At 35.5% G+C, this 144,179-nt stretch overlaps 1 pseudogene; it reads left to right on the top strand.

The window, feature by feature from the left end:
- The first annotated feature begins 37,390 nt into the window (after positions 1–37,390).
- Positions 37,391–107,375, top strand: LOC131031609 (DNA topoisomerase 1 alpha-like; annotated as a pseudogene).
- The last annotated feature ends 36,804 nt before the right edge of the window (positions 107,376–144,179 follow it).

Here is a 144,179-nt window from a genome sequence, read left to right as displayed (position 1 = left end):
AGATTTAGAAGGTCGTGAAAGTCATAAATATATATTGAAATCAATGTTTTTATCAAATCATATAATTTGCAATCAATGCAAAATAATGTTAGACAATATAATTTATAAGTATTTAAGCTATAATATTCTCTCCTTGTAGTTGATTTCATCTTGGCCTAGAGAAAAATTTTGAAAAAAAAAAGAATTTGTAAAACTAGAATTGATGCTCGTGAATACTTGGGACGATTTAATAAATGTAGGGTAGAATTAGAAGAAAATGTAACTAATAATTTTAAAGGAAATTTAAAGATTTTATGACTTGTAAGTTTTTTTTATGATTTATAATATTATAATGGGTTTTAATATTTTAAAACATTATAATATTATAATAGAATTTGAGTGAATTGAAATTATTTATTTACTACAAAACAATTTACTAATCTTTAATTATCCTTTGACATTTAGAGTGACATTCTATTATTGTTTTAAGACATTTTAATGCTATAAATCATATCAATTTTTTTGATCAAATTTATATATCCAACTTCAATTAAATTCATAAATATTTCTATAAAACCTTAATTGATGGATAAAACTAATAGAACTCATAAAGTACTGACATAAATTTATGAAATTTATTGAAACGAAATTATTGAAGTTATACAGATACTATTATTTAATTTCTTAAAGCTAAATTAAATATAAGCTATGTAATCCACCAAAATCATTACAAATAAGCATTATATACAATGACAACAATACACAATTTATTTCCACTAAAAATTCCATAACAACTGCCCTCCAAAAATGTAAAATTTTAGGAAAAAAACTATTTAACTCAAATAAGTAGGTAGAATGCAAAATATAGTCTACTAAATTATTTCAAAATCTAATTACTCTTTTCTCTATAAATTTATCAAAAATAAATTAGCTATAAATTAAATGGATTGAAAAGAGGAGGATACTTATTAATGTTGTATCACATTGAGTTGGTTGCATTAAAATTTTAGCATAAAACTTTATACAAATAGAAAGGGCTGCAATTTTATTAGGATAAATGTTTTTGATATTAGAAGCAACCAAAAAACAAGGGGGGTGACCCATAGGAACAACAAGGAGAATAGTGGCAGAACCACTGTCTGCATATAATCAATAGAGTTACATCCTTTTACCTCTATCAAAAACTATTATCATTCTACGTAAGTTTAACAGGAATAAAGCAGTAATAAACAAAGTTTTAGACATATTCCATGCAGGGCAATAGACATATAAATTCAAATAAAAACATAGGCTAATGCTATCCGCCTATAGGCTACTAAACGTAAACAAAAAACTAGCTTTTCACCGCATTCAGAGAAATTACTTCTTTTTCCCATGGCTCCTCTAGAGGAGGAGCTTTCTTGCCCATTCCTTGGTCAAGAATTTAAACAAAGCCTTGTAGTCCTCATCGTCCTTGCCTTTACCCTTGGACACACTTTCCTGCATGAGGCACAGAGTGGTAGCTGAGCAGCACATCACATTCAACGCGAATTTAGAAACATCATGCATTTTGGATTTCGTCGCCTCCAGTCTGCTAGTGATATCCTGCACATTATCAGATAAGGCCACCACTTTTTTCTCCAGCTCCGCCAAGTTTTTATCCTCCTCCTCTTTTATGCTACTCACCTCCTCCACAACCATCATTTTTCCCAATCTGAAAGTCAGGGTGGGGGAATTTGTAGGCTCAGACTCTTTGAAGAAGTGGGGCTTTCAGAATCCTAGCTGGAACTGATAGAGTGAGGGGTCGGGTTATGGTGGAGCAAAACCATATTATCAGTTGGGTTAGAATTTCCAGTGTCATGCGAAGAGGAGGGGTCTCTTAGAGATTTTTCCGAGGGTTTAGAGGCAAGTCTGCTAGAGCGGCGAGGGGTATTGGCTTCATCGGTGATATCCATGTCAGAATCAATCTCTTGGATTCAGACTTTCTTGGGAATTCTGACCTCTTTAGGGGAGTGTTTTTTATTTTTCTTGCTGCAAGAGCCAATTTTCAGGAGCCGAGGGGGGCTAGCATCATTATTAGTAGTAGGGTAGGTCGAAGGACTAGTATTAGCCACATTCTAGGTGAAGATAGAATGGGGTGGACAGAGAGCGAGGTGGAAGTTGTACAGGTGAAGGATGAGGCCCTGGTGGAGCATAGGGAAATATTTACCCTTTTTCTTAGCCTTGGCAATATCTTTAACATTAGCATCCAGAGAATGTAGGAATAAAAACAGAATGGAAATATAGTCCTTGTTTCTCAAATGGTTAAGGAAAGGGAGATGGTAGTAATAGAAGATACCATACCTTCCCTCTAGCATGAAATACTTCACCAAAATGTAACAGAACTCATCCCACAGGGAAGGGAGCTCCTCCCAGTTGAATCTGCTTGCCCTCTTAATTGGGTTTTCGCCCTCGCAGAAGAACTGGTTCAGGCTGGTGGTATCCACAATACGGCTCTACTTTTTCCATTTCCTCCCCTCCATAGAAATACCCATTGCCTAATCTATGACCTCTTCATTAATTTCAAATGAGATACCCCCATGGTAACTCTTTTGTCTTCCCAGGAATTCACAAATTGCTTGGAAAGTCTTTCATCATTCCCCTTCATACGTTCCATGAATTTATCAATGTCACCCTCTGAGCAGATGAACCACACCATTGGTTTATCTCTAAACTCATCAACTTTATCGGGTTCCAGTCTGAGCCTGCCCCCCCTCATTTTCGAATCCTCCAGCTTAACAGAGTAAATGTGAGGTCTTCTAGCAAAAACGCAGAGCTGAGGCAGGGCTAACGAAAAGTTTATATAAAATCTATGTCAAACTTTAGATAAGAGAATGTAATAATCGAGGTAATTATTATCTCTTATGTTCGAGTAGATATCAAAATTAGGAAATCTACTAGGAATGTGCAGACCTTCAATCGAGCCAGTGTGATTTGACCTTTCCCTTCTATCACCTTTATCGCCGCCAGTTGGCTCCATTTGAATAATAAATAGGGAATAATCATTCCCGATATATGTACTATCATCATAAATACATCCCTTGTGAGGGTGGTGACAAGGCCTATTGTGGCTATGTGGTAGCCTAGGTTCATAATGGGCGGGATTCCTGTCCCAACTTAAAATTTGAAAGTTGGTTTTCTTCATTTGAGGACTGATAAACAGATTCCACCTTGGACATAGGTTTTTCCCCTCTCCAAGATCACCTTGGTGGTTATCGACAATAGACTGGGGTCCCTTGAATATTGTAAGCCGTTCTACAGCCTTCCCACCACCGCCATGGAGTCGACAACCTCATTCCCTTCTCTAAAGACATGTCGGATGGTTAATCCATCCAAATTGGCCATGAGGATCCTGGCATCCCTGAAAATATACTCCACCCTCCAACCAGTTGTAGATCTTCCTTTCACTGTTTCCACAATAATCTGTGAGTCTCCTTCAATTTCTAGTTGTTTAATTCCTATGGAATTGGCAAATTTCAGACCCCATAGGAGGGCCATTCCCTCAGCTTGAGTGACAGTATTGTTCTTTAGATTGTCTGCGTAGGCTGCCATAGTGTTCCCCAAGTGGTCGCGGATGATTCTACCCCCCGCTTGGCAAGCATTTTGGGCAGAACCATCAAAGTTCGGTTTATACCAGTGTAATTTTGGGGTTGACCATTTAGTCAATCTCCTTTTTGTTTTGGCACTGTTGTTGAAGATTTCAAACTCTTGGGGGAGTTTCCAACTTTCAGCAATTCTTTTCTCTATCCAATTAGGAGGATTGGGGCGGGGGGTTCCACTTTGTCATTGTTATGTTTTCAGATATCATCTTAAAGAAAAGGTGAGAGACACAATCAAGAGGGGTTTCAGTATCTTTGAAGATTCTATTGTTTCTCTCTCTCCATAAAGTCCAACAGATGTGCGATGGTGTTTGTCTCCATAATTGGATGATATTTAAAATTAAGATTATAATTGTAAACTTTGATTTTCTTTATATTACTTATTTTTAATTTAATTTTAATTTTTTATTATAATCTTAAATACTACTAATTAATTAAACATCATAAATTTCTTCATTTTAATCTTAAAGGCTACTAAATATTTCTTATTGGGCCCAAACTCATATAATAATAATGTGTAACCAATTCAATCTTAGAATTAGAACTATAGCCTTGATATTGTACTATATTTTACATGTAATATAAAGTCCCTTAAATATATTAGACCTAGAACAAATAGTGTGTAGTATGTGCATATAGCATGCAATGCTTTGGTGCGCCTTAAACATGAATCTTTGTGGCAAAAATTTCTACTTGGAATGCAGATGCAAATAAATTTGAAAGTGACAGATGAAATACCCATAATATGATTTCAAAGCAATACCAATAAGGAATAAACGTCAAATTCTTGTACTTGAAGAATCATACCCACAAGTTGTGCTCAAAATGCCTAAACTAGAATTTGAATGGGATATGAGGTAATGAAGACTCATATCTAACCACTAAAGCACAAAAACATATTTAAAATATAAATTAATTTCCATATACAATAGAGCAAAATGACCTTAATAAAGCACAACAACTTTGATGATAATAGAGCAATGTAAAAATATGCAATTATTCCTTGTACGAAAAAATGATTTGCTAGCCTAAAAAATTTCCAAGCGTCAATTTTTTTTTTGAAATATGATAAAATGGTGAGCAAATGTTGAGTATTGAGATGTGTGCGAGAATGACAGGCTAGGCAAGCTCTCAACAAAAGATGAATATTGAGTTTTCAATGTTTCTAGTTAATTTTCATTGTTTTCTAATAATTTTTCCTCTCGTCGGTTTTAGGCAATGATTTTATAGATGACTTTTGGTTACAGATGCCTTCCATGATTAGAATTTAATGGTTTCATCTCAAAGGAGATATCAAGCCCTGGACATTAGATTGCCAAGCTGCTCCTGAACTTTCACCCAATTTTTTTTGGTGATTTCTCGAACTAAATTTCCTGCATCAACGTTTATGGCAAATTAAGGTAGTGGACAATAAGCAAGAAAACTGCTTGAGTTGTGTTAACAACTTTGCCCGAATGAAGGATAGGGGAATGATTTTCTGAGAGTTGTGTTGTTCTCAAATTCTGATTCCCCTCTATCCTCTCTGTAAGAAAATTTCATATCTTTGTTTGCATGTGAAGAGGACACCAAGAAAATAGAATTCTAGAATAACATATAACAAGGTTTCAACAAAACCTTCTACACTTTGAACTTATCCAAAGCTCAGGTGGGTATACCTTTTTGTGAATACTTTCACATTTTTAAATTGAGATCCATAGTAAACCAATGCTAAAAACCTATGGACTTCATTACCTTCAATAAAACTGAAACATTAAAGAAACTTATGCTAATTTTCAGTATTGATCCCAAGAAAATAGAAAGAATTCCACAACTTATATATGTGCCTTCTCTAGGCTATAGAGTCACCTAAATCAAACAAGAGTTCCAAATCCAAACATCCTCATACATTTCATCACTTCAGCTTTCATTAACCCTATATATGCCTTACATATATATATATATAAGTTCTTTCCCTTTACACTAAAATCGTTTATCAAATTCAAAGAAGCAAACAAATTGATTTACTGACAGAAATATTTCACGCATATTTAATTCCTCTCCTGAAGAGAAAAGGTAGAAACATATCTATAAGATTGCCTTACAATCCATGTTCTATACCCAAAATTATTTAAATGAAACCAGCAAACTAATGAATGTACACCAGAAGACAACAAAGATTTAGGCCTGAAATGCTTTGATTTGTATATTGATATTCATTTTCAAAAAAATCTTACATAGCTCAAGGTAATTTCTGAAAGAACTAGAAAACCCTAGATAAATTTCAGCAGAGTATCTTTACAAAATTCTTGTGATCCCCTATCCTTAAGTCCTGGTATCCATTAAAAATAATATGGATGCAAAACATGCTTCGAACATTCCTAAGAATAGTTTCTTACAAATGCAATTTTCTTAAAAAAGAAGTTACAAGTCATTTTCACTCCTAGTGGCTTTTAAGTTTGTTATTCCGCTGTAGCATCTTCTTGAACCTCTTCTTCTTGCATTGTGTATTTACTTGTCCACTCTTGAAAAACATCATCGATAGGCCAGGAGAAGCTAACAATTTTCTCTTTCGACTTAGCTAACCTTTTCCAAGAGTTTCTAATTTTCTTAACCTCTGATTCCAAAAAACCATAATGTGACTTTATCTTCTCTATTTCTTCAATTGTCTTGATTGTTGGCATATGGACACTCCAATGAGACATTGTGTGTGATTGAAGGTTTTGTCATTGATGGCAACCTTGCAATCCTATGGCACCGGCAAGACATTATACCGATAAAACATTACACAGGCAACCTTGCAATCCTATGGCACCAGCAAGACATTATACTGGCAAAACATTATTCAAGCAAGATAGTGCACCGGCATCAGCAAGATCACTCTACACCGACACTAGCACAGAAGAGAACATGTATACCGGTACAGAGGCCGACGGGATTTTTGATATGTAATATTTTGTTTATTATTGTAAGCTGACTTGGCAAATTGAAAAATGACTCTTGTATATAAAAGAGATCATTGTAGAAATTTAAAATGTATGGATAGGAAGTATAAAGATAATTATAAGGTAGACCTAATGTGCGAATTGTAGGTCAAGGGTATATGTAAAGAACAGAGCAAGAACTGGTACTAAATCTGGCATTGAAGATGCTATTGTAAAGTAGTACAGAATATTGGATTTGTGTAAATCCTCATTGTAAGTCAGTGTGACCTCTTATTGAGCAGTGTGCTCTAGGTAGTTGGCCTTCTTGCATGTGCAGGCCCCTATTGTAAGTAATATTCTCTTATTGGCCAGTAAGTGAATATTGTGGGTCACAAATCCCACCTAGGTTTTTCCCACACCGGGTTTCCTCGTTAAACATCTTGTGTTATGGTGTTCTTTTCATGTGGATGTTTTTGATTCTGTTATTTACATTAATTCTTGCATACCGGTATACTGTTACTTTATGTTCTGCATGTTCTATTTCAAGAAAATCTCATTACCGGTCAGATACTGATTCACCCCCCCCTCTTAGTATCTATGGGAACCCTAACAATTGGTATCAGAGCCTGGTCCTCTATTTTCAGAAGCCTAATAGCTTGAGGAAGATCTTGACACTAGTAAAGATGGAAAATCTGATGAAGCAACTTGAAGGAGCTCTTACTGACTATGATGTAGAGAAGTTGAAAAATATCAAATTAGAAGATGATTTAAAAGCAGCTCGGGACATTATTCAGGCACTTCAAGAAAATCTTACTGTTACAAGAAATAAGAGAAGAGAACTTTGTGAAAAATTGCAAAATGAGAATGATGAAAAGGAATCACTAAATGATATGATAAGCAAATTGAAACAAGAGATCATGACAACAAAAAATGAAATGCAGGATATGACTATGAGATTTTGCAAAGAGATTGAGGATAGAAAGAAGAATGAAGAAGAATTGACCAAAAGACTAAGTGATGTAGCAAATGAGAACACAAGACTTAGCTATGAAAATGACATGTTGAAGACAGATCTGATGCATACTCAGAATGAATCAAATGAACTAATGAGACAAAAAGAAATCTTGGAAAGGGAATTGGAAACTACAAATCAACACAAAGAAAATTTCAAGAAAAGCTCAGAAGAACTTGGTACCTTATTGAAGAATCAAAAACCCAAAGGTGACACTTCTGGAATTGGATTTGAAGTTGGAGAAAGCTCTGGTACTGCAAATACCTAGGATCACAGCAAACCGGTAAGACCTTCTAATACTTACAAAAATGGAAAATGCTTTAACTGCAATAAATATGGTCATAGGGCAAATGAATTTAGATCTAGGAATTATCAGAACATCAATCCTCCCACCGGTCAATGCTCCAAATGCAACAAAATTGGTCATAACTCTGAAAATTGCAGAATGAATGTAAGATGTTATGTTTGTGGAAGATTTGGTCATTTATCAAATAAATGCAGAACACAAACCAGTATAGGTTATGGGAAAGCTATTTAGAAAAATAATGTAACTTGTTATGCATGTAACAAGATTGGTCATATTGCTAAATTTTGTAGAAGTAAAGGTACACCGGTAGACAACAAAAGTACTAGTTTGAAAGGTAAAGAAAAGGTTGAAGAGGTTAAGCAAGAATTCTCAAAGCAATGGATTAGAAAAGGTGATCTAAATATTGGGGATACTCCTCCACCGGTAGAACCAACAAATGCTCCACCGATAGGACAATATGATACTCTACCGGCAGGACAGAGCAATGCTCCACTGACAGGATGTTCTTCATCAAATTGAAGAAAATTATCTTGAGGGTTTGGCAATCTAATGACACATGTGCTATTATTCCCTCGGTTAGAGAAAAGAAGTTGAAAATAATTCATTACCGGCAAATAAAGTTAAGCTAATACATTACCGGCAAGCAATTAATGTGGTAGGTAGCAGAAAAGACTATAAAATAAGGTTTTTGGCTCCATTTCATTGCACCGTGAATTCAAACTTTCAGAGAGCGTGAAGATTTCCGAGCTAAGGCATTCCGAGCAAAGAGGCAAAGCACTTCAGCAATCAATCCATCCAAAGGCAGAAAAAGGTATTTATCATCATGGCATCCTCCTTAGCACCTGAATTCATAGCAAACCCTATAGTAGTCGAAGTTATAAAATGACCTAGGCCCGTGTTTCAGCTAGTTCCCGAGGTAGCTAAGAAAGATGACAACACAGGTGCTTTTTCAAAAATTCCAAAAGGTGTTGTTTATGTAGAAGACCCTAGAATGTATATTCACTGCACCATAGAGGAATTAGGTGATGAAGAAATTAAAAACATGTAAAAGTCTGTCATATGTGACAATTCTGGAAATGTGAAACCTGAGCATAAAATTGTTGAAACCCTAGGATTCACTGAAGTCCTCTACATTCCTGAATTTCCCAAGGAAGTGGTTAGGATAGTTCTGAGCAGGGTACATGGTTCATTCTTTTGGCTTGACTCAGTGCATAAAATTACAAAGGAAGCTATGAAAGCAGTAATAGGGTTACCTTCCACCGGTAACAGACCTGATAAAACCAAGAAGGTCTCCAATGACTTAGTAACAAACTTAACTGGTGCAACATCCGACAAGAGATCATTGAGGGTTAATGATGTGACTGATACAAATGTTAGATTTGTTAGCATGATTTTAGGTTACAAAGCAACTCATGCTAATAGGCTTAACTCAGTTTCCAATTTATGCATTAAGAGTGCTTATGACATGGTTAAGGACAATGTGAAAATTGATATCTGTGAATGGTTAAAGGATGAGTTAATTGACAATTTAGCAAAAATCAAGAAGGATAAGAAAGGAACCTTTAGATTTGGAAATTTACTTGTATGCTTAATGCTACATATAACCAAACAGGCTCCCGATATAGGCAACAAGGATTTTGGATTTGACATACCGGTAGGAAAACAATTGTTTGACTTATTCAACAACATGGGTGAAAACAGAGAAAAGAATATCAATGAGTATTTTCAAGCACTAAAGGTCAGAATGAATAAGAGGATCAGACTATCATAGGAAATTGTCAACAAATATAAGGATGATATATGCTTTGTAATAAAAAAGGATGAGATCTGGATGGAAGCAGTCATCCCAAGGACAATCTGGGTAACAGAGATGGGGTATGAAACAGATGACCACATAGTGGAAACTTATGCCAAAGCACTTCTGGAAGCCCCCAATGAAGAAGTATTTGGTAGTGCTAAGACCATTGAAAGTCAAATTCAATCTAAGAAGAGAGTGAAAAAGGTTGAGGCATTTGTGAGAAAAGGAACTAGACAAGCAAAATCCATAAAGGAAGATGTATTAAAGAAAACCGGCATAACTGAAGATGAGTTGGCAGCCCAACAACCTGAAACTCATCTATCACCGATATGTACTTCCTCAGAAGGAGATATGCCAGCAACTTTCAAAAGAGTTGTCAGGAAAAGAGACCCCTCACCGGTAACCACTCCTTCATCTAGAAGGACAAGACAAAAGAAACAAGTCGTAAGATCTCCGATCAGGAAAGTCACACCTAAGAAGAAGCTGACCCCCAAAAAGAAGAAGAAGACAAACACTGACTTGGCCCCTCTTGACATATTATTGAATGAGATCACAGAGGAAGGTAAATTGAAAAACATAGGGAAAATCTATGACACCCTATCAGATGATGAGAAAGGACAAGTTGAGGAGAGTGTTATATTACACATGGACATGTATAAATAGTTTTTGTTGCAAGTCTTAAATGAAATTCCTGATGAACTATATAAAAGACTTGAGGCCAGAAGGCAAGGAATAATTGAATTGGATAAGAAAATTAAAATAGAAAAACTACTTGCAGTATACCCAGCCAACTCACCTAAGCAAATTGATGATCTGATAGCTCAGGCCAACCGGATAGTTTTTTCCACTGCACACCGGCAAATTTCACTAATGGTAGGTAGAGTTACAGAAGTTTCAGAGGAAACAGAAAATGGTTGGGATATATTCTTGGTTGAAAAAGAAAAACAAGAAGAATATAGGAATCCCAAGCCCATTCTGGTATATCAGAAGGACAAAGGGAAAGGTAAAGTTGGTGGACCACCAAGTATCAAGATTAGAGACAACTTACCCCCACCTCCTTTAAATACTCCACTGGTAAAAACAACAACTACAAAAGATCAACCGACAGCTGAGAGTATGGATATAGAGGATAATAATCCTAATCCTGAAGTCCTATATACTATGAATGTTGATACTCAGAAGATCAACATAGTGGTAGATAAGGATACACCAGATAAATCAAGAAAGACAGAGCAACCGGCAATAGATACAGAGAAAAAGATGGAATCTGGAACACAAACAGAGAAACCATCAGAGCTAAAGGCTTCAGAACAGATGCCACCAGTAAGAAATGAAGCAGGAAAACCAATGCTTAAAGAGATGGAGACACAAATAGACCTACCAGAGGTCAATACTAGCATGGTCACTTCCATCGGCACTCAGTTTGTTGGGACACCATCAAATGTGACTGAGGTATTACTTGAATCTATCAAGAAAATAACTGATTATAGCTCACAAGCTTATAAAGCAATAGATGATTCAGTTTCATTTTTGAAATCAATAGCTCCAAATTGTAATATAGACAATAAAGATTCTTTAGGCCAGTTGGATACACTTTGTAAATATATTTCTGGAAATTTTGAGCAAACAAAGGTAGAATCTGTAAAGGAAATTGTAGAAAAAGAGAAACAGAAATTCTTTGAGGAAGGAATAAAGAAGTGTAACAGGGAATTTGACACACTTCTACGAGAACTATGCAATTTATTGAAAGAGTACAAAACTTTGTACAAAGACGCCTGTAAGATAAACCTTTTGACCATAGATGTAGACAAAAAGATGAGCAAGGTACAGGAAGAGATCAATAAACTTGTAGATAATTTTGTTAACTCACCCGATACATTATCAGTTTTTGAGGAAAAGATAACAAATTTTGAGGAAGAATTGCTCAAATTAGAAAGAGAGAAAGAGAAAATAATAAACAAGGCAAAATTCTTGAGATCCAAACTAAGTCCAAGATTGGACTATTTAGCATCTCTGTGGAAGGAAATCTCAGAGGCACTAACATAGGGAAGCAAAACACTAGCAGAGCACTTGCAACATCTCACCGGTACAGTATACAGAACTGAGACAACAATAAAAGACAGTAAGAAGTTTATGGATGGTATAAACTTAATTTTGGGAGATATTCTTCAGATAATAACTACCCAACTACAAGGTTGAGGCTATGGATTGGTACAAAATCTACTAACCTTTGTCATTGATACCAAAGGGGGAGTAGTAGGATGAGAAAATTCAAAACACAGGGATCACATGCTTAGGGGGAGCTCTCACATTTTTGGTAAACTTTTTGGTCTACACATTTTTTGGATATCTTTTGAAATTTCTCATGAGTGTTGCCATCAATGCCAAAGGGGGAGATTGTTGGCATATGGACACTCTAATGAGACATTGTGTGTGATTGAAGGTTTTGTCATTGATGGAAACCTTGCAATCCTATGGCACCGACAAGACATTATACCGGTAAAACATTACACAGGCAACCTTGCAATCCTATGGCACCAGCAAGACATTATACTGGCAAAACATTATTCAAGCAAGATAGTGCACCGGCATCAACAAGATCACTCTACACCGGCACTGGCACAGAAGAGAACATGTATACCGACACAGAGGCCGACAGGATTTTTGATATGTAATATTTTGTTTATTATTGTAAGCCGACTTGGCAAATTGAAAAATGACTCTTGTATATAAAAGAGATCATTGTAGACATTTAAAATGTATGGATAGGAAGTATAAAGATAATTATAAGGCAGACCTAATGTGTGAATTGTAGGTCAAGGGTATATGTAAAGAACATAGCAAGAACTGGTACTGAATTTGGCATTGAAGATGCTATTGTAAAGCAGTATAGAATATTGGATTTGTGTAAATCCTCATTATAAGTCAGTGTGACTTCTTATTGAGCAGTGTGCTCTAGGTAGTTGGCCTTCCTGCATGTGCAGGCCCCTATTGTAAGTAATATTCTCTTATTGGCCAGTAAGTGAATATTGTGGGTCACAAATCCCACCGAGGTTTTTCCCACACTGGGTTTCCTTGTTAAACATCTTGTGTTATGGTGTTCTTTTCATGTGGATGTTTTTGATTCTGTTATTTACATTAATTCTTGCATACCGGTATACTGTTACTTTATGTTCTGCATGTTCTATTTCAAGAAAATCTCATTATCGGTCAGATACTGATTCACCCCCCCCTCTCAGTATCTGTGGGAACCTTAACATTGATAAACAAAGATGGGTGATCTGTATTGATGACCTCATTTACCCTTTGGGACAAATTAGCTCCTAGCTCATCAAGCCGCACTTGTTTGTCCTTCAACTGATTTGGACTAACAAAACCCCCAGGAAATAGTCCACACTTATGTTCAATATATTCCTTCCTGTATAGGTTGGCCTTCCTCTCTATACCATGTCTTCCTTCTGCTAGCCTAGTCATGCCTTTGACTAACTCACAAGTGGAATTGATATTGGCATCAGACCCTGCCTCATCATAGGATGTACACATAAGTTCCAAATCCACCTCTCTAGGCATCCACTTATTCAAAATTGGCTCCAGAGTAGCCTTGTCTCCATTCAGCTCAATCAAAATATCCAAAATTCTTTTCATGTTAATATGCACAATGGAGGCTCCTAATGTGTTAGCAAAACTCAAAATTGTGGCCTTGACCTTCTCCTCATATTTGCTTGCAAACAAGGCTTGAGCGTGCTTTAGCTTTTCCAATTCATCTTGAATGGTCTTAGCTAGTTGAAAACTAGAGGTCATAGGAGAAGGGTCATTAGAGTAGAGGACCCACCCTGATGGTACAACCCTACCAATTGACTCTTTAATTTGGCAATGATGGCATCCTTGTTGGATATCTCCCCTTTGGTCTCATTATAAGCCTTTAAAATTGTCTCTAGTTTTACCTGGAGATTAGCCTTCTCCTTAGCTTCTTTCTCAGCTACTGCCACATTGAATTTTACAGTTTCTAGAACTATGTTGGCAGCTTCTACAACCCCCGTGTCTTGCACTCTCTTGACAATCATACCTCCAAGTTAGCTAGATTCTGAGGTGTCCTTTCTTCTTCTGCTCTCATACCTCTTTAAGGAACACATGACCAAAGAAGAATTGTCCTTGCTGAATGTCACTCCTTCCATGGGCTTAGTTTCTTTCCTATTTGCTTCAAGCACTAAGGCATCTCCTATGTCCCATTCAAGAAGAATTAGCACACCAGCCTTTGATACCATTTTTGTCCACTTTTCAGGAGTAATGTTGTTGACCTCTGTCATCATTTCTTGATTGACCTCTTCCTCCACTGTAGTTGCATCTTTGTGGGGTTGCTCACTCTTTTTCTTCTCACATCTTGCTTTAAATTGTTCAATGTTTTGTTTCCAAACAAATTGCATAAAGGACCCTGTTGTAGAAAAATTATTATCAGCCAGGAACTCCTCACTGGCTTGTTTGATAGCAGGGTCTAGCTCCTTTCCTTTAAACTCATCTGTAGTTAAGTTCATCTCAGCACTCGGTGGCTCTTCAGGCATCCCTTCTTGTGTTTCTTGATATGTGTAGGCAATCTCCCCGAGACTCTAAACACAGTAGAGATAGGGTATAAATATATGTCACCCCAATTGTGAACAATCGTGATACCTTCAACAAATTCTTTAGGCCTAAGGAATTATAAGAGAGCCTTAGGGATTCTAGGGTTCTGTGGGCACAAGAGGATCCTAAGCCTAGATGCAAAACATCAATCAAATTTCAAGTAATTGGCATCCTCTCTGTCCCAAGACAAAATTGTGCTCCACAATTGCACAAACATCTCTTCACCATCCTACTCCTTAACCAGGTCCATTTCCTTGGCAAAATAATCAACACCTTTGAATAAAAACATGTGCATAAGAAGAGGGTACCACCCAAAAGGTCTGTCTACCTTACCATTTTTTATCCCTATCAATCCTGCATGAATTGTATCAGTGAGATAAGGTACAAAATCAAAAGTTACTACTAGAGAGGGGTTCAAAATTTGTTTTATCATTAGCATATAGTGAGTTGGCATGGTTGTTTCAGCATCTTCCCAAAAAATCTGACAAAGTGACCAATAAATCCCTTTAGCCCTCAAAGTAAACAAATTCAGAGAGAAGGGCTCCATAGTACTAGGGCCTACAACAATGAGTCCTCCTATTTTGACAAAAAATTCTTTCAAAGGGCCACTCCTGAGGTGATCACTCTTCACATTATAGACCTGTGCAAGTGTATCAAAATTTATGGGCTCTAAATAATTAGACACCTCACTGATTTTAAACACACAATTTGGGTTAACAAGTCCACATCCATGAACACCCCAGGGACTATGAGCTTTCCCACATCTAACTCCCAAATACTATTCATTGGAGCAGGGGAATGCCTCTGGCTAAATCCTACTTTGAAGAGTCCTAGACCTGATATCCCTATTTGTGCATCCCTCAACTAGTTCCCTTTGTCATACAAATCGTCTCCAATTCTTAAACGGGGGGCCTTGGGCACTAATTCTTTCATTTTGGCAGTGGCATTAGTAGACATGGTTAACTGTTCTATAAAATCATCACATATAGCTCTCTCTTGGTAATTAACTTTCCCTGTGAAATCTCTTCGCGGTGCCATTTTAAAATTACAGCTATCTCAATTAAGATTTAAGCAAACCTCTGAGAATTTAAGCACCCAATGATATCAATTGGAACTGTAACTATTAAACAAAGTGCATAACTTACTTGTCACCTGAAGAAATTTTCTTTGAGCAATGGTTCCTCTACAAAACTCTTTGAAATGACACTAAAGTGTAGTTGATGTGAAGCTTAATATGGCAACAAGAGCATTGAATTGAAACATTAATCCACATGCTTCAGGAATCAATTTGCAATTGAATTTGAAAAAAGGCTCCAATGGACCACAAAGAAATTCCTAGTATCCTAGTTTTTCGCTATTTCGGGAAGGTTAAAAACCTCGCATATTTGCCATGTAAAACAACACCGTCCATCGGATCCCGAAGAACATGCACGCTCTTTACCTTACCTGAGTCATCCTTCTTAAAAAATGGGCCCCACCTTCCTTTTGTTGTTTCACAAAACATAAACCTCATGCATCTTTACCATGCGAAACAGTGCTGGCCATTAGATCTTCTACCATCCGCTCAATCTTTACTATCCACGGTGACCGCTAGTCTTTTTAACTAACCACATGAAGTCATCACCACTAATGGTTTTTGTTGTTTCACAAAGGTTAAGAATCTTGCAACTTTGGGCTGCAAAACAATGCTCATCATTGGATCACTTTCGAGATGAGCGACCTTTAACAGTCTTTACCCTTCCAAGTGGGCCCTCTGCACGGAATCCACTTGCCCTATTGATTTCAGCAAATAACTCTTACGTTGGAGTCATTCATCCATTCAAGAACTCCATTGGACCTCACATCTGAACTGCCACGTGTTTGCCTTAACCATGAATTTCATCACCATCACCGCTCAATTAGAGTGGGCCCTTCACAATCCTTTGGTGCCATGTGTCTGTCTGACAGGTTACCTTTCTCCCTAGCCAGGCACCCAGCTATTTTGCCACATCATCCACCACGTAGTCGCCAACTCATTTTTTCCACTTCTCGAAGAGTAAACTTTGTTTTTCTTCAGGCTGCGAATCAACGTGGGCTGTTCGATCAACTCCAAGTTGATCGGTCTTTAAAACCAGGAACTATCTACCTATTGGGTCCACCATTCTTTTGCTACTTCACAAAGGATAAAACACATGATAATTGGCCAAGTGAAATAACGTGGGCCATTGGATCTACCTCAAGATGCACTCCCTTTACCTTATAAGAAATCCTTTCATTGGGCCCACTACCTTTTCACCACTTCGTGAAAGTTAAACTTCAGACATCTTCGCCAAGCGAAACAACGCGGACCACCCGATCAACTTCGAGATGATCGGTCCTTAACCACAGGATCTGCTTACCTTTGGGGCCTGCCACCTTTTCACCACTTTGCGGAAGATAAATCTCTAGCAACTTTGCTTTGTGAATCAACACGGAGCGTTGGATCTTGAGACACCTATTCAGTTTTTAAACGAAGGGCTCACTTACCTTTTGGGGCCCGCCATCTTTTCATTGTTTCGTGAACCATACACCTCCGGTAGCTTTTCTTCGTGAATCAACGCAAACCATTAGATCTCAAGGAAGATGCTCATCCTTTATCTTTCCTTGTGACCACTTTACCTGGGCCCGCCACCTTTTTGCCACTTCACGAAAGGTAAGTCTCGCACATCTTTCCTTCGTGAGATCGTGCGCACCATTAGATGTGTTGGAACTTGCATGATCTTTACAGATCCTGACAAGGAAATGAAAACTTAGGGGAAGGTGTAAAAAATAAAACATATTTAAGGACCCACCTAGGGCAAATGTAAAAGGGGGGACCTCTTTTCACGATGGAGTGACCCTTCCACATAAGTGGAAAAAGTAACATGGAAAAAGAATGCATTGACTTCAAGATAAAAAGGGGTAAATTGTAGAACCTTAAACCCTTAGGCCAAAAACCCTCAGAGGCAGAAATGAAGAACTAAGCACAAATTTTTTTTTGCACATCATAATGGAGTAAAGAACAAAATCACCTGATAGCCAAAATAGTGACAACAGTGGGCCTGATTGGGGATGGTTGATTGCAAGATCAACCCAAGAACACTGAAAACTCTGGAAAACAGACCAAAAACAAGCCCAAAAGCAACTAACAAGAATAAACCTAATTATATACAGATTAAAAACCTACTGTGCATGGACTTAAGAGAGGTAATGCATCAGGAATTGTCTATGCACTAGGAATTCTTGTACCTCACCATCCATTGTCTGCAAAAAATATAAATCTTTTCCATTAAGATCACAATCAATAGAAGGGCCCACCCATAATGATTCAAATTTTTTGTGCTTTCCTTTATCATGTCCTTTTGTGTTCCATTGAAGAACCAGGTCACCAATTTGAAACTTCCTCAATGTGGTTCTTTTGTCAAAGAGATACTTAGACTACAACTGAATTTTCAAATTTCTTTTGTGAGCCAAAGTCCTAATTTCTTCCACTTCCACCAGTTGAATCATTTTGTCTTCCATGGGTTCTGACAACTCCATCTCCTCAGCTTGTAGGAACTTGTATACAGAAAGAAGATTATTGACTGGCACCCTAGATTGTGTAGCATAAACCAACTCAAATGATGAAACACCAGTTGCTTTCTTAACAGTAATCCTATCTGCCCATAGGGCCAATTTTAATTACTGATCCCAAGACCTTTTATTCTCCTCAAGGATCTTCTTGATAATGTTCAAAAGGATTTTGTTGTTGGATTCTGCTTGTCCATTACCTTGTGGATGGTATGGTGAAGAATAAGACATGATTATTCCATGACTGGTACAGAATTCAGTGAACTCTTCTGATCTAAAACACATAGCATTATCCATTATCATTTCACAGGAACACCAAATCTTGTTATAATGTTATGTATCAAAAATTCAATGACAACTTTACTAGTGGATCTTTTAGTAGGTATAGCTTCAATCCACTTAGTGAAGTAATCAGTGGCCACTATGATCCATCTGTGGCCTCTTACTGAATTTTCAATAATTTCCCCAATAAAATCAATCCCCCATTGGACAAAAGGGGCTTCCATTGTAACTGGATTAAGAGGCAAAGCACCTTCGTACAAAAACTTGGAAGAAATTTTTTGGCATGGGTCACACCTCCAGACATGCTCATGAGAATCTTTGAACAAATTTGGCCAATAGTACCCAACCCTGACTATCTTGCCAGCTGTGGTCTTAGCAGAGTAGTGGCCTCCACATACTCCATTATGCATTTCATTTAGCATCCTTTTAGCTTGGGATTTATGTAAGCACATCAACAATTCCCCATCTCTATTTCACCAATATAGATCACCCTGAATAAGGAAATACTTTTGAGACTTCAGTTTTAATGTCCTTCTCTGGTTTGGAGTCATTCCCTCTGAGTATGTTGCATCCCTTAAGAAATGTACTATCTCTGAGTACCAGGGCTGCATCTCAATACTTGTGACCAGTATATTATGAATTTAAACATTATTCACTTCAACATCAAGGAGATTTGATTCAACCATTAGCTTAGCCAGACCTAAACCTCTTACCAATTTGGTGATCTTAATCTCCAAATCAAACTCTTGAATTCTGGTTATCCATCTGCACCTTTTACCAGTGACCTCGGACTGAGATAAGATGTCCTTGACAACCACATGAGGGACATAAGCAATTATTTGTGCATTCACAAGATATGGCCTAAATGCTTTTGCAGCTTTAACCAAGGCATATGCTTGCTTCTCCATGATTTCATACTTCAGCTCTGCAGATTGTAGAGATTTATTATAAAAAGGAATAGGGTGTTCATACCCTTCATTATCCTTTTGAAGAAGGACTGCAACCACTATATGATAAGAAGCAAAAGAAAACAAAGAAAAGGGCTTACTATAATCAGGGGACCTCAACACTTGTGCCTCCTGAATAGCCTTTTTAGTTTCACCAAAAGCCTTTGCAACTTCCCCATCCCAATAAAACTTTGCATCTTTCTCAAGAAACTTAACAATAGGTTTGACTACCTCAACAAAGTTAGCAATGAACCTTCTAACAAAATTTACTTTACCCAAGAAAGATTGGATACCTTTGACACTCTTTGGTTCAGGTACATTGTTTATGGCTTCAATCCTTTAAGGGTCTATTTTAACCCCTTCCTTGGAGACAATATGCCCCAACAACTTTCCTTCAGTGATAGCAAAATGACACCTTTTTGGAATTAAAGAAACACCAAACTCTAGAGCTTTGTTGAAAACCTTTTCCAGGTGCCCACAATGATCATCTGCCCTTTTGGAGAAACATGTTAAATCATCCTGGTATACAACCATGATAATGTTGATAAATTCCTTGAAAGCTACATCCATTGCTCTCTGAAAAGTAGCTCCAACATTTTTTAAACCAAATGGCATCCTTACATACACATATGTCCCCCAAGGGGTAGTAAAAGTAGTCTTGAACTGTTTAGATTCTTTCACTAATACCTGATTGTATCTTGAGAACCCATCCATCATGGACAATAAGTCACACCCAGTTACTCTTTGCAGCATAGCCTCCATATTGGGGGAAGAATAGTTGTCTTTTAAAGAAGCAACATTCAAATTCCTAGAATCAACACAGAGCCTTATATCCCCATTCTTCTTTCTAACTGGAACTAAATTAGACACCCAAGATGAATGCCTTATGGGCTTAATGATCCCCCCTTCCCTTAACTTGGTTAACTCTTGTTGCATTTTGGTTTCCAAAAGGGGGTTGATAGGTCTTTGCTTCTGTCAAAAAGGCTTAGCATCTGGATGTAGAGGGACTTCATGTTGAAATAGATCTTGTCTATACGCCTTCAAGTCTTCATAAGACCAAGCAAAAACATGTTTATACTTACTCAATAATTTAATGAGGTTGGCCTTAATGTGGGGAGCCAAGCTCTTCCCAATATACACCAATTTAGGGGATGATTTTGTCCCTAAATTCACTTCCTCTAATTATTCTAATTTGGTGGTTATCTGCTGATGCAAATGACTATCACTGTGAATGAACATACCTTCCAATTCTACTAATCCTTTGGGGATGTCATTGGTTTCCAACTGGACCATGTCATTCCCAAACATTGTTTCTCTATCTTCCACCACTTCTACTAATGCATTGCAATCAATTTTATGTCCATCATAGTAATCAATGCACTGTATGAATTTGAGAATATCTCCATCATCCACAAATACTTGCCAGTTATATATGTTATCAAGAATAGTAGGCCTAGCTTTTATCTCAACTTTAGATACACCAGTTAGTGTTACATCATCATTTTTTAAAGCAACATTAGCTAAGAAGTCAGCCATGATGTTCTTTGATCTTTCTATCCAGTTAATTGAAAATACACAAAAATGCTCAATCACATCCCAAACTGCATATTTATATCTTTTCAAGTGATCATTTTTGGATGCATACTTAGATCTAACCTAGGAAACAACCAACTTTGAATCCCCTAATACTCTTAACAACTGAATCCCATGCTTCTTTGCAACTTCAAGCCCCAATAACAAGGATTCATATTCAGCAGTGTTATTTATACATTGGAAAGCTAACAGAAAAGAATATTTGAAAGTCATACTCAATGGTGACACAAAAAGAACTCCTGATGTAGACCCTTCCTTAGAAAAAGCTCCATCAAAGTACATGTGCCATAAACCTTGTTGCTGAGATTCCAATTCACCATTAATTGGATCAGTATTTTTCAACTGAGGTAAAATTGGTTGTATTCTAAAGTTATCAAAATCCACATCAATCATGCAATTCAGCATATTAGGGTCTATCTCCTCAATTACCCTAGGGGCACGTGGTTCTCTATACAACTTAACCTAACTTCCATTTATTGGGATTGTAGCATATGAAAGATCTAACTGAACATTTCCCCCCACTGTTGCAACCCATTGTCTAGATAATAGCATGCCATAATTAGGTTTTGTATCAGTTACTATGACATCCATCTTATATGTTGCTTCATGAAATGCTGCTATTTTTACCTCCACATCCTTCATCGTACCTATTACAGGCACTTCTCTGTTATCCATGGCATAACACTTCCCATAAACAGTAATTACTAATAATCCCAACTCCTTCATGACACCTTATGGCATCACATTTGCAGCAACACCGGAGTCTATCATACAGTTCTTGATTAATCTGTTATTGACTAACAAAGTTACATAGAAAGGATCAACCTGTGAGGGTTCTTGGGTAATAGTTGTTCCCACATATATCTCTAGAGTTTGAAACTCATGATCCTTTTCATCCTTCATGGTATTAGTAGGCAAAATTACACTATTATCATATATTTTAGAAAATAAAGAGAGAGCAACTTCTCTATGTTCTTTTATTTTCAGTAGTTCTACCAATGGGATTGTAACCTTCATTTGGGTCAGAGCCTGAGTCATATCAAAAGTGGAACTGTCAATTAACTTAGTATTAATTTTGGCCTTTTCTGTTTTAGGCTGACTTGCCTTCTTAGCTGTAGCAGTCCCTTGTAAACCACCAGTAGTATTATTATCCACACTCTTGGCTACATCTTTGGATTGGTCACCCTTTTCCTAACCATCTTGAGGCAGGGTGCTACTACTTGTTGTCCCTTTTTGAGATACTTGCTTCATAAACAAGGAGCCAGGTTCACCTTGATCTCCATCCTTTCTACTACTTCTCAAATTGTAGTTATGTTTGGCTTTGGCTACGGCAGCCTTGGTAGAGTTTTTACCTCTTCATCACTGGGTCTTCTGAGATGAACTTCTTCATCTTTAATGGTTACCACATTTAAAGTGGGATGCCAGTCTAGTGTCAGCTGCCCTTGGTAACATTTATTATAATTTAGCACATCACACTCACTAGATTCACTTTGTGAAGACCCATTATCACTTTCAATAACAATGTCAAACATGTTAATATCAGGCTCACCCTCTTTTCTCATGGATTCTTCAAGGGCTTCAGCTACAACACACTGATGAGGAGAATATGGTCCATCACAGGCCATGCACCAAGGAGTATTTTCCATATTGTGTACATTTCCTCCTTTCAAAGGATTTGGGGTGTCTTGGCTTTGAGTGTTTTTTAACTTATCATTCTGAGGCTTGCCATCCTTCCAAGTAGTGTTGTAAGGCATATCATGTAACCTAGGAGGTCTATCTTGCCAGTTATAATGAGGTCTGTCATTCTTACTTACCTTGGTAGTAGGATCTTTCATAGCAGTCATTAACTTTTCTATTTTGTCCTCTTCTTTGACAACTTTATTAGGCTGCTACTTTGGTTCTTGCCACAACCTACCATCGGTCCTCCTTCCCACTTTTCCAGATGCTTTCCTATTACTTTCCACATTGATGGAAATTCTAAAGGCATCTCTCAAACTATGCGGGTTCTTATCCCTCAGAATGTAGGCCATTTTAGAGTCAAAAGCATTATAATAGGTGTTCAGACACATGTTATCATCTAGTCTCATCACTTGGTAGAGCCTATGCATTTCTTTCTGAAATTTAGCATTGAAATCTATAACAATTTCATTATCAAACTTCCTAATGTTATTGAACTCATTAAGCATGAAACTCACATTTGTTTTATCACCATATTGTTCTTGAAAGCAATTCTTAAAATCCTCCCAAGAGCCAATGTTATTCATAGGCATACTTCTATACCAATCCCTTGCATCATCCACCAAGGACTGTACAAATAATTTCATGATGACATCATCATCTACAATCTCATAATCATTTATTATGTCACCAAAATATTTTAAATGTTCTTCTGTGCTTATAGCATTATTGCCAGCAAACTTGTGAAGCTTGTCCCTTAATTCAGTAGGAACATGATTAGGGTACCCTGGGATTCCCTCAAAGAAGAGTTGTCTATATAACTCCAGATTAATGGGTCTTGTCTGGACCTAGTTCCATATTAGGACCATGAGTCAAAGGGATTTGGCTACCTTGATTAGTAATAGGGACTTGATTAGCAGGAACAGTGCTCATAGGCAGGGTTGATTGAATTTTGACTGGAGGGAGTGAAGCATGTTGAGGTAAAGATTTATTTGTGTCACTTGAAGGGAAAATTATGGGAGGGGCTTTTAAATAATTTATTTTTCATTTAACCTCTTGATTGGCTGCTTCTAATTCAGCCTTTTCCAATTCCCTTTGTAGGTATTCTTTCTCTTTCCTCATCCTATCTCTCTCTCTCATGTGTAGACAACATATGAGAAATTTTTGTTGTAGTCTTAGACCCAGACCCATCTTCCATGCACTTCTATTTTCCCTTGTCAGCATTATTTCTAGCAGGTTGTGGGTCACTAAGAACCTCCCTATTTGGCTACACAATAAAATTGTATGTGGGGTTGATCTTGGTGGTCAGATTTTCTTTGATGACTGGACCTTCATCCTCACTCTTAGCTTTCTCTTGGGTGAATAATCCAAGATCAACAATATTCCTTAAAAGCCTATCTCTCTCAATCAATTTAGCCTTAACTTCCTTTTCCTTATTAGCTTCCTTTTGTGTCCTTAAAGAGATCAACAGATGAACTCTTCTATTAAGAGTCTCAATTTCTTGGGACACTTTATCCTCATCAGGGAACATCTCTTCAAAATCCGATACATTAACTTGATCAATATCTATCAAACTAATATTCCCATCTACTATTCTAGGTACAAAATCCATCTTAGCGTTTGAACTATTCCTATCCCTCCCAGATAAACTAGCATGAGAGATCCTTTGATTTAAAACTTCGACATCTTCATTATTACCAAACAAACCAGAATGGAAACCCAAAATGTCTTGCTCAGATTCATGGGAGGAAGAATTTGAATTTGCATATATGGGTCTATCAGATGACTTACTGGTATTAATGCCCTTTTGTACCTAGGCAACACTAGATGGCTCATGTGCAATTGATCTTTTCTGGCCTCTTCGTGCCTGCTCAGGTAATCCTTCCTCCAACATCTCTTGAGGATTTTTCCTCATGAATGATTTGGTATTCCTTCCTCTCTGCATTACACTTTTTTTCCTTAAAATGAATTATGCTTATTCAAGAGCATTGGTTATATTATTGTAGATCGGAATGTGGAAATCATCAAAGCAAATAGGAATTTAAACTAGCTCAATCACAAAACCAAATTGCAATGATAACAAAACCTACAAACATTCAATAGAGATATGGAAATAAAACATTCAATTCAAACACAATCCATCACAAATGTGGATGTATCCTCCATGATTCTCCATTGTCCTTCTTTCTCCCTCAAATTGCTTTGTTTTGTGGATCTCACCTTCAAGTGCATAAGCATAGTGTGAAAGCAAGATTGACAAGACGGTAGCGCAAGAATACTAGAAGCATGATTGATTCAGGGGATTCGAAAATGTGATCAATTCGGATCTTTGATTGAAGAAATCCATCCAATTTATAGACAAATTGGAGAGATGACAAGATTAGCATGAAAAGATTTGAAAGGAAATTTCAAATCAAGAATGACAAATATGACAAATTATGACAAATTGACACTTTCTATGCGAGATTGATTGATTGACAAATTATGACAAATTGACAAGGTTGCTATGCAAAATTGATTGATTGACAAATTATGACAGAATATGACAAATTATGACAAATTTGCTATGTCATTCCCATGAAATTAGGAGAAATATTAGAGAAAATAGAAAATTAGATGAATTAGAAATTAGGAAATTAGAAAATTGATGAAAATTAGAAAATTAGGAATTAGGAGAAATTAGTAAATTGGAAAATTAGGTAAATTAATTAATAATTTTTCATTCATTAATTAATTCACAAAGAGAGGAGGAATTAGTTAGCCAATTAAATAAATATTTAATTGTGACAAGAAGACTTAGGATAAATAAATAAATAATTTAACCTAGAGAGAAAATGACCAATAAGGGTAAATCATAAAAACCCTAGAAGATGAATTAGAAATGCAAGGACGACAATTAGGTCTTGATGTAGGATCGATTTGATCATGATTCTGACTTGATAAAAGACCAATGTTGATAAATAATTTGATTGATAAAAGCGCCAATTGACGAGGAACAATGACTAATTGATCCAAATTGACATGATTGAGAAGGAAGACAATCAATGACAAATTGATCGCAAAATGACAAGATTGAAAATGACAATGATCGATGACAAATCGATCACAAAATGACGAGATTGAAAATGACAACGATTGATGACAAATCGATCGCCAAATGACAAGATTGAAAATGACAACGATCGATGATAAATCAATCACAAGATGACAAGATTGAAAAGAGGACAAAACCCTAATTAGGATTGACGATGTCCAAAATGATGATAAATGGACACGCACATTGATGCGATGGGATAAGATCGACCAAAATCATGACTGAAGATTGTTATCGACAAGACCAAATTCGAAAGCAAGACAAATGAAGAATGTAGAAGAAGGACTCGATGCTCGCAAATGATAAAGACCAAGTGCGTAACATAGGAGAAATGTTAATGCGATGCAAAAACCCTAAAATAAGGCAATGCGCCAATGGTAAAGTATGACTCCGCAAGCATTGACCAGTTTTAGATGTCTACAATTATGTCAGAGTCGTTACCCAAGAATTATGGGAAAATAAGAAAACAAGCTTGACAAATCATTTGCAGAATATAGAATCAAAAATATCTTCAGTAATAGAATGACCTACTACAGGGAACAAACAGACACCAATTCAAACTAACTTTCAGGCAATACAAACATTAGATCTGCAATACAGATTTTATACTATGACTCTCCCCAGCAGAGTCACCACTTTTGTTGTTCTCAAATTTTGATTCCCCTCTATCCTCTATGTAAGAAAATTTGATAACTCTGTTTGCATGTGAAGAGGACACCAAGAAAATAGAATTCCAGAATAACATATAACAAGGTTTCAACAAAACCTTCTACACTTTGAACTTATCCAAAGCTCGGGTGGGTATACCTTTTTGTGAATACTTTCACACTTTTAAATTGAGATCCATAGTAAACCAATGCTAAAAACCTATGGACTTCATCACCTTCAATAAAACTGAAACATTAAAGAAAACTTATGCTCATTTTCAGTATTGATCCCAAAAAAATAGAAAGAATTCCACAACTTATATCAGTGCCTTATCTAGGCTATAGATTCACCTAAATCAAACAAGAGTTCCAAATCTAAACATCCTCATACATTTCATCACTTCGACTTTCATTAACCCTATATATGCCTGACATATATATATATATATATATATATATATATATATATATATATATATATATATATATATATATATATATATATATATATATATATATATATATATATATATATAAGTTCTTTCCCTTTACACTAAAACCGTTTATCAAATTCAAAGCAGCAAACAAATTGATTTATTGATAGAAATATTTCACGCATATTTAATTCCTCTCCTGAAGAGAAAAGCTAGAAACATATCTATAAGATTGCCTTACAATCCATGTTCAATAGAATAACCCAAAATTATTCAAATGAAACCAGCAAACTAATGAATGCACACCAGAAGACAACAAAGATTTAGGCCTGAAAAGCTTTGATTTGTATATTGATATTCATTTTTGAAAAAATCTTACATAACTCAAGGTAATTTCTGAAAGAACAAGAAAACCCTAGATAAATTTCAGCAGAGTATCTTTACAAAATTCTTGTGATCCCCTATCCTTCAGTCTTGGTATCCATTTATAATAAAATGGATGCAAAACAAGATTCAGACTTTCCTAAGAATAGTTTGTTACAACTGCAATTTTCTTCAAAAAGAAGTTACGAGTCATTTTCACTCCTAGCGGCTTTTAAGTTTGTTATTCCGCTGCAACATCTTCTTGAACCTCTACTTCTTGCATCGTGTATTTACTTGTCCACTCTTGGAAAACATCATTGGTAGGCCAAGAGAAGCTAACAATTTTCTCTTTCAACTTAGCTAACCTTTTGCAAGAGTTTCTCATTTTCTTAACCTCTGATTCCAAAAAACCATAATGTGACTTTATCTTCTCTATTTCTTCAATTGTCTAGATAAACAAAGATGTATCATCTGTATTGATGACCTCATTTACCCTTTGGGACAAATTAGCTCCTAGCTCTTCAAGCCACACCTGTTTGTCCTTCAACTGATTTGGATTGACAAAACCCCCAAGAAATAGTTCAAACTTATGTTCAGTATATTCCTTCCTGTATAGGTTGGCCTTCCTCTCTATACCACCTCTTCCTTTTGCTAGCCTAGTCATGCCTTTGACTAACTCACAAGTGGATTTGATATTGGCATCAGACCCTACCTCATCATAGGATGTACACATAAGCTCCAAATCCACCTCTCTAGGCATCCACTTATTCAAAATTGGCTCCAAAGTAGCCTTGTCTCCATTAAGCTCAATCAAAATATCCAAAATTCTTTTCATGTTAATATGCACAATGGAGGCTCCTACTGTGTTAGCAAAACTCACAAATTGTGGCCCTGACCTTCTCCTCATATTTGCTTGCAAACAGGGCTTGAGCTTGCTTTAGCTTTTCCAATTCATCTTGAATGGTCTCAGCTGGTTGAAAACTAGAGGTCATAGGAGAAGGGGGAAATTCAATGATGGCACAAGTGAGTTGAGGTCTTTTTGGAGAGGAGGCAATCATTAGAGTAGAGGACTCACCCTGATGGTACAACCCTGCCAATTGACTCTTTAATTTGGCAATGATGGTATCCCTGTTGGCTATCTCCCCTTTGGCCTCATAATAAGCCTTTAAAATTGTCTCTAGTTTTACCTAGAGATTAGCCTTCTCCTTAGCTTCTTTCTCAGCTACTGCCACACTGAATTTTGTAGTTTCTAGAGCTGTGCTGGTAGCTTCTACCACCCCTATGTCCTGCACTCTCTTGACAATCATACCTCCAAGGTAGTTGGATTTTGAGGTGTCCTTTCTTCTTTTGCTCTCATCCCTCTTTAAGGATCACATGACCAAAGCAACATTGTCCTTGTTGAATGTCACTCCTTCCATGGGCTTAGTTTCTTTCTTGACCGCTTCAATCACTAAGGCATTTGTTATGTCCCATTCAAGAAGAATTATCACACCAGCCTTTGATACCATTTCTCTCCCCTTTTCAGGAGTAATGGTCTTGAACTCTGCCATCATTTCTTGCTTCACCTCTTCCTCCACTGCATTTGCATCTTTGTGGGGTTGCTCACTCTTTTTCTTCTCACATCTTGCTTTAAATTGTTCAATGTTTTGTTTCCAAACAAATTGCATAAAGGACCATGTTATAAAAAAATTATTATCAGCCAGGAACTCCTCATTGGATTTTTTGATAGCAGGGTCTAGCTCCTTTCCTTTGAACTCATCTACAATCAAGTTCATCTCAGCACTCGGTGGCTCTTCAGCCATCCCTTCTTGTGTTTCCTGATATCTGTAGGCAATCTCCCTGAGACTCCCTAACTGCAACAATTGTTCAGCTACTGCCTATTCGTCTCCCACATTGATTGGGGATTGAGATGGAGAGTCTAGAGGTTCACCTGTTTGCACCTCTTTTCACACCCTTTGCCTTTTAGGGGAGTCTTGGATGTCAATGACATCTTCTATTGCTCTCTTCCCTTTTGAAGTAGAGGGGTGACCAGTTACCGGTACTAGCACACTGTACCTTGGCTTCTTGTGCATCACATAATCACTCGAAGGGATGGCCTTAGCAAAGGCAGGCTTGGCTAGAACCAGCTTAGCCTTTTCAAGATCATTTATTATTATAGCTTCCCTCTTCTCCTTCAGGGTTTGCATTAGGTCATCAAAATAAAGAATTAATAATTTAATTTTCTCCTCAAAGGGAGTAAAACTAGACAAAGGATCATAACCACTATCAAATTGGTAGATAAAATCAAAAGCCTTCTTGTATGCTATCCATATTTCTTTTCTCAACTCCTGCTCATCTAAATTAAATTCATTTCTAATCAAATCCTCCAGAAAATGGAACTGGTGAGCTCTGCCTTTATATACAGCTCTCTTTCTGAACATGCTATTGACGAAATCTTTCGGGTCAGCAAACCTTGATACTGCAGTAGACAACCTATAGGGCTGAAAGAAATCATCAGAGTGTTTCCAACCACCCTTGGTGATTACAAATTGATGAGCCATAATGATAGTTGGGAAAATGGTCTCTTTTCCCCTGTTTGTTAACTCTGCCTCTTGCACACCCCCGATTTGCCTCAAGACCTCTGCAATTCCTATCTTCAAATGGACTTGATAGGGGAGAAAGTATGGGGTGCCTCTGAAACCATAAACTCTAAACATAGTAGAGACAGGGTACAAATATATGTCACCCCCATTGTGAACAATCTTGATACGTTCAACAAATTCTTTAGGCCTAAGGAATTTTAGGAGAGCCTTAGGGATCCTAGGGTTCTGTGGGCACAAGAGGAACCTAAGCCTAGATGCAAAACATCTATTAAATTTCAAGTAACAAGCATCCTCTCTATCCCAAGACAAAATTATGCTCCACAATTGCACAAGCATCTCTTCACCATCCTTCTCCTTAACCAGATCCATTTCCTTGGCAAAATAATTAGCACCTTTGAATAAAAACTTGTGCTTAAGAAGAGGGTACCACCCAAAAGGTCTGTCTACCTTACCATTTTCATCCCTATCAGCCCTGCATGAATTGCATCAGTGAGATAAGGTGCAAAACCAAAAGTTACTGCCAGAGTGGGGTTCAAAACTTGTGCTATCATTAGCATATAGTGAGTTGGCATGGTTGTTTTAGCATCTTCCCCGAAAATCTGACAAAGTGACCAATACATCCCTTTAGCCCTCAAAGTAAAAAAATTCAGAGAGAAGGTCTCCATAGTACTAAGGCCTACAATAGTCAGTCCTCCTATTTTCACAAAAAAATCTTTCAAAGGGCCACTCCTGAGGTGATCTCTCTGCACATTATAGACCTGTGCAAGTGTATCGAGATTTATGGGCTCTAAATAATTAGACACCTCACTGAGTTTAAACACCTTCCTAAACTCATCATCATTGATCTGAACCAAGGCTCCCCCATTCACATTTCTCACACATTTAGCAATAGGGTCATAGTTATTTGCAACCTGGGTTAACAAGTCCACATCTAACTCCCAAATACTGTTCATTGGAGTAGGGGAATGTCTCTGGCTAAATCCTACTTTGAAGAGTCCCAGACCTGATATCCCTATCTGTGCATCCCTTAACCAGTTCCCTTTGTCATACAAACCGTCTCCAATTCTTAAACGGGGGGCCTTGGGCGCTAATTCTTTCATTTTGGTAGCTGCATTAGTAGACATGGTTAACTATTCTAGAAAATCATCACATATAGCTCTCTCTTGGTAATTAACTTTCCCTGTGAAATCTCTTCGCGGTGCCATTTTGAAATATAGCTATCTCAATTAAGATTTAAGCAAACCTCTGAGAATTTAAGCACCCAATGATATCAATTGGAACTATAACTGTTAAACAAAGTGCAGAACTTACTTGTCGCCTGAAGAAATTCGCTCTGCGCAATGGTTCCTCTGCAAAACTCTTTGAAATGACACTAAATTTTAGTTGATGTGAAGCTTAATACGACAACAGAGCATTGAATTGAAACATTAATCCACATGCTTCGGCAATCAATTCACAATTGAATTTGAAAAAAGGCTCCAACAGACCATAAAGAAATTCCCAGTGTCCTAGATTTTTGTTGTTTTGTGAAGGTAAAAAATTTGCATCTTTTCCATGCAAAACAACACCGTCCATCGGATCTCAAAGAACATGCATGCTCTTTACCTTACCTGAGTCATCCTGCTTAAAAAATGAGCCCCACCTTCCTTTCGCTATTTCGCGAAACATAAACCTAATGCATCTTTTCCATGTGAAACAAAGTTGGTCGTTAGATCTTCTACCATCCACTCAATCTTTACTATCCATGGTGACCCCTAGTCTTTTTATTTAACTGCATGAAGCCGTCACCACTATTTTTGTTGTTTTGCAAAGGTTAAAAATCTTGCACCTTTGGGCTGCAAAACAACGCTCATCATTGGATCACTTTTGAGATGAGCAACCTTTAACAGTCTTTACCCTTCCGAGTGGGCCCTCTGCATGAAATCCACTTGCCCTATTGATTTTGGCAAATAACTCTTACGTGGCAATCATTCATTCGTTCAAGAACTCCATCGAACCCCACGTCTGAACTGCCACGTGTTTGACTTAACCATGAATTTCATCAGCATCGCCGCTCAATCAGAGTGGGCCTTTCATAATCCTTTGGTGCCACATGTCTATTTGACAGGTTACCTTTTTCCCTAGCCAAGCGCCCAGTTGTTCTACCACATCATCCACCACGTAGCCGCCAGCTCATTTTTGCCACTTCATGAAGAGTAAACTTTGTTTTTCTTCAGGATGCAAATCAATGCGAGCTATCCGATCAACTTCAAGTTCATCGGTCTTTAAAACCGGGAACTATCTGCCTGTCAGGTCCACCATCCTTTCGCTACTTTGTGAAGGATAAACACATGCTAATTGGCCAAATGAAATAACACGGGCTATTGGATCTACCTCAAGATGCACTCCCTTTACCTTATAAGCAATCCTTCCACTGGGCCCACTACCTTTTCGCCACTTCGCGAAAGGTAAACTTCGGACATCTTTGCCAAGTGAAACAACGCAGACCACTCGATCAACTTCAAGATGATCGGTCTTTAACCACAGGATCTGCTTACCTTTGGGGTCCACCACCTTTCCGCCACTTTGTGAAAGATAAATCTCTAGCAACTTTGCTTCACGAAATAACATAGACTGTTGGATCTTGAGACACCTATTCAATTTTTAAACGAAGGGCTCACTTACCTTTTGGGGTCCGCCATATTTTCGTTGTTTCGTGAACCATAAACCTCCGGCAGCTTTTCTTCGCGAATCAATGTGAATTGTTAGATCTCAAGGAAGATGCTCATCCTTTATCTTTCCTTGTGACCTCTTTACCCAGGCCCGCCACCTTTTCACCACTTCACGAAAGGTAAGTCTCGCACATCTTTCCTTTGTGAGATCGCGCACACCATTAGATCTATTGGAACTTGCATGATCTTTACAGAGCCCGACAAGGAAATGAAAACTTAGGGGAAGGTGTAAAAAATAAAACATATTTAAGGACCCGCCTATGGCAAATGTAAAAGGGGGGACCTCTTTTCACGATGGAGCGACCCTTCCACATAAGTGGAAAAAGTAACATGGAAAAAGAATGCATTGACTTCAAGATAAAAGGGGGTAAATTGCAAAACCTTAAACCGTTAGACCAAAAACCCTCAGAGGCAGAAATGAAGAACTAAAAAGAAATTTTTTTTTGCAGATCATAATGGATTAAAGAACAAAATCACCTGATAGTCAAAATAGTGACAACAAGTTGCAAGTGGTTTTTTTTTTAAAGTGACTATGTAGTGATATAAATTGGCAGCCATACATTAAATTTGTGCCTATATATAACTGGCGGATTATAAACTTACATAGTCAGTTTCATATGAGAGAGCAACTAGATAAACTTAAACATGGTTGAGGTAAAATTTATTTTAGTATTCCTGTGTTTTGAGCCAAATGAATCCCTAGATGAAGACAATATTTTATTTCTCAACATAAAATAATTTTATCATTGAAACAATTTCTACAAGTATCAAATATATGCTACAAAATTATAATATTTTATTGTTTATTACAAAAACATCCTTAAACTCAAACTCCTTAATAATAAAAAATTTAATGCAATTTGTTCATCAGTATTACTCCATAAAGTAATTATGTGGAAGCAATCCATGCATGGGTCATAGTTGAGTCGATGTGGATAGATGACTTTGAATATAAACCACCTCTAAAATTCTTATTTATCAATTTGTGTTTCTCATGAGCATCCTACTAAAAAGAAAATGATGTAAATTGGCTTGTCTCCATTCATGTACACATTACAAACAATATATATACTATAGAGTAATAATGCATACTGTACTCTTTCTTAAGAACTTAAATTTTGTTTTTCCTTATTGGGTAATCACTCAAAATTTCAATGTTTATTACCATGACATACAAAAATTGAATTATTTTTACTTGTAACTGCCATTACATAATGTCTTTGTATCTTAACATTGTGTTATTTTGACTATAATGAGCCATTACATAATGTTAATGCACCATAATATATGTTGAATTTCATTAATAATTATTGCTTTGTATGTGCTCAATGATCATAGGATGGTGATTTCCTTTCTTTATTTTGTTCACTTTGTGAAAGATGTATATTTTTTGCACTATATATTGATCTATAAGATCCCAAGGATGCAATTTAGACAATTTGAACTTAACCATGGCCTAGTAATGAATTCATTATATTCGAGCATCTCATCTGCTAGGCAACATGACACATCCAGTGCCTAGCATGCTGATATTTTTGTAGCTTTCCTTCTCCTTGGTTGTCTGAGTTAGATATTAACTTATGTACTTGCTTATGACCCACAAATAACAGGTGTTCCTAAGCTCAAAGTTCATGTAACAAAGTTATTTCTAAGGTTATATTGCACAGTAAATTTTAGTTTATTTTGTAGTGAAATATTTCATGCTAAGAAATATGTTTTTACGTATTTTAGATGGATATTACTCTCACCCTAAGAAAACTTGTAATATTGAACACATTTTTTCTGTTTGCAACTATTTGTTTTCTTTTTCACATGCATTTACTTTTGAAAAGTGAACAATACATAATAAGTGTTTCTAGACATCTGCCCACTCATTTGCAGTAATCATACAATTCAAACAAAAAATTTGTAAGAAAGAATCCATAATCCAATTCATTAGTAATATGACATCATTTAATGATTAACTATACATATTACATGGGTATACCATGTTATGGTGAGAGAATGGTATTTGTTTATATGAAAAACATCTAAATTGTGAAATCTTAAAGTAGAAATCATAGGAATATTATAGAACTATGTTGACAAAATTTACATTTAGGGAACTCTTCATTAAACTAGATAAAACCTACACTCCCTTGCACAGCCTTGGGTCAAAAACAAGTTTGGTTTCTAATACAGTACCATCTCCAGGAAAAGATAAACCACTTCCCAATGCACTTCCACTGCCATAATCATGCCTGTCAAAACAATTAAACAACTAAAACTAGAACCCTATCACAAGTTATGAAAAAATAGATGATATTAATTATGAACACAACATATTAGATAATGTCTGAATATTAGCATGTAGAAGCATTGGCCATAAGCACTAATAAAAAATAGAATACACCCAAAAAACTACCTAAAAGAAAATACATGACAATTAAACATCATGTATATGAATTAAATGAAAACATTAGACACACTCAAACTCAAGGCATAGTGATCCCACAAATCACAACCACAAAAGCTCACACACAAAATTTAGCACTGAATCAAAAGAAAACTAAATCCTGAATTTATCAAAAGTTCTCATCACGTCAACATGCTCATTATTCCAATTCATTTTGTTCAATATCATCGAGGTAAAGATGATGTATGCATCAATGATAACTTTCTCCATATTTGAGTTTTCAATAAGATCACATTTTTGATATATGCCATGTATCTTGGGGACCTGTAGAACAAAAGAAACGAGATGATTAGATGTGTAGGTCAAGGTGTTGTATACAAGAATAAAAATATGTAGTTTTAGTAAATAAGTAAGATGCATAATTTAAGGCTTGAATTGTGTAATTATTTGTGAGTGCATGGAAGAGAATTCTAGAGAAGAGGAATGTGTAATAGTGGGATCGAGCATCCATGGAAAATAAAAAGAGTGTCGAGGTAGAAAGGATGAAGAGTTGCATACCTTAATTTTTTAGAGACAGAGTTGCTACAATCGAGCCTCCTTTTACCCTTATAATTGTGTATGGATTCTTTTGCATTTTGGAGTATCTCTCGAAGGAGAACGATAGATGAATGCAATGGTCATTTCATGACTTAACTTTGGATATGGTTGTAAATGTAAGCCCTTGCATTTCTACTTTTCCAATAACAACTGTTGCTTTATCTAATGTTAGACCTTGCGATTTGTGTATGGTAATATCCCACGCCATTGTGAGTAGTATCAACCTTTGGTGGCCTAGTGATACAGGTATAATTGGTACACATTTGGGGTCATGTTCATTCCATGGAGGCCCATTATAATTATTGATCCTTACTACAACATATATTGGGTAAGGAGATATAGATATAGAGGAAGATATAAATAGAGATGGAGAGGGAGAGATCAAGAGAGAAGGAAACAATAAATATAGAGAAATAGAAAGGTATTTTTGTAAATGTTTTGCTTTACTTTCACATACAACCTTGTGAGTATGAAGATACTATTTTGATGATGTAAGCTTTATTACTATGAAGATACCATTAGAGGTGTTATTGAATATTGATACATTATGAGTTCAAGTCCTCTTAAGACCCATACAACCTTGTATTGTTCTAATGACTTTTATGTGTTGCTAATCAAATTTTAAAATAAATTAACATTATTTTTTATTCTCTATTCAAAAATTATATTGAATGCAATTTAATCTAATTTATTTTATTGTGTCTCTATATTATACAAATTTAATTATTAACTAAGAAACTCTTATTTTTATATTCATAACATATTATTAAATTTATAAATAAATAATTACAAAATAATATTAAATCAATTTATTATTTATTATATAATATTAAATTTAATAACTTAAATTTATTTCTATAATCTATTCAATTATCATATTAAATTTTATTTTATCATATCTCTATATTATACAAATTAAATTGTTAATAAAAATAACTATTATTATTATTATATTTATATCATATTATTAAATTTATAAATAATTAATTACAAAATAATATTAAATTAATCTATTATTTATCATATAATATTCAATTAATAACTTAAATTTATTTCTATAATATTATAAAATAATGTTAATTATTTATAAATTATTATATAATATTAAATAGAATAAAATAATATTTATTGTTAATTTGTAATTTACTTTAATTTAATCACCACTAATTATTGATATAGTTAGGATCCTTTAATGATTTTTTTTGCTGAATTGTAAAAAATTATGGAGGATTGCAATGGTATTAACTTTATGATATTTTAGAAAAATGAGATGTGGTTTAAAATTTTGGTGCATGTATAAGTTGTGTATACACTTGACCCTTTGTCTACTTGATACTATATGCCATTTCTTTTTGTTTTATTATAGACATAACTATTCCCTAAACAATTGCAATGGTTCTTTAATTATAGAGTTCATAAATTGCTGCGAATGTTTGTAATATGTGCTTCAGAAATAAAATAGAATTTCAGTTAACGTAATAAACAAGACCCCTTTAAAGAAGATCTAATACTAACAAGACAGCCACTATTTCTTTACAATGAAAACCGCATCCTTTAACAGCAAATTCAGATTAAGACCACTTAGTGCGAGCATACCTATTACTATGAGGTTTACCAAATCAAATAGTTTATGTATCTATAAAATAATTTAAATTTCTTAATAGAAAATATTAAATTATAATATTATTGTGTTATCTATCATCTTATGATAAATTGTACTATTGACCTTCAAACAATATTGTTTTAGATATAAAAAATTATAAATATATTAAATTTTTTTGAAGGAAATGACTTTCGAAATAAAAAGTTCTACTCATCTGCGTTGCATTAATGAATTTTTCTGTGCCTTTGGTTGAAGGCATGACACGTGGGTTATACTTGTGGTGCGTGGCATGTTCTGGGATAGTTGACGTGCCTAGTAAATGCTTCCACATTTTGTGCAGAATGTTGTGGTACGATTACTACCTCAATCTCTGTAATGACAATAATGGGTATTATACCTGGAGCACAGATGAAGAAGAAGAAGACATGAAAATGTCTGCAAATTGGGATGTTACTCAGAATTTTCATGTGTGAGGAAATATTGCAACTTTCTTAAACTGAAATCTGATTATGAGGACAGAAGAAGCAAGGTCAGACAGGTTGCAAGGAAGAAATAAAAATGTTTTTCCATATTGAGAGCAGAGGCATATAAGAAGATGGAGGAAAATCTCTTAAAAAACTGTGGTCTTGGATAACAAGAGTGTGGAAGATGTGTTGGACATCGAGGGTATGGAATTTGCTATCAAGTTTGATTTTAACCGCAAGCTTTGTCCATTTTTCTTCATCAGCATCGTTGACAGCACGGTACAATCTGTGCAGAATCTTGAGGTAAGTCCTTTGTCATGGTTTCAGTGAGTGTTCTTTTTGGAATCTGTAAGCGGCAGGATCATTTTCTGTTGTGTTTAATTTCATTGTAAATAATTCTGTTATTATTTGTCAAATGAAGATATCCTTTCTGTGATTTTATGTATGTTTTCATATATTAAATTACTTTACTACCTAGTGTTAGAACCCTATTTGTTTCTTCACGTATAGATATTGTGACATTTTTCCTGACAGAATTATTTACTATTGAATTGATATCAGCTACTGCTGATGTTGTAAAAGCAATGGTTGTCACAACCATGTTCAGGAAGAAATCGGACCATCTTCATATTAAATATATATATTCTTAAAATAGAAATTAAAAATAAATAAATTAAACATTAACAAAATATACAATTTAATAATCTAAATACATATTAAATTTAGGGTGAAAGGCTATACAATTTAATAATCTAAATACATATTAAATTTAAGGTGAAAGGCAGGACGGCAGAAGCACTCCGTATTAAATTACACAGTGTTGTGGCATTAGTTAAATGTCATTTCGACATCAATGGCTCTGCAACCTTGCCCGTAGAGTGATCTGTCAACTACTTGCTCACACACAACCAAATTAATGAGAGAGAGGAGCACAGGTTGCATTACCGCCCAAATCAAACTCTGCTTCTTGTTGGTGAGCAATACTAACTCCTATTGGACCCGTGAAGCCAAGGTGAGTACTCATGTTTTCTTCTTTTTCCTCTTGGCTGTGACTGCCCGATTTCTTTGGTTATGTTGCTCTGTCAATTTTTAATCTGTTGTATAGTCATAAAACTTAGCGTATCAGTAATACCCTAAGTCCTCTAAGATTAAATCTGTGATAACGAGTGTGAATAGGGAACATAAATACTCAAGAAAGGAAAGGCACTTTATTTTTAGGGCCACCCTTAAAGAGCACAGACTAAGCTGGCCCCCAACTCCGTTCAAAAGTTCTATTTCCGTTTTGGTTTTCTCCATGTCACTGCAAATTATAATAGTTACCATTATTGCGTGAAGCATTGACATTTTCAAAAATCTGTCTCTGACCCAACCAACAGTCACAGTCATACACCAAATTTGATATATTTTGATTATCCAAGGAGGACGTGAAGATGTGCATTGATGACGACTCCCTGACTATCAAAGTAGAGCCTAACAGGTGAAAATTAAGCTAAATAATACTCAGCTACTAAATCCTTAGCTAAAAAGTTCAGAGATTTTGGTCAATAAAGTTTGCACTCAACTAGGATTGATCTGCAGTAACTTGACTATAAGTCAGAATAATATTTGGGAATCCCGTAAATAATACCATGGGAAGCTTGCACCAAAAATCTTTCTTCCTTTCAATAAGGTAAGATTTAAGAAAAAAAACATCCAAAAAAAGAAAACCTAAAATTCAGTTTTGTTATTATAATGTAGCTTCCAAAACTAGATGGTTGAAAACTGCTGAGGCTGATGTACCATAACAATACATCTTCAATTGATTTTGTATTTTTTTTATTAATATTTTAAAATTTTAAAAATTATATAATCTCAAATTGTTTGTAAATGTTTGTATATGTTGTATATAAATATTTAATTTTTTTTTTTTTAATTTAAAAAAATTATCTTTTAAAAATGTTTCGTATAAATGATTAAATATACTATAGTTAGTCTATAAATTGTTTAATGTAGATTGAGATTATTTTAAATAACTTTTTATAACTTTAATATAGTTTAATTATTTAATACATATTATATTAAATTGTTTTGACTATTGAAGTTTAGGTGAACTTCAAGATTATTATTTTGAACATATATGGTTTGAATATGGAAAGTGAGAGGCTAAAAGTGTTGCCAAAATTTCAAAGATCTTAGAATCGAGAATACCAAATGAAATTGAGATCATTAAAATATATTTCAATACTATTTTAGACTTAAGGGATAAAATAGGTGGTAATACTCCTTTTACATTAGGCTCTAAGGTATCTAGGGTACTAAACTGTCACCTATTATTAATATGTAAGAAACTTAAAGATGGGTGGTTTTTGTAAAGCAACATGAGGATATGCAAAGCTTACATCCATTTGGATAGGTTGTTTTTGGATTTAGAGTAGAATTTTGAGTGAATCTATTTCTTTTCTAGGGTGATTCACTATGCTAGTTCAAATCACTAGTTAATCTGGTTAGAAATTATTAAAAATGTTACTATCAGATTCAATTTCTTTGTTTTAAACATTTAGAGTTTCCTTCCATGCTAAAAGATTCATGGAAGGCCAAGTTTAAAGGGTGTTATAGGCATTGTTTAAAAATGTTAGGAGATATCAAAGACAAGGTGGCACTTTGCAATAAAATTATATTAGTTAACATTTTTCAGAGTAGAAGGTGGAAGGGAAACTTGAAAACTCTAAGAAGATGTTGAGCGACCTCAGAATTGAAAGTAGGCATAAGAAGAGTAGCTTGATGCTAGAACTGAACACTAGATTATCAATATGGAAGACATATATTGGATACAAAAGTATAGGGTGAAATAGTTGAAGGAGGGTTATCCAAACACCAAATATTTTCATCTCTCCACAAACATCAAAAGTTAAGTCAACGGAATTGAGGGAATGGTTCCCCCCTTTAAAAGTAAGGCGATTAACATAGCAACCATGTGGATGGAAGGAGTGCAGTGCATTAAGGAGTTGTTGGGAAAAAGAACTAGAGAAAAACCAAGATGCCCAAACCATCTTTCTTTGCAATATACCATAACCAATCAAGTAGAATAAAAATGATGAGCTAATTTAAAAAACTTCACTAAATGGAGAAAATCAATGGGTCCATTAAGGCTTGAGGTCCAAATGATTTTCAAGCTATAGTTTATTAGAATTCATAGAACATTATGGGTTTTCTCCCCATTGGTCTCAAGTTTGGATCTTTGAACTTGGTGTTTATATGGTGTGTGTAATGTGCAGGCCCCTACCCACACCCAAGGGATTAGTCTCACCTTAGCTCGCCTAAAAAATGGACGCTAGGCTTGGTCATGGGGATACACTTCGACACCAAAAAAAAACAAAAAAAACTTGATAAGCATCCTATCGCAGTTTCACCACAATAATTCACCTTGAAATAACATATATTTTTGTGACTAATACTTAAGTATTCCTATTATTTAGGTAGAATGGGCCACCTCTTTATACTATGAATTATCCTTAAAAGGACAAGGGGAAATATCTAGATTATTACTTACCTCATGCACTTCGTCTATTACTGAGTAAATTCAACACAAAAGAATGAAGGCTATACACAAATCTACTATAAGATTATTTTTCCCCTTCTTTTCTTTTCTTTTTTTACCCCTATTTTCTCTCTCCTCTTATAAATAGTAGATATCTATTTTATAAAATATAATATTATGATAGATTATTATGATAGGTTTATGTTGTTGTGATTTTCTTATCTTTGAGAAAAAACTTACAAAAAAATTATTGGAGTTCTTGTCATTTTGTGTAGCTTTGATGCATAGGGCAGTTATATGCCCTTTTATCCAACACAACATGGGAATACATTAAAAGATCTATTTTTCTTTACCATTTATATCGCTATTAATTATGTTCGCTTTGGTGATCGACACGTTATTATTTTCTTTGTTCATCAAATTGTATAGAAGTATTCCCCTTTCCTTTTCTTCACCCCTCTATTGTTTTGATCTAGGAATCCTTAATCTATATTTTTCTAGTGTTGATCATTCATTATTTATTTATTTTCAAAATGTGTTCCACTGCGCAATGTATCAAGCTCTTACCCCGAGTATTCATGACTCCTTGTTACATATGTTTTTGGTCATGAATCTTATACATTCTTGTGTTGTTGAAAGTTATTTTATTATCCAGTGCAATGTGTGTTTTCGAACTTTAGTGAAATGGTGGATGTATGTCTTTTATAGACTTTTTTCTTTTTTTTCTTTTTGTAGTTTACTTTATATTTTTTTATTTTTATCATGTTTCACTATATATATCTTCTTCAATCTAATTAGAGTTATCTAAGGATAGGTTAAAAGTTTACCCTTAATCCAATGGTTGAATTGCATGTAAATTCTTGGCCTAAGGAAATTTGCATTATATATGCAATGTATTTCATACTCTAATCTAAGAGCATTTAAAAATTTCTATCAATAAGAATCTTGCCATTAGATTCATTAAATTAAAAGCTTTTTTATTTTTTATTTTTTATAAAATGGTATAATTTATCAAATGTGTGTAATCAATTCAATTGTTATTATTTACCTATTGAAGATATAGGTTGGCTACTAGATTCTTATTCTCTTCATTCACTTGAATGGCTTGGGCATAAATAGATTTTTTTAGATATTCTTTGTCCCTTCTCCAATTCAATCCCTAGATGTATAAGTCATCAATGTCTTTGGTAAGAATATTTGCATGAACTTCTCTATCTATGATAATTATACTTCTTAACTATGGTCATCTCTTTCTCTTGTGCTTAGAACTATAAAACCTTAAAAAAAATAACTACTAGTATTTCACTTAAGTTAGTTGATTTATTCTATTGGCTCACTAGGGCAATTAATTTACAAATTGAAACTAGGATAGACTAAAATGACTATGTATGTGTGAATCTTGAAAAAATAGGAGATGTATCTTACAAAAAGTTAATTAGGTAGTTGAATGAATCAGAGAAAAAATCTTTTATGATGGTTAAGATCAAATCAAACAAGAACGTTCTAAGATTTATTCTAATCCATCAAAACTTACGAGTTAAAATTATTATTATACTTACAAACTCATTTTTTAAAACATTAATTATTTGATTAATAATCCATACAAGTCTTCAGCCATTAGGAAAAACCACTTGGAAAAATTTAGGATCCAATCACAAGGCCACTCAAGCAATCTCTTTCAGTGGCACTTCTTTCATAATAACCTCAATGACCTAACTCTCCCATGCTCACTAGTTTTTCTGTCAGATGTCTCGTTGAAACAAGGCTATTATTATGGGAAATGAAATCATTTCTATTTAACAAGAAAAAAGGGATTTTTATGTTGTTTACCATGAAGTTAAGAGAAATAATTTGTAATTGTTTTTACATTTTAGTGGAGAGTAAAATGTATTTTAGTTCAAAATGTCATGTTATATGCCTTCATTCTTTTCTCAAAATGTATATATACTGATAAAATAGAAAATATAATGAAAGGAGAATTTCATTTCAAATTTGTTCGGGAATGTTTGTATTTTGTTTAAACAAAATAAACATAAAACAAAAAAACAAATGTAGAATGTTCTTCAATGAAAACCTCTCCAAGAAATCTTGTTAGTATCAAAATTCCCAAGAAATCTTGTTAGTATCAAAATTCCCTCTGAGAGATCTTTTTGAGTCTAGCAACCATGTGCATTGTAGATGACATTGGAGATTTGATCTAATGGAGTTAAGACAACTTATATCAGAATATGTTGAATACTTCAATCAAACTTGCTTATGTGGTGTCTCTATAGCAACCTTTTCTTTATATATTCACCCATAAACATAATCACCAAAGCAAAAATATTAATATGGGCCAAACATAATCACCTAAGAAAAAAATTAATATGTAATTTAACCCTTTGAAATAACAAAGTTAAGTAGAAAACAAATTACAATATGCATCAATATCTTATTTCAGCAAAACAAAACAAAATGATTTTGAAAATAAACAAAGAGAAACACATTTTAGTAAATATAAAGTTAATGTTTTAGTGTTTAATAGAAGTTGGATATGTAAGTTTGATTTTTTTAAAAATGATTTATAGTAGTATAATATCTTAAAACAATAATAGAAATGTTACATTTAATATCTAAAAGTATAATTAGTGGTTGTTAAATTATCTTATATTCATTTCCTCCAATTCTTGTGTGCTTTAATTAATATCTGAAGTATAAAGTATATCTTACTATCGACGTAACCATTGCACCTTGTTTAGTGCGAGTGCTAGTAACTATCATTATCCCATATATTTCAACCCTATATCTTAGATTAATCATTTGCATATTGACTATCTATTTTCTTGAGGTTTCATCTCTTAAAAGAGATTTGATAGGACTATACACTCACTTCAAAACTTAAATTTTGTGTTTCCTTATTGGGTAATCACTCAAAATTTCTATGTTTCTTACTATGACATACAAACATTAAACTATTTGACTTGTAAATGCCATTAGATAATGTTGTTGTATCTTACCATAATGTTCTTTTGACTTTAATGAGCCATTACATAATGCCAGTGAACCTTAATATATGTTGAATTTCATTCATAAATATTTCTTTGAGTGTGATCAATGATCATAGGATGGTGCTTTCCATTCTTTCTTTTGTTCACTTTGTGAAAGATGTATATTTTTTGCATTGTATATTGATTTGTAAGATCCCAGAGATGCAATTTAGACAATATGAACTTAATCATGGCCAGCCTAGTATTGAATTCATTATATTCGAGTATCTCATTTGCTAGGCACATTGACACATTCAGTGCCTAACATGTTGATATTTTTTGTAGCTTTCCTTCTCCTTGGTTGTCTGAGTTAGATATGAACTTATGTACTTGTTTATGACCCATTGATAACAAGTGTTCCTAAGCTCAAAGTTCATGTAAAAAAGTTTTTTTTTAAGGTTATATTACACAGTAAATTTTGGTTTATTTTGTAGTGCAATGTTTCATGCTAAGAAATATGTTTATACGCATTTCAAATGAGTATTACTCTCACCCTAAGAAAGCTTGTAATATTAAACACAATTATTTGTTTTCTTTTGCAAATGTATTTACTTTTGAAAAGTGAACAATGTAGAATAAGTTCCTAGACATCTGCCCACTGATTTGTAGCAATTGTAAAATTCAAGAAAAAATCTTATAAGAAAGAATCCATAATCCAATTCATTAGTAATATGACATCATTTAATGGTTAACTATACATATTACAAGGGTTTACCATGTTATGGTGAGAGAATGGTACTGTTTAGATGCAACAAACATCTAAATTTTGAAATCTTAAAGTAGAAGTCATAGGAACATTATAGAACTTTGCAGACAAAATTTGCAGTTAAGTAAATCTTCATTAAACTAGACAAAACCTACACTCCCTTGCACACCCTTGGGTCAAAACTAGGCCCGGTTTCTAATATAGGACCATCTTCAGGAAACAATAAACCACTTCCCAATGCACTTCCACTGCCATAAGCAGGCCAGCCAAAACAATCAAAAAACCAAAACTAGAACCCTACCACAAGTTATGAAAAATTAGATGATATTAATTATGATTGCAACATATTAGACAATGTCTGAATATTAGCATGCAGTGTTCCACGACCGTTGGGGATGGGGTGACGGGGGACAAAGGGCCTAAGTTTGGGGATGGCAAGGGGACATATCTATGTATGGAGACATGAGAGGATCATCCCTTATTGTACAAAATCATGTTTAATAATTATGGAAATATCAATTTTAAAGATAAAGGATTCATCATGTCCTAAACTAACTAGTCATATTACTATAATACATGTTCCCTTATCATCGGTGAACATAAGCTTCACTTTGATAGTAAGTTTTGTTTGTTTATGATTGAAAGTAAACATTTCTTTCCTACACAAATTTTATTACCCTTGAGATATCTTTTTCATTATGACATTATTATAACTAAATAAAACATTGAAGTTTTATGATCATAAAGATTTTAAAACCTCATTTGAAAGACTTCTCTCTTTTTTTGATTCTATTACATACTAAATTTAAGATATTGTAAATAACTTAAGTGAATAACCCCTTGCACCCATACATCTATGTTGAATAGGGTTTACACAGTTTTGATCAATATATTCTGCTCACTATATTACTGATAATTTCCTCTAAATCTATAGCACAACTAGACTATAAAATCTATATTTAGAAGTATTGATGAAGTTGTTGCCGAAACAAAGACAAGCCTTGAAACAGATACCATTAAGAGCTCACCAATACAAAATACATCAATTTCTTATCATAAAAGGTTTATTTAACAAAATATATATTGCTGAAAGGACTATTATCTTGTACTGTTAACTGTGATATGACAGAGAACATTATAAGTAGTTTTCAAATATAAACTATTAATAGAACCAACGTATCAGATACTAAAAAACATAAACTAACAAATAAATCATTAACGACTGAATTCTAAGGATGTCAGTGCTTAATTTACCTGGTTAGATTAGAAAATAGTGAATTATTCCTATTCATGAACACAGGCTCTCTGTGAGGATTGGGTTAGTTCAAGTAGACCGTGTCATGGGTTATTTATGAAGGCCTTTGGATATGAAATATATTAGGGTAAGTGCTATGGTATGGGCTCAAGTGTTAAATACAAATATTCACCCAAGCACAAGCCTTTCACAACTTCATGGAAAGCAAGTATTTACAATGGAAGGGGTTTGCTTGATACAAACCGTGGAAGTAATTACTGACAACAAAGATGGTGATCCAATTAATTAGCGAGTATATTAGTGGTTGAATGCACCATTTGTGTATGTACATACACGTCAAGAATGGCACTAGGTAAGGCAAATTTGTCATCAAGTGGCTTTCTATCTATATGTTGAGTCTTATTGAGAGGGTAAGGAATGATTAGGATAGAAAAAGCTACACTTTCTTTATTCCATGCACATATGTGAACAAAGGATTTTGAAATAGGAATCAATCTATATTACAAAAGAGTAGACTTACCTCTTTCTCCAATCATGATAGGGTGATTTATCTCCTCAGTTGCAAGTTTTTGAGTCCTTACCCCACAAAACTGCAAGCATAATCTTTTTTTTGTTGTTGCCAGTATCCTGTTGGTTGAAAATTTTGTACACCTGGGGAATGTGCAAAATTATGGTTTCAGCCATAGTGTGTGAGTATGATACCCTCCTAATTTAGGGAAGACTCCCCCTATCTACAAACTAAACTAATCTAATATGGGCGAGACAACAATCTTTCTTCTTTCAAGAAAAAACTATACTATTTTCTCTTCACAGAAAAGTAATAGCAATTGGAAATAGATAACAACAAATATAGAAAATAGACTTTTTTGTAGGATTTTTGGAACATAAAGGGAAGCAAAGTTTCCATGAAAGCACAAAGACCTCCGTCACTTCCCTAGGATGAGAAAATAGAAATGAAAGCACAAAATCTTCAGCACTTCTATTGTCCTATCAACCTTCTCAAAATGATAACAATGTACAACACAAAACAACTCAAAGTTTGTCTATATAATTCACTTCACCTTACATGTACAAGTCTTAAAAATAAAAGTAGCACAAAGTCTACAAGTTATCTTCTTACTTGAGCTCTCTACACTAGCTTCAAATGTGATAAACAACTCAAAGTTTGCAAGACCAAGTCTGAAAACCAAACCTATATCTCCAAATGCAATTAGCAGCTCAAAGTTTGCAAGATTGAATTTAAATGCCTCTTGAACAATAGAACAAAAATCACAATCAACTCCAAAAAATGTCGTCACATAACAACTTGAATTGGCACAAAGTTTCAACACAACTTGCCTCTTTTATTGAAAGCAATTTGATTTACATATAAGCTCAAAGTCTTGGAGTGCACATACAAACTGACATAATTTTGTTGCATTGTCAAAATATATCAATTACAATAGACCCCTTCAAGTATTTATAGGAGAGGGGTCTTGAGAAAAAGGTGGGAGGATCCCAACTAACTTGAGAAATTCTCTCAACCACCATGACTTATTCCAACTACTAACTAAGACATTTAAAATTACAAGTCGTATTCCAAATTGGCTTGTAATCAACTTACTTGTAATTACAAAAGTGCAAGTGATAAACTTGCAATTACAAAATTGTGTTTTTTTTTAACAAGTAAACTTTGTTGAAAGGAAAATTACAATTCTAGAACTATTCTATGTGTTCGAAGACACTATTTTAATTACATCATCCTCTATTTTGAAAATCTTCATGCTGCTATAAGATATTGTGATCGAGGTAAATGATATCTTGAACTGGAACAAGAACTTGCACCTTTGATAGTATTTGTGTCTTTAACCAACAAACTCCAACCTTTCACATGGTTGGGGAAGTATTGACTTTTCAGGAGAGAAGTTATTTGCAAGGTTGAAGTAAGAAGCCTATCTCTGTCTTGAAAGCATTCTATGCTCTTAGCCATCTCCTTGTGTGGTTTCATCATCTTGTTGTTCTTTCTCCAATCTTAGAATCTGCTTACAAAATAAGGCTCATGCCTTAATTTATTGATTTTTTAGGTCGTGTGTGCAAACAGGACTGATATGGGTAGGGATAAATTGATTCAAAAATGGGCTCACAAGCGAATTTTGGGTTTTGGGGACTTCATAACATGTGTGGAAAAACAAGAGCATTAACTTGTGATTATGGAGGATAAATATGCAACTTCATATGTTTAATGGGAAAATACAAGTTTGCACTTGTAATTGGACCCTAGAGACTCATTTTCAAGTGTTTTTGAGTGCATTTTGGACCAATTTCAGGTTCTGGAAGGTTGACTGCAAGTGAATATATAATTGCAATCGGGTTTTAAAATTCTGATTGCAAGTAGACTTTAAATGGGAAAAATGAATGAAATGGTGAGAAAGGGATTTTGACATGAAGGAGAAGATGGAAGGAATGACCATGTACATGTTTGGGAAGGAATATTTTCAGCTTGACAACTTGGGAAAAGGGAAAAACTTCAACTTGTAATCAGATTTTTAAAACATGAAATCAAATGAATGAGTCTTATAGCGATTCTTCAACATTTATAAATTTTGTAAAAAGAAGATTAACTCTTTTACCAAAGGGGGAAGGTCAACATTACCACAGTTACTTGTAATCAAGTTTTGAAGACCCAAATACAAGTAAATAGGAAAAATGAAAGAAGGGAAAATCTTGCACATTTAGAACTTGCATTCAATGAACCCTGCTTGAAGAATGCCCTATACCAAAATAAATGAGCTTGGGAATAACTAAAATGCTTTATAAATAGATGAAGAAGCCACCATGTTGGTATCACATGCAGCAATAAATTGGTTTTGTATTCAACTTGGAACACAAAAACCGGCTTGGAAGGAGAGTCACATTTGACGCCAAACAATATTCATTGAATGCAAGATGCAAAATGTGTTACAAACGTGGCAACAATAGCGAAATATATACTCTCAAAATGTGGAACAAACTCAATAGAAAACAAAATCAAAATGCCTCACATGTGTGCACAATGTGTTTGCCAAAACCGTTGAATCTCAAAAACGTGGCACCAACCATCGATCTCCAGCAGCATAGCAAGAATTTGGGATGGGTTCACAAGAATAATGTCAAAAAAATCAGATTTGTGTGAGCAAGAATGCAGATCAGTTTCTTCCTCTCCAACTTGAAGAAAAATGTGCCCTCCAAAGATGCAATCAGGTTTCTAAAACCCCTTTGCAAGTTTTAAATTGCATCACTTTTTCCTTCACTTGAGCAAATTCAGGTTTCTAGGGAACAAAAGCACAAAAATAAAGAGCAAAACGATAACCCCCATTACAACTAAAACAAATAAAAACGTAAAAACTTGTAATAGGGAAATAAAATTTCCATTACAACTAAAAGACATAAAACATAAAAACACTTTGAAAACTTAAAAAGACTTGTAATAGGGAAGTAAAATCCCTATTAAAACTTAAAGACACAAAGTAGGAACTTTAATGAGAACTTACAAGTTCTCATTAAACTTGTATTTTTAATTTAACTTGTAATTTGTCTAAAAAGTTCCTACAAACAACTTAAAAGACAAAAAGGGGAAAGAGGAAATAAAAAGCAAGTTACAAGTTACAAGTCTTTTAAAAAGTTCACATGTAACTGCTATAAAAAACCCCTACAACACTAAAACATAAAGGAAACTCTAAACTTGCAAAGGAAAGAAAAATTTTCACTTATAGTCCAAGAGAATAAAACTCGATTTTGAAGGAAAGACATAGAAAACGAATTCACAATAAAATCTGAAACAAGGATGAACCGAAGATTAGTCTAGTTCAACAAAAAACAAAAAAATTGCTTTGGGAATCATGTCTTGGAAACAAAAATGACGTATTTTAAGAAAAAATTTATAAGAATTGTCACATTTTTGAAAATCCAAAATTTCAAAAATGAGGACAACATATCCAACCCCATTTATGTCTATGGAACAAGTATGAAGGGAAGTCATTTCCTTTTTTTATTAATTTCCATGATCATCTCTTCTAAATTTATCGCCGCCCACCTGAGTTTCAAATGAGTTGTATTTAGTTTTTGCACTCAACTTTGCATGGTATGAAATTTTCTTCTAACTTAACTTTCTCTTTATTAAATTTTCATGCTTTCCTTTTTAAATTCGATGGGAAAGCTTTTTGTAGGGTATTTTAATATCTACCCTTGCATGATTTTCTTACGTGGACAAGAGGAGTTTATTTGAATTTCTTTTAAAAAAACTACTAGTTTTAAAGTAAACCTTGTTTAAAGATCATATGGAGTAAGTCTCTTATTTATTTATTTAAGAAGTGTGCTCTCTTTAAAAAAAAACTATTACTTTTATAAGCATGTAAAATCATTGACCATAAGCACTGATAAACAATAGAATACACCCATCAAACTACCTAAAAGAAAATACACATGACAATTAAACATCATGTATATGAATTAAATGAAAACATTAGACACACTCAAACTCAAGGCATAATGATCCCACAAATTACAACCACAAAAGATCACACACAAAATTTAGCACTGAATTAGAAAATTTAGCACTGAATTAGAAGAAAACTAAATCCTAAATTTATCAAAAGTTCTCATCACATCAACATGCTCATTATTCCAAATCATTTTGTTCAATATCATCGAGGTAAAGATGATGTATGCACCAATGATAACTTTCTCCATATTTGATGTGTGCATAAGATCGTGTTCTTAATGTAGCAAGTTTGTCTAAACTAATGAAGAACCCATTCTATCTCAATTATTTTTAGAATGAGTAAATAACCTTGAAGAAGCAGTATGATCATCCATGCTCTTTATTTTTTTCATTGAAATCAATGAATTCTCATCTCAAAATTTACCAACATTTCTACTTTGCATGTCAAAGTGCATCTTTTAAGGACTTGAACAAAAATTTTGTCAAAGATTTGGAATGCTTAAAAATAGTTGTAAATAGAATTTTTTTGTCTAACCTAATGTGTCAATATGACACATAGTTTTCATTGATAGGATTATATGGTTTCAGATTTGTTTATAGATAATGATTATGATCTATGCCTTCATTATTCTTGAAGTGAGAATGTCTTTTAAGTACACTAATGTGGATTTCAGTTGTTTCTTTTAAGGACAATGAATGAAAAACCTTAGGTGACTACAATAAAACATTTATGCTCCCCATTTTGTCAAAATATGTTGGAATCCCTGCAATAGCAATCTTTAAAAGCAACAAGGGGCATATTATTGCCGAAAATAGCATAGAACTGATATGAAATTGTGTAAGGGCCATGTTTTACTGAATCTGCACCAAAACCTTCTAAATAATGCTTGTTGGTGTCGACCTTGTATAATCTTCTAACTAATTCTGAATCTTTGCAACACTGCCATATTTTATGGAAAAGTATAACAGATTCTTTGTTTGAACGCCAATTTGTGAACCTAGTTTCAACTTTGTCTGGAAGCCCTTGTAAGATGGTGTTGTATAGCTTGTAGTTGCAAAGACTTCTTTGGTTTTCTTAGAACCATAGATTAACTAATATTTATTTCATTTGAATTGGGTTATTTAGAGTTATTTGATATGAAAAATTGTTTGCTGCTATTTTTATTTTTGTAAGAGGAGAAAATTGGATTTTCTTTTCGTTATACTTTTCTTTTATGTTCAAGTTATTGTCTGTCATCTTGCTTTTATTTCAATTCCTTTGTTTATTTTGAATTTAATATATCTATCGAATCGTAGAGTTAACTTGTAGTTTATTTCTTTTGGTGTTTTTCAGCCTTTGAGCAAGAGTTGCTTGGAGGGCGTGTATTGGATCGTGCATGATAAGTACCATAGGCTCCTCACTTTGTAGAGATAAATTAGGCATTTTTCTTTAGATACATGAATCCCAAAGAATTACAAAGCTATTTTTATGATTCTAGAGAGATGAGAACTCACTACAGAGATGTTACACTCCACGAGTATGTTGCTTCACTTGATCTTTGTGTGCATTGACACCATTTGATTTTCTTTTTAATTTTGTAGGTTTTATTGTTGCCTTTTTTAAGAATTCTTTCTATTTCTAGTCAGCTTTCTTACATTTGAAACATGCAGCTTTTAGCTAAATTTTTTTTTTCATTGATCATCACATTCATTAAAAATTATCTTCTTATTTTTTCACATTTTAAGCTCACAATGTGTCCATAATGTTTAAATACTTTTGGTTTGCTGAATTTTTCCCCAAATGATTTTTGCCTCTTTAGGATTCATTATAATAACTAATATTAGAAGTGGAACTTTAAGCAAGATATTTGTATGCCTTTAGTAAAAAATAGTTTCTTTTTCTTATTTTTATGGGTGAGTGAACTCTCATGTGCTCCATTTTCTCAGTCATGTTGATTGATAACACTTCACCTTGACAATGTTTTAAGTTAAATTTTACATCCTTTATTGACATAAAATAAATAAAACTTATTTTTTTGTCCACAAAATTTACCTTCTATACTTGGTGAAGGTCAAAAGTGGACAATCAGAAGTGGACAACTCTGGAGCACAATGGAGTAATTTTCCCTTCACCTTATAAGCCACATGGAGTTAAAATGCTTTATGATGGGAAGCTAGTTGATCTTTCTCCTGATGAAGAGGAGGTAAGATATTGTTGGTTTTGATTTTTGTCCTTTTTGTGTTTTTCTATGTATCATGCTACAATGTTACTACTTTTTTCAGAATTTTTGTAAGTGTGATTCACTTGTTTATTGAGCTTTTTTGTTTTTTGGTATATTTATTTACATTGTTATGTATAATATTTTTCAATATTCTAAGAATATGCAGATTCTTCTATGTTTTGATTTTGTAGGTTGCCACTTTATTTGCAAAGATGAAAAGTACAGCTTATGCTACAAAAACAATTTTTATAGAAAACTTTTGGAGTGATTGGAAGCAAGTTCTGGGGAAGAAACATGTCATCCAAAAGTTTGAACTTTGTGACTTTACCCCAATTTGTCAATGGCATCTCAAAGAAGAAGAAAAGAAGAAACAAATGAGCACAAAGGTGAGTTAATATGCTACATGAATATTGTTAAGGTAGATAATCATTTTGTCAGAATTAGACAAGTCAATGTATGAATATTTTTTTATCAAGTATGTTATGAGAAATTTTTAATGATATTGTTGTGTTTTAGGATGTTTTCATTTAGTTTATCACTTGTGCCTATATCGGTTGGAAATTTGCATTCTCTTCCCTTTTTTTCTATCTCTTATTTAGATGTAAGTTTCTACTTTAGTATAGCTTAGTGCATTTTTAGTAATTTCATAGCTAAGGATATAAACAATGTAAAATCACTAAGAAATCTTTACAATTTAAATGTAGTTTTAGTTAATTTTGTTGCAATTGTTTATGTTAGAAATAGGATTTTTTAAAATGAATGTAGAATTCTTTTGCAACATTGCATTTCACAAATTTATGCAAATAGGCAAGGGCTATAATTGCTAATTTATGAAACCTCTTTCCATGTAGTGTCCCCTTCTAAATTTTGTCCTATGAATCTAAAAATTATAAAGTTAGGGTTAGAGATTATACCTCGTCAGCTTAGAAACAAAAGATTAAATATAGATTCCTACACATAATAATAAAACCATATACAAATAGATACATTCCTTTGATGAATAAGCATAAAGTTTTTACATTATGATATGAATTCTAATTTATGTAAACATGAAGTGGGGAAGGAGGATACTATGAGGCCTGTTGTGTAGTCTCTCTACCCAAGCCTAAGAGAGGTTGTTTCCTTCAACCTTCTTGCTCCACTTGGTGACTGTACGATTCTCCTCATATATCAACCTTCTTCATGGTTGGCTTACCTTGTGGGTTAGGGATGAGGTTGGATCCAAGTTGCTAGACTCCTCAAGGTAAGCGGTCTCAAGGTACTAGATGCCTTTGGGTCGTCCTAGAACAACCAACTTACAAGTCTCTCCTAACCTCTCCATTACACCTTCATTCCCTTTCTCACAAGTAAGCATTGTAATTTTGATTTAAATACTTTATATTTTTATCAGTATGTTCTTAATGATTTGAGAATCCATGATTCATTACATAGCCTTTCATATTACTGTACATAGCTTGAATTCATTGTGTGAAATTACTATTAATTGTTGAGATAGTATTAATTTGATTGTGTAAGTTACTAGTAGTTGGAAATCAGTATTCAATATATTACCCTACTTATGTGATTTGTGCACATTGTCTTATGATTGATGAAGCTATTTAATATTGTTATTTTATGACTATAAGTTTGTGACTGTGGATCATAACAACATACAAATAAGATTCTAGTAAGTAATCAAAATGATGTTACCTTGAGTATTGCTTTGTCTAAAACTTGAACTTGTTGGCTTGTGCAAATTATTTCTTCCTATCTGGACCGATGGTGTTGTCCTTGGGTGCTTTTGATTCCTTTCATTTTTATCTCTCCATGTTAGGGAGAGGTGACACATCTTTATCATGTATGGCCTTTGGCAAGAGACACACCCTTAGCACCCTTTGAAAGAGTGCAACTCTTCATTATTTCTGCCATTTGAAAGGGACATGTGACGTTTTCACATATCGCCCCATTGCAAATGGGGACCCCCTACTTTTTATGCCCTCTTGGTTTCTTGGCTTTTGTTTGTTGCATCTTTTCGTGGCAGTCTTGTCAGTCTCCTCAGTTTTTGGGGGTCAATTTGATCAAGTTTGCAAGTTGTTTGAGTAAACTTGGGCAAGTCTAGAACTTGTTTGGTCCATTTTGGGTTTTGCCCTTTAGACTAGATTTGAGGCCTTTTCCTTAGGGTTTTGAAAAAACTGAACATTGCATTGGAATCAGGACCCTTCAAGGAACCTACTAGTGAAATTTGAGTGAATTTTGAGGAACTTTCTAATTTTAGAAAGTTTCTATTTTTAGGGATTTCATTGCCTCCCAGATTGTCTTTATTTCACCGAAAATCAAACTTACTATTTTAGCAGTTTCTATTTATAGTAAGTTTCTATTTTTAGAAAGTGTCGTCTCGCCTTGTGTTGCCCTAATTTTAATATTTTGAAGTACTTACTATTTATAGTAAGTCTATTCTTGGTAGGTTCATCATTAAGTAGGGGTTCTAGCACTGAAGACTGAGCATTCTTGAATATTTCTAAATTTGGAAAGTTTGAAAAAGTAGGCTTCTAAGCGAACAATGGCTAAGTGTGGAAATCATTCCAAAAATGGAAAGACAATAAAAAATCCTTCTTAGGCATGAAAATTTGCCCAAATGTTGAAGAAGTTTTGAGGCAATGGCAAAATTGGATAGGGAAGAGAATTTTCTCCCTCATAGACCTCAAAACTCAAATTTGAAAAAATTCCTAAAAAATAGGAAAAGTGACAAATTGACCAAAAATCTCCTTCAAGACTAGATGAACACAAATAGCATGAAAAAAATCTTCTAGTACAAATTTTTTCTCTGTCCAAGAATTTTCTCTCTCCAAAATCCTAGCGTACATGAATCCTTCAAAAGTGGAAAATATTGTTAAAATTCTTCCAAGGTAGGAAAATCTTCCAAAATGTCTTTTGTGAGGCTGAAATGGAAAGATTCTTGTAAAGGATGAGTTGGCAACATGAAAAGAAGATATTCTACATTAATGAAGCACAACCAGGAAAATTATAAATGACGGCAGGGTCCATTTGCTTGGCAAGAATCTATTGAATGCATGTCAGCATGGTGATGCATTAATTGTCGGAATATTTGACCAAATGGCAGCCGGGTCAACGCATGTTGAGGTAGTGGAGCATCTTTTTGTATGTAGCCATCACATTTATAGCATCATGGTTGATTATTGCATGTTGTTGTCGTATGTGGGGATGATGGTGCATTTATGACAAAATGGGGCGATTTTTGCATGGAGGAATATTCAATGCATGTTGAGCAAATTTAATGAAGAGTGGTGCATTTAATGCATTTTGGATTCCAATTGTAATGGGCATAATGGGTCATTAATGTTTATTCCCATCTTGTTGCATCATGTTTGTGGAATCTTTTAGGGTAAACCCTACTTAGGGTTTTGCATGTAGTCAAGGCTTGAAGCCTATATAAGGGGGTGACCCCTTCATTTGTAAAGGAGGGAGATTTGTATGAAATTGTTGCAATAATTTTTTTGAGATAATAACAGTGAAACATTGTTCTCTGATGGTCTTCACTTAAGTTATTTTCCAAAACTTGCATGGTTTCACCTTCCTCACTTAGAGTAGAAGTAGAGTAGTGCTTTGATTTCAATGGAGAATGTAATGGTGTTTGATGACTTTCCATGGCTCATACTTTTTGCATCTTGTTGATTATAAGTTGCAGTGTAAAGTTAGCCTGAGCCACTAAATTAGTGCTTAGTTCAATTGTGGATAGTCATTTGGATTGCGTTATTTAGGGTATTCAAATGCACTTTCTCAATTTGAAAATCCTTCAACATCCTTGGAAGATTGCATTGTAGTTAATCTTGGTGAAGCCAAATTTGGTTTATTTGGAATTCGTCCATTAGAGCACTATCTATTGATATCACTACCCTTAGGAGTAGATTTAGATTCTTTAACTGTTTTCCCCTTTAATTTCACTTTATTTGAAGCAAAAGCATTGCAGAATTGCCATATCCGATGATGAGGTTTCAGCCACAACAAAGAAGTGAAAGAATAATTCAAATGTAACTCCCCTTGGATTATCGACATATTGTTGTCGTCATTTTTGAATTTTCAAAACTGTTGTTGTCATTTTTGAATTTTCAAAAAAGTGACAACCCCTACAATTTTTTGCTCAAAATGTGTCATTTTTGTCTCAAGGCACGTTTTACGAGATGCAAAACTCACATTTGTTAGTGTCAAATCATCAAGGGGTGTCTTTTCCATCGTTGTTTAAGTTTTGGCCTTCATTTTCTTAGCTTTTTCTTCAATTTTGGGTTTGAGAGCAGTCATTGCAAGTACAATATTTTTGCTTGAAATTTGAGATTTTAAGGCTCTAGACACATTGTCCAAGGCATTTTTCCATCACCTCAGAATCCAACGATGAATCCAAATCCTTTACCTCTATTTTTGTCAATTTTCATTGTCTTAAAGTTGGGTTTCTCTTCAATTTCGGGTTTGAGAGCAATCACTGCAAGTTGGAGATTTTAATACAAAATTTGCATTTTTAAGGCTCTAAGGCACACTTTTCAAGGTCAAAAGTCTATATTTCTTGATGGTAAATCAACCACGAGCTTATCTTCCATCTCTGTGCAAATTTTGGTTACTTTTGGCCTTCATTTTGGACATCTTTTGTGCAATTTCGGGTTTCATAGCAGTCATTGCAAGTTAACTCATTCCAAGTTGGGGAAATTTTAGATGTCATTACAAGTTAAGTCACTGCAGGTAGGAACTTTTTGAGGTGATTGCAAGTAAATGAAATTACAAGTCAAAAAATTAACTTGCAATGTGTCCCTAGAAACTCGAAATTGACTTTAAGTCATATTTGAACTTGTCAAGTTATTTCAAAACTTTCATTACAAGTTGTTTTCAAAAAGCAACTTGTAATGAACCAAAAATAACCCGATTATAAGTAAAAAGGCCTTGTTTTGATTCCTAAAGCTCTAGTCGGGTCTTGAGCACCTATTTGCAAGTTGGGGGACTTTTATGTTACATTGCAAGTGAAACCATCACTTGTAGTTGGGCCTTTAAGACCCGACTACAAGTGCATGGGGTCATTTTAATGCAAGTTTATTGTTTTAAATAGAAATTTGCATTTCACTTGCAATCGGGTTTTTTTTACTCGATTGCAAGATCTTTCAAAGCAAAATTGCATAATGTAATTGTGGGTTTTAGCAATGTCAATACAAATCATGTTATAGCTTGCTTTTCAAGCGGATTTTTCTCCCTCATATTGCTCAACCTACAATCGGGTTTTTCCTTCCTATGTGCAAGTGCTCTTTGAACACCTTTAGTTGGGTCTTCAAGACCTGACTTCAAGTGGTTTATCCACATGTTATTTCCCAAACATGCAAGAAAGGTTTACTTGAAATCGGGTTACATGCAATCGGGTCTTCAAGCCCCGATTACAAGTCAAAGTGCAAAAGTCTTTCCCTACATTGCACTTGTAATGAGCCTCCTAAAACCCGAAATTCACTTGTGAGCCCATTTTTGTAGCAATTTATCTCTTCTCCTGTCAGTCTTGTTTGCACACATGATCTATCAACCCAACAAATCAAGGCATGGGCATTGTTTTATAACAATTTCATCTTGAATAAGGTGTTATGGGTTCTTCATTAGTGAACAAAAGAAGAAGAGATACAATAGCAATTCATGGAGGCAAATTATAGAATGCCTTCAAGACAAAGATAGGCTTCTTACTTCAGCCTTGCAAAAAACTTCCCTCCTTAAAAGCTAGTACTACCTGAATCAAGAAGATAAATTGAAGTTCATTGGTTGAGGACACAAAGATCATTAAGGATACAAATTCTCGTTCCCATTCGAGATTTCTTCACTAATCCTGAATACTTCAAGTTCTAGCATCATGAAGTAGCATGAAGATCATCACAACTAAAGGATGTAGTTAGAGTCATGTCTTCGGACAAAGAATAGTTTCAATTATGCATTTGTAATTTTGTTTTGACAAGTTACATGTAAAGACAAATTTTGTAATTGCAAGTGTCTCTTTCACTTGCAAGCTTGGAAAATGTAATTACATGTAAAGCAACTACAAGTTGAGTTAGATTAGGACTGTAGTTGGAATAAGTCATGGTGGTTGAAATAATTTCTCAAGTTAGTTGGGATCCTCCCATCTTTTTCTCAAGGCTCCTCTCCTATAAATACTTGAGGAGGTCTAGTGTAATCTTTATATTTTGGCAATGCAACAAAATTTTGTTAGTTTGTATGTGAACTCTAAGACTTTGAGCTTAGTTGTAAATAAGATTGCAATCAATTAAAGAGGCAAATTGCTTTCAAACTTTTTGTTAATTCAAGGTGTTATGTGATGACATTTTCTGGAGATTGATTGTGAGTTTTGAGGTGTTATACAAGAGGGATTCAAGCTCAATCTTGCAGACTTTGAGTTGCTTATTGCGTTTGGAGTTTTAGATTGGTTTTAAAAATTTGATATTGTAGACTTTGAGCTGCTTGTCATGTTTGAAGCCAATGTAAAGAGCCCAAGTAAGAAGGTAACTTGTAGACTTTGTGTTGCTTTTATTTTCTATGTTTGTGCATAAGAGGTGCATCATACGGTTAGACTTTGAGCTACTACATACTCTGCTTGGTTACTAGAAAATCATCTAAAAAGGTTGATAGGAGAGTAGATAGTTGAAGACTTTGAGCTTTCTTTCTGTTTTTCTGTCTCGGAGAAGCAACGGAGGACTTTGGGCCTTTATGGAAACTTTTCTTCTTTATTTAGTTTACTTCATTAATCATTTGTGCTTTCAGCTGTAATTCTTTTCTGAAAGAAGAGAAAAGAGTAAGAGTTTTTTTTCTAAAAAAGAGAACAAGACAAAGTTTCACCCAAATTTACAATAGATTTAGAGTTAGAGTTTATTTTTGAATTGTTGAAGTAGAAAGAAAAGGGGAAGCCTTCCCTTAGAACTAGGAGAGTTTTTACTCACACACTGTGACTAAAACCACAAATTTGTACATTTCCCAGGTGTACAAAATTTTTAACCAACACATATCACATCAAGCCAATTGAGTCACGTCCACTACATAACTGGAACCTTGGAGTCAATCCTTTGAACCTACTACAATCCTAGAATACGATTAATCTTTGATCAAGAGAGAGTAAAGTAACCCTTGAGCAACTTTATTTTGTGTTAGAAATAGTCATAAAAGCCACGTCAACAGGACACAAACTTTCACAATTAGATCTATGCTTCTTATTCAAATCAGATCTGCATTTTTGATTCCCCAATGATCCCCTCTTCAAATGAGTTCTCTTCTCCTTTATATACCTCGTATTTGGGGGAGTCACAACTTATCATTTCATGCCTTTTGCCATTCATTAACTCTAATCAAATTTTAATTATATTTAACTTATATTTTAATCAAATTTTTATTTTTATTCTTTTCTATTTTAATTTTATTATTATTATTATTATTTATTATTATATTATTGTTCAAAGTGGGGACATTACAGTCTGTGCCACCTAATATTGTTTGTCCTCAAGCAATAATCATGGAACTTGTTATAGTTACCTTCTCAACTAATCACAAGTATGCCATAATAATCTTCACAAATTGCTATGATGTCTTCCAAAATCTAATCATGAATCAATCACTAGAGGACCATTATCTTCTCTTTCAAAAATCTACAATAAAATCCTTTTCTACTTCTCCTCAAGTCTACAATTAACTTCATATAAATTTCTCGCTTTTAAACTGGTGTATGTTCTTGGTTTGTCTTGTTTTCACTCACATACTTCACACACTCCTGAAGATCTTCTTTCTACATCATACTCTCGCATCTCTCAAATGCAATTATATATAATCTTCAAATGAGAAGTTCATATCAAACAACACATGCTTTCAGCTATGCACTCAATAACCTTAACAAACTGCATACTTCATTTATATTCATGACTTCTCATTTATCTAGCATTTATTCTTCTTTTACAAATCTGCCTCCAGATATGTCTTAGTATTCCACACACACCATACACACTACTTTTTCCAAGTGAGTTTATTTTATTGGAACCCACGTCATTTTATTTTCAAGTCACACCTTTTGACTCAAGACTAATTGCACTCCTTGGTAAATGAATCTCTTGAAGAATTTTAATCGCATCTCTTGAATAATAAATTGTTTGCCCAATGCACAGTCGTTGTAGATTGCTGCATTATAAATGCCGATGTTTGAAACATTGCTGAATGTTAATCTTTTTCCTTTAGCACAAACATATCCCTTAATGAATTAGTTTTGTCTTTAACAAATTGTATCAACCAAATCGATATCTTTAATTATCATTATCATTTGTATCACTGACATATAATTACTATCCTTCATAATATGTGAAGTCAGCTGCTTAATATAATTAGTGAATCACTCTGTCTTATCACACTCCTTTGTCTGATTGCTTTTTAAGCAATTGCTCCTTTGTCTAATTGCCTATTATCTAGCCTAGATTGTAAATCGCATGTTGTTTATGGATTGTTGTTCCTTCTTATCTTAACTACTCCATAATTAAATGACTTCTTTTAATCGCTGCACATTGTGACAAAAAAAATATATAAAGGGCCATGAGCATTCAAGCTCAGGAGCCAAACTACAGAGACTACAACTCTGTTTCCCAATCAGCCGAGAATGCAAATCAACAAAGTCCAACAATAAAACTAGGAGACATGCAATTTCTTTTGCTTTCTATTAAAAGACCGAAAATGAAACTATTACAAAACACAAAACTACAACTACAAACTCAAAAATAACTACTGATTTTTAATCTACAGGTAGTGATTAGGAGCTGCATTCAACCACACAAAACAGAGCTTCTTAGAGATCACTACAAACAAATGCTCACTTGGAGCTGCATACTGTCAGTAGTAATCAAGAATGATCTTTGCTCAACTGATAAACCACACGCACATCTACAGGCTATTGCTATTTACAAAATTCTTCTTTTCTACTTAGACTGTTGTCTAGCTTCTACACATTCTCTTTGTGCTACTCCTTAACTTGTTTGGGGAACTTTCTCTCTTTTGTCTTGGGGTTGTCCACACAAAAATTCCCCCTCAAATTCAAATTCAAAAAACTCAACTACCTTCATTAACTCCTTTGCAATCTTGTTGTTAATGTCAGGAGCAAATGGGATGAAGATCCCAATGCAATCTTCTTCCAGGCTGTTGCTGCTATTGCACTCCTGACAGGTAGGTGGAATTTATGTGGGAGCTGAAATATGGGCTCAGGGAAAGTTATAAATTCCAACACTCCCCCTTTGTCCTGAGCCAACAAAAAAACCAATATGATCCAAATTAACTATGCCCAAATTTCTCTTTAGGTGCTCGAAGCCATCTCTACTCAATGACTTGGTGAAAATGTCTGTTAGCTGCTGCTCATACATGCAAAACTACATTCTTATTTTACCATTTTCAACTAAACTTCTAATGAAGTAATACCTGATTTCAATGTGCTTGCTTCTTCCATGAAACACATGGTTTTTGCTCAATGTGATTGATGAAATATTGTCACAAAAGATTGTTGTTCCATCCTCTTGTTCTTCCTTCAAATTTGCCAAGATTCTTCTCACCCAAATAGCTTGACAAGCTGTTGCATTCACTACTATATGCTCAGCCTCAATTGTTGATAAGACAATAATGGGTTTTAGTTAGAAGCCCATGAGATTACACCCAAACCCAAATGAAACACACAACTCGATGTGCTCTTCCTATCATGTATACATCCTGGCCAATCACTATCTTTGTAACCAACAAGCCTAAAATCATTTACAACATTATACAAAATTCCATGTCCCTTGGTGCTATTCACATACCTCAGGATTCTCTTACCCACTTGCCAATGGTTGTCCTTTGGAATCTCCATAAATCTAGAAATCAAACTCATTGCATGCATTATATTAGGCCTAGTTGTTGTCAAATACATCAAATTTCCAACCAAACTCTTAAACTTGGTGAGATCAACACTGTTGCTGCAATCTTCCTTGCTCAACTTAAAACCTATGGTTGTTGGTGTTGGTGCAGGCTTGCTACCATGCATTCTAAATCTCTTCAAGATCTCAATAGCATACTTTTCTTGAGAGATAAATATACCATCATGCATTTGTTTTACTTCTATGCCTAGAAAATACCTCAAGAGACCTGTTGTGACCTTTTTCACACATCGCCCCATTGAAGATGGGGACCCTCTCCTTTCCTGCTTTCTAGGGTTTTTGTTAGTGCTTGTGGCCTTCTGCTTCAGTCCTGCTCGGTTCTGTCAAGTTTTGAATGGTTTGAGTCCTAGAGATTGAAAGCCATTGTGTGCAAGCCAAGTGATAACAGAGTTTGGATACCGTCAAAGTGCCTAGAAAGGCCAAAGGACGAAGAACACAATTGATTTGAATGAATTTGAACAACTTTCTATTTTTAGAAAGTTTTTTTTTTTTTGCTTTTTCCTATTTTTTAGGAAGTTTCATTTTGGCATTTTTAGCCCAGTCCTCGGTATGGCTATTTTTATAAAGTTTTCCCTATTTTTTAGGGATGCCTTCTTTTTGCTTTTTGGAATGGGGACCTAGGGTTTGCACTAGTATCATTGACTTGCTTCGATCACGATCGAAAATTTCCAAGTTTTGACCTAAAAGCTAAGTTCCCACATTTTAGGGGTCATGACTCTTCAGATGGTCTGTTTGAGTATGGATTTCAAATTTCAATTCAATCTGGTTAAAATTAAAGAAATTGTGAAATTTTGAAGCTTTCTAAATATTTTCTAAGTCTGGCTAATCATGGATTGATGGTGAGTGTTATGGGAGGAAGTTGAAAGTCCGTCCTATGGAGAGAATTAAAAAGTCTGCCATGAAGAATTGAGGTGATACCTATGTCAAAGAAGTTCTAAAAAGTCTGCCCTATGGGATGAAGGTGAATAGTTATGGCCAACTCAAAACTCCACCCTATCCGTGGTGACATCAGAGCAAGTCTAAGGAAAGAAAAAGTCTGCCTTCTTGAACCAGCTTAAACTCCACCCTCCAAGCTTCCTAAGAGGTGAAAAGTTTGCCCTCTTCATGGTTGAGTTCCAAGTCTTCAAAAAATTATGCCCAAGCATGATGATGGAGATGCCCACATAGTCCACCTTAGTGATGGTCATGGGAAATTTTGCCCTATGGAGAGAGATGAAAAATCCACCCTATGCAGATGCCTAAAAAGTCTGCCCAAGTTGTGGTCTTCAAAAGTCCACCCTATGGATGAAGTGAAAGGTGCTCAAGATCAAAAAAGTCTGGCATGAAGAGAGATCAAATAAGTCCACCCAAGGTGATAAACTCTTGAAACTCTGCCCTCCAAAGGGTCATGCAACTCCAATGTCTGCCATGAAGAAGGAAGCTCAAAACTCTGCCCTCCAAGCAAAGTAGTGGAGCCTAAGACTTAAACTCTGCCCTATGAAGTGAAAGATGTTCAAAAGTCTCATAGTCCGCCCTAGGGGATTGGTAAGTGGTAAGTGGTCATCAAAGAAGTTCGCCCTTCATCTCTCCAAAGTTCGCTTGAGTGATGTTCTTGAGCTTCCAAAACTCTGCCTTCTTGGTTTCTCCAAAGTCCTCCTAACCAAGGTAGCATGGCTAGCTAAAAGTCCACCCTAACATTGGAGCACAAGTCGCTCATAAGTCCGTCCTTAGATGGTCTTCTAAAAGTCTGCCCAAGGTTACAAATATCTCCAAGTTTGCCTTTGTATTGATTGTATCAAGTCCGCCTCTTTGGTTGTTCCAAGTGTTTGAAAGGTCATGGTGCAAGGAAGCCAACAAAGTCTGCCTTGAAAGACATGCAAGATGGTTCCTAAAGTCTACAAAGTCCGCCCTGAAGTTAAGTGCATAAAGTCTGCCCTGTGAAGGAGTTTTGAAGTGCATAATCTAAATGAAGTCCGCCCAAGCATGATGATGGAGATGCCTAAAAAGTCTACCCTAAGACGAAGGCATATGAAGTGTAAGAAGAACTCCACCCAAGAAAGTGTTATAAGTCTCAAAGTCTGCATTGAAAGACATGCAAGATGGTTCCTAAAGTCTACAAAGTCCGCCCTACTTGGACATACAAGATGATTTCAAAGTGAAGAAAAGTCCGCCCATGATGCCAAGCCTACAAAGTCAACCTTGGTAGTGCTTGCAAACAAGAAAAGGTCCGCCCTATGAGATGATGGTGAGTGGTGTGCAAGCCTCTCAAAATTCCACCTAAGGTGATAAAGGAAGATGCCTATCTCTCCAAACTCCACCTAGAAGATGGTTTCAAAGCAACACTTAAACTTCACCCTTGGTGATACTTCAAAAGTCTGCCTCGTAAAGTATGATGCATAAAGTCCATCGTATGCTACATGGCTCTTATCCTTCATATTGATGGAAGTTTGCCCAACATTGTGTTGTGACCATTTCACACATCGCCCCATTAGAATGGGGACCCCCTCTTTTTCTTGGGTTTTGCTTTCCCTTAATTAGGTTTTCTCTTCTTGCTTGGTGTTTTGAGTGAGTGAGTGGTCGCCTGGGTTGGGTAGATTAGGGTTTCTTTCAAAGCTGAGTCTAGCTTGGTTTTGGGAGGTCATTTGTTGTCTGCCTTGAATCCTAGGGTCATCTTAGGGAGTTTTACCTTTTAGGAGATTGAATATGGATAGATTGTGCTAAAGAGATGAAAGGTCTCAGGTCAGGGTAGGTCAGGAGTGTTGGTCTTCATGTCAGAGTCCTGTTTTCCTCCAGGTCAGAGTCGATTAAGTAGAGTCAATGGCCAAGGGGAGATTTGGGAGGCAATTTCAGGAATTGATGAGCAAATGCACTTGATGATGATTGAAGGAGTTTTGAAAAGTTATATCCAAGGTAAGGAAAGGATTTTTGAGATATAAAATGAGTCAAAACCATGAATTTCACTCCTGACCCTTCCAAAGGGTCCAGGGCGAAATTCATATTCCTCTGCCCTGCTCCTTGTCTTGACCAAGTTTGAAACCTCTGGTGCATCGTATGGAGGACTTGGATACATATTTTCCTTAGGAAGAAGGTTTGAAATGACATAATGATGGAAATTAGCTTGGAGGAGGAAATTCGCTCCTGACCCTTCCAAAGGGTCCAAAGCGAAATCCTCATTTGACCCTCAATTTTGGTCTAAGGCATTGAAGATGAAGATTTTTTTTTGAGCCAAGTGGACGGCAAGTAAACATGATGGTACTAAGGAGAGGTGAAGTTGACCATTTTTGAAGTAAGTTGAGAAAGAAAGAGGTGTGAAATCAACTTGATTGGATGAATTTCACTCCTGACCCTTCCAAAGGGTCTAGAGCGAAATTGTTTGAGGTCACCTTTCTCTCCTTGTTTGCACTAGAAACCTTGATTCCTTGGACATGGTAAGGGAGAATTGACATATTCTAGCCCTAGGAAGTGATTGAAGAGGTTTGAAAGTATGGATTTTTCCTAAGGCATGGATTTCGCTCCTGACCCTTCCAAAAATTCCAGAGAGAAATCCACTTTTCCTCCACTTTGCTCTTTGATCTAACCAAAATTGTTGACTTTTGAGGCATAATTGAGAAGGTTGGATGCATGTTTTCCTTAGAGAGGAGGTTTAAGACCTTGAGATGATGAAAATAAACCTAGGAGGAGAATTTCGCTCCTAACCCTTCCAAAGGGTCCAAAGCGAAATCCTCCATTTATCGTTCTTTTTGGCCTTAAAGACCTAGTTTGACCTTGCCTGGAGCTAGTTGGATGGTGGATTGTCTTGATTGCAATAGGAAGATGTTGAATTGATCAAGTTTAAAGGAGAATTAAATGAACCTTGGTGAGAAACTAGCCAAGAATAAGGATTTCTCTCCTAACCCTTCCAAAGGGTCCAGAGCGAAAATCCCCTTAAACCTCAATTTCTTACTTGTCAAGGCCAAATTCCCAGTTTCTAAGGCATGTATGTAAGTGTTAGATATGTTTTTTTTCCTTAAGGAAATGACTAAAGGTGGAGGAGATGAAGGATTCTCACCTAAAAATTGAATTTCGCTCCTAACCCTTTCAAAGGGTCCAGAGTGAAATTCTTGAAAACACTCATTTTCCCCTTAGCCAAAGTCAGGACCTTGGTGGAGATGCAAGGAGAATGGTCTATTTTTGCCTCCCAGAAGAGAGTTAGAATCAGAAAAAAGATAAATAAGTTTAATATTGTTAGCAGTAGAGAAATAAGTAGTGGAGAGAGAAAGTTGAACAATTATTGTTTTATTTGGCTATAAGATCAATGAAATATTGAAGTTATGGTGTTTTATTGCAATCCTTGTGGCTATTTTCATGGTTGTTTATCTTCTTGAATCACTCTTAGTAGAGATAACATTTAATATTTAAGATTTGAAAGACAAATGTTGTGCTTGATCTTTGATAAGACTCATATTCCAAACCACTAGCTCCTTACTGATTGTAAGTACGCCCTGTATGGTCAACTGGAGACATTAAGATTGTTTAAAAGTTCAATCATTGTTGGAGGCATTGATATGTATCTTACTGATAGTATCTATCCCATGGATGATTTGAAAATCATTGAATCCCCTTAGAAGATCACACCAATTCTAGTGGAGTTGTAATCTTTTGGCAATACTGAATTTGGTAGAGTTTTATCAAGACCAGTCCTCATTAAGTCATTCTTAGGATTAGTTTAAGTATCACCTCCTTAAAACCTTTATCTTTTGATCTTTTTTTGAAACATCCATTAGTATTAGGAGAATCCATTTTCCTCATCGAAAAGTAGTTGCACGAACAAGCTTTCCCTGAAAGTACATAAGGCCCCTTGTAAAACAGCAAACACAATGACCATTGGTGTTTATCCATGAGTAGAGATCCTACATAATAGAACCTTGAAGCTTCTCGATTGATCCTTCTGCGATATCTTAAGCATTCGGGAGTTTTATTGAAGAGAGGATAAGATACCTCTAGGTATTTTATTCTATGTTTGGTCGTGTACAAAAGACACATCAACACATTGCAACAAGTTAGAAACATGACCAATAAAGTCCATCTTGAGGGAAATGTGATAAAGTTAATTCATGAAGTGCACATAAACATAAGGAAAGTTCCCACTCTATAAAAGTCTGACTTTGCCTTGCAACACAATGAGAAACAAACTTCATGAAGTTTTCCTAAGTCTAAGGTGAAGCCAAAAATACTTGCTAAGTATTGAGGAAAGGAAAATATTCCTTGGTGATGTCATCTAAATCTTCATGAAATTCGAACTATGTTCCAAATTAAAAAGTTTTAAAAAGAGATATTTGAAGATCAAGTTCGAATATGAGCTGGAAAATCAAAATAGAAACTTGATTTTGTGAGAGATTCAAACCATGAATCTAAATTAGAAAGATGATATTTGCAGATTGAGGCAATTTTGGATTGAGTTCCAAAGTAGAAACTTTTTGGAAGATGCCAATCTACAGGTCTAGTTTCAATATGAAGTGAAAAATCAAATTAGAAAGTTGTAAAATGAAGAATTCAAACTTAAGGAAGATGACATTGCAACTCAAAATCAAATTGGAAACTTTCTCAAGGTGGAAATCGAATTAGAAACATGAATGGGAAAAGATCTGCATGTTTCTAATTGCAAATTCAAACTTTATTACAAATACCTACTTCACTTCTTCATTCTCACACATAAGGTTTGAACTTTCTGAGCAAGTTAAGAGTAATAATTTTAAATGATGTTCAATTCTCAATTCAATATGCAAGATGTATTCTAATTTATATTCTCTCTATCTATGTATTATCTATTTATATTATAAATCTGATTATCTTCTTTTGTATGGCAGGTGAGAGGAGCATTTATGGATTTCGATGTCCTTCTCACAAATATCGATTGATATATATATGCAAGAGGGGAGGATCAAGCAATGCCTTGACTGGTCATGTCTTAGGGACATGACCGATCAAGACATTACTTGATCACACCCTTTGATTACCAATCGGTGTTTATTCTAATCAACAACCCGATACTAATCGGGGTCTACGTAACTTAGTATCCAATGCCAATTGGTATTTACGTGACATGTTAACCGATGCCAATCGGTGTCTAAGTGACTTGCTAACTGATACCAATCACTTAACTAATAGTTAGATACCAAGCGATGTATGCTTTGCCACCCGATAACAATCCGATAATCATCATTTGTTTGCTGTTGAGAAATCAACCGATATAAATCGGGATACATGGTTAACCCGATAATAATCGGTGATCACAATTGTAATGCAAACTGATATTAATCGGTATACTATGCTATGATATGATTATCGACAGTTTGAACATTGATCAACTAAGTAGATTGGATATATACAAGTGAAGAATTATCATCAAATGAAATAGCTTGAAGTTTTCCTGATAGTTTATCGATAGGATAAATGATTGAATGAGAGACTTCATTTATCTCTCATTCAATCATTTATCTTAACCAAGCTATCATGCATTAACAATATTGAGAGTTATTTTGACGAAGATTTTGCAGATTAGAGGTGTTGCAGGGTGATCTCTCATTCAATCATTTATCTTAACCAAGTAGACAAGGATGCTCCTCCTGAATCAAGAATGAACTCAAAATGGAAGAGTATTAGTGATACTAACCTCGGGCATATCAATCTGAGGGAGTTTAAGAAGTAGATGTTCGGCTTAGATAACCTTGTGCCTACTGTAACTGCGCAAAAAAGATGAAGAGTGGTATCGTGCATGTTGTTGGGTTTTTCCCTACCATGCAGTGCATAGAGTTGGTAGTTGAATGCACTAGGAACTATAACCCTATCAGTAGGGATATTGTGGCACTAGATGGAAGAGTGTTGGCCAACATTAGTGGTGAGGCCATAAGGGAAGCTTTCAAAATTCTAGAATATCATAATGATGTATATGTGACCAAGGATGAGGCTGATCGAATGTATCACGACCATATGGAAGAGTACGAGGCCATCATCAATCATTCCTAGCTGGACAAGCCAAGAAAGGGTGCCTCCAAGTTGTCAATAAAGAGCTTGGTGAGGGCGTATTTTAAAGAAGACATTGGAGATATGATTGTCTTGTTGAACAAAATAATGGGTAATCCTCAAGGCGCTCCATTCGAGCCTTGGATGTATTATTTCATAAACGAGATAATGAATGGAGTCAAGATGATTGACTAGGCTCAGATGATAAGCAATAACTTGGAGAGCTAGCTGAAAAATATGGAGGCAAATAGGACCTTTTACATGAGCTCATACTTGTTCTATTCCCTTGCTAGAACCTATAGATACAGTGGCCTCACCTATAGATGGGAAGTGGGAAATAAAGAGAATCAATTCCCTATCTACAATTGTTATCCCCAACTGCACAAGGAAGAAAAGATACATTTCAAGAGGGTAAATGATACATTTTCTATGCATATCACACAAACATTGCAAGGGGGATTACATCAAAAACTCTCTCAAGAGTTTATGGACTTCATAAGCAGATTCGGGTATTGGTATATTCACCTAGAATTCACCTATATCAGAATTTAGGGATTTTCTGGATCTCCCTATAAGCTCCCAGTCTACCCTACCAACCAGGTTGTGCTACTGGAAGTTGTGAGGAAACTAGAGGACTATATGATAGTTCAGAGAGATAAGAAAAAGAAGGCAGGAACATTCTCTCTCACAATTGGAAATGGACTAGAGACATGCCCATCATCGCAAGCCGTTGCCACTGCAGAGAAAGAGCTGACTTGGTACCCTTTCTACCAATACAAGGCAAGATGGAACTTTGATCCATTTCATAAGATTAAAAATGTAGAAGGAATGGTGTTCGAGCACAAAGCTGATTTGGAAGATTATTGGGCTAATGCAGTCGATAGTTTTGAAATTAGAAGAAGATTTTGATCAAGGATTCCTTTTGTTAGGAATCCCACAAATACTGAGAGGGGGGTGGGGGTGAATCAATATCTGACTGGTATATAGAATTTCTTAACTTAAAACATGCAGAACATAATATAACAGTGTACCAATATGCAAGAAATAATGTAATAAACAAAATCAAGATCATCCACATGAAAAGCACACCATAACACAAGATTTTAACGAGGAAACCCAGTGTGGGAAAAACCTTGGTGGGATTTGTGACCCACAATATTCACTCACTGGCCAATAAGAGAATATTACTTACAATAGGGGTCTGCACATGCAGTAAGGCCAACTGCCTAAAGCTCACTGCTCAATGGGAAGTCTCACTGACTTGCAATGAGGATTATACAAATCCAATATCTTGTACTGCTTTACAATAGCATCTTCAATGCCAGATTCCGTATCGGTTCCTGCTCTGTTCTTTACATATACCCCTTAACCTATATTTCACATAATAGGTTTGCCTAATATTTTTCTTTTCTTCTTATATTTTCTCTATCAAATGTCTACAATGATCTCTTTTATATATAAGAGTCATTTTACAATTTTCCAAGTTGGCTTACACATTTTTACAATAATAAACAAAATATAATATAACAAAATCTTGTCGGCCTCTATGCCGGTATACTTCCTTTCTTCTATGCCGGTATACTTCCTTTCTTCTGTGCTGGTGTCGGTGTCCTGAGTGCTAGTGTAGAGTGTGATCTGCTGATGCTGGTATAATGCCTTTGCCGGTGCCAAAAGATTGCAAGGTTGCCATCAATGACACAACATTCAATCACATACAATGTCTCATTGGAGTGTGCATATACCAACAATCTCCCCCTTTGGCATTGATGGCAACACTCATGAGAAATTTAAAAAATGATCCATAAATGTGAAGTCCAAAAAAATGTTACCAAAAATGTGTGAGCTGCCCCTGAGCATATGATTCCTCTGATTTGAATTTTCTCATCCTACTACTCCCCCTTTGGCATCAATGACAAAGGTTGTCAAGATGTTAGTAGAGTTTGTAGTTTCAACCTTGTAACTAGGTGGTTACAATTTGAAAAAGATCTCCCAAAATCAAGTTTATACTGTCCATAAACTTTTTGCTATCCTTTATTGTTGTCTCTATTCTCTTCACTGTACTGGTGAGATGCTGCAAATGCTCTGCCAGTGTTTTCTTTCCTTGTATTAGTGCCTCAGATACTTCCTTCCGTAGAGATGCTAGATAGTCCAATCTTGGACTTAGTTTTGATCTCAAATGCTTTGCCTTATTTACTATTCTTTCTTTCTCTTTTTCCAATTTAAGTAGTTCTTCCTCAAAATTTGTTATCTTCTCCTCAAAGACTGATAGTGTATCAGGTGAGTTGACAAAACTATCTGCAAGTTTATTGATCTCATCCTGTACCTTGCTCATTTTCTTGTCTATATCTACAGTCAAAAAGTTTGTTTTACAGGTATCTTTGTACAGATTTTTGTACTCTTTCAATAAATTACATAATTCTGGTAGAAGTGTGTCAAAATCTCTGTTACACTTCTTTATTTGCTCATCAAAAGAATTTCTGTTTTTCAACTTCTACTTTATCCTTCAATGACTCTTCTTTTATTTTCTCAATGTTTTCTAAGATGTATTTACATAGTGTATCAAGTTATCCTAAAGAATCTTTATTGTCTATATTACAGTTGGGATTTATTACCTTCAAAATTGGTATGGTATCATCAATTTCTTTGTAAGCTTGTGAGCTGCAGTCAGTTATTTTTTTGATTGAGTCTAATAGTACCTCAGTCACATTAGTTGATTTGTAGCCTGATGATGAATCAACAATCTGAGTACCGGTGGAAGTAACCAAGCTTGTATTGACCTCTGGTAGGTCTGTTTGTGTTTGCATTTCTTTAAGCAATGGTTTTTCTACTTCACTAGTTGCCGGTGGTACTATTTCGTTATGTACTTGTTCCTGTTGTTGTTGTTCCTATTCTGGAGCCTTTTGCTCTATTTGTTCCTCTGTTTGTTGCATTTCCTCAGTCTGAGTCTGAGTCTCTACCTTTTGCTCTTTGTCTTGTGCCAGTTTCTCCTATGTGTTATCAGTTTCCTTAGCTACCAAAGGCTCACTAGCCATATCAGTCTTATCAGTTGTATCTTTATCTACCACTATGTTGATCTTTTGAGTATCAACATCCATAATATATAAAACTTCAGGATTAGGATTATCATCCTTTGCATCCATACTCTCAGCTACCAGTTGATCTTCTATAGTTGTTGTTTTTATCGGTGGAGTAATTAAAGGAGGTGGGGGTAAGTTGTCTCTAACCTTGATACTAGGTGGTCCACCAAATTTTCCTTTCCCCTTGTCTCTATCTTTCTGATAAACTTTTATGGGTTTGGGGTTCCTGTACTCTTCTTGTTTTTCTTTCTCAACTAGGAATATATCCCATCCATTTTCTGTCTCCTCTGTTACCTCATTAACTCTTCCTACCATTAAAGCAACGTGCCGGTGTGTAGTAGAAAATGCTGTCTGGTTGGCTTGAGCAATTAGGTCATCAATTTCTTGGGGAGAGTTTACCAGATATACAACAAGTATCTTTTCAATCTTTATTTTCTTATCTTGTTCTATTACTGCTTGTCTTCTTGCTTCTAGTCTTTTAAATAGCTCATCTAGAATTTCATTGACTACTTCCATAAAAAATTTCTTATACATATCCATATGTAATATAACACAATTTTCAACTTGCTCTTTTTCATCAGCTGTTAGAGTGTCATATATTTTCTCTATATTTTTCAATTTACCTTCCTCTATGATTTCATTCAGTAGTATATCAAGAGGGGCCAAGTCTTTGTTTGTCTTCTTCTTCTTCTTGGGTGTTAGTTTCTTCTTTGGTGTAGCCTTTCTTACCGGAGATCTCACTGCTTGTTTCTTTTGTCTTGTCCTCCTGGGTGAGGGTGTGGTTGCCGGTGAGGGATCTCTTTTCCTTACTACTCTTTTGAAAGTTCCAGGCATGTCACTCCCTGAAGAAGTACCTATCGGTGATGGGTGAGTTTCAGGTTATGGAGCTGCTAACTCATCCTCTGTTATACTAGTTTTCTTCAGTACATCTTCTTTGATGGCTTTTGCTTGTCTGGAACCTTTCCTTACAACTGCCTCAACCTTTTTCACTCTTTTCTTTGATTGTATTTGGCTTTCAATGGTTTTTGCACTACCAAATACTTCTTCCTTAGGTTCTTTGGGGGCTTCCAGAAGTGCTTTAGCATATGTTTCAACTATGTGATCATCTATTTCATAGCCCATCTTGGTTACCCAAACTGTCCTAGGGATGACTGCTTCCATCCAGATTTCATCTTTCTTGATGACAAAGCATATTTCATCTTTGTATTTGTCAACAATCTTTTGTGATAACCTTATTCTTTTCTTCATTTTGGCCTTTAATGCTTGAAAGAAGTCATGAATATTGTTTTCCTTGTTTTCACCCATATTATTGAATAGTTTTGTTAATTGTTTGCCTACCGGTATATCATATCCAAGTTCTTTGTAGCCTATACCGGGAGCCTATTTTGTTATATGTAGCATCAGACATACTAACAGATTTCAAAACCTAAAAGTTCCTTTCTTGTCCTTCTTGACCTTTCCAAGGTTGTCAATTAATTCATCTTTTAACCACTCACATACATCAATTTTTGCATTATCTGTGACCATATCATAAGCACTCTTAATGCATAAACTTGAAACTGAATTGAGTCTATTTGCATGAGTAGCTTTATATCCTAATATCATTTTGATAAATCTCACATTAATGTCTATTACACCATTAACTCTTAGGGACCTCTTGTCGAATGTTGCACTAGTTAGGTTTGTAACTAGGTCATTGGAAACCTTCTTGGTTTTATTTGGTCTTCTACCGGTGGTCGGTAATCCTGTGACAATTTTCACAGCTTCCTTGGTGATTTTGTGGACTGCATCCAACCAGAAAAATTCACCATGTACCCTGCTTAAGACTATCCTAATCACATCCTTGGGAAATTCAGGAATGCTAAGGATCTCTGTAAATCCTAGGGTCTCAATGATCTTGTGTTCATCTTTTACATTGTCGGTTTTATCACATATCACAATTTTAAACATGGTTTTAATTTCTTCATCTCCTAGTTCCTCAATGTTGCAGTGGATGTACATTCTAGGGTCTTCAACATAAACAACTCCCTTAGGAATTTGAGAAAAAGCACCTAAGGTATCATCTTTCTTTGCTACCTTGGGAACTAATTGAAATATGGGCCTAGGTCTTTTTATCACTTCAACAACAGTAGGGTTTGCTATATATTCAATTGCAGAGGTGGATGCCATGATTAAATACCTTTTACTGCCTTAGGATGGATGATTGCTTGGAGTGTTCTTGCTTCTTGCTCAAAATGCCTTAGCTCGGAATCTTCCCGCTCTTCGTAAGTTTGAAATCTCGGTGAAATGAAATGGAGCCAAAACCCTAATTTTATAGTTTCTATTTTCCATCTACCATATTAATTGCATGTCGGTTAAGTATTCACTTAACATTATTTGCCAGTAATAAGTAATTTCCAACTTCTTATCTCTAACCGAGGGAATAATAGCACATCTGTCAATAGATTGCCAAACCCTCAAGGAAATTTTCTTCAATTTGATGAAGAACTTCCTGTCGGTGGAGCACTACTCTATCCTTCCGGTGGAGCATCACTCTATTCTGCCGGTGAAGCATTGGTTGGTTTTACCGGTGGAGGAGTATTTCCAATATTTAGATCAGCTTTTCTAATCCACTATTTTGAGAATTCTTGCTTAACCTCTTCAACTTTTTCTTTACCTTTCAAGCTAGAACTTTTGTTGTCTACTGGTGCTCCTTTACTTCTACAAAATTTAGCATTCTGCCCAATCTTGTTACATGCATAGCAAGCTACATTATTCTTCTGAATAGCTTTTCCATAACCTATGCTGGTTTGTGTTCTGCATTGATTAGATAAATGTCCAAATCTTCCACAAACATAACATCTCACATTCATTCTACAGTTTTCAAAATTGTGACCTACTTCATTGCATTTAGAACATTGACCGATGGGTGTGTTGATATTTTGATAATTTCTAGATCTACATTCATTTTCTCTATGACCATACTTATTACAGTTAAAGCATTTTCCATTGAATTTATAAGCATTAGGTTGTCTTACCGGTTTACTGTGATCTTGAGTATTTGCAGTACCGGAGCTTTCACCAACTTCAAAGCCAATTCCAGAAGTGTCACCTTTAGGTTTTTGATTCTTCAGCAAGGTGCCAAGTTCCTTTGAGCTTTTCTTGAATTTTTCTTTATGTTGATTTGCAGTTTCTAGTTCTCTTTCTAAGACTTATTTTTGTCTCATCAATTAATTTGAGTCATTCTGAGTATGCATCAGATCTGTCTTCAACATGTCATTTTCATAGCTAAGTCTTGTGTTCTCATTTGATGCATCACTTAGTCTTCTGGTCAATTCTTCTTCATTCTTCTTCCTATCCTCAATCTCTTTGCAAAATCTCATAGTCATATCCTGCATCTCATTCTTTGTTGTCATGATCTCTTGTTTCAAATTGCTTATCATATCATTAAGTGATTCCTTTTCATCATTCTCATTTTGCAATTTTTCACAAAGTTCTCCTCTTATTTCTTGCAACAGTAAAATTTTCTTGAAGTGCCTGAATGATATCTTGAGCTGCCCTTAAATCATCTTCTAGTTTGATATTTTTCAATTTTTCTGCATCATAGTCTGTAAGAGCTCCTTCCAATTGCTTCATCAGATTTTCCATCTTTACCGCTCTCAAGATCTTCCTCAAGCTATTAGGCTTCTGAAAATAGAGGACCAAGCTCTGATACCAATTGTTAGGAATCTCACAGATACTGAGAGGGGGGGGGTGAATCAGTATCTGACCGGTATATAGAATTTCTTAACTTAAAACATGCAGAACATAATATAACAATGTACCAGTATGCAAGAAATAATGTAATAAACAAAATCAAGATCATCCACATGAAAAGCACACCATAACACAAGATTTTAACGAGGAAACCCGGTGTGGGAAAAACCTCAATGGGATTTGTGACCCACAATATTCACTCACTGGCCAATAAGAGAATATTACCTACAATAGGAGCCTGGAAATGGAGGAAGGCCAACTGCCTAGAGCTCACTGCTCAATGGGAAGTCTCACTAACTTGCAATGAGGATTATACAAATCCAATATCTTGTACTGCTTTACAATAGCATCTTCAATGCCAGATTCAATACCGGTTCCTGCTTTGTTCTTTACATATACCCCTTAACCTATATTTTGCATAATAGGTCTGCCTAATATTTTTCTTTTCTTCTTATATTTTCTCTATCAAATGTCTACAATGATCTCTTTTATATATAAGAGTCATTTTACAATTTGCCAAGTCGGCTTACACATTTTTACAATAATAAACAAAATATAATATAACAAAATCCTGTCGGCCTCTGTGACGGTATACTTCCTTTCTTCTGTGTCGGTGCCAGTGTCCTGAGTGCTGGTGTAGAGTGTGATCTACTGATGCCGGTATAATACCTTTGCCGGTGCCATAAGATTGCAAGGTTTCCATCAATGACAAAACCTTCAATCACATATAATGTCTCATTGGAGTGTGCATAAGCCAACACCCTTGATAATGGGGAGAGTAACGAAAGTATTCAAAGTTGCTAATCAAATAGAAGACAGTCCTGAGCTTCAGCAGTTGGGCTTTGAGAAGATAAGAAATGAGCCACTAGCCTTGGTTGATTGGTCAGAAGGAGAAAAGTCAGATTTGGCAGACCTTATGAGATCAGTGGTTCAATACTCCAATTGGTGGGCATCTGAGAAAACAAAGCAACTAAAGTCCAAAGGTGTTGCCTTGACTTATGATTTAATGGGAATGGATGACTCTATGTCTTCCAACCCTTGTATCTCTACAGGCAATGCTCGGAATCCAGAGAGTGTTGGGTCCAGAAAAAGAAAGGAACTGGTTGGAAAGATTTGGAAAGGCCAAGGGAAAGAAATTTGTTGGGGAGAGATGTGAATGCAACGAAGATCATTCCATTCTGAGTGTCGCATTTGTCGTGCTTGACCAGAATGCAGTTGAAGAGAAAGAGATGGACACAGATATGGGGAATAATAAAGTGAGAGTGACTTCTCCTTTGATTGAAGAAATAATAAGAGAGGTTGTCCAAAACCCGCATGAGGTAACCCATAGATGGACACAGATATGGGGAATAATAAAGTGAGAGTGACTTCTCCTTGGATTATATTAGTTGGCTTGAAGGATATTGAATCTTTCTATATCATCAACACTCCCTCTTAGCTAGGGAGGAATCCTTCTTGATCTCTACAAGTCACATCACCTCATTGTGATGACTAACACAATGAATACACTCATATGTATGAGGGAATCTTATCACCTCATCGTGATATTTGACCACAATGGCTACTCCCATATGTGGAAAGGAAAGATATCACCTCATCGTGATATCAACCATCATGGCTTCTCCCATGGATGGTGTATGAATAAATATTACCTCACCATGATATCAACCTTTATTGTGAGATCGTCGCCCGACAATGATGGTAAAATGCACAAGTGTTCATCATTGTGAGATCGCCACCTCACAATGATATTCACCATGGCTCATCCCGAAGGGTTAACACACAAGTACAAGAAAATCATCACGAACTCTCTTACATGATTTTTTCATGGTGTCACACACATGAAATCAACCATAACTCATTTCAGAGGGTGGATACACCATGGCTGATCCCAGAGGGTGGAAATAAGGGCTTTCACCTCAAGTCTCTTCTCAAAGAGAAATGCATTAACAAGAGCTTACACTTTAAACTTCTCTCTCAAAGAGAAGAATGCATTAGTATAAAATATAAATAGATCAATGATGTTGAGACTCAATCTCAGGTAGGGCTTCATTCTCTATCATACCAAGCTTATTTTGAAAGTACACAAACTTTATCCTGGAGAGAGGCTTGGTGAGAATGTTTGTCATCTGCTCATTAGTACTAATTTATCTCAACCTAATAGCATTTCTTTCCACCATATCTCTAACATAGTGATACTTGATATCCACATGCTTTCTTGTATCATGAAGCACGAGATTGACATAAAGCTTTACACAACTTTGATTATCACAATGGATAATTGTATGCTCTAAGGATTTCCCAAACAATCCTGCAAGAAGCTTCCAAAGCCACACTACTTCTCATGCTCCTAAACATGCTACAATATACTCAGCCTCTGTAGAGCTTAGTGTCACTAAAGACTATTTCCTGTTGCACCAGGAAACCATGGCAGAACCCAAACTAAAACAATAACCAAAGGTGCTCTTCCAATCAGTGACACACCCTGTCCAATCAGAATTAGTATATCCATGCAGCTTCAAGTCCACATCAGAAGAATATCTCAGGCCATATCCAATTGTGTCGTGCAAGTATCTCATAATATGTTTTGTTGCAACTAGATTTATTTTCTTTGATTCCCACATGAACTAGCTAAGTGCACTCACTGTGTAGCAAATATCTAGTCTAGTATTGACTAGGTACATCAAGCACCCAATCATCTATCTGTATAGTATAGAATCCACCATATCCAAAATAGTTGCAACCTCTCTTAACTTATGCAAGTTGGTCTCCATAGGTGTGGACATGGATTTACAATCCATCATACCAAATCTCTTTAGAATGTCAATGGTGTATTTCCCTTGACTCATAATTATCCCATCAGATTTCTGCCAAACTTTTAACCCAAGGAAGTAGTGCAATAAACCAAGATTCTTCATCTCAAATTTAGAAGCTAACTCCTTGCATTTGATAATAAGATGATCTTCTTCAGTGATAAGTAAGTCATCAACATAAAGAATTAGGATAAATTCTTCCCCATTTACCATGAAGTACAAGTTTGAATCTGCATCATTCTTGGAGAAACCCAAGCCCATTAGGTAATGATCAATCCTTTCGTACCAAACATGGAGCTTGCTTAAGGCCATACAATGCCTTCTTTAGCTTGCAAACATGAGACTCCTTCCCATGTACCGCAAATCCTTTAGGTTGTTCAGTATATGCTTGTTCCTCAATTACACCATTTAGAAAAGCCATCTTTACATCCATTTGGTGAATCTTCCATCCTTTAGATGTTGTAGTAGCAATGATGGTCTTGATTGAAGTATATTGAGCAACTGGAGCAAAGGTTTCCTCATAGTCAATTCGCTCCTTCTAAGATAATCATCTAGCCACAAACCTAGCCTTGTATTTCTCACTCCTACCATTAGCAACATGTTTGATCTTAAAGAGTCATTTAGAAGAAACAACAAACTTACCTTCCAGTCTAGGTACAATGTCCGAAACATCATTCTTTAGAATTGTTTGATAATCTTATGCCATGGTATCTTTCCAAACTTGTTGACTAGTAGATTCCTCAACACTGGTAGGTTCCGATTCAATGATTTGACTCATCAATGCAACATAGCTAGATAACTTATGAGGTCTCTTACTTTCTCTACATGTTCCTCTTGGGGTTGCAAAACTTTCAGCCTCTTTCATCATTTTCCTCACCCAAAGAGGTCTTTTCTTACCAATCACAATGTCAGCAGGCCCATCAGTAGGTTTCAAGGGCTCATTTGGATCATCATCTTCTTTAGGTTCATGAGTCTCCCTCTAAATCTCAGGAGTATGGTCATCTTCCATATTTTGAGGAGGCTCTTGATATGCACTATCCATGAGATGCCCTTGGATTTTTCTAAATGCAACATTCTCTTCAAATGCCACATCCCTACTTAAATCAATCAATTTTTGCCCTAGAATATAGATAATGTAGGCTTTTGATGTTTCACTATAGCCTACGAATATTCCCTTCTTGCCAGAAGGTTCTAGCTTTGTCCTTTTATCTTTGGGTATATGTATATACACTAGACAACCAAAGATTCTTAAATGACTTATATTCCAGCTTCACCCCTGTCAATGCTTCATTAGGTGTCTTATTCTCCAAAATACGGTGAGGGCATCTATTTTGAACATAGACAGCAGTTCTAGAAGCCTCAACCCAGAAAGAAGTTTGAAGATTTTGATCATGGATCATGGCTTTGGCTGCTTCAATAATGGTTCTATTTTACCTTTTTGCTACACCATTCTATTGAGGATTATAGGGAACACAAAACTCCCTCTTGATCCCAGTTGTTGACATGTTTTTTATGACAATATCGAACATAGAATAAAGTTAGCAATGGTCACCTTACTCTCTCTTGATCAAAATTAGTCTGTATGCTAAGATTGCACAAAAAGTTCAAACGGTTACCTCCAAGGTTCCTCTAGTGCATGGACGTGACTTGATTGATTGATGGGTTTGCTGTTAACCCAAGGGGCTTTATGTTTGCATCATTCTTTCACTTCTTTGTTGTGGTGTGGAACTTCATCATCAGATATAGCAATTTGGTGATGCTTCTGCTTTGAACAAACTCAACTGGAATGAACAAGAATTTTAAGGGGAAAGGGTTTAGAAGGATCTAAATCTACTCCTAAGGGCAGTGCTATCTATAGTTAATACTTTGGTGGACAAATTCCAAATAAACCAAGCTTTGCTTCGTCAAGATCAACTACAACTCTGCAAGAACCGGTGCAATCTTCTGAGGATGTTGAAGGATTTTCACACTGAGAAAGTGCATTTGAATACCCAACTTGGTGCAATCCAAATGACTATTCACAATCAAACTTAGCATAAATTTGGGGGTTTAGGCTAACTTTACACTGCAACTTACAATCAGCAAGATGCAAAAAGTATGAACCATGGAAATTCATCAGAAACCATTACATTCTCCATTGAAATTAAAGCACTTTATCTAACAACTGAAAAAATAACTTAGTGGAAACCATCAGAGACAATGTTTCACTATTATCATCTCAAAACTTATCGCAACAATTTCATACAAGTCTCTCTCCCTTCTCCTAAGACACAATCTCACCTAAGGTAATATTTTAACATTTTTCATGAATTCCATGGCAGGGTGGTTTTAGCGCCTTGGTACCTTCTAGGGCGGAATTCTTGCTTGTGGGCGAATTTCATTGAATGTGGAATCCTCCATGACCTCTTCATTTTTGCGCCTGTCCTTGGCCTGGGGAGGAATTTTGCCTTAGAGGAGGAATTTCAACATTTCATGCCTCTTCTGAACTTGGATGGAGTTTTTTAAGTTTCTTCCAGATCAGGCCAATATATAAGGATTTGGGATGATTTTCCAGACTTAGACAAATTTCCCGAGCTTTCCATTTCAAGAATGGGCTTCCAGCACTCAACTATTTTCTGGCTCTCTTTGTCTACTTTCTGACTTTCTAGAATTAGAAGTAGTCACAAATGCTTGACCTTTATCACCTTGCTCCAATGGTCCTATCAGAACAAACCTTCCAAAAATAGAAACCTTTAAAGTCACAGCGTTGGATTCCTAAACAGGACACATGAACGACTTACTAAAAATAAAAATGACTTGGATTCCATAGCCCTGGTGGAGTTATCTGCACATTCCCAAAGCTAATACTTTGATAATTCTTTCATTTTTTATCTTTCTTTTCTTTTTTCTTTTGATATTTCATTTTATTTTCGTCAATTCCTTTGGCTCATAAGCAATGAAGCCTACTATGGGTTTGGAGATTCAAGTGGCATTGAAGCAAGATGTATAGTTTTTACCAACCATAACTTCTCCTAAAAGATCTGAATGGCTCAGAGCAAAGGTCCGAGTATCATGGAAAAGATAGGCAAAACAACATCACCACCCCACCAACAAATAGAGACTTTGAACACTTTAAGGCCACCCAAAAACCCTAGACCTAAGAAAAACCACACGAGCAGACAAGCTTGAGGGAAACCGGCACTGAAAGTTGCAAATGAAAACCAAAGCAAAACCCAAAGCAAACGAAGCACAACAAACCAAAATGAAGAAACCCAAAACCCACAGGGGGGAAAGAAAACTTAATCTAAAATAGTACAAAGTAGGCCTCAAAGGGAGACCTATGATTGGAAATAATGCTTAAGGAATTGTGCATTGACGGGCAATGGAACATCCTCCCCCATCAATGCCTTTAATTTGAAATGCATTATCTCTAAGGATTTTGGAAATTTGATAAGGACCCATCCATAACTTATCAAACTTGTCATGATCACCTCTTCTTTCGTGGGCCTTATCCCAATACAAAACCAAGTCAGAAATCCTAAAACACTTGACTTTGGCCTGTTTGTCAAACCACCATTTGACCACTCCTTGATGCTTTGCAAAGTTATCCAATGCTTGATCCCTTTTCTCTTCAAGGTGTAGCAGTTGTGAAAGACGTGTCTGAACCGCATCTTCACCATCCAAATATTCTTGCAGGAACTGTGGAGTTGGGATTCTCAGCTGGATGGGGAACATTGGATACTGTCCGTAGACTAGATGATAGGGAGATGTTCCCAAAGAGTTCTTCATCCGTGTCCTATCTGCCCAAAGAGAAAAATGTAGTTGTCTATGCCAATCCTTCAGATTCTTATCCAACAACTTCTTGATAGCACTCAACAAATTCTTATTTGTTGACTACGCCAACCCATTTCCCTGGGGATAGTAATTAGAAGAGAATTTAAATATGATTCCATACTCAAAGGCACAATTAGAAAACTTCAATGATGAGAATGCAGGGCCATTTTCGCACACCAAGGTGTGCGGACATCCAAATCTTGTAATAATGATCTCCTTGAGAAATTTGATTACTACATCACTGGTGCATAGTTTTTGGGCTTGGGCTTCAGACCACCTTGTGCAATAGTCTATAGCAATAATGATGTATTTATGCAATAAGGATGTATTTATGCTAAGCTGAAGAAGGTGATTGATTGCTCCAATAAAATCCAATCCCCATTGAGTAAATGGCCTCACTTCAACAATTGGCTAAAGTGGCATAGCAGGGTTCTTTTCTCGAACAACGGTCACCTGACACACATGTGACATGCTTTCACATGTTTGTATGCATCTTTAAACATTGTGGGCCAATAATATCCTGCTCTGGCAATCTGATGTGTTGTAGCCAAACCACCTCCATGATTGGTCTCAAATCTACCATGAAAATACTCCATAATTTGTTTGGCTTCTTCTTTTCCTACACATCTTAAGTATATCCCCTCATGATTTTTCTTGTATAGCACAACACAACTCCTTGTAACATGTATCTCTGGCTCTTCATCCTTAACACCCTCTTCTAGATAGGATTCAAATGTGAAGGGAATCTGTGGTTTAGTAAATAGTAAACAACTTCGTCATACCATTCTCTAGGAGATACCTCCTCAAGAACATATGTCTATTGCACTAGTCCAGGTCTTGTTGTGGCAATTGTCTTTGCTAATGCTTGAACTTGGACTATCTTCATTGGCTGTATTTCAATGTCATATTCTTGGATCGTGGTGACCCACTTGCCTCTTCTTTCACCCAATTCATTTTGCATGAATAAAGTCTTCACTACCGTGTTAGGAACAATGGCAAACACCTTGCTTCTCAATAAATAATGCCTGAATTTATTAACACCCTTGACCAGTGCATAGGCTTGTTTCTCCATGTTCAGGTACCTTAGCTCTACATCCTTTAACAAAGCACTCATGAAAGTAATTGGATGTTCATCTTTCTCTTCAATTCTCTGAGTGAGAACTATTGCGCAAGTATGCTCTGAAGCAAAGGAATACAAATAGAAAGACTTGGTATAATCAGGGATGACAAGGATTGGAGCATTAATAATTTCTTGCTTTGTCGGAGCTGTCCATTCTATCTTTCCTCCTTTCCTCAACATGTCATTCAGTGGCTTCACGATCTCAGTGAATCTAGTAATAAACTTCTTGACGAAGTTAATCTTACCAAAGAATGATTTCAATTCTCTTTGACTAGCAGGCAGGTCAATCCTTGAAATAACCTCGATGCGCTCTGGATAAATAGAAATTCCTTTCTACGAAATAATGTGTCCTAGAAGCTTCCTCTCAATTACGCCAAACATGCATTTCTTGGGATTCAAAGATATCTCGTACCTTCTACATCGTTGGAATATTTTCCTTAGATCATCAACATGATCTTCCCTTCTTTTGGAAAACACTATGAGATCATCCATATAAATTATTATGCATTTCCCCACTAAATCACGAAATGCAATGTCCATCACCCTCTGGAAGGTGGCTCCTGCATTGATCAAGCTGAATGGCATTCTCTTGTAGGAGAAGGTGCCCCACTTGGTGGTAAAAGTTGTCTTCAAAATGTCTTCTTCCTCCACCAAAACTTGGTTATATCCAGAGTATCCATCCAGGAAGGACATCATTAGAGATCCATTAACAATTTGCAACACCTCATCCAAAGATGGAAGAGAGTATTATCCTTCTCAGAAGCCCAATTCAAATTTTGGAAGTCTATGCATAACCTTATTTCTCTATTTTTCTTCCTTATTGGAAACAAACTGGCAACCCACGTCGAGTGCTTGACTGGAAATCTTATCCTTGCTAAGAGTAGTTTCTTAACTTCTTGATAACTGAGTGGTTCTAGCAATGGATTCACAGGCCTCTATCTCTATCGGAACGGCTTTCTTCTTGGCTTTAGTGGAATTGTGTGGGTGAAAAGAGAAGTATCCAAGGTTTTCAAATCCTCGTATCCCCATGCGATAACATCAGAGAATTCTTTCAGGTTTTTCAAAATTCCTTCCTTTTATTATGGGGTACAAACTTTCCCATTGAACATGTTCTTTGTTTTTCCATCTTTTCTTGGGTTCACAGATTCATACTCACTACCTTCTGTAGTTTGATTCCTGATCAACCTATCAGGATCAAAGAGTCTTTCCAACTCAATCATTCCATGAGGGATAGTATTTGTTTTCAAGTTCATTATCCCGTCAGCATCAAACTCCGCTTCTTCAAGTTACTCTTCATCAATTATTTGTGTCGTAAACACATCTGAGTTTGCAAGAAAGTCTAAAATGTGTTTATCGTCTTTGAACACTTGGAAATTTGTAACATTGTCTAGCACGAAGGGAACTAAAGTTAATTCAATTGTAAATTTCTTCAAGCCTTCCATGGCGAGGGGCTCCAAGGAACTGGTTGCTTGAGCTAATGCATTTAGGGCCTCATTATCACCTCTGTGTATCGTCTTGATGTTGAATGCATCAAAACTCTCAATCAAGTCCCATACTCTGTTAAGGTAGCGGCACAACCTTTTGTCATTACAAGCATATAATTTCCTTATTTGCCACACCACAATTTGTGAATCTCCTAGCACATGCAAGGTCTTTTCACCCTTCTGGATTGCAAGGAGCAATCCATGGACCAGTGATTCATATTCGACCACATTGTTAGGGTAGAGAAATTATAGTTTGTATGCAGCCAGATAAGCCTCTCCAGTTGGGATAATCAGTTCAATTCTAGCACTACTCCCATTCTTGGATTTGGATCCATCGAACCTTAAGGTCCATATTTGATCAGCATTTTGAACTTGGGGAGACTGAATGATCTCTTTCTTCTTTTCTTCTTCTTGAGAAATTTTTGTTTTTTCATCCTTGAGTCCCAGAACTACCTAGGGACAAGCTCCAACATTACTAGTTTTTGCAATACTTTCCATTGGTGGGTTTTGCAGGACCACCTTCATTACTTGCTCAATAGCAAGTTTGCACATTTCACAGGTAAGCTCTGAGTGAAAAGCATTATGAATTCTACACCAATTGGGTAGCAACAGATCACGAGTGCCAATGCCTCTACCTATCTAAGTCTCTTGCTCTAGACTCCTTAGGACAAAATCTCTAAAGCTATCAAACATATCCTTGCCTCCACTCAGGTGTTCTTTAGGATCATCTTCAATAAGAATCTCTGTGGAGTTAGGCATCTCTTCCCTTTGCTCAATCTTTGTCGAGCCATGCAACATCAAAACTCTCTCAACCTTGGGCCTATAGGTACCCAAATCAATCTCTAGAAATAGGATCTCATTGTCTTCTCCATATTCAGTGATTTTCAGGCACAATTTGGGTGTGCTATCAATTTTGATCTGATTGGGAACACCTTTCCATGGAAGCCACATGTGGGAAAAGTCAGTAGAGATATATCCATTCAACTTCCTTGACCAATCTCTACTTATAAACATGCCATATTCGTCTGTAATATCCACAACTGAAATATCAATACAACTCTGCACCCTTGGGTTGGCAACCAATTGCATGCGAATGTTATTGAGTTCTCTGACAATGGGTACTTCATTCTTGTCAAGCTGGGTGACCTTTATTTGTATGTAGAGGCATTAATCCTAGTTTCTGACACACTGCCAATGGCATCACATTTCTTGAAGCGCCAGAGTCTATCAAGCAATTGTGTAAGAGCTTGCCAAAAATCTTGATAGAGACAAAGAAAGGAGCGAGTTCGTCCCTTCCTGAATAACAAATTGTGGGCCTCCTTCTCTTCTCACCATTATTGTTAAATTCCTGACTCATCACTTCCTAGTGTAAACCTTGACCCATAGCCAGTGCTTGAATGGTTTTAGTAAAAGTTGGCTTCATAGGTTCACTAACCTCTTGAATTGTTTCTTATTTCTTTACTACAGGGGTACTTTGTAGAGCCTGTTGAATTGTTGCAAGATTCTGCTGTTGTGGAGCATAGGGATAATTCTGCACCATTTCGATAAAGCTTGAGGGCTGCTGTGGAGCGTCAAATGCATCGGAAAAGACTTGTGGCACGTCTTGAACAATGTTTGTGTTTGATGCCAGGTTCAGATTGTTGGGAGCATTCCTTTGAACATTTGCCATGGCTTGCAGGGCATTTCTTGATACAAGAGCATTGCTTAGGCTTCCAACGGAGAATCTCTTACTTTAGGAATTTTTGTTAGTTCAAACAGAGGCAAGGTTATCTTGATTTTCTTGAATTCTTCTAGAACATAAGAGCTCAATCATTTCAACTCCTCCCTGGGAGGATTATCTTGTTGTCTCCTTTCTTCAAGTTGTGCGGATGGTTGGACTCAATCACTCTGAGGAGTAGTTGCTTGCCTGTACTCTGGTGAATCCCTCAAAGGACTAGGAACATTACTGGCATTGGGATTTGGAGGAGTTGAGAAATTATTCAGAGGGATAGATGATGTTAGTGGCTTATGGTTCTGATAATTTCTTTGATATGCCCTTGGAGCGGCATTTCCATTTGATTTTTGAAATGCTTGGACCTCGCCAATCGCTTCCACTAGAACACTATTATTCAGCGGAGGGAAAATGTATCCATCTTTGACCAAAGGTTTGTCAGGTGAAACTTTTGATGATTCTTGACATATTGTTGCCTCCACAATGCCATTCACTGATGCGGGTGGGATTTTGTAAGATCCTCATGGCGGCATATAATCCTCAAATTTAGGCGGGAATTTAAAATCCTCCAGAATCAAGGCCTAGTCATATCTTTGTGTCAGGGCTATCTCGTATCCCGTCAGAAGGAGGATTTTCAGGACCCTCAGAATTCTTCATTTCCTACCTAAAAATATCAACAGCTACTAGGAATTCATGACATTGTAGCTTAGAATGTTGACTTGTATTGTGAAGCCTGCACCAAGTTGACAGGGCAGCCTCTGCAAGGAATACTCTATTTGTCGGCCTGTTTTCGAAGGGTGGCGGATTGTCTAGCAGTGAAGGCACACCCCCATTATTTGGTGTTGTGTTCCATGCTTTCTTATGGAACTTTTGGTTATTATTGTTATTTTGAAAACTATGATTTTTATTTTGATGCCTGGTGCCATGTCCTTGATGGTTTTCATGTTGATTTGGAGGGTTATTCTGATACCCTCTATTGCCTCCTTGGTATAATTGATATTTTCTCTGCATGCTTTGCATCTGGTCATTCTGATTTCTAAGGTAAGTCACCTCAGTAGACAACCTTTTCACTTGTTCTATTAGCTCCTTCATCTCGTCCCTTTCTTCTTGAGTTCAGGATGGAGTGGTTGTGTTTTGTAGATAGACTGGCTGCGATGGCAGAGCTTGTGACATTGGGGCCCTTGGATGAGGCACTAATTGATTCACCGGAGCAGGAGCTGGATTCATAGTAGGGAGATAATTTGTTATGCCAACTTGTGGATTATAAGGCATTGTTCTTGCAGCAGTCGCAGGTGATTGCAGGCTAATCTTGAAAGCTTCATCATAGGCTGTCTTCAGATCATTTGGGTTGGTTTGCTGGACAACATAGAGGTGAAACAGTCCAAGGCTGCATAGTATATATTTATAGTTGCTTCATCATTCACATTGTATGGCGAGCATAGCCTGGAATAAGCTCTTGAGAATCTATTGTTAAAGGCACCAATCGGCTCCCATTGTTGTCTTCTTACTTCAATGAATTGGCGATACACTTCTCTTGGGGAAACAAGCAACTTGAATTTTGCCAAGACTGCATCTTTCATCTATTGCCAAGTTCCAATGGAGTCCACAAGCAGATAAATGTACCAATAGAATTCCTCTTTGCCCAATTAATATGGAAATAGCCGACAAGTGACATTCTCATGCTGGATATCTCTATTTTGGTGAAAAAATGCTCTGGATTATTTGGCATGTCATGATACACGGTAAAAGATGCGAGCGCTAAAGCATTTACGGGATGCCAAGCCACTCCTGGGGCTTCTTGCTATTGTTGTTGTTGTTGTTGGTGGTGTGCCATTACAGGTGCTAGTTGTTGCTGAACTGCTGGTGGTGTTGGTGCTTGAATGGGTCCTTGCTGAATACTTGCACCAGCTACTCTTGGTATCGGCCGTTGCGGTGGCGGAGTCTGAAACAAACGAGTAAGATCTTTGACACTTGGTGAACCTTGACTTGTGGAGGCAGTTTCCTTCTTCCCATGTTCTGGCTTGAATATAAGCTCTTGGAATTCCTTTGCTCCTGGAGTAGATCGCAGAATCCTTTGATGTCTTTCTGGTGAGAATGTATTAATATGCTCTAGCTTCTTGGTTCACCGGAGGCACGGAGCACGTGGAAACCTTTGGTTGAGCAAATCTCTTTCAATTTCAACAACAATCTCAACGGCCTTCTCTCGTTCTTCTCAAAACACCAGTCAAATTTTGTTGTATTGTTTTTTGCTTGTGCTTATTCTTTGAGCAAAATCAGCTATGTCAGCAATGATATCTTCCTGATGATCGCAGAATCCCAAACCAGGCTGCAAAATAGGAGGTGAACTTCTAGTGCCAGGCAACACCATCTTGAGTCATAGCTTCTTCCTTGAGTAATAAAGTTTCTCCTTTAATGAAATTGTTCCCTCCTCCTAGCACCAATTCTATTGATGTATATTTTATGACAATGTCGAACACAAAATAAAGTTACCAACGCTCACCTTACTTTCTCTTGATCAAAATTAGTCCATATGCTAAGATTGCACAAAAAGTTCAAACAGCTAACTCTAAGGTTCCTCCAGTGCGTGGACGTAACTGAGTTGATTGATGGGTTTGTTGTTTACCCAAGGGGCCTTATGTTTGCATCATTCTTTCACTTCTTTGTTGTGGCGTGGAACTTCATCATCAGATATAGCAATTTGGTGATGCTTTTGATTTGAACAAACTCAACTGGAATGAACAGGAATTTAAAGGGGAAATGGTTTAGAAGGATCTAAATCTACTCCTAAAGGCAGTGATATCAATAGTTAATTCTTTGGTGGACAAATTCCAAATAAACCAAGCTATCCTTTGCCAAGATCAACTACAACTCCGCAAGAACCGGTGCAATCTTCTGATGATGTTGAAGGATTTTCACATTGAGAAAGTGCATTTGAATACTCAACACGACGCAATCCAAATGACTATTCACAATCGAATTTAGCATAAATTTGGGGGTCCAGGCTAACTTTACACTGCATCTTACAATCAGCAAGATGCAAAAAGTATGAACCATGGAAATTCATCATACACCATTACATTATCCATTGAAATCAAAGCACTTTATCTAACAACTGAGAAAATAAAATTCTACTCTAAGTGAGGAAGGTGAAACCATGCAAGTTTTGAAAAAATAACTTAAGTGGACACCATCAGAGAACAATTTTTCACTATTATTATCTCAAAACTTATCGCAACAATTTCATACAAGTCTCCCTCCCTTCTCCTAGGGCACAATCTCACAAGGCAAGGATTTCAACATTTTTCATGATTTCCATGGTAGGGTGGTTTTGGGGCCTTGGTGCCTTCTAGCGTGAAATTTCTACTTGTGGGGGAATTTCACTGAATGTGGAATCCTCCATGACCTCTTCATTTTGGCGCTTGTCCTTGGCCTGGGGCAGAATTTTGCCTTAGGGGAGGAATTTCAACATTTCATGCCTCTTCTGAACTTGGATGAAGTTTTTTAAGTTTCTTCTGAATCAGACCACCATATAAGGATTTGGGATGATTTTCCAAATAGAGACAAATTTCCTGAGCTTTCCATTTCAGGAATGGGCTTCCAGCACTCAAATATTTTCTGGCTCTCACTGTCTGCTTTTTTACTTTCCAGAATTAGAAGTAGTCGCAAATGTTTGACCTTTGTCACCTTGCTCGAATGCTCCTGTTAGAACAAACCTTCCAAAAATAGAAACTTTTAAAGTGTCAGCATTAGATCCCTAGACAGGAAACAAGAATGACTTACTATAAATAGAAAATTTCTAAAAATAGAAATTACTAAAAACAGTAAGTTTGATTTTTGGCAAAATGATGAAATTCTGGGACTCAATAAAATCCCTAAAAAATAGTAACTTTCTAAAAAATAGAAAGTTGCTCCGTTTTGGCTCAAATTTTACTGGGAGGTTCCTTGAAGGGTTTTGATTCCAGTCGTATGTTCAGTTTTTCCAAAACCCTAACAAAAACCCCTAAAATCTAGGACAAAAGGCAGAAACGCTAAAAAAAAGACAAAATAGGCCCTAGACTTCACCAAACTCATTCAAATGAAAAGCAGATTAAATCAAAATGACCCTCGAACACCTGCAAAGCAGAGAGACGACGAGACTGCCATCGAAACCCACAAAAAACCAATACTAAATGACCAAAAGGGCCTAAAAGTTAGGGTGTCCCTATCTAGGATGAGGTGATGTGTGATTAGGTCACAACACCAGCTTCGATGCAAAAATTACAGAAGTTACCAGAGGTGTACTCTCCTCCATTATCAGATCTCAAGACTTTGATCTTCTTCCCGCATATGTTTTCTACTTGAGCTTTGAATTCCTTAAATCTCATAAGTACCTCTTCAGATTCTTTACTCTTCAAGAAATAGATCCAAGTCTTTCTCGAGTAGTCATCAATAAAAATAACATAATACAAGAATCCACTCAAGGATGCAACAGATGCATGACCACATAAATTTGAATGAATGAGTTCCAAAATATATTTGGATATACTTTCACTACTATGAAATGTGCTTTTAGTATTTTTACCCAATGTGCAACATTTTGCAAGTGCCTTCATCCTCTTGGTTGAGTTTTGGAAGGCCTATAACCATCTTCTCCATTGTAGGTAGTGCATGAAAGTGAAGGAGACCCAATCTTCTATGCCAAATCTCACAACTACTTGACGAGTCATGAAGCAAGGCTTGAGGAGGATGAGTGCAAAGTCTATAAAGATATCCATGACAAACTCCAATGACTTGAGTCATCTTGATGTTTGATTTCTTTGGCCATGCAAGGACTTTGCCATCTATGAATGCAATTCAATATCCTTTGTCTTCCAAGGCTGATATGGAGACAAGATTTCACTTAATCCCTGAAAAGAATAGTACATCATTCAATTGCAAGGAAATGCCTAAATTTAAGAGAAGAGAGGAGGTCCCAACTCCTTTCACGGAGTCACTAGTATCATCTCCAATGATCACTTTTTCATTTGAATTTCTATCCACCAAATCATTTAGATGTCCTCTAAATCCGATAATGTGGCGAGATGCACCACTGTCAATTAACCAAGTATTGTGGTTGGTAGGCACATTACTTGAAAGGACTGAATAGAATATGAATCCATCTGAATCCTTTTGTGGAAGAGTCTCACCAACACCTGCAATGGAAGCTTGAGGCATAGGCCTAGTTGGACATTCTTTTGCGTTGTGACCATATTTGTCACATCTAAAGCATTGAACTTTTGAAATATTCTTCCTTCTTTTGAATGTAGGAGCACCATTGGATTCCTTATCTTTCTTCCTTTTGAAATGTCCTTTCTTACCCTTCTTCTTTGTAATGCCCCGCCAGGAAACCCCTAAGGGTTTAAGTTAAAAACACTCAATTAGAGTGTAAAATTTTATTTTTTTTAAATAATAATTAAGAGCGTTGATGAAGAGTTACAACATTAAGATAGTTTGAAGTTAACTCAATTCATAATTAGACACGACATTAGAATACAATGGAGATTATCTGTCAACTTAGATATCACAGCGGAAGGCTCAACCAATCCTAAGGAGTTTCCTAACGCGATTACATAACCTTACACCTAACTCAACTTGCGTCATCAGATCCATTCAACTGGATATCATAATTACGAGATAATGCATAGATCTTGATTATATATGTGTTCAATGGTTTGACATCTTATAACTTTATGAAGCGTTCAATTAACTTGGTTGGTGAGGTGGCCATCGAGAGGTTAATTACTCAATGCACTTTAATTTCATAATTACATTAAGAGGCCCCCAAAAGGGTTCATGTGATTAATATAATGAAGTTCATTCCTTAGAGTTTTAAAATAACCATCCACACTTGACATCATCCTTTAATGCTATAAGTATGCCTAATGAGATTCATTCTTTTAGGGTTAAGCTACGATTAGTTATACGAGGATTCCTTCATTTGATTTTAAAATATTCACCCTCGTTTGATATCCTTCTTAAATATTAAAAACATGGTTGATAAGAGAAATTCATTCCTTAAAGATCAACTACAGTTAATAGAATGAGATTCCCTTCATTAGATTTCGTGCATAGCCAACTGATGAGTTGAAGTTCTTTTATGAAAGGTATAGTGTGAGTAGCCATAGGATTCATTTGAAGTTTTAATAATGCAAAGAGATGGACTAACTTCATTAAGATGGATATGCATTAGGACAAACGGAAGCATCCTTGAATTTAGAGTATCGTTAACTAGATGACATTCATCATTTCAAGGTTAGAGTAATAAGATCATAATGACGTTCTTCTATTAGGATTAAAATACAATTATCTTATTGCATATCTCTTTTTTTTTGTTAGATGAAAGTAATATGCGAGAGATACTTTTACTAGGATTTAATGTATAAACAACAAATCAATTACTTTTCCATTTTAGATTAATTTTAGCAATCATGAGGGATTCCTTTTTATAAGGGATTAAAAATATGGATATCTAATTGAGTTCACCCAATTATAAAATAAATCTGGTGAGGATTATTGATTATAATTACAACATAAATTACTAAGTATATTCATCCAATATACAACATGAATTACCTAATTGAGTCCACACGATTATCAAATTACTCTGGTGAGGATTATAGTTAAGGTTGAAACGTGAAGTAACTTAACAAACCATCCAATGCAATGAAGTATAATTAACATGGCGTGAATTCATTCACTAAGGTAAAAAGATAGATGTTTATATGATGTTCAACCTTTTAATCTCAATCTGGGAATTGTGACATAAGTTTTAACTTTGTTTTCCCTTTTACATTCAATCCATTAACATACTAGTTAACAAATTAATCCAATGAAGTAATTATAACTAGATTTCTTCCACTATTACAATTTAAGTTAACATTATCAAATTACTTTTTTTTTTACAACCTTAATTACAATATTTTAAATACTTTGCCATAATCGTAGTTCACAATGTTTATGAACTTAAATAACTACATTTATCCAGATGTTTAATATTATGCACTTAAATTTGATTTCATTAAATTTCCATCATACACTCATGCAAGAATACAACCATTCATGATAATTTAAAACATAAAACCAAGTACACTATAAACATCGCATAACACAGGAATGATCTCGGAGTTCACCCCGAATGGGCTACATCTCCGGGTCTGCTCAACTGCAAGACCCTTTTGGTATTCTATAGTTAAGGTTACATATTTACATGTCTTTACAATCTTGTCTTTTTGGCGATCACAACCATACTACAAATGACCATCGCAGTCAGTAAATACAACTCTACAAGTTTTCCAACTAAGTTCACATAAATGTAAGCATTTCTCATTCGAGTATTTTACTTAATCCTTAGATACACATCACTGACATGTTGGTCTAGAACTATACACTAGTACCCCCCCCCCAACGATTTATAAATCCCTTGCATGTATAAAACAAGTATATGTAAATCTCAATTTATATCTAACCGATTAAAATTATCGGCAAAACACTAAGGGTTAATTCACGGAATGTATTTGTTACGAAGGGACCAAGAAGCCGCATATAATTAATATTATATGTTGATATAAGAAATTCCTAAGATATCATTTATTAAATATCCACATTTAACCATAGTTTATGATTAGTAATTATCAATGCCAGTCATATAAATCAGAATGTGGCAAAAGACATATATCTCTATATGAGTTTTTTCGAATTTCCAATATTCTAAATTCCATGTATTAATTATTACTCAGCTTAAATAATATTAATTAAATAAGGGAGAAAAATCTAAATTTAAATAATAAAAAAAAAGACTCCATATAAAATCAATATAATGTTTCCCCCCTTTTTTTTTTAAATTCATTTATTAACATATCCTAAATTTATTGTTTTATTATTTTATTTTTTTTAAATACCAAAACAATTTTAAAAACTAACATGAACTATTACATAAAATAAAAACTTAAAATGTCAAAAGCAAGGAGAGGCGTTGCCTCACGGATCACGCAGGGTTTCCCTGCGAGCCACCGTGGTTGCAGGGTTCCCTGCGGACACCGTGGTCGCAGGAACCTGCGGCCCACGGTGGACGCAGGGATTCCCTGCGGCCCACGGTGGACGCAGGGGAATACCCTGCGTGCCACTGTGCACGATAAGGAGAAACGGGGAGGGGGGCGGCGGCGCCAAACCCTAACCCGTAAAATTTCTCCCCTTTTTTTTTGTTTTCCTATTTTTTTTTTTTGAATATTTCTTTTGTGTTTTCATCTTAATAAATTTTTGAAAAAAAATCACAGTTTAAAGCCTAAACGCCATGAACGAAATTCTGAGACAAAAATGCATGCACAGTCACAGGCCCCTTTTTTTATTTTCTATTTTTTTTTTGATAACATATGAATCCGACTTACAGTTGGATTTCATCAAAAATAAACCTCAAATACAGGGATAAATGCATACACAGCTCCCATCTTTTTTTAATTTTTTTTTATTCTTTTTTTTACAGAGCCATTCATTCCCAGATTTATATCAAAATCTCCATTATGGAAAGAAAATGTTTCCAATCAAGTTTTAAAATCACAAAATTCATTAAGAACAAGGATTTGATTTAAGAACAACCAAGTTTGGGAGGAGACTGAAAACTAAACCTCAAACACATTCATGGATAATACTTCTTTTTGTATTCAACAATAACTAAAAAAAAAGATCCGAATCCTACCTCATAATGAAATTTCCGGGCATGAATCTTGATGAAGAGCTTTCTCCAATCTGCTGCTTCCATGCAAATCCCCCATTTTTCCCAAAAAAACTCCCCAGCCAAAAGAACCCCCAAAATGCTTACAAAACTAGGTTAAAAAGAAACCCTAATTTTGCCCTAATTTTAAATTTCGAATTTAGACATTTATTTCTAAAATAAAATAAATGAAAATCCAAATGGGAATCATTCATTCCCTCCTTATTCATTTTTCTTTTAAAATTTAAAAGCTTCCATTTCTTATTCAACTCTAAATTTTTTTTTTAAAATTTTTAATTTCTCACTACAAATTTTAGGCCTACTTCTTATTTTCGAAACCATTGACCGGGTAAGGCATTTGATTAATTTAATTTTCTAAAAATCAACTTTTACACTATATCCTCTTCACAAGTAAAATGGAACTAATTTCTTTTAAATAATAAAATTTACCCTTTTTCCCCCCAACGTGCGAAAATGATTAATTTATTTCTATTTCTCAATTGACTTTTACATTTTTCCTTTCCAAAACGCATAGTTTATTAAAATCATAATTATTAAAATTAACTATTGAATTAACTCGCTACAACATAATAAAGCGACATTTTTAAATAAATGACTAATCTAATGCAAGAGTCTTGTTTATTCTAGTTTCTCAACTACAAATGCATAAATGTTACAAACGCGCAAATGAGCACACTAACCCCAGTTAAATACCTTGAACTTGCTACAATAATAATTTAAAACAATCTCTTAAATTAATGATTAATCATATAAAGAAAGCTACCCATTTAAATTTCCAGTTTACTAATGTGCTCGTCTACTCATAAATTTGAATTTAATACTTAGGATAACAAACCTCACTTACCTCGCGCAAGGCACGCAAATCGAGGAAATCCTCCAAATCTCTCGACACGCATCCCAATGAAAAGCAAGCTCCACGAATCCATGCACGATGCTCACCTAACCATGGCTAAGGCAAGACAAGAGTTATATGACCACCAAATCCGAATTCTAAAGATGAAAGAGGCATACTCAACCTTTCAAAACCCAAAGGAGATGAACCTTGCCCTAAGCAGTGTTGCACCTGCAATCTCCTGCACCCATGAATCATACAAGCATGCATATACATATACATATTCAATGAAGGCGTTAGCTCAAGATTTATCACAAGGGTTAGGAACAATTATATTTACACGAGAATCGATGCAAAAGCACAATAATAAGTATGCACAGTTATTAATATTATCTAAACTACACATTTCACCCTGGTTAACCTACCATTCAAGAATGCCACATAGAAAGTCAATCATGGTCAAACGGGTTTTACAAGTCTAACTAGGGTATGGGCATTACATTCTTTAAGGAGTGAGAGACAAGAATAGGAATATCTTCATTTGTAGAGCTTTGGCCAATGCCTCTCGTAGCCAATCTTGACTCTTCTTGAATGCAATCTCTCTTTTGTGATCAAACTTAGGGAGTTTTTATGTTGCACTTTTCCCTTGTATAAATGACTCCCATGATGAAGGGAGACCATTAAGTGCCAACATGGTTAATTCTTTGTTATCTATAGTGTGTCCAATGGTAGAGAGTTGATCTCTCAATTCAGTAATCCTCACGAAGTATGAGATGATGGATTCTCCTTTCGTCATCTTTATATAGTGAAGTTGTTGCTTCAATGCAAGAGATCGACTCATGTTGTTGATCTTATACATCTCCTCTAATGTCTTGAACATGTCATATGTTGTTGTCAACTTGGAGATAATTGGCACAATGTGATCTTTTACAGAGTCAACCAACATTTTCTTTGCTTTGGTGTTCTTTCTCTTCCATTGAAGTTTCTCATCCTCTTCGGTTGGTTCCAGTACCGCTTTCTTCACAATTCATCTAATTCATTTTCCTCTAGGGAAAGCATAACTCTAAATTTCCAAGAGATGAAGTTTGATGCACCTGCAAGTCTATCTTCAACTTTAAGTCCGTTCACCATCTTAACGTTGATAGATGTAATCAAACTTGAAGGAAATAATGGAGGATAACCCTGCTTCTATGAATCTGATCTGATCTTTTCTGAAGCTTGCTCTGATATCATGTTAAATTTCAATCAGATTTGAATAAGAAGGTAATTTTAAAATTTTATTTGTACTTTGATCACAATCTGATATCAATGGATGATATCAATAAATCACCATATACAACAATACATGAAATCTGAACTGCACTGATGTAATAACTCGATCTGATGTGGATATTCAATCTATCTACCTAAAGATGACTTCACTTTGTCACATAATGAATATGATCTACCACAAATGAATACAGACTGCCACTAGAAATTTACTCTGCCACAAATGAATGTCGACTGCAATGAATGGATATCAAATGACTATGATATCGAATTGTTGTAGCTATCAAACTTTCTGTATGTGTTCGTTGATTGTTTGCTGTAGAATATCAATCTGCTTGTTGTATTATCTGATACCAAGGAGGATAAATATAATCTCCTTTATATCCATCAAGGGTGACCCTTCCCCAAGGGTCTACACCCTACAAAGAATCATGACCCAATGAAGGGTGGTGACTTTCAATATAAGTCAACTACTTAACAAATATTAACAAATATCAAGAACTTCCCTAAAAGTGATGAAGAGAGGGTTCGGCTCGCCAAGAAGGATAATGTATCTTTAATTATCTCCCTCATCAGGTAAAATCCTTCTAGCAAAAGATGTTAAGGGTTTTAATGGAATACTTAATAGTTGATGGAAGGTTTTCGAAGGTTTATAATTATCATTTTGTTATCCTAAACCATTTCCACCATGGTTTTAAGATCTCTCTGCCTTTCTATTTAGCTTCTTCCCTGAATGATAACTTGGCCGACCATACCAAAAAACCCAAATCCTATCTTATAGCTCACCAAGGTCTCATACTGCTTATTTATGAGCATTTGAAGAGTAAATCTAGGGTTAATAGGGAAGATCCTTTGGTGGCAAATGCCCACATTTAAGAAGGTCATGATGGTTCTGAGACTGACGAAGATTCATCTAACATTCCACTTCATAAGAAAGGAAGGGTTGGTGATGGAGCTAAATATGACACGGATGTGAATGCTGGTTCAGAGGAGGAACAGGGGCAGGCAGTTGATGATGAGGTGGAGAGTGAGAAGAAAGAGGTTGCGGGAGATGAGGAGAAGGTGCAGAGTAAAGAGTATTTTGAAGAGCCTAAATCAAACCCTCTTGTCTTGGATAGCAGGAATGAAGCTCAGCACACTACGGGGGAAGTTAACCCTAGGTCTATGAGCTCTGCTCAGGGTATGGAAACGATGGATTCCATTTTGGACACTGCCAGAAATGGGTGATTGAAAATATCTCCAGTATTCAGAATAAATAGAGAGATTTGGATTGTAAGATTTAGAATTTGATTGAGGATACCAATACAGGTAAAGAGGATGTAGAGGTGGACACCAGTGAGGCAGATGATGAAAAAGAAATGCAGGATTGGTCGGAAAAAGAAATGATTAAGGGATATTTGAAGCATCTTGAAGATGTGATCAAAGGGAGAGGTTGATAATGAAATTATTATCAACTGGATTACTAAAACTGAGAAGGCCCCAAAGAAGTTTATGGAGCATAGCCTGGAGGTTTTGAAGGTGTCATCTCAAAATATGAATGCCCTGGTTGATTGTCTGGAGAAGAACAAGCAGAACAAAGAGATGGTGATCATTGACGATGTGTCGGCCACCAGTTCTGCTCCTCAATCCTCTAGACGAAGAACAAGGAAGACTACGAGCGATCTGGAGATGAAGACTAAAGACACCCATCAGAAGCATAATAACAAAGACCTGAGAGAAGCTGCTAAGGATATGATGATGCTAGTTAAGGACGCGGAAGAGTCTATAAATTTTTTTATCTGATACGTAATCTGGTCTTTGGTTGCCAGTCTCTCATTGGCTTTTTGTTGTCCTTTTCCTTAGTTGTTGTTTTCTCTGTTGGTCTTTTGCAGCTTTTATTTCTATGTCCTATTCTCTCTAGTTTATTTCATGCGTATCTTCTTGTTATGTAAGAAGGTTTTGGGTCCCTTAAAACCTGATTTTCTTTAATAAAAAACAAATGACCAATCGGTTTATACACATATCGAATATTATTAGCAAGCTTATTAATCATGCATATCGAATAAGGTATAAGGCATAATTAAATAGATAAGCGTAACACAAAATGTGTAAGGCTGATAGGCCATTCACACATTTGGATTTTCTTAGTTGGCTTGAAGGAGACCGACTGATGCTATATCATCAACATTTGGATCTTGATATCTTGTGTGCAATCAAGTCTCTTATTTGCCATCAATGACAACTTCTAGATATGACAACAATTCAAACACACCATACAATACTTCTTACACCCTTCAAATATATATATATATATATATATATATATATATATATATATATATATATATATATATATATATATATATATCCCTTTTAAATCTTTCATATAAAACTAAAGGGCAAAACCTTTTCACAATGGATGCATTCTTTCTAAGAGAGGCATCTTTCTACTCATTGATCGCAGCCCTTTGTGAACAATTGTATTCTTTACTTATTAATTTCTATACTTGATGTTAATCATTGTCATTTTTGTAATAACTCCTTAAACAAATTGCCACCTTTTGTCTTTGTCTTAACCGATGCTTGCTTTGAACAAAGTGCTGTCATTTTATAAGTCGCTTTTCTATTATTTATAGTGAATAACTAATAAACAAATTTTTATGCTTTGAGGACCACCTTAATGTGAATCAATGTATATTTATATTATTTAACAAGCAAATTGTTAATTAACAATGCTGCCTTCAATCGATTTAGTATGATCAGATCTCATTCCAACAATCATCATTATTTACACCTTCAACACATGTCAAGGCTTCCTCACGAGAAGGGGAATGAACAAACCCATAATATTTTCTTTTTGATTTGGAAAGGTTGCATGACAATTGAACTTTCTCAGTTCTGCATTTCTTGATTTCCTCGTTTGCTCAAAGACTGTCTTTAATCATTTAATTTATGTTGCCATGTGTTTGCTTTGGCAACCAAGTTTGTAGTTGACTATACATGAATTCTATTTGTGTATTTAAGCATATATTTCAGAATCGTTGAGTGCACTTCTATGATGTCGGTCACCATTTTCTTCTAATATATCATTGCCGAAAATTTACACGGAAGAAGCGACTTAACCATTTGATGAAATAATTCTTTGCTAGCTGTGACTTGATTTTCCTTGCATGACTTCTACAATCATACATTTTTGTAAGCATCAAGGGGTCTTATACTGACCATTTTTAGAATTTTTAAGCACAAGTAATCATAGGCATACACGGAGTAGATATGTTGTGAACACATCAGGTATGAACCATACTCAAAGCATACATATAGATTTACACAAACATAGAGCATACACATAAAAAAAAAACATACACATGAATATATGTAAATACGGAGCATAAATGTATTGTTAGATTCCTTCTCATTGAGTAGAATGATTCATTGATTTATCTTTAACCTATAAGATGGTAGGATCAAACTTCTGATACCACTTGTAATGCCCCTTTCTAAATTTTGTCCTATGAATCAGAAAATTATAAAGTTAGGGTTAGAGATTATACCTTGTCAACTTAGAAACAAAAGATTAAATATAGATTCCCACACATGATAATAAAACCATATACAAATAGATACATTCCTTTGATGAATAAGCATGAAGGTTTTACATCATGACATGAATTCTAATTTATGTAAACATGAAGTAGGGAAGGAGGATACTATGAGGCCTGCTGTATAGTCTCTCTACCCAAGCCCGAGAGAGGTTGTTTCTTTCAACTTTCTTGCTCCACTTGGTGACTCTACGGTTCTCCTCGTATATCAACCTTCTTCATGGCTAGATTACCTTGTGGGTTAGGGATGAGGCTGTAACCAGATTGCTTGAATCCTCAAGGTCCTAGATTCCTCTAGATTCTTTCTAGGACATCCAACTTACAAGTCTCTCCTAACATCTCTCCATCACACCTTCATTCCCTTTTTCACAAGTGAGCATTGTAATTCTGATTTAAATACTATATATTTTTATCAGTATGTTCTTAATGATTTGAGAATCCATGATTCATTACATAGCCTCTCATATTACTGTACACAACTTGTTTTCATTGTGTGAAATTATTATTAATTGCTGAGATAGTATTAATTTGATTGTGTAAGTTACCATTAATTGTAAATCAATATTCATCATATTACCCTGCTTCTGCTATTTGTGCCAATTGTCTTATGATTTATGAAGCTATTTAATATTGTTCCTTTATGGCTGTAATTCTATGATTGTGGATCATAAAAGCATATAGATACGATTCTAGTAAGTAATCAAAATGATGTTGCCATGACAAGAGTCGCTAGAGTATTGCTTTGTCTAAAACCTGAACTTGCTGGCCTATGCAAATTATTTCCTCCTATCTGGATCGATGGTGTTGTCCTTCGGTGCTTTTGATTTTTTTCCTTTATATCTCTCCATGTTAGGGAGAGGTCATACCTCTTCATCATGTATGCCCTTTGGCAAGAGACACACCCTTAACACTCTTTGAATGAGTGCAACTCTTCATTATTTCTGCCCTTTGAAAGGGACACAACCTTTCACAATCATATCTACTCCTCTTATTTAAATCAGATCTGCACTTTTGATTCCCCAATTATTCCCTCTTCAAATGAGTTCTCTTCTCCATTTTATACCTCATATTTGGGGGAGTCGCAACTTATCACTTCATGCCTTTTGACCCTTCATTAACTCTAATCAAATTTTAATTATATTCTTTTACATTTTAATTAAATTTTTATTTTTATTCTTTTGTATTTTAATTTTAGTATTATTATTTATTATCGTATTATAGTTCAAAGTGGGGACATTACATTCCATTTTATACAATATTTTTTATTTGTTCGAACATCATGTTCAATATATATTGTCTTCAATCATCCTTTATCATTACTCTTTATATTTAATATTCTTTTTGTCCAATCCATTGGTTTGGATTGCAAGTTTGTGTAAATATATTGTTTAGTTGCAATCAATTCTCTACTTATTGTTGGTATTACTGGACGATTATTTATGGATTTAGATGTAACTGCTATTAGCATTGTGTATCATGTGGGAGAATTTATATGCAGCTTAGATACACCTTATCCATCAGAATCTGACACATTTTATTGTTACATTTTTATGTTTTGAATATTTAGCATATATTTATAAAATTGTGGTGTTAATACAGGAAAAGAAGCAATTGAAAGAAGAAAAGCTAAAAGAAGAGGAAAAATACATGTGGGCTATTGTGGATGGAGTGAAACAGAAGGTCTACAATTCATTCTTATTAGTGATAAGTAGAATTACTACAGAATCTTATTTTTACATTTCTTTTCATTTGCCTTTCTAGTGAAGAAGATTTTTCATTTGCATTGTCGTAGGTTGGCAATTTCAGAGTTGAACCCCCTGGGTTGTTCTGTGGTCGGGGAGAGCATCCAAAGGTTTGATTTTTATATACTTCAAAAAATTGATATGCTAAATGTTGAAAAGCTTTTGGATTTTTAGGGCTGGAATTTTTTTGCTGGTGGTTATCATTTCTTTCTAAATCTTTTGTTAGTACCACAACAATAAAAGTTTTTTGTACCTATTCTTAGATGGGTAAATTGAAGAAGTATATTAACCCAGAGGATATTACTATTAACATTGGGAAGGATGCCCCTATTCCAGAATGTCCAATTCCAGGCCACAGGTTATACAATATGTGTTATCTATTGCTAATTGTCATTATCAATGATATCTAGTTTTGGTGTTCACTGCTAAACATGTGAAGTTTTTTTCTTGGTTCTAAGTATGTTTTTGGGGCTATTTCCTCCTTACAGGTGGAAGGAGGTCAGGCATGATAGAACTGTCACATGGTTGGCTTTTTGGTATGATTCAATCAATCTTAAGGAATTCAAGTATGTAATTTTGGATGCTAGCAGTTCTCGAAAAGGTCAGAGTGACTTGGAGAAGTATGAGAAGGCAAGAATGCTCAAGGTAATTTTCTTCTCTCATGCTTGTTGAATTTTGGTCATCATTTTTGAAATAATTAAATTGACATTTGTTGGTTTGTATCCAATAAATGCTATGATGTAAAGAATCTTTTTATGTGTTTGTGCAGGATTACATAGGTAATATTCGAGATTCATACACACAAAACTTCAAATCACAAAATATGATTGAAAGAAAAATTGCTGTTGCCACTTATCTTATTGATAGGCTTTCTCTAAGGGTTGGCAATCATAAGGTGATCTAATATAGGATGCTTATTTTGCACAACAGATTTGTATATACATGAACATTTTTGAATTGATATTGTTGTGTGTGCTTTCATTAACATTTAAGAAATGTTGTTGCTGCATCATTGGAATTTAACAGGGTAGTTAGCTACAATTTTTTTTCTCTATTTGTAAATTGGTCCAAATATGAACATAATTCTATTCTAAACAAGTATTGTGTGTCTTATTAGAGTGATGTTAATTTTTAGCAATTATGTATGTGTGCTAATTTGTAGACAACAGGTTAGTAACTCATTTGACTTATGATGTATAGATGACAATTAGGGTTGTCTCTCTCTTTCTATTAATATACTTTTTATTTCATTGCCCCATGTGACATAGCTTCAGACTATTCCCTATTCTTTCTTCCACTTGTTATTTTGATTGATTTGATCTGATTTTTGTATTTCATTTAAAGAGTTGGCTAATTGTTGGACAAAGTTTCAATTAGTAAACATAGTAAAAATTAGTCAATTGAAGAAATTTTTGCATGCAAGAATTCCTAGATAAGACTGCAAAAACTCTTTATTGATTTATTTTCAGGCTTTTTCTTTCTTTCTTGTGGAAGAGTTTTGGCATGTAGATACTAGAAAAATTCACCAGTTCAGCAAATCAAGAAAGTAAACTTGTATGCCTGTATGTAATTTGTTGTCAGATTTAGTGAATGAACATAATTAAATGTACAGATTAATTATTAATCTAGCATTATGCAACTTTTCATAAAAAGTGAAAGGTAGATGTTCTCTCTAATTGATTTAACTATTTTGGAATAACATTTCTATTATTTTCTTGAATTATAGGATGATGATGAGGCTGATACAGTTGGTTGTTGTACATTGAAAGTGAAAAATGTGAAATTACTTCCTCCAAATATCCTACAGGTGAGATGATAACTGTAATTTTTATATCTTATGCTTTAAGATTGGTTACGAACAATATCACAAACAACAAATGAAATGCATGAGTTGTTGCTTTTCTAAAGCTTCTGATAGATGAGGCCTTCTCTTTCAGCTTGACTTTCTAGGGAAAGATTCTATCCGATACTTAAATAAGGTTGAGGTTGATGAACAGGTCTATATTGCTATCGATCATTTTAGAAAAGGTATTCATGCTTTAGTTGAATGCTAAATTGCATTGTACAATGCCTTTTATATGAGCTAAACCAATTTTTTTATGTTTCTTATAAATTGTACTTGTATGCTTAAGGTAAACAGGATGGCGATTTTTTGTTTGACGAGCTGGATCCAAATATACTCAATGCTCATCTTAAGAAAATAATGCCCGGCCTCACAGCAAAAGTCTTCAGAACATATAATGCCTCCATCACATTCGAGAAATTGGTATGTGTTGCATTCCTTAAAAGATGGTTCTTCCCAATACACACATAGATCAGATTTAATTATGTACATGAACATCAAATTTAATTACATTAAGATTCCCAAAGCTCCTAGAGTCAAAAAAGAGCCCTATGGCCTCTAACGTTTGAACCCCAGTATTTTGCATGGCTGCTTCCCCATGTTTCAATCACGAGGTCACATGTCATAGCCTGATGAATGGTTTGGCATATGCTAAAGGTATTTTTTGGTCTACAAATGATTCACCATTCATCAATTAAATGCACTAATGAAGTTCATTGTTTCGTATATTATGGATATGGACTATATATTTTCACAAAATAGAATCACTCTTGCACTACATGCTATTTAAATTTTTGAGATCATAGCATCAAGCCTTTATAGAATTGTTTGCAAATTCTTGCAAAATCACAAAACTTGAATCTATTCCCTTTTGAAGTGCATTGATTCTCAGTGTTCATCTTTTCTATATTTATACTCATCATATGGCTTAGGATTGCTTTGATTTCTTTCTTATGGGATTCATTTGCAAAATATCCTTCAATTTAATGTACACCTTGTGGAGTGATTTAATTCTAAGCACAATGTAATGATTCTCATGATTGTTTTGTCTTTTGTTTTCTTGTCCTTAAACAGCTGCAAGAGACAACTAGTAGTGGTGCACTAGAAAAGATTGTTGGCTACCAGCAAGCAAACAAACAAGCAAGTGCACATTCACAATTCACAATTTCTAGATTCGTGTTGTTGACTGTTTCTTTGAATATTCATAGTTGACTACTTATATGTTTTGTTTTATGAGAAGCCTTAGGTCTGATGGTTCTTAAATGTTCGAGTTCTTGTTTAGGTTGCAATTCTCTGTAACCATTAGCGCTCTGAGTCAAAGTCACACAATGCTCAAATGGATAAGATATTGGAAAAAATGACAACATTTGTGGTATGTCTTTGTTTTTAATGCATCATATTAAGGCATGCACAATGTATTTTTCAATTTTTTGAAATGTACCTTGTAGATTTTGAGTTTTAAAACATGACCTCTTAAACAAGCAGATGTGCTTGTATTAAAAATGTATGGATTTATTGACACATTGTATTTTTCAAGTTTTAGAAACACACATTGTATACTTCAAGTTTTAGAACAATACCTTTCAAACAAACAGTTGTGCTTATAACTGTCACAATGATGTTGCATTGAGTTTGCATTTTTTCCTTCTTTTATTAAAAATGTATGGATTTATGAAGATCAGTTAGGTTTACTTCCATATAAAGACTTGAGATAGTGAGTCTTAGATCTTATTGTCAGAGTTTGTTCATTCTTAGTTTAGATCTTTAACATTTTGGTTTATTGAAAATAGGATCTTGTAAAGGAGCTTGAAACAGATTTGATCAGCGCAAAAAAAGGGAAACAACCACTAAATTATGCAGAAGGGAAGCCAAAGAGAAACTTAAATTTTATCAGGTATGGCCCTTTATATGGAATCATGTTTTTACTTATGAATTCCTTTTTGTCTGTGCTTGAATATTTGGTATGAGAATGTTTATCCTTCTCATGTTGCAGAATAAAAAAAAAAATTGCACAAACCAAGGCTAAAATTGTTAAAATGAAGTTAAGAATGAGAAGAAAGGATGATTTTAGGACTCTAGCATTGGAAACATCTAAGAAAAATTACTTGGACCCAAGAATCATAGTTGCCTGGTGCAAGCGTCATGATGTTCACATAAAAAAGGTAGTTGTTTTCTTCATATTTTTTCTCTTTATCTTTAGAAGTTATTGCCAAATGTTTGGTTGGTTTCCATCTAGGTGGATTGGTATTAATTCCTCTTCTTTTTTCTTGCTGCCAGATATTTAGTAAATCGTTGTTGGCCAAATTTGAATGGGCAATGGGTGTAGAGAAAGAGTACAAATTTTGATGTTTCTTTTGATTTGCAGTCATGTTAAGTGCCTAAAGGTGTAGTTTGTAAGACATCTTTAATGAGATTAAGAAAACTATACCCATCTGGTTTACTCCCTCTTTTTGGGGGGATGGCGTAAAATGCTTTTCTCGAGTCTTGTAGATTTTATTTCATGGCTTTAGCCCACATGAAGTGTTGGGACTCAACAACCCCATCTTTTACGAAAGCTATGTGATTATTTTCCTCCCAAATGGAAGTACATGATCTATATATTTACTGCTTTAGATCCCACTGTTCTATTCTGGGCTCATGTGCCTTTCTATGCATTTTCAGCATTGTTAAAGAGTAAGCAAACATGTTTTTATTTTATGGTTTGAGAGGGTTGGCCTTTTCTGTTGTGAGAATGAAACCAATGTTTGGTCTGGAGTTTGGCAATAAGTTAGTTCTCAGGTGGAAATGTTCACTCAAATTTGACTAGATTTATTGGTTGTTTATGTTAATAATTCTATTGTTCTATATAACTATTTTTTAGGGTGTGGGCATTTGGTATTATTGCTTTATTAGCCGATAGGCTATTATTTGGGAGAAACCTCCCACATACAAATAATGTCTCACACCATAAAAAAAACTTTCCAATCTCATGCCAGAGGAAAACAACTTTCAGAGAACTATAATGTTCATCTTACATTCAATATTTCACCTACCATGTGTTCATTGGTTGAAATAGAAAAATCAATACTTGCTAGGCTTGTAATTCTGGAGAAGTTTGTGGGATATAGATGGTAAGGCATGGATTTTATTTGCAATAATCTATGTGTGATAAGGGCTTTTTTCTAGAAGGGACTTTGTGCCTTGCAGAGATGCCCTATTTTGTGTATTTACTCCTGTGCGGAGGGGTTAATTAGACTCTAAGTCAAAACGTGGAGGTTGTAGAACATCTGAGAATAAACTAAATAGTGGCATGGAACCTTGCAGAGGTTTGACATAGGAAAAAGGCTGTATTAAGCTTCAGTGTATGGTAGTAGTATTTTCTATGAATGCTCTACCCAATATTGTAAGCTACAATCTTTTAGTCTATGAATGAAAGAGGAAATAAGAAAATGAGGATACCTATTTGTTTTTCTTTTTGGAAGGAAGATTGCATTATACAATACACTAAGTTTGTTACAAATCTCTAAAATCTAATGTTAATTTCTATTAAAAGAGATGAGGTAAAAAACTCATTGACCATCTTAGTGATTTCCTATTGCTATTCTTGCATGAATCTCACCCTTGTAATGTCAGTTATTAGTATTATTGCAATGATTTGAATGTTATGTGCAAGTTTTGTGTAATCTTAAAGCCATTGCAATACAAACATCATCAGTTCATGCACACAAAACAACCAAATATATTTTCACTGCAAGGGAAAATAGTGAAAAAACATTAGAAACTTGCTGAGGGATGTTACCGAATTGTTTGTCAAATTGCCTATGGTAAAAACTGTGCAAAATTTGGAAAAAAAGATTGGTAGCAAACTGGGGTGCATATTACATTTTTGTGCTTCCCTTGCTTTCTATTGTACATTTCTACAGTGAAAATTTCACAAAGGTAGGGCTCAGTAAATGTTTGGAAGAGTGAAGTGAGGGAAAGAAAATGTAAGAGAAAATTTGGAAGAACTAAAAGCCTAGATGATTACTACAATTTGGTAGTTTTTGAATCCTAAAAGCCTTTTACATTAGTAATCATGCCGAACTGACAAGACAATTTTTGGAGAATTTTGAATAACTTCTCATTTGTGGTTGTGTTTGTGGCTAAGATTAGTCCAAGAGGCCTTATCATGTGGGTTCCTTTAAGTAAAATAATCCTCTCCTCTAGAAATGGTGACATGACTATATTTTTACACATGAAACACTCCTTGGTTCTGTTTACTCTATCTTTGTACATCTTTCTCACTCCCTTTCCACCAGAATGTCATCAAGTATCAATTGAACCATGTCCAACTCCCTAACCTACTATGCCAGTACCCTAGTTTAGCAACAAAGCAATTGGCATTGATAATAACCCAATCTTGGGGACCATCTAACAAAAGCAGTTTTGAGAATGAATCATTTGTATCCAAATCTCAATGAGATAGTTCTAAAGTCTAAAAATAGAGTAATAATTCATCTAGAAATCTATGGGGATTTCAAGAAAGCTTTCAAAATTTAAGATGCTTAAAAAAGATAACAAGCTACTGTGAAAAATGCTTGTGAGATGGGTTTCTTATACAAAATACCAACCAGGTTTGACCTCGCAGACACTCACGTTAGTTTCTTCCTTGCAAGGATCATACAATCATGCAACACTTAACTAGTAATAATAATTGCTGAAAGAATATGATAAGCTCCAAAGCCTTTGAACGTGCAACGATATCAAATTTTATCTCACAATTGCACAAGATCTCAAAATGTAAAATTTTTGTTTTAGTCACTTCAAACTTGCAAAGCCTAAAAATATAATGGTCTTCAACATTATTGTGGTTGTTGATCTCTAGCTGGCATGCCCCTTGAGGGAGACTGAATCAAATGGAATCACAACCAATATGAGATATAGAGATCAGAAACAAAACTTGTAAGAACTTGAGGGTATTTGTAGTTTCAAAATGCCAAAACAGCTTCATTTTTTTATATCATATCTTGAGTATGAGAAATGAATTTTGGCAGGTGGAAATGGGGTAAATATTTAGAAAGAGAAGGCTTAAAACTAATTAGCAACTTAAAGATATTAGTTTTCTTCCATGAATCACAATGTAATTATATTACTGTGATGAAGAGTAGAATAGGACAACATACCTACAAAGCTCTATGCTCCACTTCTTCAATCTGTATTGTCATCTCTTCTTAAGATTGGGAAGAAGATACCAGTGAGGCAATTGACAAGGTCATTGATTCAATCACCAGTGATGCAACCATTGGCCATGATCTCCTCTACAACACCAGCACCAATTTCTTCTAGAGCAACCAATGCATTGCTTTGGATTTGAATTGGGGCTCGGTACTAAATCTCTCCTCTCACAGGGCTCAAATCCTTCTCAAATACTTTAATTGGGTGGTTGTTTGTTTCACAGATGATTAGGGTAACTTTAAATTTCAACGACTCTAGATAATTTGAGGCTAATTACAATATTTTGTCAAAAAAACCGTTGAGGCTTAGCCCACTCAAGGATTTTTTCTCTTGTAGGAACAAATGATTTGTGAGTCCTCATTTGACTGCATATCCATTGAGAGGATAGCAGATAATGCTTGGTTACGACACAAGCACACCTTAAGAAGCATCTTAACTGAGTCGATTGGACTGAGGTTTGGCCTTAGGTTTTGCAATTCAATGCCCTTATATCAATTTTCACATGTTCACTAATGTTTGTTGTTAAAGTATGGTTTGAAATCTTGATATTGTCATTTACGGCGTGTTTATGGAGAGACTAGAGTGTGTTGAAAACAAATGGTTTCTTGAACTTTGCCAAATCTTTTAGTCCACTTATTATTTCCAGAACATTATTTCAAGTCCACATCATTATTTTGATAGACTACCAAAAAGAGGCAATGAAATTCTCTGGGGGAATTTATCTGGAGTTCTTTACAATTTTTCATAAAGCACAAGTCTTAAAAAGTGAATTAGAGAAGTCTCAAGTTTTCCACAATAAAGTGGAAGTCCTAAACTGGGTTCTATTTCTATTGTTTTGTTTTGTTCTGCTATAAGTAATGCTTTATTATAGCTTGAAATAGGGAGTAGGCACCATTTCTGTGAGTTTTAAATGTTACACTTGGTGATGAAATCTTAATATCAGAGTGTTGCCTAAGGGACTATTTAATGTAATACAATTTGAGTTTGTGAATTTCAGTGTAGGTCTAAGTTTTACTTCTTTAATGTGTAATCAGTCAATAACTATTGATGGGTCCATCTAATATATACTTGTGGTTGCTGACTTCTTATTTATTAAAAATATTGGGAAATACAAACTCATTTGTTGACATTTTTGAGCACTGTTTTGAATATGGTCATTTCAATTTGAGCACTTTCTCAACTCTAAACTAGGAATTAGTCTAAATGTTATTGCGTTATCTGGAGGGATACTTTCACTATGTATGAAGATTGATATATAGGTCCTTGTTACTGGATTAGCTTCCTATAAGGTGACCTGTAACCTGAATTTTGAATGTGGAAAAATTGTGTTGCCTCCATAATGTGTCTAAAATAATTTCTAGTTCTTCTTTGATTTGTGAATTGGCTATGTGGGGTTTGCCCATTTTTGGTGTTTACTTTTTATTTTTTTCTGTGGAGCATTGATGGGAGAAACGAGGAAGTTTTTGGGAGTTTTTGTAAAAGGTTTTGGACCTTGAATGCTAAGTATTTAATTCAACAATCCTGTGAAACATGGGATGATTACCAGGCCTGTGGGTTGCCTATAATAAAAAATCATCCTCCAGATGAAGGGCCGATGTCCTTTATAAAACTTCCTAAAACTATTAGCTGAGAGAATAGTGAAAATGAAATCCTATAGTTAACATGAGGTGATTGCACCAAAATGGATTTATAGCACTTGCTGTCCTAAACCTTCTATTAGCTTCAGAAGACTTAAAATCTGACTCACAATTCAAGATCATGAAATTTAACAATGTTTCATGTGAAGGTTTGAATATTTCAATGTTTTTCTGAAGGAAAATAAGTTTTTACAACATACAATTTATTGAAAATCAGATAAGCACAACACATGACCTGAACTTGCCATGAAATTCTTGTTTCACAAAGCAAAGATGAGACATAAAATAAAGGCTTTTAATGACAAATCACAATATTTTAATCAAATCATTCATCTGACAATATAGAAACAAGATATGTTGAGATAGAATCTGCTATCTTTATTGAATACTAGATAAAGATTTGTTGTTACGTTGTTTGAATACTGAAATGAAAATGAGCCACAATTCTTTCTCTATTGTGTAAGCACGAAAAAAAAAGAACTCAAAAATGAAGAGAAGAAAAAGACTTATAGAAGAAGTCTTGAGAAAAACTTGAAGCTGAGCTACTGTGCCTTGCAGAACTAAAGATGAACTAGTTGCTTCCACCTTGTTTCTATCTCCAAATTGCATGTGATTAGCCTCCTAGGTCGAATTTGACAAAGAAGCATGCAAGAAAGTTCCTATAACTGCTGAAAATTGAGTGTAGGTGGGTCCAAAATGCCTCTTGACTAATGATGCATCCATGTGGGATCTTAGCTGGCCTTGAACTACTGGAAACTGCTTCAAAACTCCTTAATTTTAGGGTCACACCTGCACATGATCTTCTAACTTCACCTTTTCTCTCTCAACTGATTGTGAACTAATTCTTATAACAGTTTGATTGATGATCTTTCTTTTCAATGCATTGATGAGTCTAAAAAGTTCTACACGATCTCAAAAACAAAGGAACAATCTGATTTATTAATTAGGTCCTATACCTCTGCACTTTCATTAGGCTATCATTATTACATTAGCTCACACCCTTATCTTTGAGAAGAATATTGAGGCAATGAACTCTCTCATCTTGCCCTTCGTTTGTTGACAGAGACCTCTGATTTTTAATCTATGTACTGCTCTTAAGTCATTACTTGGAGCAAAGGACCTGCTCACTGATTTCTTTTGTCAATGACTCTTCTGTGACTGTCTTCTTTCCATTATAACCTCTGTGGCTCTTATTTAAAATCATTATTGGATTGCAAAATACTGTATTTAACTGCATCTTGGCCTTTGCTCTGTTATTTCACTGTTTGATTTAACTTTTCAAAGATGACTGTGAACATAAAGCTTTTGACTATCCTTTCCTCTGTTCATTGTAGTAGACTTTCTTGGGCATATAAGTTGTTCTGACTATCCTCGTAAATGGATGCAATTTGGTCTTTCATTGATGCCTGCACATTCTCCTTCCTTGTATTTGATGGTGAATATTCATGATGTTCTTTGGATGACTTGCAATCTTGTGGATACAAGTTCTTGTCTTCTAGGAATGTCCCTTTTTCCATTCACTATGATTTGCAATCAGTATTTATATTAGTGACCTTTCCTCTGTCTTACTGTCCCTGATTGTCATGAAACTGTATTATGAAGATTCATTGCATCTTCTCTACACTATTTCTTTTGAGACTACATTTATCTCTCTATCAGGCTATCTCTATGCCCATTGTTATTTCTCTATCATAGGTCTTCTCTTTATCATGGGGTTTACAATCGTTGCACTATTTTACTGATCAAACTATGTTCATAGGCCTGTGTCTTTTCTTATTACCAGAATTTAACAACAACTCAACAATAGATTTGAATGCAACTTATTATCTGGGCTTGTATGATGACTGTGATGGATTCTCAATAGTGCCCTCTTTGAATGATCACCACTGAATTTGGATTCGAACTTGCGAAGAAATTCCCCAAGGTTTTGTCACTGTTCTTTGGCCCATGTTGTAAATGTTGTGATTGTAGCCTTCCACTATGTCTATAGTGGCAAAGTCTATTTATGATTTCTGTCTTTTTCTCTGTTTTCACTGTTTTCCTTGTTTTGACAGAGATTTGTGTCTTGTTGTATTGACAATGAAACTGCTTTTGGTAGACTCATTGTCATTCTTGATCAAGGATGGTTGGTGCTGATATTATTAATGTCTCTCTAAAAAAGCCTCATCGATTCCTCTTATCTTTGCCACTAATTTTGCTCCTTTGACTGCTGCTCTGTTCAAGATGCCTGATTCTATTATTACTTGTGATTGTCATTGTATTTATCATTGTCCTCCATATTTTTTTTACCTTTTCATGCTAGATGTTATTGCTTTCTTTCATCTTTATCTGTCATTTCACTGTGAAAAAGTCATTGTTCATTGCTACTATTGTCAATGTAGCTCACCTCTATATGCTCTTTGATCTGTATCTTTTGTGACTTGCATGGTGACTATTATAGGGCTGAGACTGCATTTAAGCTTGTAGCACTATCTTTCCTTTAGGAATGCTGCTCACTGTAGCTGCATTAAGGTCTTTCTATGCTGCTCCTTGGAGTGCTCATGCTGATTCATGTTGTGGCTGTGATTCAATGTCACGGTTTGTTGCCTCTATTCTCTCTCTTTTGCTCACTCTATTTTCTTCATTATGATTGTAAATGAAGTGAACAAACAATTCTAATACCATTCCTTGCATTGAGATCCATGTCTTTGATCTCCTTGCCATAACTTTGCATTCACTGCCCATAGCATTTTGATCTCAATCCATGTCATGAGGCTTTTGACTACTAAAACATATGACTGTTATGAACTCAGCCCCACAATCTTCTCACTGTTAAAACCCTTGTCTTATGGCTAAGACAAGCTCCTAATCATCATTCATGAATATGGCACCTATCTCTTCGTTATACCCATTGATAGATTTTTCTTTTACAGACTGCCTTAATATCTTTGACTCCTTAACTGTTCATGCTGGTATTTGTTGTATCCTTGCTGATTACTGATCTTAGGTTTCACCAAAGGTCCACATTCATAGCTCTTAGTGATGGATCTTTCTTATGTTTTACATATGCGGTATGCCTAATAAGATTGTTATATGATGTGACTATGACTTCTACTCTATTCATGATAGTCTTTTGTGGGTGCTTTGTATTATTCCAGAATGAATGCTATTTGAAAAGAAAACAAACTTTGAAAAATAAAAAATTGGAATAAAAGTTTTTCTTCTTTTACCATGAGAGAACAGCTCCAAACTCATCAAGACCCACTTTCTCTCTTTTCCAAACTACACGCATGTAAGGCATAGTGTAATGCGTGGCTTTGACTGAGACTTCATCATGTGAGAAACCCTGAATGGCTTCCCAGCTCTTGAAAACTGAAGAATCACTGAAAGTGCATATTATCTTAGATGAACAATATGTGAAGTACTGGTGAAGCAATGAAATAACTGCAAGATTTTCTCCATCAGAATCATCGACGAAGACTTGGAATAATGCTGGCTGCCAAGATGAATCTGTTACAGCAAGAAAGCTTGTAGAAAGAAAACAAAAAGAACTCAAGCTCTCTCAAGAATAATGTTGATGCTACATGCCACGTACAAAACACAACCTTACCATTTTAATTTTTCATGCAACAACATGGACCTATCTTTTGAAGCCTTTTGAGAGTTTCAACAAAACCAAGGAGATATTACCATTTTAAATTATTTAAACATTAGAAATGAGTTTTTTTAAATGATAAAGATTATTTAACTAAGGAATAAGTCATAATTAATTAAATAAATAATATTTAATTAATATTTAGAAGAGGGTTAATTTAGATGAAATTATTTAAACATTTGAAATGAGTTTATTTAAATGATAAAGATTATTTAACTAAGGAATAAGTCATAATTAATTAAATAAATAATATTTAATTAATATTTAGAAGAGGGTTAACTGATTAAATGATTTGAGAATAGAAACAGAATAATCAGAAGTGATGAAGGGTGATGATTAGAAGAAATAATTAATTTAATCAAATAATTAAAGAATTACTTGATTAAATAAATGAATAATTAGTGTAGGATCAATGAAACATTTTTAGGTGTCTACACTGAGATCAAAATTTATCAAACAGGGATCCAACCATTGTTAGGAATTTAGTAAAAGTGAAAGTCATTTTGAAGTGATTGAAGACTTTCATTGTGATTGAGGCAAGGAGTTTTCTAGTGGTAGTTCAATATTTGAGAAAGCTTATCAAATCATATTCGATAGTTGCAATGCTTTATATTTCTTGATGGCAATTTTTTGAGTCTTTTATGTGGGGTAGAATTCAACAAAATGCATTTGTTTAGCTGCAATAAAAGATTAGCAAGCCACTGTTTTGGCAATATCTAGCTTACAACTACAATTTTAGGTAGAGACAAATTTTAATGATTATGTGTCGAAGGTTGTTTTATTGCAAGTATAAAAGCTTGTTTGTTGTCATTTAGATTTATTTCATAGAGAAATTTGGACATATTGCTCACATAATGAATTGTATGTTTTTGTTTGAGCAAAAATTAACTATATTAATTATAAATTAAAAATCATATTAGAGATGGCAGGTCACAAAGCAAGACTGTACTTGTTTGAGCGAGTGCAATCATATTAGAGACCTCCTGATTCTGGTGGCATGGTGAGTCTTTAAAAAATTATGCACATTCTTGTTGGTCTTTTCCAATTTTTTCTTTGATGTCTGGAAGTGCAAAAATTTTCTAATTTGCAATTGCCAATCGATTTGTTCGCAATTGACAATAAAAATGTGCAATTGATTTTACTTGTTCACAATTGAATATTTGTATCACATTTGAAATGTTTAATTTGCAATTGATATAAGTAGTTGTATACACCTAAAAATGGCCTGAAGATAATTAATTGAATAAGAAATTATTTAATTAATCCTCCTCCCTAATTTAATTGAATTCACTAAGCAATTTGATTAAATCCTCCACTTTCATCTACTTATTAATAAATCTAAGGATTTATTAAATAGGTTCATTTCAATAATCCCTTTGATTAATTAATTCAAATTAATTAATTCCCTCCATCCAAAATCATTCTTCTAATCCCTTAATTAATTAAAAAAAATCAAATCAATGAGTTGTTGAGATTAATTAGCCTTTTCCATATTATTTGAATTTCTAAATTCAAATTCTCCTAACTTCTACCACTCCTAAACCTAACCCATTCTACCTACCACCATGTCCCCTTCCATCCAACATCTTCTAGAACCTTTGTGACACTTGTCACTAAGTGTTCCCTTTCATCTAACTTCTTCTAGAATCCTTTTGGCACTTGTCACCATAGAGATGACAGATGTTCCCTTTAAGCCAACCCCTTTGCCAACCTCCTCCAATTTAACCTTTGATATCTTCAGATCAATTTTGACCATTGATTCTTGCCACATCACCCCTAGCCTTGGGAAATCCTATAAATATACCTCATTTTGGAGCTCAAAGGGTCCCAATTTCATATCATTTTTGCATATCATTTGATCCCATCTCATTCTCATCCATGCATTGTTACTATAGGCATCTAGGTTCTAGTTTATCATTCTTAGCAAAGTTACCATGCTCAATTTTAGCTTAATAACATCTTAATCTTAGTTCATTTTCTAGATCAATCATGAATTCATATAGCTTAATCATGCTATTCTTTCTAGATCATGCATTTTCATCATTTAAATCCTCCATTTAGGTGTAGTCAAGTCACAGGAATTTGCATAATCAGATCTAAGAGCATTTTTCATAATCGCATTTACTAGGAGGCAATAAGTCAATTATCTATGGTTTTGTTTTTCATTTTTTCAATTTACTAATCATTGCTTGTAATGATTTATTGAGTGCATTGTGGTTGTAGGAACAAGTACACTTCACAGAGCACGACGTTTTGGCACCCACCGTGGTGTAGAAATCATCATTTTCGGCCTCTCAAGCTTCAACAAACATTCATCTCTGTCGGATCAGAATCAGAATTTTGTACGAGTTGATTTTCCAACTCATACAAACTACCTTTTAGTCTTGTGCAAAACCTCATCCTATGTCATACGCACCCATTTCTTCTATCGTATGAGGTATAAAGGCATGTCGTATGAGCTCATTTGTTAGTAAATCTTGTATCGTACAAGTTAATTTTCATTGTCGTACGATAGCTGAATTCATTTCGTACAAATTTATGTCTGTTAAATTCTGTCATACGAGTCTGTTTTTATTCCTATGCGAAATCTAAATTTGTGTCGTACTAACTAGAAATTTATATCGTACGAGTTTCTGCATCTGTGATTTTTTGATAAACTGCATGTTAGGGTTTTTTGATTTTAATCCGAACTTCACTAATGCTAACCCTGACTGGTTTGTGAGATTTAGGCAACCTAACTCTTTCGTGTAGGATGATTGATGAAGATACGCTTGTCAAAGATATAATTCAAAAACATAATCATGACTACTAATGAGTCTATTTTGCAGGTTTCCTATGAATCCGACTAAACTTTGTGTATTCAAAAATTTTTTTCTAGGCACACTTAAATTTTGCTAACGGAAATGAACAATCATGTATTTCATGTCTTTGATGATAGGCGAGTATGCTATCACCTTTCTTAGGTGATCAGAAAGCTAGACTCATCTTTTGCTTTCAATAGTGCATTTCTTTAGCAAGCCTGCCCTCCCGAGGAGTAATAACTCTTAGCCCTTAAGGCCAGTGAGAGGGGAACAACCTAAGTGGGAACGAATAACGCCAAGTAATCCAACTCACTATAAAATATGTGTGCTTTTGATGAAAATCAAAGCAATGGTAGTACTCGGGAATAGCTCTCCTCTGTACCTTTGGGTATATCAAACCTTGGTTTTCAAGGCTGGGAGACCTCTTAATTGAGTTTATACCCCGATGCATCAAACAGATCCCTTACTAGTGTTAGTTAAAATAGAAGCTACCTGATTCACCTCCGAAAGGGTGATAATCTTTTTGCAAGAGAGATAGTAACTCTCCCAAGACACTTGCCATATCGTGCCCCCATTAGCATTTGGAGTCGGATAATATGACGTTGAGAATCCATTGCGTGAGACTCAACGGTCGTATTCTGATTAGCTATTGGGTGTGTACCTAAGTCAAAAAGAAAAGGTTTTCATTCTCAGCCAACTTCCTTAGGGTTTAACATGCTTGGAGTCATTTATCACATTATGTGTTTGCTGTGTATTCATCCCTAAATCGACAAATCAGACATCCAAAAACTAGAAGAATAGCAAAACATAAAACTTCAATGATAAAAAATTCAACCAAACAAACATTTTTTTATCTCTGTCTGGTTATCTGTCATACGAGTTAGGATCTCTGTCGTACGAATTTGTTTGCATAAAATCTTGTGTCATGCTACACAACATTATGTGTCGTACAAGTCAGTTGTTTTGTCGTATGGTTCATAAAAGTGTGTTGTACGAGCCTTTGTTTTTTACATGAAAACTTCTACTTTGTCGTACACACTCATATCTTGTGTCATTCTAAACTGCATATTCTATCATACGAAACTCTGCATTTATCAGTCTAGAACTATGTCTTACCTGCCTGTTTCAGATTTATCATTTCTTCCTGATCAATTCGCAGTAAACATAAACACCTGTTAATTAGTCACTTGTGCTTAAATTGTCTGCTTGGTTTGCTTGGTCAAGTTATCATCTGTCAAAATCAGACTCCAGAAGATAAACACCTTAAGATTTTCAAAGTGCTCACCCCCAACAAGTTTAAAATCTAAACATCTCAAAGTGCATTATCACCCTCTTTCATAAACTGATCACTCAAACATAGTTTCTCATCAAGATCAATCATCCTTTATCACGAAACTGGAACGTTTGGTCAGGATAACTTTGTCCCACATCATAGGATATATCGTTCCTACTGGACTTGGTTCTTATCAAATCATCATCATTGCACTCCTAAACCGAAGATAGAAAAACTTGAAAACTTTTAAACTCTTGAATTATCTTTGCATGACCTATCATTCTAGCATATCTACCTTGATAGGTGATCACTTATCAAAACAACATTTAGACAATCAAACCCGTGAAACAGAAATAGAAACATTTGAAATAGCTGAAGATCATATCAACATGACATACCAAAGCAAAATACAAGTAACAAGCCAACATATCAGAGCAATCAAACAAGTTCAAAATCAAAATCTAACTATGTTAAAACCTCACAAGGATTTAAATACATCTCAAAAGAAGGGTGGCTCTTTTATGCACCTCTTAAAGAGATCCCTAAAGGATTTGGCTAAAGAAGATCAAAATCATGCACCCATATCTAACAATGATCCATCCATCCATAAGCAAATTGACTCTCCAAAGGCATCTATTCCTACACCTCTTGAAATCTTGAAAAAATCTTCCATAGCATCATCACCAAAGAATACATCCAAAGATAAAGTTCCCCGAGCGATATCCAGGATTGCCATCAAACCTATTTCAGAGGATCCTATTCAAAGCTCATCTCCTTCATATCCAAGCATTAATTCATTGCAAAATCCTCATAACACTTCCTTGCAAATTGAAGTCCTCATTCATAGAACGCTTGTTAAATGTGTCCTGATAGATGGGGGAGCAGGCTTGAACATATGCTCTTTGAGTCTTGTCCGTGCTCTAGGTTATGTAGAAGATGTAGTTGATTCCCGGAAAAGGATAAAAATCAAAGCACATAATGAAGAAGAGCATTCATCTAAAGGAATGGTGATATTACCCATCAGGGTGGGACGTTTGCATAAAGATATGCCATGCCAAGTTCTAGACATGGAATTACCATACAACATACTCTTAGGGAGACCATGGATTCAAGACATACAAGCTATACCATCAACAGGTCATCAATGCTTAAAATTTCCATACAATGGATAGGAAATCACAATATCAATAGACTCAAATCCATTGCAGTGTTGTAATAATATGAAATCAGCTCAAGAGGTCATTGTTTCACATAATAGAGAGGTAGCACCTTCAAGAACACAATCCAAGGAACAATCATTTGAATCAATTATGTCAAACATGGAAAAACAAAAGCAGCAAAGAGATCAAGGGACAGAAGAATATTTGCTATCATGGAAAAACAAACAAGAGCAACTTCAAATTGAAAGGGAAGAAGAAGATGTTGAAGTTGATATAGTTCACACGTATGCAGGACAAACGTCAGGAACTAGCCTACTTGAATCAAAATCACATTTGATTGACATGGACTTAACTGAGGACGATCAGGATTTTCTTGTACAAGGTCATTCTGACGAGAATACCATTCTAGACATGGAAATACATACTGAAAGCTCTGACATCTCTATCATGACCCCCAATATCTTTGAAACTATTCAACCTGAAGATCCTTTATCCTTAAGTTATCCTGAACCTATGGACTGTGAAAATGAAGGACATACTGACATTGATACCTTACCTAATGACCATTCCATATCCTTATATCTTAATGAAATCAAACCCACAACAACTTTCACTAGGGATTCCGCTAATGTATCTTCAAGTCAAGTGGGTGTTAAATCTCCTAGTCACAATAGTGAAAATCAAGAAAACAATATCAAGTCTAATGTTGAAAACCATTTATTGGCAACATTAGATCGGGAAAAAGTAAAAATAAAGGATGCATCTAATGGTGAAAACCTCCTTGAGGCACCGGAAGATGGGAGATTTGACACTTTACCTGAATGTTATCAAGAGAAGTTATCTATCATAATAGCACCAGCAAAGGCAACTATCATTGGCACAACTGATGTACATCCAACAACTTCTCTATAAGAACTAGCAAGACAAAAATACTTGGAACCCTTCAAAAGGAGGTAAATCAATTTTACCTGGACATATACAGACATTCCAGGGTTCGATCCATATCTTACAATACATCACCCAAATATCAGTCCGGGAGCGAGCATCAATAAAGGAACACAACATGGATCAGGAGCAGGAATTATATTCATCACACCACAAAGGCATACAATCTTGAAAGCATACAAATTAAGTTTTCCGTGTAAAAACAATATAGCAGAGTATGAAGCTTTGGTTACAGGTATCAAAATGGTTGTAGAATGGAATATAAAACAACTTCAGGTCTTTGGAGACTCTCAACACGTCATCAATCAAATCAATGATGACTATCAAACAAAGGACGAAAAAATGATGCCTTATAAAAAGATAGTGGATGATTTCAAGAAGTACTTTGTAGAAATAACTTTTGAACAGATTCCAAGAAATGACAATAAAGTAGCAGATGCCATGGCTACACTTGCTTCTCTACTACAGACACAGGAAAATCAACAACATTATAATTCCTGGTTAAAGAGTTGTTCCATCCCGCCTTTAATTGTCCAGATTCCCAAACCATCTGTCAACTTATTGGGCATGATTCCTCCCACTATGGCCAAACTTACACATACCTGAAAGATAACATCCTACTTCCTGACTTATCAAAGAACCAAAAGAGAAACTTTATTCGCCAATCCTCTCATTTTACTCTCGTCACAGATACCGTGTATAAACAAGGTCTGGACGGTACTCTCTTATGATGTCTCGAACAAGAGTAATCTAAGAAGGCCTTACATGAAGTCCATAATGACATTTGTGGCACTCAATCAAGTGGTCTTACCCTTTCAAAAAAACTCATACGCTTGGGCTACTATTGGCCAACTATGGAACAAGATTGTTTTAAAATAGCAAGAACATGCAAACAATGTCAAATCCATGGGAATTTGATTCATGCACCAACACAAGAACTTCATGCTTTAGCAACATCTTGGCCTTTTTGTCAATGGGGTCTTGATCTAGTAGGAAAGATAAATTCTTCCTCATCCAATGGTCACAAATTCATCCTGGTAGCTACAAAATATTTTGCAAAATGGATTGAGGCGGTACCTCTCATCAATATCACATGAAAACAAATTGCTACATTTATCTTGAATTATATTATCTGTCGCTATGGAATACCAATGACCGTTATCATTGATAATGGGTGACCATTCAAGAACCAAGATGTACAAGAGCTTTGTGAGAAGTTCAAAATCCAGCATAGATTCTCCACACCATATTATCCATAGGGAAATGGGCAGGCAGGAGCATCTAACAAAACTATTATGAAAATCCTCAAAAAGATATTGAACAATGCTGGGAGAGATTAGCATATCCAACTAAACCCTGCTCTATGGGCCTAGCGCACCAGTATCCACACACCGACAAGTGCCACACCTTTCTCTCTTGTATATGGATTACAAGCCATATTGTCAATCAAAGTAGAGATACCTTCTCTACGTGTATCACTAAAAGGTCTCATCCTATATGAAGAACAAAGAGTATCTAAACTACAAGAGTTAGAACTAATCCATGAATGAAGACAAAATGCCTTTGATCATCTAAAGTTATATCAACAAAGAATGTGCAGGAGCTATAATCACAAGGTTAAACCACAAATCTTTCAAGTGGGAGAACTAGTGCTAAAAGAAAATCCACACAACCAGGCAGATTGAGAAAAGAAAGGAAAGTTTGAACCAAACTGGTTAGGTCCATTTGTGATCACAACAGTCTTTGGGTCAGCAGCATATTAGCTATCAACACAGGACAAAGATCAACTTGAAGAACCCATCAATAACATGCATCTGAAAAAGTTTAATGTTTGAAAAATTAGGAAAAATAAAAAATAGTGAAAAAGCAGAAAATCCAAAAAATAAAATAAAAAAATTAAATTAAATAAAATAAAATATCAGAAAAAGTGCAATAAAAACAGATGGTGAAAACCTAGCAAACAGGTGCTATCTGTCCGCTAGCTCTTCTGTCTATTAGTTCATGCATTTTTCCGCTTACATCCATGCATTTTCCATCAACGCTATCCATATCCATCACGAAACCTTTGTACATACGCAGACATCCCAGGTGGCTTCTTGCCATGGTTTGGATCATTGGATATATCATAACGACTTTGTTTCTAGGCTTGGGGCAAAATCCTACACCTAGCTAGGGGCAAAACTTCTTTATCAATTTTGAGCTTAACCAAATAGGTAGAGCAAATAGTCAGACAACTCTTATCAAGCGAAAAATAAGACACATCGAACATTGAACACAAGATCAAACTATCAACTATCAAGCTATCATGAAGTCAATCTAAGCACATCACACACTTTTCAGTGGATAATATCTTTTGGATAATGATTGTAACATGATTGTTCAACTTTTCTATATTTCTTTTCGCTATCATGATTTATGAGTGACTCCAGGATGTCATTGACTAGAGGAACAAGGAAGAAACATGATATTTTTCTTGTTTGCTATCTGAAAATTAATCATTAATATGTGCAAATTTGTCTCAGGACATGATCATCAGAATATCATTGAAGACATTTCCAATTTGCATATTTAAATGATCAATACTGCCTGTTTTACACAAGCAACACTCAGGTCATCTCGGTTCAATTATACCTTGATGCTTGTGTTAACTTGCTATATCAAAATCCAAGAAAGTAATGCTCAGGTCATCATGGTTTAATTATACCATCAATGTTTGCACTCACTTCCCACATTTCAAAATCTCAATGATGACAAAAACACAATAATCTAGTGACTGGTCCGATCATAGCTTTGCATTTCATTGCATTTTAGCTTGCATTTCATTCTTGCATGGGATCCTACAAGCTCCTTTTATCCAAGGTTAAATCTATTGCAGGAATCATCAAAGTATCATCACAAGTGTATACGCAATAAAAATGATGAACTCATCTCTCTCATGATATTATCGACCTAGCCCAAATCTTATGCCATCTTTCTCAATAGAATCAACAATCAACATATCCAAATATTTAAGCAACTTGATATCAACAAACTATCAGTTCTTTATCTATCAACCTTATCAAATCAATAAATCAAACCTAATCAATTCTGAATCATGCCTTATACATGATGTATCCTTCCTGAAACCAGACGTTCTGATCATGTCTTATACAGGATGAATCCTTCCTGAAACCAGATGCTTTGATCATTGTTGTCTTATACATGATGAATCCTTCCTGAAACCAGACTGAATCTCGATCTTATCAATCTAATCTATCAATATTTATCAATCTAAGCAATCAAGCTAATCAAAGAACTCGCATTTTCATCTATAGTTACAGAAATCAAATCAAATCTATCGTGATATCAATCTCAAAAAAACTCCAAAGATCAATTATCTCAATTGATCTCCCAAGGGGGTATCATCATACAAGAATTTAGCAATCAAGAGTTGGGGCATCCTATCAAATCAATATCATCATCAAAATGAGATTATTCTTTCCTATCAAATCAATATCAGCATCAAAATGAGATTAATCTTTGAATCAATGCGTCATCACACCTCGCTTCAAAGAGGGGCAAAATGTATACACCTAAAAATGCTCTGAAGATAATTAATTGAATAAGCAGTTATTTAATTAATCCTCCTCCCCAATTTAATTGAATTCACTAAGCAATTTGATTAAATCCTCCACTTTCATCTACTTATTAATAAATCTTAGGATTTATTAAATAGGTTCATTTCAATAATCCCTTTGATTAATTAATTCCCTCCATCCAAAATCATTCTTCTAATCCCTTAATTAATTAAAACAAATCAAATCAATGAGTTGTTGAGATTAATTAGCCTTTTCCATATTATTTGAATTTCTAAATTCAAATTCTCCTAACTTCTACCACTCCTAAACCTAACCCATTCTACCTACCACCATGTCCCCTTTCATCCAACATCTTATAGAACCTTTGTGACACTTGTCACTAAGTGTTCCCTTTCATCTAACTTCTTCTAGAAGCCTTTTGACACTTTTCACCATAGAGATGACAGATGTTCCCTTTAATCCAACCCCTTTGCCAACATCCTCCAATTTAACCATTGATATCTTCCGATCAATCTTGATTGTTGATTCTTGCCACATCACCCCTAGCCTTAGGAAATCCTATAAATATACCTCATTTTGGAGCTCAAAGGGTCCCAATTTCATATCATTTTTGCATATCATTGGGTCCCATCTCATTCTCATTCATGCATTGTTACTATAGGCATCTAGCTTCTAGTTTATTATTCTTAGCAAAGTTATCATGCTCAATTTTAGTCTAATTGCATCTTAATCTTAGATATTTTTTAGATCAATCATGAATTCATATAGCTTAATCATGCTATTATTGCTAGATCATGCATTTTCATCATTTAAATCCTCTATTTAAGTGTAGTCAAGTCACTGGAATTTGCATAATCAGATCTGAGAGCATTTTTCATACTCACATTTACTAGGAGGCAATAAGTCGATTAGCTATGGTTTTTTTTTTCATTGTTTCAATTTACTAATCATTGCTTGTAATGATTTATTGAGTGCATTGTGGTTGCAGGAACATGTACACTTCACAAAGCACGACAATAGTGTGCTATTGAGAATTTTAATTCTCAATTGAAATTAATAATTCGCATTTGACACAAATGGTTTGCATTTGACACAAATGGTTCGCATTTGACACAAATGGTTCACATTTGATATTTTTGTGAATTCTCTTGATGTGAATGACGTATCTAATTCATTTTATTCTTTTTTTTTCATGTCTTAAATGCAAGTGAATTATCTAGTCTTCGTAGCGAGACAGCCGAGGCCAGATGGTCTTGATTGACACCATGAGTTAGATCTCGAGGATACAAATTTGCTTTGACAGGTTGGCTTATATCATATAGTGCACTTGCCTGAGGTTACGACTAATAGGGCCATGATTCCTGCATTGATTGAGCGGTGGCATTCAGAGACTTGCTCATTGCATCTTCTGACGGGTGAGACATCCATCAAACTTGTGGATGTGTGGTGTATTCTACACATTCCTATATATGATGCACGAGTTACATTTGATCGCAGTGATGGAGTATCTACCTTATGTGCTTTGTTTAAGTGTTTTGAGGATGATCTTCATATGCAGGGTCATTATGAGATTCATTGGGGTGATTTAGATTATGATGATCTCACCATTGTTCTTTGTTGCATAGTTGCTGGATTATTGATCCCTGATAGACATACCCATGGTTTCCATGTTGGAAGGGGATGAGTGATTCATGATATGGTTATTGATAGATGAGTGTTTTCTTGGGGTCCTTGCCTTTTTGCCACTTTATATCTCAGATGCATGAGATTTTATATTTTTAGCAGAAATCCATTGGATGTGGTGTTAATTTGCTCCAGATATGGGCTTGGGAGCACATAGCTATATTTCATCCTATTATACATGTAGATTTACAACCAGAGCAGCCATATGCCTATAGATATACTGTTGGAGTGAGACACAAGGCTTTAGGTAACACTTTGTACTAGCGTCATCATATTGATAGCTTACAATACTTCTCATGGAGACCTTATCTTACTTGCCATGGTTGGGCTAATGATACCCAACACCTTCCTTTTTGTCGATAATAGAGATACCTTATTGGAAAAGATGTTGGTGCTCACAGAGTTACCGATATGTATCTTCCTGGCCATGTACTCTGATAGTTTGGGGAGATATAGGGTGTTCCAAATGTTATAGCCTGTTTTGCTCGTACTACTTGTGAGATTGGTGATTGGGGTTGTGAGAAAGTTCAGCTAACCGGAAGACAACTGAGAGAGGGGGGGTGAATCAGTTGTCACATGTTACTAGAAGCATTAGCAATTTAAAACAACAATACCAGAACACAAAATAATAATACCAGAATAGCAGTTAATCTAATTTAGCATAAACAATAATCACAGAATAAAAACCATCCATACAACACCAATATTTGTACATGGAAAACCCGATAAAGGGAAAAACCATGGTGAGAAGCCTACCCACAGTCAGATAATACTTCTGTAGGAAGTATGTGAATTTACAATTAAGGGCCCTACACTTGTAGGAAGGCCAATAGCCTAGAGCACACTGCTCATCACAAAAGGAGTCTCACTGACTACATACAAATCCAGACTACAATCCAAAGAAGTGTTGAACTACAAAAGATAGCATCTTCTATGCCTGAGTAGAGTTTTGGTTAAGCTCAATATGAGAGGACTAAATCCTTTTACATAAACTCAATTTGATCTCCAATGATCGATCAAGTCCTCTGCCTGAATGATATTACATTATTCACACATTACATTCCTTGACCATGACCTCTTACAATAACCATGTTGATCTTCAATGAGATCTTACATCTTATTTATACAAACCCTCGACCATAAACAATCAGGTCAGAACCAGACAATAAACCAATTACATAATTACAAATCATGTCAGCCTTAGACCAAAACAAATAATATCAACACATAAGATATCCCAAAAATACATCAATAGGTCCTATCCACAAGTTATATTAATGTGGGTCTATAACCTAGATCAATCGGGACCAAGTATAGGTCCACACGCTTCAACAATGATCTTCAAACACCAAGTGTCAAACATGATCACCAACAACATCCTGAAACTCCATCAGAAGCTACACCAACACCAATTATGCAATGCATGAAAGAACTCCACAAAAATCTCTACTGGTGAAACCCTCGTGTGAACCAAAAACCAATCTTCTGAGTAAGCATAACAGTATCCAATCACCAGACCAAAACCAACTGACCAAATATGAGTATAAGAATTATGAACAAGCCAATTCCATCACTATATTATACCGAAGTCAACCGGATCATGCCAGATCCTAGTTAACCAGAAACCACTCAACCTACTGGGACCAGAAGGGTGTCAGTAAAGCATCCAAAGAACTAGTGTTGACATCAATGATGAAACATCAATGCAACACATAATCAATTCCACTAAATGGCCAATAGGGGTGCATGTGTGTAGCCTCATGTTGCCATTGTAGAGTTTCATGCTCTTATTCATGTTTAGTGGGGTTGGCTGGTATTGTCGATTCAGGGACCACACCACAGTATGTGTCATGCCCAAACTTTTGGGCACAAACGGAATAACTTTTTTTGAAAATACTTAACTTAGAACGACTACTTAATTAAAATAATGCAAACTAGTTCGGTCTTAACTATGTTTTAAGTGAATCAAGCAACTAAGCCAATTGGCAAAATAAAACATCTAAGTTACAAGCGGATTAAAAATCTCTAACAAAATAAATATTGTCTTCCATTAATAAATAATTAAAATCTCAAGCTTAACAATTAATCTCAAATTTAATATATAAACTCAAAATTAATTGATAAGGGATATTAATGATCACCTATAGTTCTCTAACTACTTAGGGTTTAAGAATTAATTTACCCTAACTCCTTGATTAAATAAATCTATTAAATAAAATTCCCATAATTTAAAATACGTTAAAATTTAAAATTTAAAAGGGACCAACTTGACCCTACATATATCATTTTATTTTCCCCAAGGATTTATCCTTCCAAAGAGTTTAAAGTCTCCTTATTAACAAGCTTCTATAGTTAATTAATAATTTAAAAGTGCATTAATTAGTTTACAACTAACTATTTTGATTCCATATAATTACAGAATTTAATTACATAAATATATTTATATATAAGTGTATATATATATATATATATATTCTAAGAGAAGTGGGGGTGGGTTTACCTTTACTTTATTAATTTGCCCCTTTTTTAAAAAAAAAAAACCTACAAAGCCACATGCTAACCCTAACCTCTTTTTTTATTAACAACCTCCACACACATATCTTAATTTAAAATCTATGTGTGTTTTCCCTAACCCAAAACTAGGGTTAGGGCTTGTGTGTTAAAAAAACATTCATACTTTTCTTTTTGTGTGTGTGTGTGTATGTTTCTTTTTCTTTGTGAGTGTGTGTGTGCAGGTGCGGACACGACGGCCTGAGCTTCATTACTTGGCGAAGCCGAAGGGAGAATGGTGGAGGAATTCCGAGCGAACAACGCGAAGGGAGGGAGGAAGGCGGAAGAACTGGAGAATGGCAGTGGGGGGTTACTGCGAGCTGTGGACAGCGCCGCCACGGCCGCAGGCTCCGTAGCCTATGGAAATTGTAATGCCCCGCCAGGAAACCCCGAAGGGATTAAGCCATAACACAAGAATAGAGTGCAATTTTTTTTTTAAAAGTTACAACACAAGATGCAACAAGATATCAAAGATTCAGATTACATAGCGGAAGACATCAACTAACACCTAAAGAGTTTCCCAACGAGATTACTTAAATTTCACAATTCATTTAACTCACACGATTAATCCAGTAAGCCGAATATCTTAATAACGAGATAATTCATAATCAGGATAAATTTTCTTTCAAAAGATGGAAATATAATCACAAGCAAGGATTCATCCATTAAGATCCATCGATAATCTTCATTCAAGCTTTTCATATAAAGTTACAAACCATACATCTAACATTCTAATACACTAGGATTTCATCATAACATAAGAGATCTTTCCAAGCATATTTAAATTCCTTAACAACAACTGAATAAATTCCATTACTCTAAGTTCATTCTTCCATATTCCAATTCATTGCATTAAAGAGATGATTACATAAAAGCATCTATGATGATTCTCATCTAAACTACTTACGCATCCGATCAACATGGCATTCAAGAAAGAACCGAATATAAGCATTTATAGTTAATTCCAATTATCCACTTAACCATTCTAACATAAGTTAATCATACATGATAAAGCTGAATAAAGGAAACATAAGAGAATACATCACATAACACCATAATGATCTCGGAGTTCACCCCTAAAGGGCTACATCTCCGGGTCTGCTCAACTGCAAGACCCCCTCTGATAATTAATAAAGGTTAAGAATACAAGAGGTTACACCATTTCAATCCAGCCATCAAGGTGATATATAAACAATATACAAGCGACCGCATCGGTCCATTAATACATAAACGATCCTTGAAAAGAATAGGATCCAGCTGAACATAATCAAAGCTAAAACAAGAGGTCCATGAGAGCATCCATAAAACTGAGCCATCACCACCCAAGGTCTAACATGAAACCGACGCTCACAAGGGCAGAGACAAAAGGACGACTCACAAGGGTACTCTTAACAGGACAAAATGACAACACACTAGCGAACGTAGGGACAAGTGTCATCACACAACCTAGTATGGATACCATGGCAAGTCTTCATAGGTCCCGGTCCCATACACTGGGTTACCCTGGCAACCTAATCCGAGCTTCCGGCCCATCCAAGCCTCGTGTGGACCCACACATCCTCTCGTGAAGACAAGGATGGTAGTTTGCCATTTCAGGCCTTCTCACAGCATGTCGAATCTATGATAGCACTCGTCCCATGCGTGAGGCACATTATCTTATCTAGAGTTTACATTCTAATCTACTGTTAGGTTATCACTTATTAGACTCACTTTCGACGGGTTTCCCAGCAGCCACTTTGGGCGCTGCCCCCAATCGAAAGCCACTTTCCCATACGACACTAGACTAACTCAGACAAACTCAAACCAAGGAATACACATGGTCAGACGAACGGAGTTCAAGAAGAGAGAAACAATCATCTAGTCAAACACGACTCGAAGGTGAACACTTACTGACGGTACTCTAACTAGAGACCTGACAACTAAGGTCAACCACGAATCATCATTCGACTCACACAAAGAGGATATGATCAAAACGACACTACCACAATACAACAGTCAACTCAGAATCGAGGACTGAAATAGGTACCCCAAGTCAATCCATACGACAGGGTCCTACTAAACAAAGCAAAACATGCCATTTCATAATTAAAGGCGAATACAAAATTTAAACTCGCAAGGCAATAATCAGAAAAGACAATATTTCCTCAAATTGATTTAAACATTAAAATCGATCAAGTTTTCTACATGATCTAAAACAGATTACAGTTATCTACCTCAACTAGGAATAAGTTATTCTTGGTTTTCTAACTCATCAAGGTTCAAAGCATAGAACAGACATATATGCCATAAAGAATTTTTTTAACTTCATATTAATTAAACTCAGACAACCATTAATCAAATAAATAGGATATTTAATCTCCAACAAAACATCATTAACATACTGGTCTAAAACCGACCTCTACAGTTCGTAATTTTCAATCCAGATGCATTATACGGATTACAGAAATATAAATGTAGAAAGAAAATCTAACTAGAGATAATCATTTCCAAAGCATATCTTTTAATTTCAAATACCCAACGATAAATATTTCACTCCCTCTCAGTCACTCAACGATTTCCAATAACATATTATTCTCTATTTTGTTTCTAAACAGTGCTACCTCAATTAGCCAAACGATCAAATCAGCTAGATGGTAAGATCTAGATTTAAAAATCCAAGATCAATAAGAATATAAACAACAATATTCCAATTGCGAAAAACAGTCGTAGAACTTAATTAGGAAGAAGGCATAAATCACAAAATGAAGTTGAAACCAATTAGCCTATAACTCCATTATAAAGTTAATCACTACCAACTAACATTTGTCAAGTTTAATGCCTCCTTAATCAAAATTAAGAACTAACTAACACTAACATTTCAATAATATTCAACATATTATAAGCCCCCTTTTTTTTTTGAATGGAAAAAAAAATACATTAAAAGGAAAACCCATTTTATAAACCACGATTTACAACATTTGAAAACGCATTGAAAATGCATTGGAAAAAAAAACGCATTGAAACGCGGGCGAGGGCGGTCGTGCCCTAACCCTAGCCGTAGGGCAAGGGCGTGGGCAGCGATCGCGGTGGTGCCCGCAGGTGCCGTGGCGCCCTGCGGCCATCGCGGCCCCTGCGGCCACCGCGGCCCCTGCGGCCACCGCCGTGAGCCGCAGGCACACGGCCACACACACACCAATGGAGAACCAGCACGCGGGGAGAAAGGGAGGCAAGGGGCGAGCGAGGGAGAGGGGAGGAGGAGCGGGTGGAGCTCCGCTCCCCGCCTCCAATCCCCAAAACATAGGGTTTTGTTTAATAAACTCGCACGGGCCGAACAAAACAAATGCTCAGGCCGAGCCAAAAACAATGCCCAGCAGGACATAAAATATAATGATTATATATTTCGATAAAAAGAACGCACAGGCTCAAAAGAAATATATGAATGTTTTCTTTCCCCTTTTTAAACACAGTTCGAGCTTATAAAACAAAACGCCCACTACCAGGTTTGATAAAGAATTCCGATTCAATACAAATTCGGTTTAAACAAACTGAGATTGACATCACATTTCCATTTCAAACAAAAAACTAAAATTGAGAGATAAATCCTACTTGATCTCGCGTTCCTGGCAAGATCTGTTGAGAGTCCAAATCTCCAGCTCCCAAATCCTTCCTTCTCCATCCAAAATCCTCCAATTTCATCTCCAAAATCTTTTCCAACCAAAATTCCTCCAAAAATATCCATCCTCTCCAATTTTCCCCAAATTTGGGTTATATGGAAGAGTTGACCCAAAAAAATTCCATTTTTTGAATTAAAATCCTTATTTAAAAATAATTCACAAAATTTAATTCTTTTCAACTATAACAACAATTTAACTTGCTTTTCAAATAAAAAATTGATTTCCCATTCAACTGAAATTTAATCTTTCAAATTTAATAATCCAGCAGAATACAATTAAGTCTATTGCGATTAAAATACAAACTTCCTTTTTCAACAGCATATATAAAATGCATTTAATTTTCAAAATCAGCCATTTAATCGAATTTACTCCCAATTCAAAACAAGCAATTCATTAACAATGAAAATCGCATAACGAAACCTGATTACTTTAGCCCATTAATCTTCAATGCACAAACACATATATAATCAAGAAATTACTAAGGACTAATTAATCAATTTATCCAAACACACCAAGCACGCAAAACGAGAAGGTCAACCAAACAGACGACTCACAAACCCAAACAAGAAGGGGATACCGACGATGACTGGCGATGCTCACTTGAGCATGACTAAGGTCGACTAGGGTCTTACGACCACCTAATCCAACTCTAAGGATTAAAAGGGTACACTCAAACCTGCAATCCAGGTGAAGATGAACCTCACACTCATGCGGCATTGTACCTGAAATATCCTACAACCAAGAGTCATACATGCATACATATATAAAATTTAATGAAAGCGTTAGCTCAATATTAATACCACGAAATAGGTACACTAACAACTTGCATACAACTAGTGAGAAAACCACATCAATAGCTATGCGTTAAATCAAACATCTGACTATAATCATAATATTACGATAAACTAATCAAGATTAAACCAAGGTTAGAAATAGATTAGGGCAGGGGTACTACATTCTCCCCCCCTAGGTTCCGACTTACTCCTGGAAGTCGTAAGGCTAGATGGAGAACATGTCGTACGCATCAGCCCTGAAACTCATTCAACAAAGATCAAATTGCACATAGACAACTTTCCATAAATAAATGAAATATTATTGCAAAATCCTTTACAAACGCCATTATCCATTGGCAAGATACATCTAAAACCATACATTCCTTAAAATATTCTAGGAATTATCCTCAATCATAGCAAAGAAACAAGAGTTTTCTTCCTTTCATTACACCAAATTAAAGCATTACAAAGAGGTAAACAACAATTACCATAATCATCGACCAAAAATGACAAGAAAACATGCCATAATGATCCATTTCCTTTACCAATCCATCTTTATCATAAAATTTTATGCAATAGAACTAGCTTAAATATCAATTTCTATAACCAATTTATCTTTCATGAAATAAGAGCAACATAAATAACTCCATTGATTACACTTGCCAGGCATAAGAACACCTTTCTAAAGACTATGTCCCATAACATAGTGACAAGCTAACACAAATTACTCCATGATACACATAATAACCATCCACATAACTGGAATGCATAACAGAAAAGGCCACATGTGAGCATGTCTAATGCTCGGTCAAAGGCAACATGCACTATCAGCATCTCTATGCCTGATCTCAGAACAACAATAAGATCATAAGAATCCAATATCTCACTCAAGGGCTCGATGGTGCTAGGCACACCATAGCGGTGCTACCTTCCATACAAGACCCTTGTGAATATCCCTTGTTGAGAAAGGTGGTTAGCCTCCAAGAGATAGTCACCACACAAAGGTAGGTAGTGGGTACTAGCTGCATCACAGCCTCACATACCCCCCCATCCTCACGGTTCCCTACATCTACTTCCTCGCACACACTCTACCAATTCCGTATCATACGTCCTTGGAGAGGAATTTCACATCTCGACACAAGACCAGCATCCGAAAACAATAATGATAAACCAGTTTAGCCACCAAAGTACAGATGAATAAAGGTAATAAATCATCAATTCCAACAGTAAGGCAAGAAAATAATCCGGAATTTCAACACCAAATCAAAGTGCAAAAGATCACAAGATCATGACTAAACCTTCAAAGTCAAAGTAAAATAAGTTGCTGATCTCCAAATAAATATAAAGAATATCACAACTGCACATAACATCACTGTGTGACTAACATCTAGCCACCAACGAGGAAGGAAGGAACAACTGACTAGCTATTGCAGTAGCTCATCATGTGGTGCGACATAGTCACACTATCCACATGGCATGGCGGTGTGCACCTCGACATCACCCCGCATCACGTCATCATGCGGCATGGCAATACCCCAAGCGGAGAACACACGCAATGGACGTATCCCACATGGTAGTGTACCTCACGGAAAAAGCACGTGCAGGTCACATCCCGCATAGCGACGTATCTAGAAGGATACTCGCCGTAAGTCAGAGGTATACATGACTATGGTCCACCCACATGCCCACCAACACATACTAACTGGCAGCACATGTGAATAAACCTACCTTTCATGAAGACAAGGCAAAGGATCCTCCAAATTGCACCATCACTACACACAAGAATCACCATCCAAATGCTCAAATAAAGGAGAGGAATAGGCTGGCACACATAAACCTATAAATAGATTCATCAAAAAGGGAAAGTATTGAGTACACCTTGATACAGTTTAGTAGTACAACTATATCATTCCTCGAAGTAGAGAAGCTAAAGTCGCTTCACGCCGACATTACTCGTACGCCAATCCATACTATTCAAGGAACGGTCGCTTCGAATACTACCCCTTAACATACTGAGTTACCCATAACCCGAGGTTTGGTACTCAGCAGGGAAACAAATAAGCAACAACACATAAACAGTATGGTTTCCCATACTCATAAGCAACATATCCTCCATGGTTGATTACTTCACCAATCCATGGGCACATAAAATAAGCACTGGTTTCTTACAACACACACAAATACACCAGCACTGGTTTAGTCACATTTACGGGGAATACTTTCCAGTACGCTAACATCTATACAAGGAAGATTTAATTATGCTTTCTATATAAATAACTGAATCAAGTTTACTCTAGATTCAAGTACTGAAATTATTAACAATTCACAATTATATAAGGAATTAACATCATTCCTATAGCTTTCTCGAATCTCACTAAGCATTCATAATTAAATTACTAGCTAAGCAAATTCATTTCTAAAGCTTAAGACTTTCATCTATCCCTATGAAGCCAAAAAGCAAACACACAATTTCACATGTTTTATAAGCATTCTATTTAAATCAATGCATCTTTTAATACCATTTCTAAAATTCTTATGATTAGGCAAAGAGAAGGGAAAGAGAGTTTAATAACCAAACTATTTCTTACAAAAATGCAAGATCAACAGATCACGCTATATTATAAAATTTCTCACTATAAGCCTATCATTTAAATTACACGGTTTCCATCTTGCTACCGATTAGAAGGATGACAATCAGCCTAACAAAACATTTCCAATAATTATGGTTGCAACAGGAGGTTCTAGTTTTCCAAACAAAGCAGAGATCAAGAGAGGCAATATTTTCGATAATGCAAGACCTCATAAGAACACTCGCCTAAATAATACAATATAGACACATGTCATAATTGCAACCTATTAGAGAAGATCACATTACGATCAAAGATAAGCAAGAAGCTATCACCCAAATAAAACATATTAATGCATGCACATCAAACAAGCTTTTCATTCGCACTTTCCATACACATTAAGGTAATTCTACATACCCAAAAGTGAGTTCGATGGAGCATTTGCTAAAATATATCTTCAATCAAACTAGTTTAATGAAACACATAAAACAATCTTTCGGAAAACACATTAACATTCTCTCGAAGCTTCAATAACGTGCTCTTTTTTTTTTTTTTTTTAACACTTCTACAAACCAAGCAGTTTCACATAATTCAACTATTCGCATAGAAATGCACCTTACTAAGGTAGAATTTAATCATGCTACTCCTACAAAATACACATGGAGAATTCTTTTAAACGTACACATACAGTTTTCTCCCAATAACCAAAATAAATTTTTAAACCCATAGCCCTTTTTAATAATCTAAAACATGAGCGACATAAGGCTCACACAAGAGTTCAAGAAGTCACACCCTTTTCTCTTGCAGACCAGAAACTCAAATCAAAGATAATTACTCATATCCTAATCTTTTAATTTCCAAAAAGAGAGAGAGAGAGAAATGGCGATAATCATTTAATTTCTATATAAAATAAGCATACAATAATTGCCATACTAGTCCTTCAAGCGAACAACACTAAGCTAGATCATAATCTTAAACAAACACAACACGCACTTTCAGATTCAAGACAAGCACGGACCAATCCAAATGGATTAGTCTAAAGAGTACAACACTCAATAAGGAAAGGTACATACGACTCTCTTTCAGAATAAGAGTAATCGTAGACCCAGACATCAATAAGCACACAAGGCACATATAAACACTCAAACACCAACATCAAGAAGGCGAAAACAAGAAGGCGAAAACAAGGTGTGAACACACACGTCCCACACAAGCTAATGTCTGCTCAATCACTCACATGCAAAAGGAGGACAAGCATACACATAAGGTCGATACACCTCACACAAATGGAGGGCACACGCGACACCAGAGATCCCAATGTTTGCAACATGGCCTCTGATACCAAATGTAATGCCCCGCCAGGAAACCCCGAAGGGATTAAGCCATAACACAAGAATAGAGTGCAAATTTTTTTTTTAAAGTTACAACACAAGATGCAACAAGATATCAAAGATTCAGATTACATAGCGGAAGACATCAACTAACACCTAAAGAGTTTCCCAACGAGATTACTTAAATTTCACAATTCATTTAACTCACATGATTAATCCAGTAAGCCGAATATCTTAATAACGAGATAATTCATAATCAGGATAAATTTTCTTTCAAAAGATGGAAATATAATCACAAGCAAGGATTCATCCATTAAGATCCATCTATAATCTTCATTCAAGCTTTTCATATAAAGTTACAAACCATACATCTAACATTCTAATACACTAGGATTTCATCATAACATAAGAGATCTTTCCAAGCATATTTAAATTCCTTCACAACAACTGAATAAATTCCATTACTCTAAGTTCATTCTTCCATATTCCAATTCATTGCATTAAAGAGATGATTACATAAAAGCATCTATGATGATTCTCATCTAAACTACTTACACATCCGATCAACATGGCATTCAAGAAAGAACCGAATATAAGCATTTATAGTTAATTCCAATTATCCACTTAACCATTCTAACATAAGTTAATCATACATGATAAAGCTGAATAAAGGAAACATAAGAGAATACATCACATAACACCATAATGATCTCGGAGTTCACCCCTAAAGGGCTACATCTCCGAGTCTGCTCAACTGCAAGACCCCCTCTGATAATTAATAAAGGTTAAGAATACAAGAGGTTACACCATTTCAATCCAGCCATCAAGGCGATATATAAACAATATACAAGCGACCGCATCGGTCCATTAATACATAAACGATCCTTGAAAAGAACAGGATCCAGCTGAACATAATCAAAGCTAAAACAAGAGGTCCATGAGAGCATCCATAAAACTGAGCCATCACCACCCAAGGTCTAACATGAAACCGATGCTCACAAGGGCAGAGACAAAAGGACGACTCACAAGGGTACTCTTAACAGGACAAAATGACAACACACTAGCGAACGTAGGGACAAGTGTCATCACACAACCTGGTATGGATACCATGGCAAGTCTTCATAGGTCCCGGTCCCATACACTGGGTTACCCTGGCAACCTAATCCGAGCTTCCGGCCCATCCAAGCCTCGTGTGGACCCACACATCCTCTCGTGAAGACAAGGATGGTAGTTTGCCATTTCAGGCCCTCTCACAGCATGTCGAATCTATGATAGCACTCGTCCCATGCGTGAGGCACATTATCTTATCTAGAGTTTACATTCTAATCTACTGTTAGGTTATCACTTATTAGACTCACTTTCGACGGGTTTCCCAGCAGCCACTTTGGGCGCGGCCCCCAATCGAAAGCCACTTTCCCATACGACACTAGACTAACTCAGACGAACTCAAACCAAGGAATACACATGGTCAGACGAACGGAGTTCAAGAAGAGAGAAACAATCATCTGGTCAAACACGACTCGAAGGTGAACACTTACTGACGGTACTCTAACTAGAGACCTAACAACTAAGGTCAACCACGAATCATCATTCGACTCACACAAAGAGGATATGATCAAAATGACACTACCACAATACAACAGTCAACTCGGAATCGAGGACGGAAACAGGTACCCCAAGTCAATCCATACGACAGGGTCCTACTAAACAAAGCAAAACATGCCATTTCATAATTAAAGGCAAATACAGAATTTAAACTCGCAAGGCAATAATTAGAAAAGACAATATTTCCTCAAATTGATTTAAACATTAAAATCGATCAAGTTTTCTACATGATCTAAAATAGATTACAGTTATCTACCTCAACTAGGAATAAGTTATTCTTGGTTTTCTAACTCGTCAAGGTTCAAAGCATAGAATAGACATATAAGCCATAAAGAATTTTTTTAACTTCATATTAATTAAACTCGGACAACCATTAATCAAATAAATAGGATATTTAATCTCCAACAAAACATCATTAACATACTGGTCTAAAACCGACCTCTACAGTTCGTAATTTTCAATCCAGATGCATTATACGGATTACGGAAATATAAATGTAGAAAGAGAATCTAACTAGAGATAATCATTTCCAAAGCATATCGTTTAATTTCAAATACCCAACGATAAATATTTCACTCCCTCTCAATCACTCAATGATTTCCAATAACATATTATTCTCTATTTTGTTTCTAAATAGTGCTACCTCAATTAGCCAAATGATCAAATCAGCTAGACGGTAAGATCTAGATTTAAAAATCCAAGATCAATAAGAATATAAACAACAATATTCCAATTGCGAAAAACAGTCGTAGAACTTAATTAGGAAGAAGGCATAAATCACAAAATGAAGTTGAAACCAATTAGCCTATAACTCCATTATAAAGTTAATCACTACCAACTAACATTTGTCAAGTTTAATGCCTCCTTAATCAAAATTAAGAACTAACTAACACTAACATTTCAATAATATTCAACATATTATAAGCCCCCTTTTTTTTTTGAATGGAAAAAAAAATACATTAAAAGGAAAACCCATTTTATAAACCACGATTTACAACATTTGAAAACGCATTAGAAAAACGCATTGAAAACGCATTGGAAAAAAAAACGCATTGAAACGCGGGCGAGGGCGGTCGAGCCCTAACCCTAGCCGCAGGGCAAGGGCGTGGGCGGCGCTCGCGGTGGTGCCCGCAAGAGCCGCGGCGCCCTGCAGCCTCCGCGGCCCCTGCGGCCACCGCCGTGAGCCGCACGCACACGGCCACACACACACCAACGGAGAACCAGCACGCGGGGAGAAAGGGAGGCAAGGGGCGAGCGGGGGAGAGGGGAGGAGGAGCGGGTGGAGCTCCGCTCCCCGCCTCCAATCCCCAAAACACAGGGTTTTGTTTAATAAACTCGCATGGGCCGAACAAAACAAATGCTCAGGCCGAGCCAAAAAAAACACCCAGCACGAAATAAAATATAATGATTATATATTTCGATAAAAAGAACGCACAGGCTCAAAAGAAATATATGAATGTTTTCTTTCCCCTTTTTAAACATAGTTTGAGCTTATAAAACAAAACGCCCACTACCAGGTTTGATAAAGAATTCTGATTCAATACAAATTCGGTTTAAACAAACTGAGATTGACATCACATTTCCATTTCAAACCAAAAACTAAAATTGAGAGATAAATCCTACCTGATCTCGCGTTCCTGGCAAGATCTGTTGAGAGTCCAAATCTCCAGCTCCCAAATCCTTCCTTCTCCATCCAAAATCCTCCAATTTCATCTCCAAAATCTTTTCCAACCAAAATTCCTCCAAAAATGTCCATCCTCTCCAATTTTCCCCAAATTTGGGTTATATGGAAGAGTTGACCCAAAAAAATTCCATTTTTTGAATTAAAATCCTTATTTAAAAATAATTCACAAAATTTAATTCTTTTCAACTATAACAACAATTTAACTTGCTTTTCAAATCAAAAATCGATTTCCCATTCAACTGAAATTTAATCTTTCAAATTTAATAATCCAGCAGAATACAATTAAGTCTATTGCGATTAAAATACAAACTTCCTTTTTCAACAGCATATATAAAATGCATTTAATTTTCAAAATCAGCCATTTAATCGAATTTACTCCCAATTCAAAACAAGCAATTCATTAACAATGAAAATCGCATAACGAAACCTGATTACTTTAGCCCATTAATCTTCAATGCACAAACACATATATAATCAAGAAATTACTAAGGACTAATTAATCAATTTATCCAAACACACCAAGCACGCAAAACGAGAAGGTCAACCAAACAGACGACTCACAAACCCAAACAAGAAGGGGATACTGACGACGACTGGCGATGCTCACTTGAGCACGACTAAGGTCGACTAGGGTCTTACGACCACCTAATCCAACTCTAAGGATTAAAAGGGTACACTCAAACCTGCAATCCAGGTGAAGACGAACCTCGCACTCATGCGGCATTGTACCTGAAATATCCTGCAACCAAGAGTCATACATGCATACATATATAAAATTTAATGAAAGTGTTAGCTCAATATTAATACCACGAAATAGGTACACTAACAACTTGCATACAACTAGTGAGAAAACCACATCAATAGCTATGCGTTAAATCAAACATCTGACTATAATCATAATATTACGATAAACTAATCAAGATTAAACCAAGGTTAGAAATAGATTAGGGCAGGGGTACTACAGACATCGCCGCGCACAGCTGCGGCTTCCGCAGACTGTGGACGACGCCTCCCATAGTTGCGGCTTCCGCAGACTATGGACGTCGCCGCCCACAGCTGCGGGCTCTCGCAGGTTGTGGACGGCGCCGCCCACGGTTGCGGCCTTTGCCCTCCAAACATTTTTTTTTTTAGTTTTTTTTTTTTAAAAGTGTTTATCAATTTATATATATATATATATATATATATATATATATATATATATATATATATATATATATATATATATATATGTATATATGTATATATATATATCAGAATTTATATGTATATATAAATATATATATAGATATATGTATATATATCTGTATCATTTTGCTCAGAAGATATTTAAGTTTCCAGATTAATAATATATATATATATATATATATATATATATATAACATGCAGAAAACTAATAAATGGTTTGCAGTCTAAAATAGATGTCATATACATTTTCTAGATTTTTTTTTAATACTTAGGCTTTAAATTTGCCCTTATCTCTCTTATATGCAAAACTCCAATTATTTATTTCTTTAGCATATTAGACCTAGTTTAGAGGAAAGAAAAGAACTAATTTTGTTTATTTGCTTAAAGCATTTTGTACTATTAATGCATTCTAAACAACAATCTTAAAACATAATCCTTTTTGGTAAACAAAATAAAACTAAAACTAAATGCTATTTTTTTTTGATTAAATAAGCTACTACAATAAGATTTACTTTCTGCATTAAATGGAAAAATAAATGACAGATTTCTTTTATTTGCAGCAGCATTAATATACATAAATGAACATATAGAAACAAAATTAATTTATTTGTAGAATAAACATAAATGCAACAATATCATTTCCCTTTTTTTTTTAAAATGAAGATTTAAATACAAGTTCATATATTCCATCTCTTTTTTTTTGCAAAACTAACCAAAGTAGGAAAAATATATTTCTTTAGTAAATTCAAATACAAAGTAAATAAGAATACAAATAGGTTTGAAACCCAACTAATATTTTCTTTCCATAGGAATAAGAATAAAATAAATACACCTCTTTTCTTTTGGAAATTAAATACAGCAATAGCTCTCTTTTTTTTTATACAAGCTACAATATTAAATACATTTTCTTTTAAATTTTTCTGCAACACAAAACAACAACAAAGCTCTTCCTCTTTTCTTTTCTATCCCAAGCAACCTACAATAAAAATGCAACTTGACTATGGAGAGCTCACCTCCCAGCCTAGGCTTACTAGAAGCCACCCCCGAGCTTGGAGAACCAAGTACTAGATGGGTCACAAACAAACAAACAACACAACAACAAAAACAAACACTCAACATGCATATTCCCATCCCAAGCTACACTCTCACCACAACTTGTGATGATCTTTCCATGGGTGGAAGTGGACCAAGTACCATTGGGGAGATTGCAAGCATAATACAACTCAAGCCACCTCATGGCAATACAAAATACAACAAGAATTCACCTCCACACCTTATGCCCCCCAAAGGCATAAAAGCCATATTTTCTCCCCTTATGACCCCCAAATGCATACACAAGGCTATGCAGCAAGGGTCACAAAGGACACCCTTGAGATCACTCTCCATAAGGAGAGCCTCTCACCCAAGGCTGTCATACTTCTTCCACCCCAAGACCATCCTACTCTCCCAAGAGTAGGAGGCCTTGGACACTCCCAAAACAAGAACACATAAACAATGAACATGGAAATGACAATTTACATTTTTCTCCTACAAACAATTTACACATACACATCTCTTCATACAAGCATTTCTTTCTTTCAAAAACAACATAAACAACATAACAAAAGGAAGTAAAACCAACCTTAATCTGCCAATAGGTATGTTAGACTTAGTTGGGGATAAGCTGCCCAAATCCACACAAACTTTCCACCAACACCTTCACCAAAATTCTATTCTACAACTAAATTTCAAAAATTGCTTAATCTCCAACAATGGAGAGTGGGTGATTACTAAGTCCCTAATCCTTGCCTAAGAATGCCTCTCACACACTTCCCAACCCCTTGGGTGAGGTGAGAGTTCGCATTGGTTGCTCTTCCCAACCTCTTACATATTACTAAAACTAGAAAGGGAAAAGGTGA

The sequence above is a fragment of the Cryptomeria japonica genome, chromosome 2 (assembly GCF_030272615.1).
Source record: "Cryptomeria japonica chromosome 2, Sugi_1.0, whole genome shotgun sequence".
Lineage (NCBI taxonomy): Eukaryota > Viridiplantae > Streptophyta > Pinopsida > Cupressales > Cupressaceae > Cryptomeria > Cryptomeria japonica.
Note: the sequence above shows the minus strand (reverse complement) of the source record. Positions and strands in the feature narration are given on the sequence as shown.